We start from the raw sequence: 125,492 nt of genomic DNA on the forward strand, positions 1-125,492 counted from the left end.
CTAAAAGTCCCTTTGGCCTATATAAAAAGACTATTGCTAATAAAAATTTAAAATATTTGGGGGCCCCATTGGAGCTTTCGCATCGGGGCCCATGAGTTTCAAGTTACACCACTGCTCTCATCATATGATGTGTCCAAAGTAGGTAAGTCGTAGTTTGGTGATCATTGCTTCAAATTACATGTCTGGTTTGATTTGTGCCAAAATTAATTTATTTGTTCTTCTTGCCATCCATGGTATTGATAAAATCCTTCTTTAGCACATTTCGAAGACGTCGATTCTTCTTTTGTCCTAAACGTCCTTTCTTTGTAATCCATTAAAAAACAGGTCCCCACATGATGAGCGGAAAATCTGACTCATTTCTAGCACACAAAATGCCTTAAGTCATAATACTATTTTGCTGTTCTCACCAGCGGGATCTGGCACTCACTGCAATATGGTTGACAATAGTAAGGAGATACTCGGAGTTGTTAACAGCCATCATCAGACTGCAGACTAAAAGGGAACCACAGTACTGATGAAATGTAGTCAGGGTCACAAATAAACATTTCCATATAGGTACCTTATAGATGAAATCTTCTCTAATTGGAATTCTTTTTCTTTTCCATTTTGTCCAGCTGCCATGATGACTTTTCACATCCTCAGCTCGTCTCTGCAGACTTCTTTCTTTTCCATTCCTCTGCAGTGAAATTGTGCTCTTAAAAGTAACATTATAATTGTCCTGAATAAAAATATCTGCTCAACGCTGTGCCCCTGAATAATTGCCCCTTACTGTGCTCCCTGCACAAGACATTACCTCCACACTATCCCTCTTTTGGTAAATGGTATTCACACTGTCCTATCATTTCCATGTTGCCCCCCCCTTCACACTGTCCCCTCACAGTTTCCTCCCTATTCTGCCCAGTCTCTACACTGTGCCTCCTCCTCACACTCCCCTTTCTGCATACAGTCCCCTCTATGCTGTGCGATCACATGGTCCTCACATGCTGCTCCTTCTGTATACTGCCCTTACACTTTTATCACTAATTACTATCCCCTCACACATTTCTTCCCCCATACTGTGCCCTCACATTCCCTCCCATAATCCCATACTGTCCCCTACACACTATTCCCCTCTTACTACCCCTCACACTTCGCCCCACACTGCCTTCTAACTTTTCCCATATATAGACAAGTATGACAATCAACCATGGTATACTATTAATTTACTCCACTCTTAATTTTACTGCACTCTAACTTTTCCCCCATAATGTTCCCTCACACTTTTCTCCCCCATACTGCTCCTTTACACTTTTCATTCCCCATGCTGTCCCTGTCACCTCACATTATTTCCCCTATAATGTCCCCTCACACTTTTCTCCCCCATACTATCCTCTCATACTTTTTTGCTCCCATCCTGTCACCTCACGTTCTCTCCCCAGTCAGTCCCTCACATTTTTCTTCACCCCCACAGTCCCCTCACTTTTTTCATCCCTTACTGTCAACACAAACTATCCTCCCATATTGTCCCCTCATACTATTCCCCCTCACATTATTGCCCCACCCCATACTGTCCCCTCTGACTTTTCTCCACCCCATACTGTCACTTTACACTTTTCTCCCACAATATTGTCCTTTCACACTTCCCTCCATACTGTCACCACAAACTTTACCATATACTGTCTCCTCACACTATCCCACATATACTGTACCCTCACACTTCCTACTGCTCATATTCCTTCCCCTCACACTCTGCACCCCAATAACATTCTTGTTTCTTTGGCTCAATTGGAGCACTTTCCTGCCCCCTTCCTCTGTGGTGTAGGAGTGAAGTTGGCAGCATGATCAGGAGACCTGATCCCACTGCTGACATCATTCAGCAATGGCAGTGCCGACATTCAGATGCAGCAACCTGGGAGACAATTCAAACCCCTACATTAGTCTGCCCAATGGTACCCCAAGCAAATTGTACCCAGGTCAAATGCCCCGCCTGCCCACCCCTAGTTACGCCTCTAGTTCATGGAGCCTTATATTGAAAATAAGAGTCTCTATGGCTCCATGATATGGAACACGAATGCACAGCTTTATAGTACAGCTAGTTTACTGAGATATTTTCCTTAAAAGTAAAAGATTAAACAACAAAATTATAAAAAAGAACAAATTAGAAATGTTAATGGCGTCCATGCCAGAAGCCACAGAATGACCAGCGCATTATTCCCTTTCCTTTTATAAAGCCATATCTTTTGTAAAACAACTTTAGTCCAAAATATCAAACACAATACAATCAATTACTGAAGGATAGAATGTGATTGTATTTTCACATTATAAGAATAATCCAAAACTGATCATGACAAGTAGCTCGTTTTCCAGCTTGCCCACACTGCACACATGTGCAAAGGCATAAATTGAAGCATCTGGGCGCCAATAATAACCTCGACCAAGATACCTCCATCTAGGATAGACCATTTCCAAAGACTTCGGGATCTATCGTAAAACGTTTTGAAGGACAATACTCGTATCAGGTACAATTTCCACGACAGTCTTTGAAGTAATTTTTTCACCAGCTAGGCCCGTGGTTCTTTACATCTTCTGACAATGGAATTTCTGGTTGTTCAAACCCTCTAATGTCCTTCATGGTATAAAACAATTGTGGACTCATGGGTTTTGTTGTAAAGATTTCTCATATGATTCCAACTGCGACCAGAACCCTTCATTTGGTTCTATGGATGGTCGCACTGCTTTAACCATCTGCAAAAGAAGAGAAAATAATAGCATATTTACTGTATATGAGATTTCTAAAGTGGCTGTCCCCTCTTCTGACAAAAGCTTATAGTTACTCTATGTGCAAACTTCTGAATCCTGACAGTGTGCAGTGTGCATCTGCATACTTCCGACCAGATGTGCCTTGCTACTCTCAATACAAGTGAATGGAGAGAAGCCGATCACTGCATGTGACCACATGTAGGCAAATCACATACTTGTGGTCAAGTGACTGTCTGCTCTTGCTGCCAGTACCAGTTAATCCTGACAGTGTGCACACCACGCACTCTCAGGAAAAGGGAAGTCTGCAGTTATGTATAGTAGGAATTATCTGCTGTAGTAGATCCAGCCCATGGAAAAGTATGGCACTGTTTTTAGTATACAACTAGCTGAAGAGCCCGGCGTTGCCTGGGCATAGTAAATATCTGTGGTTAGTTATAGCACCTCACTTCTCTTATTTTCCCATCACGCCTCTCATTTTCCCAATCACATTTTTCATTTTCCCCCTTACATCTCTCATTTTCTCCCTCACACCTCTCATTTTCTCCCTCACTCCTCTCATTCCCCCTTAACACTTGTCATTTCGACCTCACATCTGTCATTTTCCGATCACTCCACTATTTTCCCTCACTCCTCTCATTTTGCACTCACACCTTTTCATTTTCACCTCACACCTCTCATTTTCACCTCAGTATATACATGTTTGTCATCTCCCTTATATATAGTATACACCTGTATGTCATCTCCTGTATATAGTATATTCCTGTATGTCATCTCCCCTGTATATAGTATATACCTGCTGTGTGTCATCTCCCCTGTATATAGTATATACCTGTATGTTATCTCCTCCTATATAGAGTATATACCTGTATGTCATCTCCTTCTATATATAGTATATACCTGTATGTCATCTCCTCCTGTATATAGTATATACCTGTGTGTCATCTCCCCTGTATATAGTATATATCTGTGTGTCATCTCCTCCTGTATATAGCATATACCTGTATGTCATCTCCTCCTGTATATGGTATATACCTGTAGGTCATCTGCTTCTGTATATAGTATATACCTGTGTGTCATCTCCTCCTGTATATAGTATATATATATATACCTGTATGTCATCTCCTCCTGTATATAGTATGTACCTGTATGTCATCTCCTCTATATATAGTATACCTGTGTGTCATCTCTCCTGTATATAGTATATATCTGTGTGTCATCTCCCCGTATATAGTTTATACCTGTGTGTCATCTCTCCTGTGTATAGTATATATGTGTGTGTGTCATCTCCGCTGTATATAGTATATACCTGTGTGTCATCTCCCCTGTATATAGTATATACCTGGGTCATCTCCACTGTATATAGTATATACCTGTATGTCATCTCCTCCTGTATATATATGTACCTGTATGTCATCTCCTCCTCTATATAGTATATACCTGTGTCTCATCTCTCCTGTATATAGTATATATCTGTGTGTCATCTCCCCTGTATATAGTATATATCTGTATGTCATCTCCTCCTGTATTAGACCTCGTTCACACGTTCTTTGCTCAGTATTTTTACCTCAGTATTTGTAAGCTAAATTGGCAGCCTGATAAATCCCCAGCCAACAGGAAGCCCTCCCCCCTGTGTTGTGAATTCTGTGGTCAAGCTCCCTCCTGTGGTCATGAGTGGTACTTCGGCTGGTTCTGTCTATGAGCTTCCTCTGGTGGATGTGAGTGGGGCTGCGGCTTCTGAGTTTCCTTCCTCAGGTGATGAGGTTAAGTCGTTAGGTGCTGCTCTATTTAACTCCACCTAGTTCTTTGTTCCTGGCCTCCAGTCAATGTTCCAGTATTGGTCTTTCTTTCTCCTGGATTGTTCTTGTGGCCTGTCTGCCCTGCATAAGCTAAGTTTTGCTTGTGTTACTTTTGTTTGCTATATTTTCTGTCCAGCTTGCTATATTGGTTTTTCTTGCTTGCTGGAAGCTCTGAGACGCAGAGGGAGCACCTCCGTACCGTTAGTCGGTGCGGAGGGTCTTTTTGCCCCTCTATGTGGTTGTTTGTAGGTTTTTGTGCTGACCGCAAAGCTATCTTTCCTATCCTCGGTCTATTCAGTAAGTCGGGCCTCTGTTTGCTAAAATCTATTTCATCTCTGTGTTTGTATTTTCATCTCAACTCACAGTCATTATATGTGGGGGACTGCCTTTTCCTTTGGGGAATTTCTCTGAGGCAAGGTAGGCTTATTTTTCTATCTTCAGGGCTAGCTAGTTTCTCAGGCTGTGCCGAGGCGCCTAGGTTCTGGTCAGGAGCGCTCCACGGCTACCTTTAGTGTGGTATGATAGGATTAGGGATTGCGGTCAGCAGAGTTCCCACGTCTCAGAGCTCGTCCTATGTTAGTAACTATCAGGTCACTTTGTGTGCTCTTAACCACTAGGTCCATTGTGGTTCTGAATCACCTGTTCATAACACCCCTGGCAGTATATATTAGCTCACACATACACATAATAGACAGGTCATGTGACTGACAGCTGCTGTATTTCCTATATGGTACATTTGTTGCTCTTGTAGTTTGTCTGCTTATTAATCAGATTTTTATTTTTAAAGGATAATACCAGACTTGTGTGTGTTTTAGAGCGAGTTTCGTTTGTCAAGTTGTGTGTGTTGAGTTGCATGTGGCGACATGCATGTGTGGACTTTTGTGAGATGAGTTTTGTGTGGCAACATGCGTGTAGCAACTTTTTGTGTGTCGAGTTGCATGTGACAGGTTAGTGTAGCAAGTTGTGTGCAAGTTTTGCGCATGGCGACTTTTGCACGCGGCGAGTTTTGTGTGGTGCCTTTTGAGTATGTGCAAGTTTTGTGTGAGGCAACTTTTGCATGTGTTGCAACTTTTGTGCATGTGGCAATTTTTCCGCGTGTGCAAGTTTTGCATGTGGCGAGTTTTCCATGAGGTGAGTTTTGCACTTGTGGCGAGTTTTGCGGGAGCTTAGTTTTTGCATGTGGCGAGTTTTGCGCGTGGCGAGTTTTGAGCGGCGACTTTTGTGTTTCGACTTTTATGTGGCGAGGTTGGTGTATGTATGGTGAAATGTGTGCTGAGGGTGATATATGTGTTCAAGCATGTGGTAGTGTTTGGCCCTTTCTGTGTGTGTGTTCATATCCCCGTGTGTGGTGAGTATCCCATGTCGGGGCCCCACCTTATCAACTGTACGGTATATACTCTTTGGCACCATCGCTCTCATTCTTTAAGTCCCCCTTGTTCACATCTGGCAGCTGTCAATTTGCCTCCAACACTTTTCCTTTCACTTTTCCCCATTATGTAGATAGGGGCAAAATTGTTTGGTGAATTGGAAAGCGCGGGGTTAAAATTTCACCTCACAACATAGCCTATGACGCTCTCGGGGTCCAGACGTGTGACTGTGCAAAATTTTGTAGCTGTAGCTGCGACGCCTCCAACACTTTTCCTTTCACTTTTTCCCCATTATGTAGATAGGGGCAAAATTGTTTGGTGAATTGGAAAGCGCGGGATTAAAATTTCACCTCACAGCATAGCCTATGATGCTCTCAGGGTCCAGACGTGTGACTGTGCAAAATTTTGTGGCTGTAGCTGCGACGCCTCCAACACTTTTCCATTCACTTTTTTCCCCATTATGAAGATAGGGGCAAAATTGTTTGGTGAATTGGAACGCGCGGGGTTAAAATTTTGCCTCACAACATAGGCTATGACGCTCTTGGGGTCCAGACGTGTGACTGTGCAAAATTTTGTGGCTGTAGCTGCGACGGTACAGATGCCAATCCCGGACATACACACACACATACACACACACATTCAGCTTTATATATTAGATATATATGTAAATACATATATGGTGTTGTGTGGAGTAAAGGTACCGTCACACTGGACGATATCGCTAGCGATCCGTGACGTTGCAGCGTCCTGGCTAGCGATATCGTTCAGTTTGACACACAGCAGCGATCAGAATCCTGCTGTGATGTCGTTTGTCGCTGCAGAAAGTCCAGCACTTTATTTCGTCGCTGGACTCCCTGCTGACATCGCTGAATCGGTGTGTGTGACGCCGATTCAGCGATGTCTTCACTGGTAACCAGGGTAAACATCGGGTTACTAAGCGCAGGGCTGCGCTTAGTAACCCGATGTTTACCCTGGTTACCGGCATCGTTGGTCGCTGGAGAGCGGTCTGTGTGACAGCTCTCCAGCGACCAAACAGCGACGCTGCAGCGATCCGGGTCGTTGTCGGTATCGCTGCAGCGTCGCTCAGTGTGACGGTACCTTAAAACATTTGTCCTTATCATTAATTAGAAGAATAGGAAAGGATCCTTAGGATCAATATCAGATTGGGGTCCGAAAATAGGCGCCTCTTACAATCAGCTCTTTGCAGTTCTAGTGGTGGCTTGATATAATCAGTATATGCAGCCGACACAGTAGATTGTGTGGCCATTCTCAGCTTAGCTCCTATTCACTTGTATATAAGCTCCAATGTGATCCTGATTGGATATAATTGGTCTTTCGGCACTCACAAGAGATAAAAATGACTGGAGAATTAATTGGAATGGAGGTGGCTCTCATGAATAATACTGAACAGCATTGAGCAGCTTGCAGTGTATTGTGTTATCTGCAAGCTGCAGAAGAAAAATGGAAAACAAAATTTACCTAAAAGCAAATGTACAAATGTTAAATTCCACATAATATAACCAGTGCACTAAAAAAACACAAAGGTCTATATACAGTAGTTTTTCCACATTATATAAGGGAATTACTATGTATGCATTCCAATTATTAAATTAAATAGGTTATAATTGGTGAAAGTTATTGAAAGTAAAACTATTCTTCGTGGAATAGGATAATTTGATGTCAGGAAAATGAACAATATAAGATTAGTAACATCAATAAAGTAGTGGACTCTCAACTCTTCACAGATAGCCCTACCTGGAAGGCGTCCTTAAGTGACATATTCCTGTGTTTTATTAGGTAGGCTATACAGATTGTGGCAGAACGACTTCGCCCATGTTTGCAATACACCAGGCACTTCCCCCCATTTTTTATAGTGCTGTCTATCAGCGCCACACATTGATCAAAATAATCGGAGATGTTCTGCAGTGGATGATCGAACACAGGGATACGCAGGGCGTGGATATCAAAGTCTGGAAACGGCTGTCTCCTGGAAACGTTGATGCAGCAGGTCACACCTTCTGAGATAAGAAGATCCTTTTTGCAGGCCGCTCTAGCATTGCTGATCATTAAGGAGTCTGTCACTTTAAAAAGCTCTGACATCTCCCAAGATTTCCCTGGATCAGGTATCAAGAAAATCTATATAATATAAATAAAGTAATTAAAAGGTCATGATGAAAAACTGCAAATTCTTCTTGATCCTGTGATGGCACCTCTGACTTCAGCTATCTGCTGGCCGAGTATTCTGGGGATATTTTAAGATCCTGACTTCTGACAAGTGGCCTGAGCTATAGAGAAGGAGCTACTTGATAAAAATAGACAGCAGGGCAGTGTGCACACAACGCATAGTGCCACAGTGCCGAATCAAAGTATTTAGAAGAGTTTTCCACTTTTGTAAAAAAAAGTATTAAAATAAAGACAGACAGTACCCACCCTTGGTGCAGTGCCGGCTCTCCATCACTGCTTCAGTGTCTGTATTTGGGCTGCAGCCAATGTCCGACTGGGGTGACAAGGGCCCATCAATAACATTGCCTTTGGGGGGGCCAACTTTTCACCTGCATACAAATATTATACTACCCTGGTTCACAAATTTACCTACGTCTCCATATAATAATAAACTGGGTAGTGTGGTTAATGAATGATGAGAAGCTGCTTTTTTCTGTACAGAGTGAATCAAGTGGATTATGCCAAGTACTGCCCATACAGTGGGGTTGGGGGCCCAGATCTACACAGGGGCCCACCGGGGGATTCCCCTGTTACCCTGTGGGCCAGTCTGTGCCGGGCTGCAGCATTGACATCCGTGAACTGTCCGTGTGCAAATGCAAATGCTCGTGTGAAAATGCCCTAAACCAGGGGTGTCAAACTGCATTCCTCGAGGGCTGCAAACAGGTCATGTTTTCAGGATTTCCTTGTACTGCACAGGTGATAATTTAATCACCAACTCATTATTTGTGTAGGTGATGAAATTATCACCTGTGCAGTACAAGGAAATCCTGAAAACATGACCTGTTTGCAGCCCTTGAGGAATGCAGTTTGACACCCCTGCCCTAAACCATACTTCAGCTTCATGCTGACTACTTTCTCATCCTCCATTGCATTGGTGCCGCTGGTTCTCCTCGGGTGTAATCCGACTAACCTGGGCATGCTCGGGTAATATATTCGAGTTCCTGCGGCTGCATGTTTTGCGGCGGAAGACAACTGCAACACATGTGGGGATTGCCAAACAAACAGGTAATCCCGGCATCTGTTGCGGCTGTCTATCCAAGCACGCCCAAGATAAAACGTTATCCGAGCAAGTTCACTCATCACAATCAGAGAAGATTGGTATCATGTAGTTTGATGTGCACATCTGCAGAAAACAAGACACAGGATTTATGCTACGGCCTAACAGACACAAAAAAGACAGATGTCATGCAGTGAAGGTACATAAAGATGAGAAAGTTCTGGTGGCTCTGACTGTAAATGAAGGAACAAAAAATAAATCCACAGGTCCCATCTAGAGATGAGCAGGGCGCACAGGATGCCACATCAGGGATGCCAGAAGGTAAGAGATTTGGGGCCTCCTGTCCAGCTTCCACGTAAGGCTGGGATCACACATGCGAGAAATACGTCCGAGTCTCGCATGGTAATATCCGGCATTGCCGCTGTCACTCAGGAGCGGAGCGTCGGCCGCATAGCAATACATGGAGCCGCACGCTCCGCTCCTGAGTGACGGCGGCAATGCCGGATATTACCATGCGAGACTCGGACGTATTTCTCGCATGTGTGATCCCAGCCTAACACTGACTTTCACGCTGGACCAGAGACCCGTGAATCCATCCGCTCATCTCTAGTCCTAATCTTCCTGGATACAGCGGACAGTCCCAGATTTGGGTCTACACCCTGCAGTCTCGGGCATCTGCTGAATGTCCCTCACTGCCAGCGCTCCTCTAAATGGGAGCGGATTAGGGTTTGGCCAAAATTTGCAGCAATTTATCTCTTCTTCTGTTCTTCTAAGGCCGGTTTCACACGTCAGTGGCTCCGGTACGTGAGGTGACAGTTTCCTCATGTACCGGAGCCACTGACTCACGTAGACACATTAAAATCAATGTGTCCCATTAAAGTCAATGGGTCCGTATAAAACACGTACCGCACACGGATGCTGTCCATGTGCAGTCCGTGTGCCGTGCAGGAGACAGCGCTACAGTAAGCGCTCTCCCCCCAGCGTGGTGCTGAAGCCGCCATTCATTTCTTCTCTCCAGCAGCGTTCGCTGGAGAGAAGATATGACAAATCTTTTTTTTTTTGGTGTTTAAAAAAAAGATCCCTGTCCCCAACCCCCTCCCACCCCCTGTGCGCCTCCCCCCCCCCCCCCCCCGCTGTTAATAAAATACTTACCCGGCTCCCTCGCTGCTTCCTCTCCTCGCTGCAGCTTCTCCTGTATGAGCGGTCACATGGTGCCGCCCATTACAGTGTTGAATATGCGGCTCCACCTCCCAGATGTGCTCATATTAATACAATGCTGTCGGTTTAGCGATATGTTGGGGTTTCACTGGGAATCCCCAAAACTGATAGGAACTCACACAAAGCCATGCACTTGAATGATGCCGACAGTCGCGGTGCACGATGTCTGGCCTCCATGTTTTTGTGCTTCATTTAGGTGCGTGGCTCCATCAGGTTTCCTGTCAAAATACGTTCTTTGTGGAAACCCTGACATATTCCCTCCAGGAGAGCCGTGTAGTGTGAACACAGTCTTATCAGCACATAATGTTGCCAGGACTATCACTGAAACTAGTGACTGAGTAGTAACATCTGACAGAAACTTACTTTATTGGCCTCCATGGCGGCACTGGCGGAGAAGTAAGCTCGGGCTCAGCGAAATGTCACAGTGTGAATAATTCTCTGTAGAAGCCGCATTAGCTGCAAGAGACTGGCAGCGGTGCCCTTATCAGGCATGGCCGGACCGAGACCGTGACGTCACTGCTAAGCGACAGCATCCATGGTGACGGGTACATCTGGCGTCACCGGTATCTATGGGAACCGGGGTACAACGAGCTCAGCGGCCGGTGAGTGGGAAAGTTCCTGGAAGGAGAAGTGACGGCTCATTGCGAATGAGGTAACTGCGACATAATGTGTGCGGAGGCCGAGCAGGCAGCGGGCTCACACCTGGGCAGGAGGGGACATGCTGGGACTTGTAGTCTTATACCAGCACGAGGGTGTAGGATCACAGATCTGAAATAGCATCTTGTCTCTCCTGCGATGTATATGTGTGTGTGCTGTATATGTCTGTTCTCTGCATGTATATACTATATATGTGTGTGTGTGTGCTGTATATGTCTGTTCTCTGCATGTATATACTATATGTGTGTGTGTGTGTACTGTATATGTCTGTTCTCTGCATGTATATACTATATATGTGTGTGTGTGCTGTATATGTCTGTTCTCTGCATGTATATACTATATATATGTGTGTGTGTGTGCTGTATATGTCTGTTCTCTGCATGTATATACTATATGTGTGTGTGTGTGTACTGTATATGTCTGTTCTCTGCATGTATATACTATATATGTGTGTGTGTGCTGTATATGTCTGTTCTCTGCATGTATATACTATATATGTGTGTGTGTGTGCTGTATATGTCTGTTCTCTGCATGTATATACTATATATGTGTGTGTGTGTGCTGTATATGTCTGTTCTCTGCATGTATATACTATGTGTGTGTGTGCTGTATATGTCTGTTCTCTGCATGTATATACTATATATGTGTGTGTGTGTGTACTGTATATGTCTGTTCTCTGCATGTATATACTATATATGTGTGTGTGTGTACTGTATATGTCTGTTCTCTGCATGTATATACTATATATGTGTGTGTGTGTGTGCTGTATATGTCTGTTCTCTGCATGTATATACTATATATGTGTGTGTGTGTGTACTGTATATGTCTGTTCTCTGCATGTATATACTATATATGTGTGTGTGTGTGTGCTGTATATGTCTGTTCTCTGCATGTATATACTATATATGTGTGTGTGTGTGCTGTATATGTCTGTTCTCTGCATGTATATACTATATATGTGTGTGTGTGCTGTATATGTCTGTTCTCTGCATGTATATACTATATGTGTGTGTGTGTGTGCTGTATATGTCTGTTCTCTGCATGTATATACTATATGTGTGTGTGTGTACTGTATATGTCTGTTCTCTGCATGTATATACTATATATGTGTGTGTGTGCTGTATATGTCTGTTCTCTGCATGTATATACTATATATGTGTGTGTGTGCTGTATATGTCTGTTCTCTGCATGTATATACTATATATGTGTGTGTGTGTGCTGTATATGTCTGTTCTCTGCATGTATATACTATATATGTGTGTGTGTGTGCTGTATATGTCTGTTCTCTGCATGTATATACTATATATGTGTGTGTGTGTGTGCTGTATATGTCTGTTCTCTGCATGTATATACTATATATGTGTGTGTGTGTGCTGTATATGTCTGTTCTCTGCATGTATATACTATATATGTGTGTGTGTGTGCTGTATATGTCTGTTCTCTGCATGTATATACTATATATGTGTGTGTGTGTGTGCTGTATATGTCTGTTCTCTGCATGTATATACTATATATGTGTGTGTGTGTGCTGTATATGTCTGTTCTCTGCATGTATATACTATATGTGTGTGTGTGTGCTGTATATGTCTGTTCTCTGCATGTATATACTATATGTGTGTGTGTGTGTGTACTGTATATGTCTGTTCTCTGCATGTATATACTATATGTGTGTGTGTGTGCTGTATATGTCTGTTCTCTGCATGTATATACTATATATGTGTGTGTGTGTGTACTGTATATGTCTGTTCTCTGCATGTATATACTATATATGTGTGTGTGTGCTGTATATGTCTGTTCTCTGCATGTATATACTATATATGTGTGTGTGTGTGCTGTATATGTCTGTTCTCTGCATGTATATACTATATATGTGTGTGTGTGTGCTGTATATGTCTGTTCTCTGCATGTATATACTATATATGTGTGTGTGTGTGTGCTGTATATGTCTGTTCTCTGCATGTATATACTATATATGTGTGTGTGTGTACTGTATATGTCTGTTCTCTGCATGTATATACTATATGTGTGTGTGTGTGCTGTATATGTCTGTTCTCTGCATGTATATACTATATATGTGTGTGTGTGTGTACTGTATATGTCTGTTCTCTGCATGTATATACTATATGTGTGTGTGTGTGCTGTATATGTCTGTTCTCTGCATGTATATACTATATATGTGTGTGTGTGTACTGTATATGTCTGTTCTCTGCATGTATATACTATATATGTGTGTGTGTGCTGTATATGTCTGTTCTCTGCATGTATATACTATATATGTGTGTGTGTGTGTGCTGTATATGTCTGTTCTCTGCATGTATATACTATATATGTGTGTGTGTGTGCTGTATATGTCTGTTCTCTGCATGTATATACTATATATGTGTGTGTGTGCTGTATATGTCTGTTCTCTGCATGTATATACTATATGTGTGTGTGTGTGTACTGTATATGTCTGTTCTCTGCATGTATATACTATATATGTGTGTGTGTGTGCTGTATATGTCTGTTCTCTGCATGTATATACTATATGTGTGTGTGTGTGTGCTGTATATGTCTGTTCTCTGCATGTATATACTATATGTGTGTGTGTGTGTGCTGTATATGTCTGTTCTCTGCATGTATATACTATATATGTGTGTGTGTGTGTACTGTATATGTCTGTTCTCTGCATGTATATACTATATATGTGTGTGTGTGTACTGTATATGTCTGTTCTCTGCATGTATATACTATATATGTGTGTGTGTGTGCTGTATATGTCTGTTCTCTGCATGTATATACTATATATGTGTGTGTGTGCTGTATATGTCTGTTCTCTGCATGTATATACTATATATGTGTGTGTGTGTGTGCTGTATATGTCTGTTCTCTGCATGTATATACTATATATGTGTGTGTGTGTGCTGTATATGTCTGTTCTCTGCATGTATATACTATATATGTGTGTGTGCTGTATATGTCTGTTCTCTGCATGTATATACTATATATGTGTGTGTGTGCTGTATATGTCTGTTCTCTGCATGTATATACTATATGTGTGTGTGTGCTGTATATGTCTGTTCTCTGCATGTATATACTATATATGTGTGTGTGTGTGTACTGTATATGTCTGTTCTCTGCATGTATATACTATATGTGTGTGTGTGTGTACTGTATATGTCTGTTCTCTGCATGTACATACTATATGTGTGTGTGCTGTATATGTCTGTTCTCTGCATGTATATACTATATATGTGTGTGTGTACTGTATATGTCGTCACACTCTGCATGTATATACTATATATGTGAGTGTGTGCTGTATATGTCTGTTCTCTGCATGTATATACTATATGTGTGTGTGTGTGTACTGTATATGTCTGTTCTCTGCATGTATATACTATATGTGTGTGTGTGTGTACTGTATATGTCGTCACACTCTGCATGTATATACTATATGTGTGTGTGTGTGCTGTATATGTCTGTTCTCTGCATGTATATACTATATGTGTGTGTGTGCTGTATATGTCTGTTCTCTGCATGTATATACTATATGTGTGTGTGTGTGTGCTGTATATGTCTGTTCTCTGCATGTATATACTATATATGTGTGTGTGCTGTATATGTCTGTTCTCTGCATGTATATACTATATGTGTGTGTGCTGTATATGTCTGTTCTCTGCATGTATATACTATATGTGTGTGTGCTGTATATGTCTGTTCTCTGCATGTATATACTATATGTGTGTGTGCTGTATATGTCTGTTCTCTGCATGTATATACTATATATGTGTGTGTGTGTGCTGTATATGTCTGTTCTCTGCATGTATATACTATATATGTGTGTGTGTGTGTGCTGTATATGTCTGTTCTCTGCATGTATATACTATATGTGTGTGTGTGCTGTATATGTCTGTTCTCTGCATGTATATACTATATATATGTGTGTGTGTGTGCTGTATATGTCTGTTCTCTGCATGTATATACTATATATGTGTGTGTGTGTGCTGTATATGTCTGTTCTCTGCATGTATATACTATATATGTGTGTGTGCTGTATATGTCTGTTCTCTGCATGTATATACTATATATGTGTGTGTGTGCTGTATATGTCTGTTCTCTGCATGTATATACTATATGTGTGTGTGTGCTGTATATGTCTGTTCTCTGCATGTATATACTATATGTGTGTGTGTGTGTGTACTGTATATGTCTGTTCTCTGCATGTATATACTATATATGTGTGTGTGTGTACTGTATATGTCTGTTCTCTGCATGTATATACTATGTGTGTGTGTGTACTGTATATGTCTGTTCTCTGCATGTATATACTATATGTGTGTGTGCTGTATATGTCTGTTCTCTGCATGTATATACTATATATGTGTGTGTGTGTACTGTATATGTCGTCACACTCTGCATGGATATACTATATATGTGTGTGTGTACTGTATATGTCTGTTCTCTGCATGTATATACTATATGTGTGTGTGTGTGTACTGTATATGTCGTCACACTCTGCATGTATATACTATATGTGTGTGTGTGTGCTGTATATGTCTGTTCTCTGCATGTATATACTATATGTGTGTGTGTGCTGTATATGTCTGTTCTCTGCATGTATATACTATATGTGTGTGTGTGTGCTGTATATGTCTGTTCTCTGCATGTATATACTATATATGTGTGTGTGCTGTATATGTCTGTTCTCTGCATGTATATACTATATGTGTGTGTGTGTGCTGTATATGTCTGTTCTCTGCATGTATATACTATATGTGTGTGTGTGTACTGTATATGTCTGTTCTCTGCATGTATATACTATATGTGTGTGTGTGTACTGTATATGTCTGTTCTCTGCATGTATATACTATATGTGTGTGTGTGTACTGTATATGTCGTCACACTCTGCATGTATATACTATATATATGTGTGTGTGCTGTATATGTCTGTTCTCTGCATGTATATACTATATGTGTGTGTGTGTACTGTATATGTCGTCACACTCTGCATGTATATACTATATGTGTGTGTGCTGTATATGTCTGTTCTCTGCATGTATATACTATATATGTGTGTGTGTGTACTGTATATGTCGTCACACTCTGCATGTATATACTATATATGTGTGTGTGTGCTGTATATGTCTGTTCTCTGCATGTATATACTATATATGTGTGTGTGTGTGTGCTGTATATGTCGTCACACTCTGCATGTATATACTATATATGTGTGTGTGTGCTGTATATGTCTGTTCTCTGCATGTATATACTATATATGTGTGTGTGTGTACTGTATATGTCGTCACACTCTGCATGTATATACTATATGTGAGTATATTGTATATGTCTGCACACCCCGCATATATATCCTCTCTCTCTGTGTATATATATATATATATATATATGTGTGTGTGTGTGTGTGTGTGTGTGTGTGTGTGTGTGTGTGTGTACACTGTATATGTCGGCACACCCCGCATGTATATTCTCTCTCTCTGTATATGTGTGTATATATATATATATATATATATATATATATGTGTGTGTGTGTGTGTGTACACTGTATATGTCGGCAGGCCTTCATATATATATAGTCTCTTTATATATATATTAGTGTACACTGTATATGCATGTATCCTCTCTCTCTGTATATATGTGTGTGTGTGTACTGTATATGTCTGTTCTCTGCATGTATATACTATATGTGAGTATATTGTATATGTCTGCACACCCCGCATATATATCCTCTCTCTCTGTGTATATATATATATATATATATATATATATATATGTGTGTGTGTGTACACTGTATATGTCGACAGGCCTTCATATATATATATAGTCTCTTTATATATATATATATATATATATATATATATATATATATTAGTGTACACTGTATATGCATGTATATTGTCTCACTCTCTTTATATATATGTGTGTGTGTGTGTGTACACTGTATATGTCGGCACGCCTTCATGTATATAGTCTCTCTCTCTATATATATGTGTGTGTACAATGTATATGTCTGCACACCCTGCAATACTGAATATGATCAGTACAGAAGAAGGGTGGTAACGGTACGGCGTCCCCGGGGATGTGTGGCTTCTCCTGCCTCCTGCTAGATCTTGTTGCTCCTCATGGTCCCGGGTGATGTAGTCTTTTGCTTTACCACCCTTCTTCTGTACTGATGATATTTGATATCTCAATCTTGTCAACTTGTATTTCTGATAATTAATTGTGCTAATATTTTTTCATGTGAGCCAGTGCTATAATCTGTCCACAATCAGATGAGACTTCCTTGTTGCACTCAGCATTGTCTGCATTATGCACTTCCTTGGAGTCTGTAACAGATAAGAAATGTCTTTATGTGGACAGAGCTGGATTTTCTGGCATATATGATAAGATTTCTGATATTAGATTGTTGACTATGAGAACTATATCGTTATGTGACTTTGGGCATTAGACGGATGTTTATGTTATGAGCTTTACATTGTGTAGGAGGCTCAGCCTCTGACTAAACACATCCTCATTTTGGAGGTTTATTCCCACCCTGTTTTTTAATTTTTCCTTTTTTTTTTCTGTATTTTTAACTATGTGTCAATAAACTCTTATTTTTTAAAATTCTATTGCTGGAATCTCTCTATATCCTAAGGCGGTAAAATGATCGTTAATTAGGATAAGTGTGAGTTGTTAATTTAGAGTGTCTAGCACCTCTTACCATGTGCTTTGGACCCTATTGCTAAATTAATATATATATATACACTGTATATATGTGTGTGTGTGTACTGAATATGTCTTCACACACACTGCATGAATATTCTCTCTCTCTATACAGTGGGGCAAAAAAGTATTTAGTCAGTCAGCAATAGTGCAAGTTCCACCACTTAAAAAGATGAGAGGCGTCTGTAATTTACATCATAGGTAGACCTCAACTATGGGAGACAAACTGAGAAAAAAAAATCCAGAAAATCACATTGTCTGTTTTTTTAACATTTTATTTGCATATTATGGTGGAAAATAAGTATTTGGTCAGAAACAAAATTTCATCTCAATACTTTGTAATATATCCTTTGTTGGCAATGACAGAGGTCAAACGTTTTCTGTAAGTCTTCACAAGGTTGCCACACACTGTTGTTGGTATGTTGGCCCATTCCTCCATGCAGATCTCCTCTAGAGCAGTGATGTTTTTGGCTTTTCGCTTGGCAACACGGACTTTCAACTCCCTCCAAAGGTTTTCTATAGGGTTGAGATCTGGAGACTGGCTAAGCCACTCCAGGACCTTGAAATGCTTCTTACGAAGCCACTCCTTCGTTGCCCTGGCGTTGTGCTGTGGATCATTGTCATGTTGAAAGACCCAGCCACGTTTCATCTTCAATGCCCTTGCTGATGGAAGGAGGTTTGCACTCAAAATCTCACGATACATGGCCCCATTCATTCTTTCATGTACCCGGATCAGTCGTCCTGGCCCCTTTGCAGAGAAACAGCCCCAAAGCATGATGTTTCCACCACCATGCTTTACAGTAGGTATGGTGTTTGATGGATGCAACTCAGTATTCTTTTTCCTCCAAACACGACAAGTTGTGTTTCTACCAAACAGTTCCAGTTTGGTTTCATCAGACCATAGGACATTCTCCCAAAACTCCTCTGGATCATCCAAATGCTCTCTAGCAAACTTCAGACGGGCCCGGACATGTACTGGCTTAAGAAGTGGGACACGTCTGGCACTGCAGGATCTGAGTCCATGGTGGCGTAGTGTGTTACTTATGGTAGACCTTGTTACATTGGTCCCAGCTCTCTGCAGTTCATTCACTAGGTCCCCCTGCGTGGTTCTAGGATTTTTGCTCACCGTTCTTGTGATCATTCTGACCCCACGGGGTGGGATTTTGCGTGGAGCCCCAGATCGAGGGAGATTATCAGTGGTCTTGTATGTCTTCCATTTTCTAATTATTGCTCCCACTGTTGATTTCTTCACTCCAAGCTGGTTGGCTATTGCAGATTCAGTCTTCCCAGCCTGGTGCAGGGCTACAATTTTGTTTCTGGTGTCCTTTGACAGCTCTTTGGTCTTCACCATAGTGGAGTTTGGAGTCAGACTGTTTGAGGGTTTGCACAGGTGTCTTTTTATACTGATAACAAGTTTAAACAGGTGCCATTACTACAGGTAATGAGTGGAGGAAAGAGGAGACTCTTAAAGAAGAAGTTACAGGTCTGTGAGAGCCAGAAATCTTGATTGTTTGTTTCTGACCAAATACTTATTTTCCACCATAATATGCAAAAAAAATGATAAAAAAACAGACAATGTGATTTTCTGGATTTTTTTTCTCAGTTTGTCTCCCACAGTTGAGGTCTACCTATGATGTAAATTACAGACACCTCTCATCTTTTTAAGTGGTGGAACTTGCACTATTGCTGACTGACTAAATACTTTTTTGCCCCACTGTATATATGTATGTGTGTGTGTACTGTATATGTCTGCACACTCTACATGCATATACTATATATATATATGTGTATGTGTTTTAGGTCAATTAGGATTACCATAATTATTAATATTTGCCAGAATAATGAGAGAGAGAATGTATTAAGGCTATTAAGGCATTTTTATTACTTACTGCAAAGTCACAAGTTTACATACACTAAGATTACTATGCGTTTAAACGAGTCTGGACTGCTCATATGATGATGTCATGTGTTTGGAATTTCTGATATTTTTTTTGCAACATCTGAGTGAATTACAGACACACCTGTGAATGTATTTTAAAGCACACCTGAAACACTCTGCTTCTTTGTGTATCATCATGGGAAAGTCTAAAGAAATCAGCCAAGATATCAGGAAGAGAATTGTGGACTTGCACAAGTCTGGCTCATCCTTGGGTACAATTTCAAGATACCTGAAGGTGCCTCGTTCATCTGTACCAGAAATTATATGCAAGTACGAACAAGATGGGAATGTCCAGCCATCATACCGCTCAGGAAGGAGACGGGTTCTGTGTCCCAGAGATGAACGTGCTTTGGTCCGACATGTGCATATCAACCCAAGGAAATAAGCAAAAGACCTTGTGAAGATGATGGTGGAAGCTGGTAAGATTGTGTCAATATCTACAGTGAAACGAGTACTGTATTAACATCGGCTGAAAGGCCACTCTGCCAGGAAGAAGCCATTACTGCAAAAGAAATATAAAAAGCCAGATTAATTTTTGAAAATGCACACAGGAACAATGACCAAACATGTCCTGTGGTCTGACAAAACTAAAATGTAACTTTTGGGCATAATAACCATCGTTACGTTTGGAGGAAAAAGAGAGAAGCTTGGAAACCTCAGAACACCATCCCAACTGTGAAACACGGAGGAGGCAGCATCATGTTGTGGGGTTGTTTTGCTGCAGGAGGTACTGGTGCACTTCACAAAATAGATGTCATCATCAGAATAGAAGATTATGTGGCAATACTGAAGCAACATCTCAAGACATCAGACAGGAAGTTAAAGCTTGGGCGGAAATGGGTCTCTCAAATGGACAATGACCCGAAGCATACTGCCAAAATGGTAACAAAGTGGCTTAAGGATAACAGAGTGAATGTTTTGGAGCGGCCATCACAGAGCTCTGATCTCAATCCTATTGAAAATTTATGGGAAAAGCTGAAAAGGCCGGTGCGAGCAAGGCGACCTACAAACCTGGATCAGTTACACCAGTATTGTCAGGAGGAATGGGCCCAAAGTCCAACCAACTATTGTGAGAAGCTTATGGAAGGAAATCCCAAACGTTTCACCCAAGTCACTCAGTCTAAGGACAATCATACCAAATACTAATGAAATGTATGTAAACCTTTGACTTTGCAGTAATAAAAATGCCTTAATATATTCTCTCTCTCATTATTCTGGCATTTGGCAAATATTAATAATTGTGGTAATCCTAATTCACCTAAAATCGGAAAGGTTTATTCCGATTTCATGTCAGATATTGAGAGAAACGTGCAGATGTGTCTTTTTATATAGTGTATGGAAACTTCTGCTTTCAACTCTATCTAGACTGAGTGTGGCTTAAAGGGAACCTGTCAGCAGGATTGTGCGCAGTAACCTACAGACAGTGTCAGGTCGGCGCCGTTATACTGATTACAGTGCTACCTTGGTACCTGCCTACAGAAGGTTTTTATTTTTGTAAGTATATACAGATATTTATTATGCAAACTAGGGGGCGGGTCAGTGAGAGATCAGTAACCTATCAGCAGTCTGCATTATGAATATACGGTAATCAGAGCACCACATACATGAACCCGGCTTAGGGCACGAGAACACAAAACTGAAAATAAAGATTAAACAACAACCACAAGACGGAGTTCATCACCCAGGTATCATTGTATTCAGTATAACGGCGCCGACCTGACACTGTAGGATACTATGCATAACCCTGCTGACAGGTTCACTTTAAAGGGTTTGTCCAGCCTTAGGCTACGATTCAGCAGTCACTCTATGTGACTACAGACTTGTGAATCCTGACATCATGCGCACTGCGTGCTGTGAGGATTCTCCGGTGATGACGCGGGCGAGGGCGGTGATGTGACCGCAATGATGCGATTTGCATACTCCCTGCCTTATTCCGTGTAGCCTTGTCCGACCTCTTTCAATACACTTGCATTGAGCAGGGCCGCACCCATCTAGTCACCAAATGACTGTATGGGTGTCAATCATACACTTGCGATCATGCGCCCGTCTGTTCCCGACGCCGGCATCGGAGAATCCTCACAGCACGCAGTGCGCACAGTGTGACTATTCATACGTCTGCAGTCACATAGAGTGACTGCAGACTTGTAGCCTAAGGCCGGACAACTCCTTTAAGGAGGCATCAAAATTATTTTACAAAAAATTGGTCAGAAAGTAGTTTATCATAAGCGCGAGACACTATGATACATTTGGCTCATTGATTTACCATCCAAGCAGGCTCGGACTGACCCACAGGGTAACAGGGGAATCCCTCGGCGGGCCCCTGTGTAGATCTGGGCTCCCAACCCAACGAAGGTAGTATAATATTTGCCTGCAGGTGAAAAGTCGGCCCCCCAAAGTCAATGTTACTGGTGGGCCCTTGTCACCCCAGTCCGACACTGGTTGTAGTGCTGTGAATCATTCTAACAGCGCTTGTGCTGATCTTTATGGGGTGTGAAGAGTCCCACTGATCTGATAACACGGGCCTATTCTAAGTATCAATAATCTAAACCTCAAGGCCCCGAGTCAGAAATTACTGCTGGCAGATTACTGCTATCTATTCTGTAAAATTGTGAATGCAGCTGTTGGCTATTAACAGCCTGTAATCGATGATGAGTATAAGATCGAGTAAAGAAATATTAGATCATTTTCACTCATCCAATATTCTCATAGTGTTCTGTCCATTATAAACAAGTACTCATTATAGTCTATGGGCACGCTCACATGTCCAGCTTTCTTATAGATAAATTGAGGCTATCCGTGTGGCATCATAATGCTGTCTACTTTTCACTGTCACATAGGTAGAAATTGGAAAATGTTGATCTTTTTCAACCCTTTCAAACAAAAACCACACTTATGGTAAAAATGTACATCGTGACCAAAAAAATGACAAAAATCGTTTAAAAATCATTGACCAAAATGTATCCAGATGAGGGGATAGATATGATTTCTCATTGTAGTTCTTGAAGAGAAACACATCTTATGAGCCCAGTTTCCTACATGAACCAGGCACCTAAATAAAATCTAGAAGAAAAGCTATAATATCTGATGGCATCACAATATGTGTCAACTGAAGGAAACTACATTTTAAAATGCACTCCTCTTAATATAGTGCAATCATCATATTATACAGCAGTGTGTACTTACAATTGCTCATTTTTCCCTTCTTCCCAGTTAATTATATTCTTTTCTATTAGGTCTATGACATCACGTGAGTAAAAACAGACTAGCTGAATCCCTCTAAGCGCTATGCAGAAACAGGAAACCTCTCTTCCCTGCATGAGTCACCATTAGAACTTCAATTCTACATCCCGTGATATAGAGCTAAGGGAAAAGAGAAGAATTAGCTGGGTAGAAAAGCAAAATGAGCAATTGTAAGTACACCGTGATATACCAAATGATGATTGCAATATACTGTATTAAGAGGAAAAAAAACTTTCAAAAAAGTTTCCTGAATAAATGAGATTCCATGCTGTCAACATAGCATTTTTTGGTGACATCGGGACACTATGTAGGTATGTTACTGTTTTACAAATTGCATTTCTTGCATCAATGAAGTAACTCAGGATGGGTGCTTTATGTACCCGATTTATATGCATGGAGTAATTCAATTCCCCTGTGTTATATCCTTCCCAATTTGCTGTCCAGGAAGGAGGCGCTGATGCCTCTTGCCCACAACCTGCAGTTGCACAGACACAACAGTCAGCAACCACGTCCAGTCCGGCGTTCAGTTGTCCCTTGTCAGCATATATGTCTGTTCACAAATTGTTAGTTAGATAGGGCATATATATTTGTTAGCACTTTACATTGTCCGGTGCTGGACAAAGACCATTGCTGGCTTTTAGAGGCTCCTAAAAGAGACTTGTGTCTCCTTAATAAACTGTTGCTTCCCTTAAATTTTCTAAATTTTGGTCAGAAAAAAAATGGTGTGGGGCACTGGCCAGTTTCTGTACATTTTAAGCAGCTCTAAGAGTCTGGGTTATCCACTAGAGGGGGCATTTTAGCACACTGAGATTAGAGATAGGAACTCAGGAACAGTAACAGTTAACTTAGGAGGGGCCAACTGTGAGTAAGACAGGAGGATTTCCTGGTTTTGGTTCAGTCAGGCTAGGGAGCCCAGGCAGGTCAGCTGGGCCTGGGGCCCCCAGCTAAGCCATGGGCCACGTAACGGTAAGTGTGAAGCCCAGTCATCCAGGACAGCAGAAGTGAGAGCAGCAGGACAGCAGAAGTGAGAGCAGCAGGACAGCAGGAGTGAGAGCAGCAGGACTGCAGAAGTGAGAGCAGCAGGACTGCAGAAGTGAGAGCAGCAGGACTGCAGAAGTGAGAGCAGCAGGACTGCAGAAGTGAGAGCAGCAGGACAGCAGGAGTGAGAGCAGCAGGACTGCAGAAGTGAGAGCAGCAGGACTGCAGAAGTGAGAGCAGCAGGACTGCAGAAGTGAGAGCAGCAGGACTGCAGAAGTGAGAGCAGCAGGACTGCAGAAGTGAGAGCAGCAGGACAGCAGAAGTGAGAGCAGCAGGACAGCAGAAGTGAGAGCAGCAGAAGTGAGAGCAGCAGGACAGCAGAAGTGAGAGCAGCAGGACAGCAGGAGTGAGAGCAGCAGGATTGCAGAAGTGTGAGCAGCAGGACTGCAGAAGTGAGAGCAGCAGGACTGCAGAAGTGAGAGCAGCAGGACTGCAGAAGTGAGAGCAGCAGGACTGCAGAAGTGAGAGCAGCAGGACTGCAGAAGTGAGAGCAGCAGGACTGCAGAAGTGAGGGCAGCAGGACTGCAGAAGTGAGAGCAGCAGGACTGCAGAAGTGAGAGCAGCAGGACTGCAGAAGTGAGAGCAGCAGGACTGCAGAAGTGAGAGCAGCAGAAGTGAGAGCAGCAGGACAGCAGAAGTGAGAGCAGCAGGACAGCAGAAGTGAGAGCAGCAGAAGTGAGAGCAGCAGGACAGCAGAAGTGAGAGCAGCAGGACAGCAGGAGTGAGAGCAGCAGGACTGCAGAAGTGAGAGCAGCAGGACTGCAGAAGTGAGAGCAGCAGGACTGCAGAAGTGAGAGCAGCAGGACTGCAGAAGTGAGAGCAGCAGGACTGCAGAAGTGAGAGCAGCAGGACTGCAGAAGTGAGAGCAGCAGGACTGCAGAAGTGAGAGCAGCAGGACTGCAGAAGTGAGAGCAGCAGGACAGCAGAAGTGAGAGCAGCAGGACAGCAGAAGTGAGAGCAGCAGAAGTGAGAGCAGCAGAAACAGCATAAATGAGAGCAGCAGGAACAGCAGAAGTGAGAGCAGCAGGACTGCAGAAGTGAGAGCAGCAGGACTGCAGAAGTGAGAGCAGCAGGACAGCAGAAGTGAGAGCAGCAGGACAGCAGAAGTGAGAGCAACAGGACAGCAGAAGTGAGAGCAGCAGGACAGCAGAAGTGAGAGCAGCAGGGCAGCAGAAGTGAGAGCAGCAGAAGTGAGAGCAGCAGAAACAGCAGAAATGAGAGCAGCAGGAACAGCAGAAGTGAGAGCAGCAGGACTGCAGAAGTGAGAGCAGCAGGACAGCAGAAGTGAGAGCAGCAGGAACAGCAGAAGTGAGAGCAGCCAGACTGCAGAAGTGAGAGCAGCAGGACTGCAGAAGTGAGAGCAGCAGGACTGCAGAAGTGAGAGCAGCAAGACAGCAGAAGTGAGAGCAGCAGGACAGCAGAAGTGAGAGCAGCAGGACAGCAGAAGTGAGAGCAGCAGAAACACCAGAAGTGAGAGCAGCAGAAGTGAGAGCAGCAGGAACAGCAGAAGTGAGAGCAGCAGGAACAGCAGAAGTGAGAGCAGCAGGACTGCAGAAGTGAGAGCAGCAAGACAGCAGAAGTGAGAGCAGCAGGACAGCAGAAGTGAGAGCAGCAGGGCAGCAGAAGTGAGAGCAGCAGGACAGCAGAAGTGAGAGCAGCAGAAACACCAGAAGTGAGAGCAGCAGAAGTGAGAGCAGCAGGAACAGCAGAAGTGAGAGCAGCAGGACTGCAGAAGTGAGAGCAGCAGGACTGCAGAAGTGAGAGCAGCAGGACAGCAGAAGTGAGAGCAGCAGAAACAGCAGAAGTGAGAGCAGAGGTGATAGCAGAACAGAAACGCTGGTTGCTCCAAAATGTGGCAGCTTTCTACTTGGGCAGATGCACTTATGTCTGGTGCAAAACGGGCAAGGGAATTCCTTAATGTATCAGAGCTGAAAAGGAAGACGCTGCAGTTCCGGTCAAGATGGGACAAACCGTGTACAACCTAAAGGACATAGGGAAAACCACAGGGAAAGCGAAGGATGTGAACTGTGCAGAACTCTGTGTTGATGCTGTAACTGTTGTGGACATTCTGCGACTGGAAACAAGCAAAGTTCTACGTTTTAAGTTGGGATTGGACTCTGTCTCTTTATGTGAAATGTCCCTACGTCTAAGGGAGGCCTCTGAGAACCAGTCAAGTGAGACAGTGTGACTGTATATATGTGATGCGGGTGGTCAGGGCACGCTAAAGCAGACACCTATTTGGGCTATGAGTACGGCCCTGGCTGCCCCTCACAATACAGCGCTTATTCATATCCGTGGATTATCAGTTACTGCAGGGTATAACAGCGGTCCGGAGGCAAGAGCAAGACATGTTCTCTGTAACCACACAGACCACGAGGATCATGGACAAAGGACACCCCTATATTCCTTAGTATTCTTCAAGATACCATATCAAAATGTTTTGTGGTTTTTTGTGCACTTTTTTCTTAGCTAGACAATCTCATAATTTAGACCACAAATTCTCTCCCATTGGCAGCAGACTTGTCTCTCATCTTCCGTCTCACAATCAGTGAAATTACCCTCTAAGGCTATGTTTCTACGATGAATATTTGGTGAGATTTTAACGCTGTAGATTTCCTGCAGAATTTCATTCTTCATCTTGCCAGATTAGGTTTTTACCCTTCGCCACGACAGCACCCCACATGAGAGAGAGGGATCCGCCCATAGGAACAGGAAACCTACAGAATAAAAGGAGGCGGTCCCCTCTCCTCCTCAGTTTTAGGTTTCCTGTTCCTACAGGGACCCGGCTTACCTACAGATGAAGAGGATCCCTGGGCCATGCACCCGCCTGCGCCGGTTTCTGTGGGAACGGCAGGGGCTGCGGTACCAGAAGCAGCGGCGGGGGAGCCCCTGCTTGCAGCCTCCCCCCTCGTCTGGCCAAACATCCACGGTCCGGGTCCGGTCACCGTAGGTCCGGCCGGCACTGTGAGGACGCGCGCGCTGCAGCGGCCGGCTTAATAGCCTCTGGCGGCCGCATGGTGAGTGAGAGCGGCGCGTCTAACCCGGAAGTCGCGGGAGCACTTCCGGGTTGGTCCGGGGAGGCAGGAGAATGGGCGGCAAGTTTAAAAATGCAGCGCTAGCGTCGGGCCGGTGTGTGTGAAATGGCTTCACCGGCCGACGAAGCGCACCTGCCCGCAGTGCAACAGCGCTCTCCCAGCAGGGAGAGAAGCACGAGGAGCAGCACAAAGAGTGGTGGCCGACCTCCAGAGAAGAGTTCTACCACCAAACGAATTCCGCCTCCAGAACCGGTACCTGTCAGCTTCACTGGGTGAGTTTTTGAAAGAGTCTCTTCCTATATGCTGATATATGTTCCTCCTGTATCCTTCCTCTAGACTAAGAAAAGGACACACAAATCTAAGCATAAAGAGTGTGCTTTATGTACGCAGCCCCTCCCGGATGATTATGCCAAAAAACTGTGTGCAGAGTGTATCATGCAAACTCTACGGCAGGAAAATATCATGACTCCCTCAGATGTCAGAGCTATTATCCGAGAAGAGATGCAGGGTTTGGCGCAGACAAGTAGCGCCAGTACCCGTCAGCCTAGCAGGTCCCGGTCTCCGGTTAGTTCGGAGTCAGAGGGTGTATGTATTTCTTCAGACGAAGAGGGATCTCAGCCGAGCTCATCCGAGACTGAAGGGGGACTTTGTCTTCCCAACAGTAATGTGGACAATTTAATAAAATCTGTCAGGAGCACGATGGGGTGCCCAGATGGGAAAGAAAAGAAATCAGCACAGGACATAATGTTTGCGGGGTTAGGACAGAAGAAACGTAGGTCCTTCCCCGTCATACAAACCATCAAAGATATTGTCAAAAAGGAGTGGGACAAGCAGAATAGAGGGTTTTTACCATCATCCTCTAAAAGGCGCTATCCCTTCAGCGATGAAGACCTAAACACCTGGTCAAAGGTGCCAAAAGTTGATGCTGCGGTAGCCTCCACAACCAAACAGTCGGTCCTACCAGTGGAGGATTCAGGGGTCCTAACAGACCCGCTGGACCGTAAAGCAGAAGCTTTACTAAAGAGGTCATGGGAAGTCAATACGGGGGCGTTCAGGCCCGCCATATCTAGTACCTGTACTGCAAGATCTCTACTAGTATGGACGGAGCAATTGGAGGAACAGATTAGAGGCAAAACTTCGAGGGAATCTATCCTGCTGAAATTGCCTCAAATTAAAGAAGCAGTAGCATTCCTAGCTGATGCCTCAGTGGACTCGCTACGTCTTGCAGCCAGGTCAGCCGGCCTAGTCAACACAGCCCGGCGTGCACTCTGGCTAAAGAATTGGAAGGGGGACGCACAAGCTAAAGCAAAACTTTGTGCGATTCCCTGTCAGGGTGAGTTCCTTTTTGGGAAGACGCTGGATGAACTCCTGAATAAAGCAGGTGAAAGGAAGAAAGGCTTCCCTAACCAGTATCTTCCATCCTACAGGAGAGCCTTCAGGAGACGCCCCTTTACTAGGAACAAGCCGCTTGAACAAAGAGAGCGATGGGAGTCGAAGGACCCAAAGCAAAAAGGTGCCTTTTTTAGCGGGTCCCATAATCCGAGACGTAAATACCGCTAACCAGGAAGTAGGCGGCAGATTAAAATTTTTTCTTCCCCAATGGGAACAGATAACATCCAGCCAGTGGATTCTGGACATTGTGCAATACGGCCTTAAATTAGAATTTGATCGAATCCCTTGGGATTCCTTCATAATAACATCTCCAAAAGGTCAGGACCAACAGAGGGCTCTAGAAATAGAGATCCTATCTCTTCTATCTAAGAAAGTCCTGATTGAAGTTCCCCAGGATCAAAAAGGGAAAGGGTTCTACTCCCCTTTATTCCTGATTAATAAGCCAGATGGTTCATTTAGAACCATCATAAATCTTAAAAAATTAAATTCTTTCCTGCGTAATCATACCTTCAAAATGGAATCCATTAGTTCTACCATAAAACTCTTATTCTCTAGGTGTGTCATGGCCGGAATAGACTTAAAGGACGCCTATTACCATCTTCCCATACATGCCGAACATCAGCAGTACCTAAGGGTAGCAGTCACCCTGGAGGGAAAGGTTCGTCACTTTCAATATGTTGCAATGCCATTTGGGCTTTCTATGGCTCCCCGCGTCTTCACTAAGGTGATACTAGAAGTGATGGCTCATCTACGCCAACGAGATACCTTGATAATACCCTACCTAGATGACTTTCTAGTGGTAGGAAGCTCTGCACTTCAATGTAAAACTCGTTTATCTAATACGATCTCGTCCCTACAGGAGTTAGGTTGGATCGTCAACTTCGAAAAATCTCGGCTGAATCCAGAAACCGTTCAGACATTTCTAGGAATCCAGCTAGACTCCGTAAGTCAGAAATGCTTTCTTCCTCAGTCAAAGAGGTTGACTATACAATCAAAGGTATCAGACGCAATACGCAAACCCTACATGACACTAAGAAAGGCCATGTCCTTACTGGGGTCATTATCATCATGTATCCCTGCTGTACCTTGGGCACAATTCCATACCCGTCAATTGCAGTACGAAGTATTGTCGGCTCAGGGGAAAGACGGTTATCTAGAAAGTAGAATAACTCTTTCCAGTAATGTCTTAGAATCGCTATCCTGGTGGCTAGACATGGACCACCTATCACGGGGTGTGCCATGGATAATAGACCCGTCTAAAATAATTACCACCGACGCCAGCCCTATTGGGTGGGGAGCACATATGGAAGACAATCTGGCCCAAAATACTTGGGATCAGACAGAATTAATATGTTCCTCCAACTGGAAGGAGTTAAAAGCAATAGAATGTGCCTTATATCATTTTCTTCCGCAGATTCATGGAACAAATGTAAGAATTTACTCAGACAATTCCACCGCAGTGGCATACTTGAACCGTCAGGGTGGTACAAAGTCAGGAAGTCTGATGACCATAGCTGCAAACATCTTTCAGCTGGCAGAGGCTCATCTAACATCCTTAACAGCCCTGCACATCAAAGGTGTAGAGAACATCAGGGCAGACTACCTCAGCAGAAACGAGTTGCGTCAAGGAGAATGGACCTTAAACAAATCCATATTCAGAAGGATAACAGAAGCATGGGGGATACCACAAATCGACCTATTTGCCACAAGAGACAACCGGCAAGTACAAAGGTTCGCTTCCCTGAACACCAGGGATCACCCAGATATGTTGGACTCTCTCCACCATCCTTGGCGGTTCAGACTGGCATATGCCTTTCCTCCAATGTCTCTGATTCCTCTAGTGATCAGAAAGATCAGGAGGGAACAGGCAAGAGTAATCCTCATTGCACCATTCTGGCCGAAAAGACCATGGTTCTCTTGTCTCCAGACCATGTGCCTATGCGATCCTTGGATCCTCCCATCAGACAAGGAGCTGCTGTACCAAGGCCCCTTTTTCCACCCGCAAGTGAAAGGTCTTCACTTGACGGCGTGGAATTTGAGAGGCAACTATTAAGTTCCAGAGGGTTCTCAACAGAACTAGTAAACACCCTCTTATTGAGCAGGAAAAGATCTACCACCCTAATATATAGTAGGGTATGGAATAAATTTTTAGACTTCTACACGGTACCGTTCACTAAGCAAGTTCCACTCACACCTATCCTAGAGTTCTTGCAAAAAGGCCGAGAGTTAGGACTATCTGTAAATACCTTAAGAGTTCAGGTCTCGGCATTAGGAGCCCTATATGGATGCAATATAGCAGCTAATAGGTGGATCTCCAGATTCATAAAATCTTGTGAACGTAGTAAACCGGTCCATATTCCCCGTCTACCTCCGTGGGATTTAAATCTAGTATTAGAGGCCTTAACAAGCTCTCCATTTGAACCATTAGATTCAATACCTTTAAAAATCCTAACATATAAAGTAGCCTTACTAGTAGCCCTAACCTCAGCTAGACGGGTTAGTGACATCCAGGCCCTATCAGTAGACCCACCTTTCTTACTGATATTTCATGATCGGATAGTCCTGAAACCAGACCCCTCATACCTCCCTAAGGTAGCGTCCACCTACCACAGGTCACAAGAAATATTTCTCCCTTCCTTTTTTGATTCACCTGTAACTCCAGAACATCATAAGTTCCACACCTTAGATGTCAGAAGAGCCATCCTGACTTATATAGAAAGGTGTCAGACATGGAGGGAGAGTAGGGCTCTGTTTATCTCCTTTCAGGGCCACAAGAAAGGACATGGGGTCACGAGAGCTACCATATCTCGGTGGATCAGAGAGGCTATCTGCTTGGCCTATACGTCAAAAGGCGAGATTCCTCCAGTGGGTATAAAAGCGCACTCAACACGAGCCATGGCTTCCTCCTGGGCGGAACAAGCAGATGTACCGATCCATTTAATATGTAAGGCTGCAACTTGGTCTACACCTTCTACCTTCTACAACCATTATAGACTTGATCTGTCCACGTCTTCTGATCTGACCTTTGGTAGAGCTGTTCTTAATACAGTAATCCCACCCAAATAATGACTCTCTGAAAATCTCTCATGTGGGGTGCTGTCGTGGCGAAGGGTAAAAAGCCGGATTACGTACCGGTAATGCTCTTTTAATGAGTCCACGACAGCACCCATGTATTACCCTCCCTAAATTGTGCACAGCTCTTTCCTTTAAGGTCACAAATAATGGTTGTATAGAGTTAAGAAATTTATGTGACTGAATAAGAATGAATACTAACACTTTTGCGGTTCCCCTTTTTATACTCTGTAACTAAACTGAGGAGGAGAGGGGACCGCCTCCTTTTATTCTGTAGGTTTCCTGTTCCTATGGGCGGATCCCTCTCTCTCATGTGGGGTGCTGTCGTGGACTCATTAAAAGAGCATTACCGGTACGTAATCCGGCTTATTTGTGTTTCTTCATTGCCTTTTGAGTGTTTTTTGCATGTTTTTATTGCATTTTTTTTCAGTTTCGCTCTTGCTTCTTTTTGAATATAATTTTTTAATTAAAATTGCTTTGTTTTGTAAACTTCCTGTTTGTTGTGAGCTTTGATAATGCTTTATTGATAATGTTACGTGTTATGTAGGCAATCCAGTGACACAGTGTGCCAGCAATCAGAGCACATACAGTGATCTGACAATAACCCAAAAAACAATAGAACGAGCTCTGAGACGTGGAATCTCTGTAGACCGCAATACCTGAACCTATCCTAAACACAACTAAAGGCAGCTGTGGATTGCGCCTGACACTACCTATGCAACTCGGCACAGCCTGAGGAGCTGACTAGCCTGAAGATAGAAAAACAAGCCTGACTTGCCTCAGAGAAATACCCCAAAGGAAAAGGCAGCCCCCCACATATAATGACTGTTAGCAAGATGAAAAGACAAACGTAGGGATGAAATAGATTCAGCAAAGTGAGGCCCGATATTCTAGATAGAGCGAGGATAGCAAAGAGAACTTTGCAGTCTACAAAAAACCCTAAAGCAAAAAACCACGCAAAGGGGGCAAAAAGACCCACCGTGCCGAACTAACGGCACGGCGGTACACCCTTTGCGTCTCAGAGCTTCCAGCAAAACGAATTAACAAGCTGGACAGAAAAAGTAGCAACAAAAGCAAAGAAGCACTTATCTAAGCAGAGCAGCAGGCCACAGGAAAGATCCAGAAGCTCAGATCCAACACTGGAACATTGACAAGGAGCAAGGAAGACAGAATCAGGTGGAGTTAAATAACAAAGCAGCCAATGAGCTCACCAGAACACCTGAGGGAGGAAGCTCAGAAGCTGCAGTACCACTTGTGACCACAGGAGTGAATTCAGCCACAGAATTCACAACAGTACCCCCCCTTGAGGAGGGGTCACCGAACCCTCACCAGAGCCCCCAGGCCGACCAGGATGAGCCACATGAAATGCACGAACAAGATCTGGAGCATGGACATCAGAGGCAAAAACCCAGGAATTATCTTCCTGAGCATAACCCTTCCATTTAACCAGATACTGGAGTTTCCGTCTAGAAACACGAGAATCCAAAATTTTCTCCACAATATACTCCAATTCCCCCTCCACCAAAACCGGGGCAGGAGGCTCAACAGATGGAACCATAGGTGCCACGTATCTCCGCAACAACGACCTATGGAATACATTATGTATGGAAAAGGAGTCTGGGAGGGTCAGACGAAAAGACACAGGATTGAGAATCTCAGAAATACTATACGGACCAATAAAACGAGGTTTAAATTTAGGAGAGGAAACCTTCATAGGAATATGACGAGAAGATAACCAAACCAGATCCCCAACACGAAGTCGGGGACCCACACGGCGTCTGCGATTAGCGAAAAGTTGAGCCTTCTCCTGGGACAAGGTCAAATTGTCCACTACCTGAGTCCAGATCTGCTGCAACCTGTCCACCACAGAATCCACACCAGGACAGTCCGAAGACTCAACCTGTCTGAAGAGAAACGAGGATGGAACCCAGAATTGCAGAAAAATGGAGAGACCAAGGTAGCCGAGCTGGCCCGATTATTAAGGGCGAACTCAGCCAACGGCAAAAATGACACCCAATCATCCTGGTCTGCAGAAACAAAACATCTCAGATATGTTTCCAAGGTCTGATTGGTTCGTTCGGTCTGGCCATTAGTCTGAGGATGGAAAGCCGAGGAAAAAGATAGGTCAATGCCCATCCTACCACAAAAGGCTCGCCAAAACCTTGAAACAAACTGGGAACCTCTGTCAGAAACAATATTCTCAGGAATGCCATGCAAACGAACCACATGCTGGAAGAACAAAGGCACCAAATCAGAGGAGGAAGGCAATTTAACCAAGGGCACCAGATGGACCATTTTAGAAAAGCGATCACAGACCACCCAAATGACTGACATCTTTTGAGAAACAGGAAGGTCAGAAATGAAATCCATCGAAATATGTGTCCAAGGCCTCTTTGGGACCGGCAAGGGCAAAAGCAACCCACTGGCACGTGAACAGCAGGGCTTAGCCCTAGGACAAATCCCACAGGACTGCACAAAAGTACGTACATCCCGTGACAGAGATGGCCACCAGAAGGATCTAGCCACTAACTCTGTGGTACCAAAGATTCCAGGATGACCAGCCAACACCGAACAATGAAGTTCAGAGATAACTTTACTAGTCCACCTATCAGGGACGAACAGTTTCTCCGCCGGACAACAATCAGGTTTATTCGCCTGAAATTTTTGCAACACTCGCCGCAAATCAGGGGAGATGGCAGACACAATGACTCCTTCCTTGAGGATACTCGCCGGCTCAGATGAACCCGGAGAGTCGGGCACAAAACTCCTAGACAGAGCATCCGCCTTCACATTTTTAGAGCCCGGAAGGTACGAAATCACAAAATCGAAGCGGGCAAAAAATAACGACCAACGGGCCTGTCTAGGATTCAAGCGCTTGGCAGACTCGAGATAAGTAAGGTTCTTATGATCAGTCAATACCACCACGCGATGCTTAGCTCCTTCAAGCCAATGACGCCATTCCTCGAATGCCCACTTCATGGCCAGCAACTCTCGGTTGCCCACATCATAATTACGCTCAGCAGCCAAAAACTTCCTGGAAAAGAAAGCACATGGTTTCAACACTGAGCAACCAGAACCTCTCTGTGACAAAACCGCCCCTGCTCCAATCTCAGAAGCATCAACCTCGACCTGGAACGGAAGAGAAACATCTGGTTGACACAACACAGGGGCAGAACAAAAACGACGCTTCAACTCCTGAAAAGCTTCCACAGCAGCAGAAGACCAATTAACCAAATCAGCACCCTTCTTGGTCAAATCGGTCAATGGTTTGGCAATGCTAGAAAAATTACAGATGAAGCGACGATAAAAACTAGGAAAGCCCAGGAACTTTTGCAGACTTTTCAGAGATGTCGGCTGAGTCCAATCCTGGATGGCTTGGACCTTAACCGGATCCATCTCAATAGTAGAAGGGGAAAAGATGAACCCCAAAAATGAAACTTTCTGCACACCGAAGAGACAACTTTGATCCCTTCACAAACAAAGAATTAGCACGCAGGACCTGAAAAACCATTCTGACCTGCTTCACATGAGAGTCCCAATCATCTGAGAAGATCAAAATGTCATCCAAGTAAACAATCAGGAATTTATCCAGATACTCACGGAAGATGTCATGCATAAAAGACTGAAACACAGATGGAGCATTGGCAAGTCCGAACGGCATCACTAGATACTCAAAATGACCCTCGGGCGTATTAAATGCAGTTTTCCATTCATCTCCTTGCCTGATTCTCACCAGATTATACGCACCACGAAGATCTATCTTAGTGAACCAACTAGCCCCCTTAATCCGAGCAAACAAGTCAGATAACAATGGCAAAGGATACTGAAATTTAACAGTGATTTTATTAAGAAGGCGGTAATCAATACACGGTCTCAGCGAACCATCCTTCTTGGCTACAAAAAAGAACCCTGCTCCCAGTGGTGATGACGATGGGCGAATATGTCCCTTCTCCAGGGATTCCTTCACATAACTGCGCATAGCGGCGTGTTCAGGCACGGATAAATTAAATAATCGACCTTTTGGGATTTTACTACCAGGAATCAAATTGATAGCACAATCACAATCCCTATGCGGAGGTAGGGCATCGGACTTGGGCTCTTCAAATACATCCTGATAATCAGACAAGATCTCTGGGACCTCAGAAGGAGTGGATGACGAAATAGACAAAAATGGAACATCACCATGTACCCCCTGACAACCCCAGCTGGATACCGACATAGAGTTCCAATCCAATACTGGATTATGGGTTTTCAGCCATGGCAACCCCAACACGACCACATCATGCAGATTATGTAGCACCAGAAAGCGAATAACTTCCTGATGTGCAGGAGCCATGCACATGGTCAGCTGGGTCCATTACTTAGGTTTATTCTTGGCCAAAGGTGTAGCATCAATTCCTCTCAACGGAATAGGACACCGCAAAGGCTCCAAGAAAAACCCACAACGTTTAGCATAATCCAAATCCATCAGATTCAGGGCAGCGCCTGAATCCACAAACGCCATGACAGAATACGATGACAAAGAGCATATCAAGGTAATGGACAGAAGGAATTTGGATTGTACAGTACCAATGACGGCAGACCTATCGAACCGCTTAGTGCGCTTAGGACAATCAGAAATAGCATGAGTGGAATCACCACAGTAGAAACACAGACCATTCAGACGTCTGTGTTCTTGCCGTTCAACTCTGGTCATAGTCCTATCGCACTGCATAGGCTCAGGTTTAATCTTAGACAATACCGCCAAATGGTGCACAGATTTACGCTCGCGCAAGTGTCGACCGATCTGAATGGCCAAAGACATAGACTCATTCAAACCAGTAGGCATAGGAAAACCCACCATGACATCCTTAAGAGCCTCAGAGAGACCCTTTCTGAACAAAGCTGCCAGCGCAGATTCATTCCACAGAGTGAGTACTGACCACTTCCTAAATTTCTGACAATATACTTCTATATCATCCTGGCCCTGGCACAAAGCCAGCAAATTTTTCTCAGCCTGATCCACTGAATTAGGCTCATCGTAAAGTAATCCGAGCGCCAGGAAAAACGCATTGACATTACTCAATGCAGGGTCTCCTGGCGCAAGAGAAAATGCCCAGTCCTGAGGGTCGCCGCGCAAAAAAGAAATAATAATCAAAACCTGTTGAATAGGATTACCAGAAGAATGAGGTTTCAAGGCCAGAAATAGCTTACAATTATTTTTGAAATTAAGAAACTTAGTTCTATCACCAAAAAACAAATCAGGAATAGGAATTCTTGGTTCTAACATAGATTTCTGATCAATAGTATCTTGAATCCTTTGTACATTTGTAACGAGATTATCCATTGAAGAGCACAGACCCTGAATATCCATGTCCACACCTGTGTCCTGAAACACCCAAATGTCTAGGGGAAAAAAAAGACTGAACACAGAGCTGAGAAAAAAAAATGATGTCAGAACTTCTTTTTTCCCTCTATTGAGAATCATTAGGTTGGCTCCTTGTACTGTTATGTAGGCAATCCAGTGACACAGTGTGCCAGCAATCAGAGCACATACAGTGATCTGACAATAACCCAAAAAACAATAGAACGAGCTCTGAGACGTGGAATCTCTGTAGACCGCAATACCTGAACCTATCCTACACACAACTAAAGGCAGCTGTGGATTGCGCCTGACACTACCTATGCAACTCGGCACAGCCTGAGGAGCTGACTAGCCTGAAGATAGAAAAACAAGCCTGACTTGCCTCAGAGAAATACCCCAAAGGAAAAGGCAGCCCCCCACATATAATGACTGTTAGCAAGATGAAAAGACAAACGTAGGGATGAAATAGATTCAGCAAAGTGAGGCCCGATATTCTAGATAGAGCGAGGATAGCAAAGAGAACTTTGCAGTCTACAAAAAACCCTAAAGCAAAAAACCACGCAAAGGGGGCAAAAAGACCCACCGTGCCGAACTAACGGCACGGCGGTACACCCTTTGCGTCTCAGAGCTTCCAGCAAAACGAATTAACAAGCTGGACAGAAAAAGTAGCAACAAAAGCAAAGAAGCACTTATCTAAGCAGAGCAGCAGGCCACAGGAAAGATCCAGAAGCTCAGATCCAACACTGGAACATTGACAAGGAGCAAGGAAGACAGAATCAGGTGGAGTTAAATAACAAAGCAGCCAATGAGCTCACCAGAACACCTGAGGGAGGAAGCTCAGAAGCTGCAGTACCACTTGTGACCACAGGAGTGAATTCAGCCACAGAATTCAAAACAGTTATGTGTGCACGTGGATTACATCCATTTTTTTGCTGCTGAAATGTAATGAAAACCCATATCAATTTTTTATATGCGAATATTCGGCATCTCATTAAAGTGTATGGGGAAATCATGCAAATAAAACACATATAATTTGCAAGATTTCAAAAATTCAACGCACCTCAATTTTTGTAGTATTAAAAAAAGTAAACAAGTCCAAGAACGGTAAAGGATCCAGCTTCCAGAATATAATTGTTTAATTTAATACATTAAAAAAGTGAAAACATATACAAACTTTGCAAAAGGTTGAAGTGAACACTTTCTATAAGAACCAAGGCGTTTCAAACATCACAACGTTCTTAGTCCTGGTTCGAAATGCGTCGGTTTTTATGAAGGGTATTCAGAAAGTGAATTATCTGTTCCCCTGTACTTTACACACTCTCCCCTGCTCCAGGGCTAAATCTCTGGTGCCACCCATGATATCTGTAATTGTCTGCAGCACTGACTTCACATCGACAGCGCTGCAGACAATTAGTTATCTCAGCAGCTTATGATGTCAACCCAAGCAGAGTCACTGAGCTAAGTTACTGACTGCAGCGCTGTGATCGATGTAATGATGAAGTCAGTAAGGATTTACAGCACTTTTACATGGCGATATTTTGCATCAGTATTTGTTAACAGACTCCAGGAGTTTATCCAAAACACAGAAGTGGTGAAAGTCATTCAGTTATTATTTTTCTCAGTGTTTGCTCCTGTCTGTTTTTTTAGCTGACAAATACTGATGTAAAATACTGGCCAAAATACTCACTGTGTGAATGAGGCGAGGAAGCTGCTTGTAATCCTGCTGTAATATAACTCTTTATTCCAATGATGAGTGCACACTTGCTTGTCTTCTATGCTCCATGATATTCAGCAGAGCAGGAGCAACACCTGGGGCAAAACTGTGGACGGCAGTTGTCCTTCCCTATGACACAGTGACATGTGATGGACCCCGACTCCCAAACAAAATGAATCACGCAGACGCACACAAAATAAATACACGAAGCATTGTAATTAGGTGTCAAACGTTCTCAATTTTATTTACATTCACATGACACCAAAAATGGCACAACTCCCGACTCACAAAGAGTCACCCTCCAGCACTCAGGAGAGGAAAACCCCCTGTGGTGGAAACCTCTAGGAAACCATGGCTGGAGGATCGCCCTTCCCTTGGGCTTAGAGAGTTAGTGCCGATATATAACAGATGTAACAAGTTTTAACATTTGTACATTTTACCAGATTGACAGAGAACGACATAACAAATATAGACTATAAATGTGATAAACCGGATGTGGGAGAGATCTGGCTGCGATATCGGTCACCACATGGGTTGTTTGACCCAATTTAGTTGATCTGATTGCCCATATGAATGAACCATTTCTTCCTTACAGATTCAGGTCCACCTCTCATAAATTTAGACTTTTGGTTACAGGGATTGTTCATAATAGATAACCCGTATTAGTAGAAATACCCCCTCCCCCCTTCTCCCATCCCAATTTATCACCCATTAACCCCTTTCTGCCATTAGACGTACTATTCCGTCCATGTGGGGTAGGCTTTACTTCCCACGGACGGAATAGTACGTCATAGGCGATCGGCCGCGCTCACGGGGGGAGCGCGGGCGATCGCGGCCGGGTGTCAGCTGCTTATCGCAGCTGACATCCGGCACTATGTGCCAGGAGCGGTCACGGACCGCCCCCGGCACATTAACCCCCGGCACACCGCGATCAAAGATGATCGCGATGTGCCGGCGGTGCAGGGAAGCATCGCGCAGGGAGGGGGCTCCCTGCGTGCTTCCCTGAGACCCCCGCAGCAATGCGATGTGATCGCGTTGCTCCGGGGGTCTCCTACCTCCCTCCCTGCAGAAAGTCCCGGATCCAAAATGGCCGCGGATCCGGGTCCTGCAGGGAGGGAGGTGGCTTACCAAGTGCTTGCTCAGAGCAGGCACTTGGTAACGCTGCACTGCTCTCAGACAGATCGGTGATCTGTCAGAGTGCTGTGCAAACTGGCAGATCACCGATCTGTATTGTCCCCCCCTGGGACAAAGTAAAAAAGTAAAAAAAAAAATTTGCAAGTGTGTAAAAAAAAAAAAAAAAAAAAAATATTATTCCCATAAATACATTTTTTTATCTAAATAAAAAAAAAAAACAATAAAAGTGCACATATTTAGTATCGCCGCGTCCGTAACGACCCGACCTATAAAACTGGCCCACTAGTTAACCCCTTCAGTAAACACCGTAAGAAAAAAAAAAAAAAAACGAGGCAAAAAACAATGCTTTATTATCATACCGCCAAACAAAAAGTGGAATAACACGCGATCAAAAAGACGGATATAAATAACCATGGTACCACTGAAAGCATCATCTTGTCCCGCAAAAAATGAGCCACCATACAGCAACATCAGCAAAAAAATAAAAAAGTTATAGTCCTCAGAATAAAGCGATGCAAAAATAATTATTTTTTTCTATAAAATAGTTTTTATCGTATAAAAGCGCCAAAACATAAAAAAAATGATATAAATGAGGTGTCGCTGTAATCGTACTGACCCGAAGAATAAAACTGCTTTATCAATTTTACCAAACGCGGAACGTTATAAACGCCTCCCCCAAAAGAAATTCATGAATAGCTGGTTTTTGGTCATTCTGCCTCACAAAAATCGAAATAAAAAGCGATCAAAAAATGTCACGTGCCCGAAAATGTTACCAATAAAAACGTCAACTCGTCCCGCAAAAAACAAGACCTCACATGACTCTGTGGACTCAAATATGGAAAAATTATAGCTCTCAAAATGTGGTAACGCAAAAAATATTTTTTGCAATAAAAAGCGTCTTTCAGTGTGTGACAGCTGCCAATCATAAAAATCCGCTAAAAAACCCGCTATAGAAGTAAATGAAAAAATGTATTTATTTCCATTTTCCCATTAGGGTTAGGGCTAGGGTTAGGGCTAGGGCTAGGGTTAGGGCTAGGGTTAGGGCTAGGGTTAGGGCTAGGGTTAGGGCTAGGGCTAGGGTTAGGGCTAGGGTTAGGGTTAGGGCTAGGGTTAGGGCTAGGGTTAGGGCTAGGGCTAGGGTTGGGACTAGGGTTAGGGTTGGGGCTAGGGTTAGGGCTAGGGCTAGGGTTAAGGCTACAGTTAGGCTTGGGGCTAAAGTTAGGGTTAGGGTTTGGATTACATTTGCGATTGGGATTAGGATTAGGGGTGTGTCTGGGTTAGAGGTGTGGTTAGGGTTACCGTTGGGATTAGGGTTAGGGGTGTGTCAGGGTTAGAGGTGTGGTTAGGGTTACTGTTGGGATTAGGGTTAGGGGTGTGTTTGGATTAGGGTTTCAGTTATAATTGGGGGGTTTCCACTGTTTAGGCACATCAGGGGGATCTCCAAACGCGACATGGCGACCGATCTCAATTCCATCCAATTCTGCATTGAAAAAGTAAAACAGTGCTCCTTCCCTTCCGAGCTCTCCCGTGTGCCCAAACAGGAGTTTACCCCAACATATGGGGTATCAGCGTACTCAGGACAAATTGGACAACAACTTTTGGGGTCCAATTTCTCCTGTTACCCTTGGGAAAATACAAAACTGGGGGCTAAAAAATAATTTTTGTGGGAAAAAAAGAGATTTTTTATTTTCACGGCTCTGCGTTATAAACTGTAGTGAAACACTTGGGGGCTCAAAGTTCTCACAACACATCTAGATAAGTTCCTTGGGGGGTCTAGTTTCCAATATGGGGTCACTTGTGGGGGTTTCTACTGTTTAGGTATATTAGGGGCTCTGCAAACGCAATGTGACGCCTGCAGACCATTCCATTTAAGTCTGCATTCCAAATGGCGCTCCTTCCCTTCCGAGCCCTCCCATGCGCCCAAACGCTGGTTCCCCCCCACATATGGGGTATCAACGCACTCAGGACAAATTGGACAACAACTTTTGGGGTCCAATTTCTCCTTTTACCCTCGAGAAAATACAAAACTGGGGGCTAAAAAATAATTTTGAGGGGAAATTTTTTTTTTTATTTTCACGGCTCTGCGTTATAAACTGTAGTGAAATACTTGGGGGCTCAAAGTTCTCACAACACATCTAGATAAGTTCCTTGGGGGGTCTAGTTTCCAATATGGGGTCACTTGTGGGGGGTTTCTACTGTTTAGGTACATTAGGGGCTCTGCAAACACAATGTGACGCCTGCAGACCATTCCATCTAAGTCTGTATTCCAAATGGCGCTCCTTCCCTTCCGAGCCCTCCCATGCGCCCAAACGCTGGTTCTCCCCCACATATAGGGTATCAGCGCACTCAGGACAAATTGCACAACAACTTTTGGGGTCCAATTTCTCCTGTTACCCTCAGGAAAATACAAAACTGGGGGCTAAAAAATTATTTTTGTGGGAAAAAAATTTTGTTTTATTTTTACGGCTCTGCATTATAAACTTCTGTGAAGCTCTTATTGGGTCAAAGTGCTCACCACACCTCTAGATAAGTTCCTTAGGGGGTCTACTTTCCAAAATGGTGTCACTTGTGGGGGGTTTCAATGTTTAGGCACATCAGTGGCTCTCCAAACGCAACATGGCGTCCCATCTCAATTCCTGTCAATTTTGCATTGAAAGGTCAAACGGCGCTCCTTCCCTTCCGAGCTCTCCCATGCGCCCAAACAATGGTTTACCCCCACATATGGGGTATCAGAGTACTCAGGACAAATTGTGCCACAACTTTTGTGGTCCAATTTCTTCTCTTACTATTGGGAAAATAAAAAATTGGGGGCGAAAAGATAATTTTTGTGAAAAAAAAATGATTTTTTATTTTTACGGTTCTGCATTATAAACTTCTGTGAAGCACTTGGTGGGTCAAAGTGCTCACCACACCTCTAGATAAGTTCCTTAGGGGGTCTACTTTCCAAAATGGTGTCACTTGTGGGGGGTTTCAATGTTTAGGCACATCAGTGGCTCTCCAAACGCAACATGGCGTCCCATCTCAATTCCAGTCAATTTTGCATTGAAAAGTCAAATGGCGCTCCTTCCCTTCCGAGCTCTGCCATGCGCCCAAACTGTGGTTAACCCCCACATATGGGGTATCAGCGTACTCAGGACAAATTGTACAACAACGTTTGGGGTCCATTTTCTCCTGTAACCCTTGGTAAAATAAAACAAATTGGAGCTGAAGTAAATTTTTTGTGAAAAAAAGTTAAATGTTAATTTTTATTTAAACATTCCAAAAATTCCTGTGAAGCACCTGAAGGGTTAATAAACTTCTTGAATGTGGTTTTGAGAACCTTGAGGGGTGCAGTTTTTAGAATGGTGTCACACTTGGGTATTTTCTTTCATATAGACCCCTCAAAATGACTTCAAATGAGATGTGGTCCCTAAAATAAAATGGTGTTGTAAAAATGAGAAATTGCTGGTCAACTTTTAACCCTTATAACTCCCTAACAAAAAAAAATTTTGGTTCCAAAATTATGCTGATGTAAAGTAGACATGTCGGAAATGTTACTTATTAAGTATTTTGTGTGACATATCTCTGTGATTTAATTGCATAAAAATTCAAAGTTGGAAAATTGCGAAATTTTCAAAATTTTCGCCAAATTTCCGTTTTTTTCACAAATAAACGCAGGTAATATCAAAGAAATTTTACCACTATCATGAAGTACGATATGTCACGAGAAAACAATGTCAGAATCACCGGGATCCGTTGAAGCATTCCAGAGTTATAACCTCATAAAGGGACAGTGGTCAGAATTGTAAAAATTGGCCCGGTCCATAACGTGCAAACCACCCTTGGGGGTAAAGGGGTTAAAGTCATAGGTGCTTCCATGAACTCCCAAAGGAGAGCAGCTTTTTGTAGAGGGTAACAGAAGGGGATCCTGTGCTTGGGATCCCCATCGATTACTTTCCCATGCGCTGGGGGTGTCTAAAGCAGACAAACGCTTTCCCTGCTAGAACCTCCAAATTTCACCAAGGTCGGCACATTACGTGGGGTGGTCAAGCTCAACGTCCTCAGGCGCATCAGTAATGGCGCTGATCGTGGCAGCGCGGCCTTCTATTATGGAATCTTCTTTATCACACTTGTTTATGACCCCATAACAGTTGTCATGGTTACTGCATGGGCTATTACTGATGCAGGACACAAGTATTGACCCTTTCATCATTGGTAATTCACTTCATTATAGAGGCAAATAACTGCACTTGTTACCAAGCAGGCGCCTATCATTATGGCTTCCCTTAGGCACCATAAGAAATACAAATTAAACATGCAAGTGTTTCAGGAGTGTTTTGCACTTTTTAAATCCAGAGATTGGATTTTTAGCTGGCACTTTACACAGAAAAAATAAGGGGAAATTACTTGTAAAATAATATCATAGGGAATTACATTTCAAGCATTTTCCTAATGTACAGTTCACATAACTACATAGGTTGAAAAAACCATCAAGTTCAACCTATCTTCAATGTGATATATTTTATATTGCTAGATTATTTATAACTCACAATGTCATGTTTTGTTACAAAGCATCCAGACCTTATTTAAATGTTGTTATAGTAACTGCCATTACTAGCTCTTGTGGTCGGACATTCCAGTCTGATTGCTCTTACTGTAAAGAACCCTTTCCTATTTAGCTGCCATAATTGTCTTTCCTCCACGTGTAACTGTTTGCACTTTCTAAAAATTAGACAGCATATCTAAATCTTCCCCAATCTGCTGGAGGCAGGAAAGCTTGGAATATGAGCACAGTCTCTAATTGCGGAGGGAGAGAACAAATAATTTCATACGCCATATTCATCTACAGTTGCAAGGCTTTTTCTGTTTTGTGTCAATAACTTAGCTTCCCATAAAGAATTATTGTGGTGTTACTTCTAAAAAATTCATGAATAAAGGGGTTGATCGGTGAAAATATCTCTTTCACACAGTGTAGATGACAGCTTTATTGATCGGTAGAGGTCCAACTTCAGGGGTCCACATTGACCGGTAGAACGGGGAACTCTTAGACCTGATAGAAACGGAGTAGCAGTGCGAATGGGAATGTCCAACAAAGAGATCCAGCTCATCTAAAACGTATCCATCTTTATTTCTAATCTGTAAAAAGATGGTGTGCCAAATAGACCTTGCATAAAATGGAAAAGACTCCCTTTTAATCCATGACCTTTAACGCCTTTTCAGGCAGACTCCTCTTACTCATAACCTACAAGAAGGAAATAACTCCATCGTTTTTACCCCACCGGAGAACACACCCTCCAAACACCGGTTCCATGACGTCATTGGGTTAACAAGATCAAACACTAATTAAGTACAAATTCCAAGAAACAAATAAAAGACATGTAAAAGAATCTATACCTACACAATACATGATATTTAATAATGTAGAATCAGATGAGTCTGCCTATTCAATCCCCGCGAACAGAACATATCCGCCATCGGTATCCAGTATGCCTCTCTATTAAAAAAAAGCATGTCTTCGATCTCCGCCTCTAGGTAAGGGGTTCACTTTCTCTAAACCATAATCCTTTCTTAACATCACCCCCATGTTTTTGTAGGAAATGTTTAGATACATCCGATGGATTATTCGCTTCCCTATTGTATGATATGCAATTAACACAGTACACTACAAAAGTGCTACTACAATTTATAACCTGTTTTATCCGATATTGTCTACTTTGGACCACTAGATCAATCCTTTGGTTTGTTTTCATACTTGCACGAAGCACTCTGATACCGCATTTGTGACACCCTATGGGTGTAAGCCTGGTTCTTTTCTCTTCTTTTTTTTTGTAAAATAAACTGGGTGATAACATGATAGATAAAGTTGGTGATTTTTTTTCTCAGAGAAAAGACATCTATTTTTAATAAATTAATTCAAGGAAGAATCCCCATGTATAATTGGCAAATACTTATTGACAATAGTTTTTATTTGGCTATACGCTCTACTAAAAGTGGTGACAAAACCTGTTGTTTTTTTTTGTGCACCCACTAGTATTGCATTTTCAGTAATTAATTACGACTTTTATTATACACTATATCCTTAGCTCTCTTTAACCCCTTAGCGACCGCCGATACGCCTTTTAACGGTGGCCGCTAAGGGTACTTAAACCACAGCGCCGTTAATTAACGGCGCTGTGGAAAAAGTCCATAGCGCCCCCCAGAGGCCGATTTTCTCCGGGGTCTCGGCTGCCGAGGGTAGCCGAGACCCCAGAGAACATGATTCGGGGTTTTTTTAACCCACCCCGCATTTGCGATCGCCGGTAATTAACCGTTTACCGGCGATCGCAAAGAAAAAAAAAAAAAAAAAAGCGATCTCTTTTTAATTTCTCTGTCCTCCGATGTGATCGCACATCGGAGGACAGAGAAAAGGGGTCCCAGGTGGCCCCCCAATACTCACCTAGCTCCCCCGATGCTCCTCGTGTCTCCCGGTGGGCGCCGCCATCTTCAAAATGGCGGGCGCATGCGCAGTGCGCCCGCCGGCCGGCACCGGGAGAATCTTTGGGGTCTCGGCTGCCGGGGGTAGCCGAGACCCCAAAGAGCACGATCGGGGTCGGTATTACTGACCCCTGTTTTGCGATCGCCGGTAATTAACTGTTTACCGGCGACCGCAAAAAAAAAAAAAAAGTAAAGTGTAATTCTCTGTCCTCTGATGTGATCGCACATCAGAGGACAGAGAAATAGGGGGATTCGGGGACCCTAGCATACTCACCTAGGTCCCTGGATCCTCTTGCTGCTCCTCCTGGCCGCCGGCAGCAGAACATGGCGGACGCATGCCCAGTGCGCCCGCCATCTGTCTCCATCTGCCGGCCGGCAGGAGAACAGCAGTTGGGGCTAAAATTAGGGGCAGGGTTAGGGTTAGGGGTAGGGGTAGGGTTAGGGGTAGGGTTAGGGTTAGGTTAGGGTTAGGTTAGGGGTTAGGTTAGGGGTAGGGTTAGGGGTAGGGTTAGGTTAGGGTTAGGTTAGGGGTAGGGTTAGGGGTAGGGTTAGGGGTAGGGTTAGGTTAGGGTTAGGGGTAGGGTTAGGGTTAGGGGTAGGGTTAGGGTTAGGTTAGGGTTAGGGTAGGGTTAGGGGTAGGGTTAGGTTAGGGGTAGGGTTAGGTTAGGGGTAGGGCTAGGGTTGGGGCTAAATTTAGGGTTAGGGTTGGGGCTAAATTTAGGGTTAGGGTTGGGGCTAAACTTAGGGTTAGGCTTCTTTCACACTTACGTCGGTACGGGGCCGTCACAATGCGTCGGCCCGACATACCGACGCACGTTGTGAAAATTGTGCACAACGTGGGCAGCAGCTGTAGTTTTTCAACACATCCGCTGCCCAATCTATGTCCTGGGGAGGAGGGGGCGGAGTTACGGCCACGCATGTGCGGTCAGAAATGGCGGATGCGACATACAAAAAAACGTTTCATTGAACGTTTTTTTGTGCCGACGCTCCGCCAAAATACAACTGATCCAGTGCACGACGGACGCGACGTGTGGCCATCCGTCACGATCCGTCGGCAATACAAGTCTATGGGCAAAAAACGCATCCTGCGGGCACATTTGCAGGATCCGTTTCTTGTCCAAAATGACGGATTGCGACGGAATGCCAAACGACGCAAGTGTGAAAGTAGCCCTAGGGCTAGGGTTAGGGTTGGGGCTAAAGTTAGGGCTAGGGTTGGGGCTAAAGTTAGGGTTAGAGCTGGGATTAGGGTTAGGGTTTGGATTAGGGTTCGTATTAGGGTTAGGGTTGGCATTAGGGTTACGCTTGGGATTAGGGTTAGGTTTGGGATTAGGGTTAAGGTTAGGGTTGTGATTAGGGGTGTATTGGGATTAGGGTTAGGTTTGAGGTTAGGGTTGAGATTAGGATTAGGGGTGTGTTGGATTTAGGGTTTTGATTAGGGTTATGGTTAGGGTTGACATTAGGGTTGTTTTGGGGTAAGGGTTGTGATTATGGTTAGGGTTAGTGATTAGGATTATGGATGAGGTTGGGATTAGGGTAAGGGGTGTGTTGGGGTTAGGGTTGGAGCTAGAATTGGGGGGTTTCCACTGTTTAGGTACATCAGGGGGTCTCCAAACACGACAGCCAATTTTGCGCTCAAAAAGTCAAATGGTGCTCCCTCCCTTCTGAGCTCTGCCGTGCGCCCAAACAGTGGGTTACCCCCACATATGGGCCATCAGCGTACTCGGGATAAATTGGACAACAACTTCTGGGGTCCAATTTCTCTTGTTACCCTTGTGAAAATAAAAACTTGGGGGCTACAAAATCTTTTTTGTGAAAAAAAAAATATTTTTTATTTTCACGACTCTGCATTCTAAACTTCTGTGAAGCACTTGGGCATTCAAAGTTCTCACCACACATCTAGATAAGTTCCTTGGGGGGTCTAGTTTCCAAAATGGGGTCACTTGTGGGGGATTTCTACTGTTTAGGCACATCAGGGGCTCTCCAAACGCGACATGGCGTCCGATCTCAATTCCAGCCAATTCTACATTGAAAAAGTAAAACGGCACTCTTTCTCTTCCAAGCTCTGCGGTGCGCCCAAACAGTGGTTTACCCCCACATATTGGGTATCGACGTACTCAGGAGAAATTGCACAACAACTTTTGTGGTCTAATTTCTCCTGTTACCCTTGTGAAAATAAAAATTTGTGGGCAAAAAGATCATTTTTGTAGAAAAAATGCAATTTTTTTTTTTCACGGCTCTACGTTATAAACTTCTGTGAAGCACATGGGGGTTCAAAGTGCTCGCAACACATCTAGATAAGTTCCTTAAGGGGTCTAGTTTCCAAAATGGTGTCACTTGTGGGGGGTTTCCACTGTTTAGGCACATCAGGGGCTCTCCAAACGCGACATGGCGTCCAATCTCAATTCCAGCCAATTCTACATTGAAAAAGTAAAACGGCACTCCTTCTCTTCCAAGCTCTGCGGTGCGCCCTAACAGTTGTTTACCCCCACATATTGGGTATCAGCGTACTCAGGAGAAATCACACAACAACTTTTGTGGTCTAATTTCTCCTGTTACCCTTGTGAAAATAAGAATTTGTGGGCAAAAAGATCATTTTTGTGTAAACAAAAGCGATTTTTTATTTTCACGGCTCTACGTTATAAACTTCTGTGAAGCACTTGGGGGTTCAAAGTGCTCACCACACATCTAGATAAGTTCCTTAAGGGGTCTAGTTTCCAAAATGGTGTCACTTGTGGGGAGTTTCCACTGTTTAGGTACATCAGGGGCTCTCTAAATGTGACATGGTGTCCGATCTCAATTCCAGCCAATTCTGCATTGAAAAAGTCAAACGGCGCTCCTTCACTTCTAAGTTCTGCGGTGCGCCCTAACAGTGGTTTACCCCCACATATGGGGTATTGGCGTATTCAGGAGAAATTGCATAACAAAATTTATGGTTACATTTCTGTTTTTACACTTGTGAAAATAAAAAAAATGGTTCTGAATTAAGATGTTTGCAAAAAAAAGTTAAATGTTCATTTTTTCCTTCCACATTGTTTCAGTTCCTGTGAAGCACGTAAAGGGTTAATAAACTTCTTGAATGTGGTTTTGAGAACCTTGAGGGGTGTAGTTTTTAGAATGGTGTCACACTTCATTATTTTCTATCATATAGACCCCTCAAAATGACTTCAAATGTGATGTGGTCCCTAAAAAAAAATGGTGTTGTAAAAATGAGAAATTGCTGGTCAACTTTTAACCCTTATAACTCCCTAACAAAAAAAAATTTTGTTTCCAAGATTGTGCTGATGTAAAGTAGACATGTGGGAAATGTTATTTATTAACTATTTTTTATGACATATCTCTCTGATTTAAGGGCATAAAAATACAAAGTTTGAAAATTGCAAAATTTTAAAAATTTTCGCCATATTTCCGTTTTTTTCATAAATAATCGCAAGTAATATCGAAGAAATGTTACCACTAACATGAAGTACAATATGTCACGAAAAAACAATCTCAGAATCAGCGGGATCCGTTGAAGCGTTCCAGAGTTATAACCTCATAAAGTGACAGTGGTCAGAATTGCAAAAATTGGCCTGGTCATTAAGTACCAAATTGGCTCTGTCACTAAGGGGTTAAAGTCCAGGTCGTGTTTACCGAGGATTATGTGCTGCTGAGAACATTGATCTTTTGAGCTAACCAAAGGATCATTTCACCCAATAAACAATCCTTTAGCCTGGTGATCGGAAGTCTATTAACACTGCGTGATTATCGGGGAATGAGTGTTCTTAGGAATGCCCGTTCCCAATAATTGTGTAAGGTAAATGTGCCTTTACTCTACCGTACGCTAAGAGTCCACAGTAAAGCTCTGAACCAGCAGTTGTAAGGACTTTGCTCTTTATAATACTAGTTATGTTCTATCAAACACAGATCCATGTAGAGGAGAGGACATGTCCGATACAAAGTCACAGGAAGAAGATGACAGTCATGAACCACCACTGGTAGATATAAAGCTGGATGACCCTGAGGGACTCGTAAAGACTTGTGGAGAAGATGTTTTAGATGAGCCAGATCAAGAGGAAATCAAAGAGGAACCAACTTGTGACAGTGTCCCTGGAGATCTCGATGGTAAAGGAGCCCCAGTAAGATCAGGTCATCAATTAAACTTGGATGAACAAAAATTACTTTGGGGTTTAGAAGATCTGGAAATTCAGCAATGGTCTGATGGCTCCAGCTTCAAAGGACACATGGCCCTGGATCTGAAAAAAGGCTTTGGAGAATTTAAGTGGGCCAATGGAGAGGTTAGTATAGATGTCAGAGCCAACAAAAGCTATCGATTATCCTGGTGAAATAAGAAAGCTATAAAATGCATAAGACTCTCCCCCTCCAAATATCATAGTAACCTTTCTTGAACTTATTATAGTGATGCATTATGTATTCTTTTATTTCAGACCTATGTTGGTGAATTTTACAAAGATCATCATCATGGAAAGGGGATTTACACGTGGCCTGATGGTTCCAAGTTCACTGGCACTTTTTATCTTAGCCGGAAAGAAGGTTATGGGACCATGACATTTGCTGATGGCAGGAAATACCAGGTGCTTATGTAGTAAGAGTTCACTGTCCTAATGCAGCACAATATAGTAAACTGCTTTATTCTCTTATCCAGAAGTTGCTTCTTCTTTGCCTCTTCTTCTCAGGTTCATCTCAAGATGCTTCTTGTCACTCAGTATTTCTACCCATAAAACTTCTTCTTTAAAACCCCTTCCCGCCGCGGCCCTATTTTGTTTTTGTGTTTTCGTTTTCCGCTCCCGTCCTTCTCAGAGCCATAACTTTTATTTTTCTGTCAATATGCCCATGTGAGGGCTTATTTTTTGTGGGACTAGTTGTACTTTTGAACGACACCATTGGTTTTACCATGTCTTGTACTAGAAAACGTAAAAAAAATTCCAAGTGCGGTGAAATTGCAAAAAAAAAGTGCAATCCCACACTTGTTTTCTGATTGGCTTTTTTGATAGCTTCACTAAATGCTAAAACTGACCTGCTATTATGATTCTCCAGGTCATTAAGGGTATGTGCACACGTCCGGATTTTTAGCGTTTTTTTTGCGGAATTTCGCTATAAAAACGCTATAATTCCGCATCAAAAACGCTAAAAATATGCATCCTATCATTTAAAATGCATTCCGGATTTTTTGTTCAGATGGATGCGTTTTTTTCCGCAAAAAAACACATTCCGCAAAAAAAATGGACATGCTCATTCTTTTTGCGGATTTTTTGCAGATTTCTAAGCCAAAATGACTTTCAGGAAAAAAAAAAAAAAAAAAACGCAAAAATTCCGCAAAGAATCCGCGCGGAAAAAAATGCAATTTTCTGCCAGAATTCTCCGGATTTTGTCAGGAAAAAAACCTGACGTGTGCACATACCCAAGACTTCATAGACACCTAACATGTCTAGGTTATTTTTTATCTAAGTGGTGACAAAAAAATTAAAAATTTGGTAAAAAAAAAAAAATGCGCCATTTTCCGATACCCGTAGCGTCTCAATTTGTCATGATCTGGGGTCGGGTGAGGGCTTATTTTTTGCGTGCCCGAGCTGACGTTTTTAATTATACCACTTTTGTGCAGATACGTTCTTTTGATCGCCCGTTATTGCATTTTAATGCAATGTCGCGGCGACCAAAAAAACTTAATTCTGGCATTTCAATTTTTTTTCTCGCTATGCCGTTTAGCGATCAGGTTAATGCTTTTTTTTATTGATAGATCGGGCGATTCTGAACGTGGCGATACCAAATATGTGTAGGTTTTTTTATTATTGTTTTATTTTGGATGGGGCGAAATGGGGGTGATTTAACCCCTTCACCCCAAAGCCTGTTTTCACCTAAGTGACAGGGCCAATTTTTACAATTCTGACCACTGTCACTTTATGAGGTCATAACTCTGAAACGCTTCAACGGATCCTGGTGATTCTGACACTGTTTTCTCGTGACATATTGTACTTCATGATAGTGGTAAAACTTCTTCGATATGACTTGCATTTATTTGTGAAAAAAACAAAAATTTGTCGGAAATTATGAAAATTTAGCAATTTTCAAACTCTTAGTTTTTATGCCCTTAAATTAGAGAGTTATATCACATAATATAGTTAATAAACAACATTTCCCACATGTCTGCTTTACATCAGCACAATTTTGGAAACATAACTTTTTTTTGTTAGGACGTTATAAGGGTTAAAAGTTGACCAGCGATTTCTCATTTTTGCAACAAAATTTGCAAAACCATTTTTTTACGGACCACCTCACACTTGAAGTGACTTTGAGGGGTCTATATGACAGAAAATGCCCAAAAGTGACACCATTCTAAAAACTGCACCCCTCAAGGTACTCAAAACCACATTCAAAAAGTTTATTAACCCTTCAGGTGCTTCACAGGAATTTTTTGAATGTTTAAAAAAATTGAACATTTAACTTTTTTTTCACAAAATTTTTACTTCAGGTCCAATTTGTTTCATTTTACCAAGGGTAACAGGAGAAATTGGACCACAAAATTCGTTGTACAATTTGTCCTGAGTACGCCGATACCCCATATGTGGGGGTAAACCACTGTTTGGGCACATGGCAGAGCTCGGAAGGGAAGGAGCGCCATTTGACTTTTCAATGCAAGATTTGCTGGAATTGAGATCGGAGCCCATGTCACGATTGGAGAGCCCCTGATGTGCCTAAACAGTGGAAACCCCCACAAGTGACACCATTTTGGAAAGTAGACCCCCTAAGGAACTAATCTAGATGTGTGGTGAGCACTTTGAACCTCCAAGTGCTTCACAGAAGTTTATAATGTAGAGCCGTAAAAAAAATTTTTTTATTAATTTTCACAAAAAATGATCTTTTTGCCCCAAATGTTTTATTTTCCCAAGGGTAAAAGGATAAATTGGACCCCAAAAGTTGTTGTGCAATTTGTCCTGAGTACGTCGATACTTCATATATGGGGATAAACCACTGTTTGAGCGCATGGCAGAGCTCGGAAGGGAAGGAGTGCCATTTGACTTTTCAATGCAAAATTGGCTGGAATTGAGATCGGACGCCATGTCGCATTTGGAGAGCCCCTGACGTGCCTTAACAGTGGAAACCCCCCACAAGTGACCCCATTTTGGAAAGAAGACCCCCTAAGGAACTTATCTAGATGTGTGGTGAGCACTTTTAACCCCCAATTGTTTCACTAAAGTTTAGAATGTAGCATTGTGAAAATTAAAAAATCATTATTTCTTTCCACAAAATGATGTTTTAGCCCGCAATTTTTTTTCCCAAGGGTAACAGGAGAAATTGGACCACAAATTTTATTGTCCAATTTGTCCTGAGTACGCTGATACCCCACATGTTGGGGGGAACCACTGTTTGGGTGCACGGCAGAGCTCGGAAGGGAAGGAGCGCCATTTGAAATGCAGACTTAGATGGATTGGTCTGTAGGCGTCATGTTGCATTTGCAGAGCCCCTGATGTACCTAAACAGTAGAAACCCCCCACAAGTGACCCCATATTGGAAACTAGACCCCCCAAGGAACTTATCTAGATGTGTTGTGAGAGCTTTGAACCAACAAGTGTTTCACTACAGTTTATAACACAGAGCCGTGAAAATAAAAAATATTTTTTTTTCCACGAAAATGATATTTTATCCCCTATGTTTTTATTTTCCCAAGGGTAACAGGACAAATTGGACCCCAAAAGTTGTTGTCCAACTTGTCCTGAGAACGCTGATACCCCATATGTTGGGGGGAACCACTGTTTGGGCACACAGGAGAACTCGGAAGGGAAGGAGCCCTGTTTTACTTTTTCAAAGCAGAATTGGCTGGAATTGAGATCGGACGCCATGTCGCGTTTGGAGAGCCCCTGATGTGCCTAAACAGTGGAAACCCCCAATTATAACTGAAACCCTAACCCCAACCCTAACCCTAGCCCTAACCCTAGCCCTAGCCCTAACCCCAGCCCTAACCCTAGCCCTAACCCTAGCCCTAGCCCTAGCCCTAACCCTAGCCCTAACCCTAGCACTAATGGGAAAATGGAAATAAATACATTTTTTTACATTTTATTATTTTTCCCTAACTAAGGGGGTGATGAAGGGGGGTTTGATTTACTTTTATAGCGTTTTTTTGGCGGATTTTTATGATTGGCAGCTGTCACACACTAAAAGACGCTTTTTATTGCAAAAAATAGTTTTTGCATCACCACATTTTGAGAGCTATAATTTATCCATATTTTGGCCCACAGAGTCATATGAGGTCTTGTTTTTTGCGGGACGAGTTGACGTTTTTATTGGTAACATTTTCGGGCAGATTACATTTTTTGATCGCTTTTTATTCCGATTTTTGGGAGGCGGAATGAACAAAAACCAGCAATTCCTGAATTTCTTTTAGGGGGGGCGTTTATACCGTTCCACGTGTGGTAAAATGGATAAAGCAGTTTTATTCTTCGGGTCAGTACGATTACAGCGATACCTCATTTATGTAATTTTTTTTATGTTTTGGCGCTTTTACACAATAAAAACTATTTTATATAAAAAAATAATTGTTTTTGCATCGCATTATTCTGAGAGCTATAACTTTTTTATTTTTCTGCTGATGATGCTGTATGGCGGCTTTTTTTTTGCGGGACAAGATGATGTTTTCAGCGGTACCATGGTTATTTATATCCGTCGTTTTGATCGCGTGTTATTCCACTTTTTGTTCGCCTGTATGATAATAAAGCGTTGTTTTTTGCCTTGTTTTTTTTTTTTTTTTTTGCGGTGTTCACTGAAGGGGTTAACTAGTGGGACAGTTTTATAGAGCGGGTCGTTACGGACGCGGCGATACCAAATATGTGTACATTTATTTTTATTTTTTTTTTTTTACATAAATACCGTAAATGGATTTATTGGGAAATGTTTTTTTTTTTTTTGGGGGATTTTTTTTAATTTTTTTTTACACATTCTATTTTTTTTTTTTTTAACTTTCTAACATTGTCCCAGGGTGGGACATCTCTGTATTAGATCAGATCGTTGATCTGACACTGTGCATAGCACACTGTCAGATCAACGATCTGACATGCAGTTTAGCTGGCTTTCCAGCGCCTGCTCTCAGCAGGCGCCGGCTAGCCAGGTCACTTCATGACCCGGAAGGAGTCCGGCGGCCATCTTGGATCCGGGGACTCCTTCCGGGTCACCGGAGCAACGCGATCTCATTGCGTTGCTCCGGTGGGAGAGCGCAGGGAGCCCCCGTCCCTGCGCGATCCCCCTCTATGCCGCTGTCACTACTGACAGCGGCATCAGAGGGGTTAAATGCCCGCGATCGGCGATAGCGCCGATCGTGGGCATTGCTGCGGGGTGTCAGCTGTCGTATACAGCTGACACCCGCACCCGATCACCGCGGCGCTCAGCGCGAGACCGCGGTGATCGGTGCGCCGTACTAGTACTGCTGCTGGCACTAATGCAGTGCCGGCAGCGCAGTACTAGTACGGCGCATGTCACGAAGGGGTTAAACTTTTTTTTTTTTTTTTTTCATATTTTGAAAAACATTTTTTTAAAACTTTTGCCATGCTTCAATAGCCTCTATGGGAGGCTAGAAGCTGGCACCACTCGATCGGCTCTTCTACATAGCAGAGATCATCAGATCGCTGCTATGCAGCAGAAATGCAGGTGTGCTATGAGCGCCGACCACAGGGGGGCGCTCACAGCAGGCCGGCATCAGTAACCATAGAGGTCTCAAGGACCTCTATGGTTATCATCCTGAGACATCGCCGACCCCCGATCATGTGACGGGAGTCGGCGATGCGCTCATTTCCGGCCGCGCGGCCGGAAGCGGTAGTTAAATGCCGCTGTCAGCGTTTGACAGCGGCATTTAACAGGTTAATAGCGGCGGGTGAATCGCGATTTCACCTGCCGCTATTGCGCACATGTCAGCTGTACAAAACAGCTGACATGTCGCGACTTTGATGTGGGCTCACCGCCGGAGCCCTGCATCAAAGAGGGGGACCCGACATGCGCAGTACTTCATTTTTTTGGGATGGCAACTTTATGAAAACTTTGCTCCTGAAAAAACCCAGTAGATTGACCCCATGAGCATGGTAAATGTGGCTAATCCTCATAGGGAGCAATAGGCACTTGTGAGGCACATCCGTACCAGAAATCCAAGTGTCCACCCTGGATTTTTCCTCAGATCCTCTCGTAAATACTCCTTGAATATGTTATAGGCGGACATGTGAGCATACCCTAAGGGTATGTGCACACGTCAGGATTTTTATCGTTTTTTTTGCAGAATTTCGCTATAAAAACGCTATAATTCCGCTAAAAAAAACGCTAAAATGATGCATCCTATCATTTAGAATGCATTCCGCATTTTTTGTGCAGATGTATGCGTTTTTTTCCGAAAAAAAAAAACGCATACCGCAAAAAATCCTGACATGCTCTATCTTTTTGCGGATTTTTTGCGGATTTCCAAGCAAAAAGGACATTCCAGGAAAAAAAAAAAAAATCCGCAAAAAATCAGCGCAAATTCCGCGAGAAATCCGCGCAAAAAAAAACGCGGATTTCTGGCAGAATTCTCAGGATTTTGTCAGGAAAAAATCCTGACGTGTGCACATACCCTAATAGTGTTAGCCTCTTTCCCAGGTTCTTTGGCACCAATTTTGTGTTCTGCTTAGTTAAAGTGATCTCTAGCAACTTACTTGTGTTGGAGTGTAGACGTGGCAGCCATCACTGACATCCTCTACCACTATTGGTGATATAGTGGAGAGATTGTGCCGACTCCAGCAATCAAGAAACAACATTCTATCAGGTGGTCCTTCTCTGCTTGTTGGCTTGTGTATTGTAAGCTGACCAGAAAATTCAGATGCAATGCATTTGAGAACACAAAAGGCTTCACTATAGACTCTCAGCTCCTGTGCTGTATAGCTAAAGGGGTCATCCAAGCCTTTGAATTTCTGCAAGACACTTTTATGGTCTAAAAGTACACAAGGAATGATACTCACCTGACCAATCCCTTGCCTCCCAATGTCTCCACCCGTCTTTCTTTACGGAGCTACAGTCAAAATGTGGCGTATCAGCACATGCCTGCTGTAGCCAATATCTGGCCGTACTGGGGTGCCAAGTTGACAATAGATTACATTGGGGATCAGGGAAGATATTAGCACAGCAGCGGCAGGGGATGATAAAGTGAGTATTACGCTTATTGTAGGTTTATACATTTATAGATTAATTCTTGGGGTTGGATAACACCTTTAATTTATTCCCCTGATGGAAATTGTAAGAAAATCAGAAGTCATCTCAGATATCCGTAACATTCAAAGGCACTCGCCCACCCTATTATGAAAGTGCGTCTTTATATACTGATGTCCGGTGGATTGTACTTCGTGCTGTACATTCTTCTGTCTCATGAATCGTCATAAACATGTCACCTCTCCACTTTTGGCAGGGACTCTACAAGGCAGACCTGCGCTTTGGACCTGGCGTTGAAAGTTACCCTGATGACTGTCAAGATGTTGGCCTCTGGATGGGGCAGCACTTGTTTAGACTGTGTACTCGGGTACCTGGATCTTTCTCCATGTCTTCTTTTCCAGAGCTTTGTCCCCATTTTAATAAGGATTTAGGTAATGGCAAATATTACGTAGACCTCCAGGAAGGTCGGTCAGAGGATCCATTTGAGTACAGATATCAGATGCTACTTAAAGATGATGACAATTTCACACTCCCCGATAAGATCTACTCCTACTCGGTAGATACAGACCATCTGCCCATCACTGACTCTCAGCACAGGGAGTTTGACAGCAACTTTTATAGAACCAGTAACGCACAAGAGGAGGCTGATGACTGCACGTCTGACAGTATGCACAGCGCCAGTAGTGTGAAGGACATCTATCTGCAAGTTGTCAAGCACAGGTATGTTCTCTGCTGGTTGTAACTTTAGAGAAACTTGGCAAATCCAAAGGTTGGTCATACACATTAGGTATTACATGGTGGATTCCGCTTGCTTTTATGTCTTGGAGAGAATCAAGAACTTGATAGGTTGGACTCAAGACCTTTTTTCCCAGGACATAAACAGTATCAGATATGTCTGTGTATCACTTATTTAAATCCTCATATTGAAATGACACGTTACATGGGGGTTATAGCTGACGGCTCACTAATCTTCACAATGATGGCTATCATGAGTATATGTATAAAAGATAAGTTTTTATGAACCTCTACCCTGAAATGCTTAAAACCGGGACTATACCAACTACAAATGTTCATGCAGATTGTGTGCAGATCACCACATATTTTGCCTTGCTTATTGAAAGAGTAAAATCTAATACACGTGGATTGTTCTATAAGTTCCTGACAATTTCAGTGCATAATTTGCCCCATGTATCCACAGATATGGTTTCTGTAAAAGTATTTTCTAGAAAGTATCATACTATTAACCTCTAGTCAGGATAGGCCATCAGTATCTGATTGGTGTACATCTGAACCCTACCACTCCTCCTCCTCCGGTGACTGTGGGGGCGTCTGCATTGTTTACCGGCCACAGCTTTATACATTTGGTAGTAGTTGCACCTGATAAAATAGACCCTCATGCTGGCTCCCGGGGAACCAGTTCATGCTTAGTGTCCGTAGGAGGCACATGGGTCTTTTCTTCAGACTAAAAATCCCTTTTTTATTTTAATTTTCAATTTTTACATTTTTACATTTTCTTCGGATGAAGGGACGATGGAACCTTTCAAGGCTTCGATCGCCCCGAGCCAACAACAGGTGAGCAAGTGGAGTGTCACCTCCACATATCCTCTCCTGCGACGTGGGCATGAGCTGATTTTTAGGGGCGACAGGTCCCTTAAAGGGTACCGATTTCCCCACACCATCAACAGATGAGTACATGGAGTTTTGCCTCCATGTACCCTCTTCTGCAGCCAGGCCTAATGGCGGACATCCAGCCCTGTACCTTCTGAGGGAATTGAACCCGTTGGATGTACAGAGGCATTCTTTCCTTTTTTGGTGTCCGTTCAGCCCCCACTGCATCACCACTGTTAAAGTGGATGATGCAAGGAGGTGGACGGTCCCTCTCCACCTCCCTGTTAAAGGGATGGTGGATTGAGGGTTCCCTGCACCGATCAAAGAAACTGGCAGCAACAGCAGGAGGCCCACACCGTACCTGCTGGATACAGCTGTGTTTCTCTGCATCTGGCTGCTGGGACTGGAGGGCTCCAAACAAGCGGTCTGGGACGCTGGTAACAGAGTTTTCCATAATTTTCTGCAGCGGGGGAGGGTCCCTTTCCGGCGCCGAAAAGAAAAAATAAATTTAGTCCCCTCATCAGCCTTCTTGTTCAGGACGAGAAGCGCCTTTTGTATTCTCGGGGGCCATCTTTCTGTCCCTTCATGCCACTTTCCGGACACAAGCTGGACATCCGTGAGCGTTTTTTTTCCCTGCAAGGATTTGGTAATTGAGCGCTGAGAACAGCACTAATCAAGAGGGGACATAGGACCTGGGCCGCAAGATCTGGGCCACAGGATCTGGAATGCAGGATCTGCTCAAAGACTCGGGTAAGGGACCTCTGCAATACTCCCATCCCCTCTTACCCTCTGCAGTATTACCTCTGCATTTTTTGTAGGAGTCCCTGTAAAAGGCCTCATAGAAGGGTACATTATGTCTCAGTCCAAAGCACTTAAAAAATCTAATAAGACTATTACAGTCTTTTTCACCACATGTAACTCTTGCCAGTCTGCGTTCCCTAAAGCACAAAGCTCGCCACTCTGCAAAGCCTGTGACCCCAAATACGCTCAGGAGCCCTCCACTGTCACCGAGCCCAGTGTACCCGGTCCCCCTGAGTGGGCTTCGTCACTGTTGCAATCCATGGCTTCTCTGGCCAAAGCGATTGAATCACTCCGTGATCCCTCTGTGGATTGGACAGCTCCCATGACGGAGGTTGATGGATCCTCTCGTACAAGGGAGATGTCGGGTAGCAGGGTCCGCAAGCATTCTAGAAATGTGCAGGCAACTAGAAAATGGATCCGTACTACGTCCACCGAGCCATCATGTGCCTTGGCAACCGTGAGCACCGCTTCTCGCTCTCTCTCACCAGAAGTGTGTAGTGTTATGACCTGGTGGTTAGGACAATAATGGACCTGGTGGTTAAGAGCACACGGAAAGACCTGATAGTTACAATAATACAGGACAAGCTCTGGGACGTGGGAACTCTGCTGACCGCAATCCCTAATCCTATCACACACACTAGAAATAGCTGTGGATTGTTCCTAACGCTCCCTATGCAACTCGTCACAGCCTAAGAACTAGCTAGCCCTAAAGATAGAAATATAAAGCCTACCTTGCCTCAGAGAAATTCCCCAAAGGAAAAGGCAGCCCCCCACATATAATGACTGTGAGTTAAGATGAAAATCACAAACACAGAGATGAAATAGATTTAGCAAAGAGAGGCCCGACTTACTGAACAGACAGAGGATAGGAAAGGTAACTTTGCGGTCAGCACAAAAACTACAAAAAAACCACGCAGAGGGCGCAAAAAGACCCTCCGCACCGTCTCTCGGTGCGGAGGCGCCCCCTCTGCCTCCCAGAGCTTCAAGCAAGCAAGACAAAAATCAAAATAGCAAGCTGGACAGAAAAATAGCAAACAAGAGAAAAACAAGCAGGAACTTAGCTTCAGCTGGAGAAAACAGGTCACCAGAACGATCCAGGAGCGAACTAGACCAATACTAGAACATTGACAGGTGGCATGGAGCAATGATCTAAGTGGAGTTAAATAGAGCAGCCAGCCAACGAATCAACCTCGTCACCTGTGGAAGGAAACTCAGAAGCCGCAGCCCCACTCACAACCACCAGAGGAAGCCCATGGACAGAACCAGCCGAAGTACCATTCATGACCACAGGAGGGAGCTTGACAACAGAATTCACAACAGTGTAGCAAACATGATTCTAAGTATGATTCAGATGTTTCTTTGGATCTGGACTCTCCAGATTTCCAGAAAATGGTGGATTCATTTATTGAGGCCGTCAACCAAACTCTGAAGGTTGACGAGGACTTCGGTTCTTCTCCGGATCACGCAGTGTCCTTCAAAAGGACTAAACGCCCTCATAGAACATTTGCCATTCACCTGGAGTTTCAGACTATAGTTGATCAGCACAGGGGGCATCCGGATAAGCGATTCACTGGGCAGAAGCCCCTTAAAGTGCGGTATCCTTTATTCAGCTGATCTGAGGAAAGATTGGGCCGAATGTCCTGTAGTAGACCCACCAATATCCGGATTGGCTTCCAAACCCTTCTATCCCTGCTGGATGGGTCATCAATTAAAAATCCCACGGACCATCAGATAGAAAATCTGGCTCATTCTGTCTTTGAGGCCTCAGGTTCAGCGCTCTACCCTTCCCTCGCCACCTCATGTGTAGCTAAAGCAATGGTCTCCTGGACAGAGACCTTAACTACTTCGATTCAGGACAGTAACCTTCCCCTGGAGGCAGTGGAGCTGGCTAATCAATTCTCTCGAGTGGGAGACTATGTGGTTCATTCCTCTTTGGATGTGACAGTTGTTGCAGAGGCTTAGGCATCCTTTTAAGCCTCAGCAACTAATCCACTTCTGGTCCTTTCGTTCCAATCCAGGCTGGCGCACTTCTTCTGAATCAGGGCGTTCCCCACTCAGGAACAAAGGGTCACATGTTTCCTATAGACCCAACCACCAGTGGAAGGGTCGTCCAAGACAGTCTAGATCTAAGGGATCTAAGTCCCAGAGATTTTCCACCCAATGACTCCTGGCTTTATTCGGTTGGCACCAGCAAGGTAGGCGGACACCTACTTCTGTTTCGTCAGGTCTGGCTTTCCGTCATCCACGACAAATGGGTCATAGACCTGGTGTCCTCCAGATACAAAATCAATTTTTCCTCTCGTCCTGCAACCCGGTTCTTCCTTTCCCATTTTCCAAAATCCAAAGCGAGAGCAAGGGCTTTCTCTCGAGCCATAGATTCACTGCGTCAAGATGGAGTCATTGTGCCAGTCCCAGAAAATGAAAGGTTCAAAGAGTTCTACTCGAACCTGTTTGTGGTCCCAAAAAATGATGGAAAAGTAAGACCCATCCTGGACCTCAAACTTCTAAACAAGTTTGTCAAGGTCCACCATTTTCGCATGGAATCTCTCCTAGTTCGGTCATTACCTCAATGGAAAAAGGGGAGTTTCTGGCATCCATTGACATTCGGGGTGCTTACCTCCACATTCCGATTTTTTTCCCCCTCACCAACAATTACTGTGCTACGCTATTCGCGAACAGCATTTTCAGTTCACGGCTTTGGCCTCACTACCACTCCCAGAGTATTCACAAAGGTTATGGTGGCCGTCATGTCCATCTTGCACTCTTGGGGCGTGGTTGTTCTGCCCTATCTGGGCGACCTTCTAGTCAAGGGACCGCGCAGAATCCGTTATTATCACTTGCAATACACTTTCTCGGCTGGGCTGGTTGATAAACTTAAGCATGTCTTCCCCAGTTCTCGCCCATCAGATATCCTTTTTGGGGATGATCTTGGACACCTCCCGAGGGTTGGTGAATCTCCCTCGGGACAAGGCCTTAGCCCTTCAACAGGGAGCCCACGCACTTTGTCATTCATCCCCTCATTCCATCCGATTTGCTATGAGGGTTCTGGGAAAAATGGTGGCAGCAATGGAAGCAGTCTCCTTCGCTCAACTGCATCTCCGTCCCCTACAGCATTCTATTCTGGCTGCTTGGGACAGGAACCCATTCTCTCTCGACCGCCGGTGCCGCTTGTCTCTGCGGCTCAGACAGGCTCTCAGATGGTGGACTCTGAGCTCCTCCCTCAACCAGGGAAGATCCTTTCTCACGGTTCAATGGTTAGTGGTGACTACCGATGCCAGTCTTCTGGGCTGGGGAGCAGTTTTTCAGCTCCACACTGCTCATAGAGGCTGGTCAACTCGGGAATCCAGACTCCCAATCAATGTTCTAGAGATCTGAGCGATACGGCTAGAAATTCCACTGTCTTCTGGCGGGTCACCCCATCCGAATTCAATCGGACAGTGCCACGTCTGTGGCGTATATCAATCATCAGTCAACACGCAGCCGGGCAGCCATGGCCGAGGTAGTTCACATTCTCCGATAAATCACTCATTGATCTCGGCAGTACACATCCCAGGTGTGGGAAACTGGGCGGCAGACTTCCTCAGCCGTCAGGGTCTCGCCTCAGGGGAGTGGGAAATTCATCCGGAAGTTTTCCAACAGATCTGTCTTCGCTGGGAGCAATGATCTAAGTGGAGTTAAATAGAGCAGCCAGCCAACGAATCAACCTCGTCACCTGTGGAAGGAAACTCAGAAGCCGCAGCCCCACTCACAACCAGCATAGGAAGCCCATGGACAGAACCAGCCGAAGTACCATTCATGACCACAGGAGGGAGCTTGACAACAGAATTCACAACAGTACCCCCCCTTGAGGAGGGGTCACCAAACCCTCACTAGAGCCCCCAGGCCGACCAGGATGAGCCAAATGAAAGGCACGAACCAGATCGGCAGCATGAACATCAGAGGCAAAGACCCAGGAATTATCTTCCTGACCATAACCCTTTCACTTGACCAGGTACTGGAGTTTCCGTCTCGAAATATGAGAATCCAAAATCTTCTCCACAACATACTCCAACTCCCCCTCAACCAACACCGGGGCAGGAGGATCAACGGATGGAACCACAGGCGCCACGTATCTCCGCAACAACGACCTATGGAACACATTATGGATGGCAAAAGAAGCTGGAAGGATCAAACGAAATGACACAGGATTGAGAACCTCAGAAATCTTATACGGACCAATGAAACGAGGCTTAAACTTAGGAGAGGAAACCTTCATAGGAACATAACGAGACGACAACCAAACCAAATCCCCAACACGAAGTCGGGGACCTACACAGCGTCGGCGGTTAGCGAAACGTTGAGCCTTCTCCTGGGACAATGTCAAATTGTCCACCACATGAGTCCAAATCTGCTGCAACCTATCCACCACAGTATCTACACCAGGACAGTCCGAAGACTCAACCTGCCCTGAAGAGAAACGAGGATGGAAACCAGAATTGCAGAAAAACGGCGAAACCAAAGTAGCCGAGCTGGCCCGATTATTAAGGGCGAACTCAGCCAAAGGCAAAAATGACACCCAATCATCCTGATCAGCAGAAACAAAGCATCTCAGATATGTTTCCAAAGTCTGATTAGTTCGTTCATTTTGGCCATTTGTCTGAAGATGGAAAGCCGAGGAAAAAGACAAATCAATGCCCATCCTATCACAAAAGGATCGCCAAAACCTCGAAACAAACTGGGAACCTCTGTCCGAAACGATGTTCTCCGGAATGCGATGCAAACGAACCACATGCTGGAAAAACAAGGGCACCAAATCAGAGGAGGAAGGCAATTTAGACAAGGGTACCAAATGGACCATCTTAGAGAAGCGATCACAAACCACCCAAGTGACCGACATCTTTTGAGAGACAGGGAGATCCGAAATAAAATCCATAGAAATATGCGTCCAGGGCCTCTTCGGAACCGGCAAGGGCAAAAGCAACCCACTGGCACGAGAACAGCAGGGCTTAGCCCGAGCACAAGTACCACAGGACTGCACAAAAGAACGCACATCCCGTGACAAAGACGGCCACCAAAAGGATCTAGCCACCAAATCTCTGGTACCAAAGATTCCAGGATGACCAGCCAACACCGAACAATGAACCTCAGAGATAACTCTACTAGCCCATCTATCAGGGACAAACAGTCTCTCCGCTGGGCAAGGGTCAGGTCTATCAGCCTGAAATTTTTGCAGCACCCGCCGCAAATCAGGGGAGATGGCAGACAAAATTACCCCCTCTTTGAGAATACCCGCTGGCTCAGGAACACCCGGAGAGTCGGGCACAAAACTCCTTGACAGGGCATCAGCCTTCACATTCTTAGAGCCCGGAAGGTACGAAACCAGAAAATCAAAACGGGAGAAAAATAGCGACCATCGAGCCTGTCTAGGATTCAACCGTTTGGCAGACTCGAGATAAGTCAAATTCTTGTGATCTGTCAAGACCACCACGCGATGCTTGGCTCCTTCAAGCCAATGACGCCACTCCTCAAATGCCCACTTCATGGCCAACAACTCTCGATTGCCAACGTCATAATTGCGCTCAGCAGGCGAAAACTTTCTAGAAAAGAAGGCACATGGTTTCATCACCGAGCCATCAGAACTTCTTTGCGACAAAACAGCTCCTGCTCCAATCTCAGAAGCATCAACCTCAACCTGAAACGGGAGCGAAACATCTGGCTGGCACAACACAGGGGCAGAAGCAAAACGACGCTTCAACTCCTGAAAAGCCTCTACAGCCGCAGAGGACCAATTGACCACATCAGCACCCTTCTTGTTCAAATCAATCAACGGTTTAGCAACAATAGAAAAATTACTGATGAAGCGACGATAAAAATTAGCAAAGCCCAGGAACTTTTGCAGGCTCTTCACAGATGTCGGCTGAGTCCAATCATAAATGGCCTGGACTTTAACAGGATCCATCTCGATAGTAGAAGGGGAAAAAATGAAACCCAAAAATGAAACCTTCTGAACTCCAAAGAGACACTTTGACCCCTTCACAAACAAATAATTTGCACGAAGGACCTGGAACACCATTCTGACCTGCTTCACGTGAGACTCCCAATCATCCGAAAAGACCAAAATATCATCCAAATATACAATCAGGAATTTATCCAGGTACTCTCGGAAGATGTCATGCATAAAGGACTGAAATACTGATGGAGCATTGGAAAGCCCGAATGGCATAACCAGGTACTCAAAATGGCCCTCGGGCGTATTAAATGCTGTTTTCCATTCATCGCCCTGTTTAATACGCACAAGATTATACGCCCCTCGAAGATCTATCTTGGTGAACCAACTAGCCCCTTTAATACGAGCAAACAAATCAGACAGCAGCGGGAAAGGATACTGAAACCTGACTGTAATTTTATTAAGAAGGCGGTAATCAATACAAGGTCTCAAAGAACCATCCTTCTTGGCCACAAAAAAGAACCCTGCTCCTAACGGTGATGATGACGGGCGAATATGACCTTTCTCCAAGGATTCCTTTATATAACTCCGCATAGCGGCGTGTTCTGGCACAGATAAATTGAACAGTCGGCCCTTAGGAAACTTACTACCAGGAATCAAATTAATAGCACAATCGCAATCCCTATGAGGACGTAGGGCACTGGATTTGGGCTCATCAAATACATCCCGGTAATCCGACAAAAACTCCGGGACTTCAGAAGGAGTGGACGACGAAATTGACAAAAATGGAACATCACCATGTACCCCCTGACAACCCCAGCTGGACACAGACATAGATTTCCAATCCAATACTGAATTATGGACCTGTAGCCATGGCAACCCCAAAACGACCACATCATGCAGATTATGCAACACCAAAAAGCGAATATCCTCCTGATGTGCAGGAGCCATGCACATGGTCAATTGGGTCCAATACTGAGGCTTATTCTTGGCCAAAGGCGTAGCATCAATACCTCTCAAAGGAATAGGATACTGCAAGGGCTCCAAGAAAAAACCACAGCGCCTAGCAAACTCCAAGTCCATCAAATTCAGGGCAGCGCCTGAAACCACAAATGCCATAACAGAATAGGATGACAAAGAGCAAATCAGAGTAACGGACAAAAGAAAATTCGACTGTACCATACCAATGGTGGCTGCCCTAGCGAACCGCTTAGTGCGCTTAGGACAATCGGAGATAGCATGAGTGGAATCACCACAGTAAAAACACAGCCCATTCCGACTTCTGTGTTCTTGCCGTTCAGCTCTGGTCAAAGTCCTATCACATTGCATAGACTCAGGTCTATGCTCAGATAATACCTCCAAATGGTGCACAGCTTTACGCTCACGCAAGCGTCGATCGATCTGAATGGCCAAAGACATAGACTCATTCAGACCAGCAGGCATGGGAAATCCCACCATGACATCCTTAAGGGCTTCAGAGAGACCCTTTCTGAAAATTGCTGCCAGGGCACATTCATTCCACTGAGTGAGTACAGACCACTTCCTAAACTTCTGACAATATATCTCTACCTCATCCTGACCCTGACACAGAGCCAGCAAGATTTTCTCTGCCTGATCCACTGAATTTGGTTCATCATAAAGCAATCCAAGCGCCAGAAAAAACGCATCAACATCACGCAATGCCGGATCTCCTGGCGCAAGGGAAAATGCCCAGTCTTGAGGGTCGCCACGTAACAAAGAAATAATGATTTTCACTTGTTGAACAGGGTCACCTGAGGAGCGAGGTTTCAAAGTAAGAAACAATTTACAATTATTTTTGAAATTCAGAAACTTAGATCTATCCCCAAAAAACAAATCAGGAATTGGAATCCTAGGCTCTGACATCGGATTCTGAACCACAAAATCTTGAATGTCTTGTACCCTTGCAGTGAGATTATCCATACAAGAGGACAGACCTTGAATGTCCATATCTACACCTGTATCCTGAACCACCCAGAGGTAAAGGGGAAAACAGAGACAAAACACACTGCAAAGAAAAAAAAATGGTCTCAGAACTTCTCTTATCCCTCTATTGAAATGCATTAATACTTTGGGCCACCTGTACTGTTATGACCTGGTGGTTAGGACAATAATGGACCTGGTGGTTAAGAGCACACGGAAAGACCTGATAGTTACAATAATACAGGACAAGCTCTGGGACGTGGGAACTCTGCTGACCGCAATCCCTAATCCTATCACACACACTAGAAATAGCCGTGGATTGCTCCTAACGCTCCCTATGCAACTCGTCACAGCCTAAGAACTAGCTAGCCCTAAAGATAGAAATATAAAGCCTACCTTTCCTCAGAGAAATTCCCCAAAGGAAAAGGCAGCCCCCCACATATAATGACTGTGAGTTAAGATGAAAATCACAAACACAGAGATGAAATAGATTTAGCAAAGAGAGGCCCGACTTACTGAACAGACAGAGGATAGGAAAGGTAACTTTGCGGTCAGCACAAAAACTACAAAAAAACCACGCAAAGGGCGCAAAAAGACCCTCCACACCGACTCACGGTGCGGAGGCGCCCCCTCTGCCTCCCAGAGCTTCCAGCAAGCAAGACAAAAATCAAAATAGCAAGCTGGACAGAAAAATAGCAAACAAGAGAAAAACAAGCAGGAACTTAGCTTCAGCTGGAGAAAACAGGTCACCAGAACGATCCAGGAGCGAACTAGACCAATACTAGAACATTGACAGGTGGCATGGAGCAATGATCTAAGTGGAGTTAAATAGAGCAGCCAGCCAACGAATCAACCTCGTCACCTGTGGAAGGAAACCCAGAAGCCGCAGCCCCACTCACAACCACCAGAGGAAGCCCATGGACAGAACCAGCCGAAGTACCATTCATGACCACAGGAGGGAGCTTGACAACAGAATTCACAACAGTGTAGCAAACATGATTCTAAGTATGATTCAGATGTTTCTTTGGATCTGGACTCTCCAGATTTCCAGAAAATGGTGGATTCACTTATTGAGGCCGTCAACCAAACTCTGAAGTTTGACGAGGACTTCGGTTCTTCTCCGGATCACGCAGTGTCCTTCAAAAGGACTAAACGCCCTCATAGAACATTTGCCATTCACCTGGAGTTTCAGACTATAGTTGATCAGCACAGGGAGCATCCGGATAAGCGATTCACTGGGCAGAAGCCCCTTAAAGTGCGGTATCCTTTATTCAGCTGATCTGAGGAAAGATTGGGCCGAATGTCCTGTAGTAGACCCACCAATATCCGGATTGGCTTCCAAACCCTTCTATCCCTGCTGGATGGGTCATCAATTAAAAATCCCACGGACCATCAGATAGAAAATCTGGCTCATTCTGTCTTTGAGGCCTCAGGTTCAGCGCTCTACCCTTCCCTCGCCACCTCATGTGTAGCTAAAGCAATGGTCTCCTGGACAGAGACCTTAACTACTTCGATTCAGGACAGTAACCTTCCCCTGGAGGCAGTGGAGCTGGCTAATCAATTCTCTCGAGTGGGAGACTATGTGGTTCATTCCTCTTTGGATGTGACAGTTGCGCGGTGCTGTCAGTAGCAAATGCCATTACAATCAGAAGCGCATTATGGCTCAGAGAATGGAAAGTGGACTCTGCCTCCAAAAAGTCTCTGACATCTCTCCCTTACCAGAGCGGCCATTTATTCGGTGAGACGTTGCATCAGCTTATTTCGGATTGTACAGGAGGGAAGAGCAAATTCCTTCCACAGCAGAGGCTTAGGCATCCCTTTAAGCATCAGCAACTAATCCGCTTCTGGTCCTTTCGTTCCAATCCAGGCTGGCGCACTTCTTTTGAATCAGGGCGTTCCCCACTCAGGAACAAAGGGTCACATGTTTCCTATAGACCCAACCACCAGTGGAAGGGTCGTCCAAGACAGTCTAGATCTAAGGGATCTAAGTCCCAGAGATTTTCCACCCAATGACTCCTGGCTTTATTCGGTTGGCACCAGCAAGGTAGGCGGACACCTACTTCTGTTTCGTCAGGTCTGGCTTTCCGTCATCCACGACAAATGGGTCATAGACCTGGTGTCCTCCAGATACAAAATCAATTTTTCCTCTCGTCCTGCAACCCGGTTCTTCCTTTCCCATTTTCCAAAATCCAAAGCGAGAGCAAGGGCTTTCTCTCGAGCCATAGATTCACTGCGTCAAGATGGAGTCATTGTGCCAGTCCCAGAAAATGAAAGGTTCAAAGAGTTCTACTCGAACCTGTTTGTGGTCCCAAAAAATGATGGAAAAGTAAGACCCATCCTGGACCTCAAACTTCTAAACAAGTTTGTCAAGGTCCACCATTTTCGCATGGAATCTCTCCTAGTTCGGTCATTACCTCAATGGAAAAAGGGGAGTTTCTGGCATCCATTGACATTCGGGGTGCTTACCTCCACATTCTGATTTTTTTTCCCCTCACCAACAATTACTGTGCTTCGCCATTCGCGAACAGCATTTTCAGTTCATGGCTTTGGCCTCACTACCACTCCCAGAGTATTCACAAAGGTTATGGTGGCCGTCATGTCCATCTTGCACTCTTGGGGCGTGGTTGTTCTGCCCTATCTGGGCGACCTTCTAGTCAAGGGACCGCGCAGAGTCTGTTATTATCACTTGCAATACACTTTCTCGGCTGGGCTGGTTGATAAACTTAAGCATGTCTTCCCCAGTTCTCGCCCATCAGATATCCTTTTTGGGGATGATCTTGGACACCTCCCGAGGGTTGGTGAATCTCCCTCGGGACAAGGCCTTAGCCCTTCAACAGGGAGCCTACGCACTTTGTCATTCATCCCCTCATTCCATCCGATTTGCTATGAGGGTTCTGGGAAAAATGGTGGCAGCAATGGAAGCAGTCTCCTTCGCTCAACTGCATCTCCGTCCCCTACAGCATTCTCTTCTGGCTGCTTGGGACAGGAACCCATTCTCTCTCGCCCGCCGGTGCCGCTTGTCTCTGCGGCTCAGACAGGCTCTCAGATGGTGGACTCTGAGCTCCTCCCTCAACCAGGGAAGATCCTTTCTCACGGTTCAATGGTTAGTGGTGACTACCGATGCCAGTCTTCTGTGCTGGGGAGCAGTTTTTCATCTCCACACTGCTCATAGAGGCTGGTCAACTCGGGAATCCAGACTCCCAATCAATGTTCTAGAGATCTGAGCGATACGGCTAGCAATTCCACTGTCTTCTGGCGGGTCACCCCATCCGAATTCAATCGGACAATGCCACGGCTGTGGCGTATATCAATCATCAATCAACACGCAGCCGGGCAGCCATGGCCGAGGTAGTTCACATTCTCCGATAAATCACTCATTGATCTCGGCAGTACACATCCCAGGTGTGGGAAACTGGGGGGCAGACTTCCTCAGCCGTCAGGGTCTCGCCTCAGGGGAGTGGGAAATTCATCCGGAAGTTTTCCAACAGATCTGTCTTCGCTGGGGGACCACGGATGTCGATCTAATGGCGTCCAGACTGAATACCAAAGTTCCCGAGTTCATAGCTCAGTCTCGAGATCCAAGAGCCATCGGAGTGCATGCTCTGGTTCTTCTGTGGTGCCAGTTTCGCCTTCCGTACATTTTTCCCCCGCTGCTGCTACTTCCTAAAGTCATTAGGAAGATCAAAGCGGAGAGTTTTCTGGTGATCCTGGTCACTCCAGACTGGCCACGCCTAGCGTGGTTCGCAGAGTTGGTGCACCTCGTCGCTGACATTCCCTGGCGATTGCCGCATCGTCCAGATCTGCTCTCCCAGGGTCCGATTTGCCACCAGAACTCAGCGGCCCTGTGTTTAACGGCTTAGCCATTGAATCCTGGGTTCTGACCCAGGCTAGTTTTTCACAACAGGTTGTTTCCATAATGATTAGTGTTCGCAAACCTGTGTCGGTACGCATCTACCACCGTACCTGGAAAACTTTTTTCGCATGGTGCAGAAATCAGGAATGTTCCCCACTCATGTTTTCTATTTTCACCATTTTAGACTTCCTTCAGTCCGGTCTGGACTCAGGCCTGGCTCTCAGTTCCCTCAACGGCCAGATATCGGCCTTATTCCAGCACAGGATTGCGACAAATCTGCAAGTGAATACTTTCATACAAGGGGTTGCACATGTAGTGCCTCCCTTAACTTGGTCCTGGGGGTCTTACAGGAGACTCCTTTTGAACTGCTTCAGAATGTGTTGATTTTCAACCATGCTTCCACAGATTTAAAAAAATAAAATAAAATAAAACTCATGAAATAGGCCTGGACAGAAATGATGGTACCCTTAACTTAATATTTTGTTGCACAACCTTTTGAGACAATAGTCCAATGTTTTTCTCTTAGCCACTCTTGGGTGTTTTCAGCTGTGTGTTTTGGGTCATTATCCGGTTGCAAGACCCATGACCTGCGACTGAGACCAAGCTTTCTGACACCGGGCAGCACATTTCTCAATAGAATCCCTTGATAGTCTTGAAATTTCATTGTACCTGCACAGACTATAGACAGCCTGTGCCAGATGCAGCAATGCAGCCCCAGAACATAACAGCCTCCTCCATGATTCACAGTAGGGATAGTGTTCTTTTCTTGATATGCTTAATTTTTCCATTTGGGAACATAGAGCTGATGTGCCTTGTCAAAAAGTTACATTTTTTGTCTCATCTGTCCATAGGACATTTTCTCTGAAGCTTTGTGGCTTGTCAACACGTAGTTTGGCAAATTCCAGTCTGGCTTTTTTATGATTTTTTTTTTCAACAATGGTGTCCTCCTTGCTCGTCTCCCATGAAGTCCACTTTGGCTCAGACAATGACGGATGGTGCAATCTGACACTGATGTTACTTGAGCTTGAAGTTCACGTTTAAAGGGAACCTGTCACCCCCAAAATCGAGGGTGAGCTAAGCCCACCAGCATCAGGGGCTTATCTGTTATGGCTGGCAATCAGGCAACACAGCGTGCAGTAATCAGCGCACATACAGAGATCTGGCAATAACCAAAAACAATAGGACGAGCTCTGAGACGTGGAATCTCTGTAGACTGCAGTACCTGATCTATCCTCACACAACTATAAGCAGCAGTGGATTGCGCCTATCACTACCTATGCAACTCGGCACTGCCTGAGGAGCTGACTAGCCTGAAGATAGAAATACAAGCCTGACTTACCTCAGAGAAATACCCCAAAGGAATAGGCAGCCCCCCACATATAATGACTGTTAGCAAGATGAAAAGACAAACGTAGGAATGAAATAGATTCAGCAAAGTGAGGCCCGATATTCTAGACAGAGCGAGGATAGCAAAGAGAACTATGCAGTCTACAAAAAACCCTAAAACGAAAACCACGCAAAGGGGCAAAAAGACCCACTGTGCCGAACTAACAGCACGGCGGTGCACCCCTTTGCTTCTCAGAGCTTCCAGCAAAAGTTAATAGCAAGCTGGACAGAAAAAACAGAAAACAAACTAGAAGCACTTATCTAGCAGAGCAGCAGGCCCAAGGAAAGATGCAGTAGCTCAGATCCAACACTGGAACATTGACAAGGAGCAAGGAAGACAGACTCAGGTGGAGCTAAATAGCAAGGCAGCCAACGAGCTCACCAAAACACCTGAGGGAGGAAGCCCAGAGACTGCAATACCACTTGTGACCACAGAAGTGAACTCAGCCACAGAATTCACAACAGTACCCCCCCCCCTTGAGGAGGGGTCACCGAACCCTCACCAGAACCCCCAGGCCGACCAGGATGAGCCACATGAAAGGCACGAACAAGATCTGGGGCATGGACATCAGAGGCAAAAACCCAGGAATTATCTTCCTGAGCATAACCCTTCCATTTGACCAGATACTGGAGTTTCCGTCTAGAGACACGAGAATCCAAAATCTTCTCCACAATATACTCCAATTCCCCCTCCACCAAAACAGGGGCAGGAGGCTCCACAGATGGAACCATAGGTGCCACGTATCTCCTCAACAACGACCTATGGAATACATTATGTATGGAAAAGGAGTCTGGGAGGGTCAGACGAAAAGACACCGGATTGAGAATCTCAGAAATCCTATACGGACCAATAAAACGAGGTTTAAATTTAGGAGAGGAAACCTTCATAGGAATATGACGAGAAGATAACCAAACCAGATCCCCAACACGAAGTCGGGATCCCACACGGCGTCTGCGATTAGCGAAAAGCTGAGCCTTCTCCTGGGACAAGGTCAAATTGTCCACTACCTGAGTCCAGATCTGCTGCAACCTGTCCACCACAGAATCCACACCAGGACAGTCCGAAGACCCAACCTGTCCTGAAGAGAAACGAGGATGGAATCCAGAATTGCAGAAAAATGGAGAGACCAAGGTAGCCGAGCTGGCCCGATTATTAAGGGCGAACTCAGCCAACGGCAAAAATGACACCCAATCATCCTGGTCAGCGGAAACAAAACATCTCAGATATGTTTCCAAGGTCTGATTGGTTCGTTCGGTCTGGCCATTAGTCTGAGGATGGAAGGCCGAGGAGAAAGATAGGTCAATGCCCATCCTACCACAAAAGGCTCGCCAGAACCTCGAGACAAACTGGGAACCTCTGTCAGAAACAATATTCTCAGGAATGCCATGTAAACGAACCACATGCTGGAAGAACAAAGGCACCAAATCAGAGGAGGAAGGCAATTTAACCAAGGGCACCAGATGGACCATTTTAGAAAAGCGATCACAGACCACCCAAATGACCGACATTTTTTGAGAAACGGGAAGGTCAGAAATGAAATCCATCGAAATATGTGTCCAAGGCCTCTTCGGGACCGGCAAGGGCAAAAGCAACCCACTGGCACGTGAACAGCAGGGCTTAGCCCTAGCACAAATTCCACAGGACTGCACAAAAGCACGCACATCCCGTGACAGAGATGGCCACCAGAAGGATCTAGCAACCAACTCCCTGGTACCAAAGATTCCTGGATGACCGGCCAGCACCGAACAATGAAGTTCAGAGATAACTTTACTAGTCCACCTATCAGGGACGAACAGTTTCTCGGCCGGACAACGATCAGGTTTATTAGCCTGAAATTTCTGCAACACTCTCCGCAAATCAGGGGAGATGGCAGACACAATGACTCCTTCCTTGAGGATACTCGCCGGCTCAGATAACCCCGGAGAGTCGGGCACAAAACTCCTAGACAGAGCATCCGCCTTCACATTTTTAGAGCCCGGAAGGTATGAAATCACAAAATCAAAACGAGCAAAAAATAACGACCAACGGGCCTGTCTAGGATTCAAGCGCTTGGCAGACTCAAGATAAGTAAGGTTCTTATGATCAGTCAATACCACCACGCGATGCTTAGCACCCTCAAGCCAATGACGCCACTCCTCGAATGCCCACTTCATGGCCAGCAACTCTCGGTTGCCCACATCATAATTACGCTCAGCAGCAGAAAATTTCCTGGAAAAGAAAGCACATGGTTTGAACACTGAGCAACCAGAACCTCTCTGTGACAAAACCGCCCCTGCACCAATCTCAGAAGCATCAACCTCGACCTGGAACGGAAGAGAAACATCAGGTTGACACAACACAGGGGCACAGCAAAAACGACGCTTCAACTCCTGAAAAGCTTCCACGGCAGCAGAAGACCAATTAACCAAATCAGCACCCTTCTTGGTCAAATCGGTCAATGGTCTGGCAATGCTAGAAAAATTACAGATGAAGCGACGATAAAAATTAGCAAAGCCCAGGAATTTCTGCAGACTTTTTAGAGATGTCGGCTGAGTCCAATCCTGGATGGCCTGAACCTTAACCGGATCCATCTCGATAGTAGAAGGGGAAAAGATGAACCCCAAAAATGAAACTTTCTGCACACCGAAGAGACACTTTGATCCCTTCACGAACAAGGAATTAGCACGCAGTACCTGGAAAACCATTCTGACTTGCTTCACATGAGACTCCCAATCATCTGAGAAGATCAAAATGTCATCCAAGTAAACAATCAAGAATTTATCCAGATACTCACGGAAAATGTCATGCATAAAAGACTGAAAAACAGATGGAGCATTGGCAAGTCCGAACGGCATCACCAGATACTCAAAATGACCCTCGGGCGTATTAAATGCCGTTTTCCATTCATCTCCCTGCCTGATTCTCACCAGATTATACGCACCACGAAGATCAATCTTAGTAAACCAACTAGCCCCCTTAATCCGAGCAAACAAGTCAGAAATCAATGGCAAGGAATACTGAAACTTAACAGTGATCTTATTAAGAAGGCGGTAATCAATACACGGTCTTAGCGAACCATCCTTCTTGGCTACAAAAAAGAACCCTGCTCCCAATGGTGACGACGATGGGCGAATATGTCCCTTCTCCAGGGACTCCTTCACATAACTGCGCATAGCGGTGTGTTCAGGTACGGACAAATTAAATAAACGACCCTTAGGGAATTTACTACCAGGAATCAAATCGATAGCACAATCACAATTCCTATGCGGAGGTAGGGCATCAGACTTGGACTCTTCAAATACATCCTGAAAGTCCGACAAGAACTCTGGGATGTCAGAAGGAATGGATGACGAAATAGACAAAAATGGAACATCACCATGTACTCCCTGACAACCCCAGCTGGTTACCGACATAGAGTTCCAATCCAATACTGGATTATGGGTTTGTAGCCATGGCAACCCCAACACGACCACATCATGCAAATTATGCAGTACCAGAAAGCGAATAACTTCCTGATGTGCAGGAGCCATGCACATGGTCAGCTGGGCCCAGTACTGAGGCTTATTCTTGGCCAAAGGTGTAGCATCAATTCCTCTCAACGGAATAGGACACCGCAGAGGCTCCAAGAAAAATCCACAACGTTTAGCATAATCCAAATCCATCAGATTCAGGGCAGCGCCTGAATCCACAAACGCCATGACAGAATACGATGACAAAGAGCACATTAAGGTAATGGACAAAAGGAATTTGGACTGTACAGTACCAATAACGGCAGAGCTATTGAACCGCCTAGTGCGTTTAGGACAATTAGAAATAGCATGAGTAGAATCACCACAATAGAAACACAGTCTGTTCAGACGTCTGTGTTCTTGCCGTTCTACTTTAGTCATAGTCCTGTCGCACTGCATAGGCTCAGGTTTACTCTCAGACAATACCGCCAGATGGTGCACAGATTTACGCTCGCGCAAGCGACGACCGATCTGAATGGCCAAGGACATAGACTCATTCAAACCAGCAGGCATAGGAAATCCCACCATTACATCCTTAAGAGCTTCAGAGAGACCCTTTCTGAACAAAGCCGCTAGTGCAGATTCATTCCACAGAGTGAGTACTGACCACTTCCTAAATTTCTGACAATATACTTCTACATCATCCTGACCCTGGCATAAAGCCAGCAGATTTTTCTCAGCCTGATCCACTGAATTAGGCTCATCGTAAAGCAATCCCAGCGCCTGGAAAAATGCATCAACATTACTCAATGCAGAATCTCCTGGTGCAAGAGAAAACGCCCAGTCCTGTGGGTCGCCGCGCAAAAAAGAAATAATAATCAAAACCTGTTGAATAGGATTACCAGAAGAATGAGGTTTCAAGGCCAAAAATAGCTTACAATTATTTCTGAAGCTCAGGAACTTAGTTCTGTCACCAAAAAACAAATCAGGAATCGGAATTCTTGGTTCTAGCATCGATTTCTGATCAATAGTATCTTGAATCTTTTGTACATTTACAACGAGATTATCCATTGAGGAGCACAGAGCCTGAATATCCATGTCCACAGCTGTGTCCTGAAGCACTCTAATGTCTAGGGGAAAAAAAAGACTGAAGACAGAGCTAAGAAAAAAAAATGATGTCAGGATTTCTTTTTTCCCTCTATTGGGAATCATTGGTGTGGCTCCTTGTACTGTTATGGCTGGCAATCAGGCAACACAGCGTGCAGTAATCAGCGCACATACAGAGATCTGGCAATAACCAAAAACAATAGGACGAGCTCTGAGACGTGGAATCTCTGTAGACTGCAGTACCTGATCTATCCTCACACAACTATAAGCAGCAGTGGATTGCGCCTATCACTACCTATGCAACTCGGCACTGCCTGAGGAGCTGACTAGCCTGAAGATAGAAATACAAGCCTGACTTACCTCAGAGAAATACCCCAAAGGAATAGGCAGCCCCCCACATATAATGACTGTTAGCAAGATGAAAAGACAAACGTAGGAATGAAATAGATTCAGCAAAGTGAGGCCCGATATTCTAGACAGAGCGAGGATAGCAAAGAGAACTATGCAGTCTACAAAAAACCCTAAAACGAAAACCACGCAAAGGGGCAAAAAGACCCACCGTGCCGAACTAACAGCACGGCGGTGCACCCCTTTGCTTCTCAGAGCTTCCAGCAAAAGTTAATAGCAAGCTGGACAGAAAAAACAGAAAACAAACTAGAAGCACTTATCTAGCAGAGCAGCAGGCCCAAGGAAAGATGCAGTAGCTCAGATCCAACACTGGAACATTGACAAGGAGCAAGGAAGACAGACTCAGGTGGAGCTAAATAGCAAGGCAGCCAACGAGCTCACCAAAACACCTGAGGGAGGAAGCCCAGAGACTGCAATACCACTTGTGACCACAGAAGTGAACTCAGCCACAGAATTCACAACACTTATCTACAGCATTCTGATGTATCCTAAAAGAGGTTAGATTACACTCACCCAGGGGTGGTCCCGGTCCGGTCCGATGGGTGTCGCGGTCCGGTCCGGCGCCTCCCATCTTCATCAGATGACGTCCTCTTCTTGTCTTTACACTGCGGCTCCAGCGCAGGCGTACTTTGTCTGCCCTGTTGAGGGCAGAGTAAAGTACTGCAGTGCGCAGGTGCTGGGTCTCTCTGACCTTTCCCGGCGCCTGCGCTCTGCAGTACTTTGCTCTGCCCTCAACAGGGCAAACAAAGTACGCCTGCGCCGGAGCCGCGGCGTGAAGACCAGAAGAGGACGTCATCCTATGGAGATGGGAGGCCCCGGACCGGACCGCGACGCCCACCGGATCGGACCGCCCGCCCAGGTGAGTATAATCTAACCTCTTTTTCTCATCTTTCAGGTTACATCGGGGGCTTATCTACAGCATTACAGAATGCTGTAGATAAGCCCCTGATGCTGGTGGGCTTAGCTCACCTTCGATTTTCGGGGTGACAGGTTCCCTTTAATCTGTTTATATGTTTTTCTGGGCTCTTGTGTTACCATTCGTATTATCAGTCATCACTTTTTCTCCTGCGGCCACATCTAGGAAGGTTGGCTACAGTCCCATGGATCTTAAATTTCTGAATATGTTCAACTGTAGTCACAGGAGCATCAAGCTGCTTGGAGATGGTCTTAGAACTTTTACGTTTAACATGTTGGTCTATAATTTTCTTTCTAATCTCCTGAGACAACTCTTTCCTTTGCTTCCTCTGGTCCATGTTGAGAGTGATACACACCATGTCACCAAACAGCAAAGTGAGTATCTGTAGCCCTATACACAGGCCCACTCACTGATTCCAAGATTGCAGACACCTGTGATGCTAGTTAATGGACACACCTCGGTTTAACATGTCCCTTTTGTCACATTATTATCCTGCTGCGTTGCCGAGACCTAGCGACGGACGTTAACAAAATAGTGTCAAAACGTGTGTGACGGGTGAACTGGGCCCGGCTTTCTGATGTACCCGTCGAGGCTATGTGCACCTGTTGTGTATGCGTCTTTGCAGTGGTTTTTGCGACATCTCGTGAGATTTCGCAATGTATTACTAGGAACACTAGCTGCCGGGAGCATCGGTAACGCTGCGCGGGATGCCGGTAGGTGAGAATATTGCGATTTTTTAAATTTTTTAAAATTATTTTTTACATTCTATCTTGTTACTATTGATGCTGCATAGGCAGCATCAATAGTAAAAAGAGAAAGAGAGCGAGCGAGAGAGAATTTCCCTGACGGGAAATTCTTCCACGCATGCTCTCTTTGAAAAGACGGGACCCGTCGCTGGATTCCTGCTTTTCACAGGCAGCGACGTATCCTGCGTCCATAGGCTACTATTGTAGCCAGTGACGGGCAGCGCAGGATGCGTTGCTGACCGATTTTCCGACATGAGGAAATGGAAGCCTATGGACGCAGGATACGTCGCTATCTGTGAAAAGCAGGAATCCAGCGACAGGTCCTGTCTTTTCAAAGAGAGCATGCGTGGAAGAATTTCCCATCAGGGAAATTCTCTCTCGCTCGCTCTCTTTCTCTTTTTACTATTGATGCTGCCTATGCAGCATCAATAGTAACAAGATAGAATGTGAAAAATAATTTAAAAAAATAAAATAAATCGCAATATTCTCACCTACCGGCATCCCGCGCAGTGTTACCGATGCTCCCGGCAGCCAGTGTTCCTAGTAATACAGTATATTGCTAAGTCTCGCGAGAAGTCGACGTGCAGAAAAAACGTTCCTCTGAACGTTTTCTCTGCCCGACGGACCGTTTTTTTTACGCAGAATCCAGTGCACGACGGATGAAACGGATGGCCATCCATCACAATCCGTCGCTAATACAAGTCTATGAGAAAATGCAGGATCCTGCATTCTCAAAAATCGATGGATTGTGACGGGAGCTGAAAGACGGAAGTGTGAAAGAGGCCTTAGTAAATTTACGTAACATCTGGTCTCATACTGAGTCTTTTCTGATAAAATGTTAAATATTAATTGATTTATTCAAAAATGTAGTCTGACTACATGGAAATGAAAAATCGTTCACAACTTATAAGTCACATTCTCATTCCATCAGAAACAGACCGGAACATTTTGACTGGAATATGTGTTCAATTATGAGGAACGATCGGGCAAACTTTGGTCCAAGAGGTCCCCGTGAGCGCTCTGCTGAGCGGCTGATAGAGATGGCTGGGCTGGGAGATTTGGAGACCATCTCTACAATCCTAAGACATGGTTTAGCCCATGTGGATGTGTCTGATGACAGTGGGCAGACCGCTCTACACGCTGCCGCAGTGAGTTGTCATATACCATTTATGTTATCTACTTTTAAAGGGTGAGTTCACATTTACTATTAATGTGGATGTTTCATTTGTTTTTGAGGTTTAGTCAGTAGTTTTTTGTGAAATTTTCTCTTTTTAGCCGTAAAGTTATGCCATATTTCTGTGTATGTACATTATATTTTGGGTATAGATATCTAGTAGGAAATCCCTAGGGTTTGACTTAAAGGAGGTCATTGCTTTAAACGAATAAATGGCTCCTTTAGCGATAGGTACATTCAATATCAGATCTCTTTCTTTGAACTGGCTCAGGAGCTGAGTCTGCATCATTCCCAGCAACAAGACAAGAGCACTTGGGCGCACTGCTATACTGTATATAATATAGAGGAATCCTGAGGGTGCAAAACAGCAATAGAACACTAAACTAAATAACCTGCATCATTCCCAGCAGACGCAGGATGTGCTGTTTTGCAATCATCTGCCTCTAACGTCAGCATATGGAGCTGAGCCTGCATCATTCCCGGCAGATGCTGGATGTATTGTTCAGCCATCTTCTGCTTCTAATATCAGCATGCAGAGCCGAGGTCTGCCCACTGCTGTTGACTCCTTAAACGAGGTTATAAGTCTCTGACAGCGCCATTGAAAGTGAGTTAACAGGAGGAGTGCACACCACTCCATGTGCCCAATAGCCCCCCTCAAAGCATGAATGTGGGCTGCTATGGCAGCCTAGGGGACTGATGAAGATCCCCATGCCAGCCATGATTGTGCTCCTGTAAAGACAAGTTTGTGGCTGACATTCATACGAGGCAGTGATTTCAAGTATATACTGCAATACTATTGTATAGCAGTATACAGTGGGTACGGAAAGTATTCAGACCCCTTTAAATTTTTCACTCTTTGTTTAATTGCAGCCATTTGGTAAATTAAAAAAGTTCATTTTTTTCACATTAATGTACACTCTGCACTCCATCTTGACTGGAAAAAAACAGAAATGTAGAAATGTTTGCAAATTTAATAAAAAAAGAAAAACTCAAATATCACGTGGTCATAAGTATTCCCACCCTTTGCTTAGACACTCATATTTAAGTCACATGCTGTTCATTTCCTTGTGATGCTCCTTGAGATGGTTCTACTTCTTCATTGGAGTCCAGCTGTGTTTAATAAAACTGATAGGACTTGATTTGGAAAGGCGCACACCTATCTATATAAGACCTCACAGCTCACAGTGCATGTCAGACCAAATGAGAATCATGAGGTCAAAGGAACTGGCCAAGCAGCTCAGAGACAGTATTGTGGCAAGGCACAGATCTGGCCAAGGTTACAAAAGAATTTCTGCAGTACTCAAGGTTCCTAAGAGCACAGTGACCTCCATAATCCTTAAATGGAAGACGATTGGGACCACCAGAAGTCTTCCAATAGCTGGCCGTCCAGCCAAACTGAGCAATCGTGGGAGAAGAGCCTTGGTGAGAGAGGTAAAGAAGAACCCCAAGATCACTGAGGCTGAGCTCCAGAGATGCAGTAAGGAGATGGGAGAAAGTTCCACAAAGTCAACTATCACTGCAGCCCTCCACCAGTTGGGCCTTTATAGCAGAGTGACCCAATGGAAGGCTCTCAGTGCAAGACATATGAAAGCCCGCATAGAGTTTGCTAAAAAACACATGAAGGACTCCCAGACTATGAAAAATAAGATTCTCTGGTCTGATGAGACGAAGATAGACCTTTATGGTGATAATTCTAAGCGGTATGTGTGGAGAAAACCAGGAACTGCTCATCACCTGCCCAATACAGTCCCAACAGTGAAACATGGCAGCATTATGCTATGGGGGTGTTTTTCAGCTGCAGGGACAGGACGACTTGTTGCCATTGAAGGAAACATGAATGCAGCCAAGTACAGAGATATCCTGGACGAAAACCTCTTCCAGGGTGCTCTGGACCTCAGACATGGCCGAAGGTTCACCTTCCAACAAGACAATGACCTTAAGCACACAGCTAAAATAACAAAGGAGTGGCTTCAGAACAACTCTGTGACCATTCTTGACTGGCCCAGCCAGAGCCCTGACCTAAGCCCAATTGAGCATCTCTGGAGAGACCTGAAAATGGCCGTCCACCAACGTTCACCATCCAACCTGACGGAACTGGAGAGGATCTGCAAGGAAGAATGGCAGAGGATCCCCAAATCCTGGTGTGAAAAACTTGTTGCATCATTCCCGAGAAGACTTATGGCTGTACTAGCTGAAAAGGGGGCTTCTACTCAATACTGGGGTTAGATCAATTAATAATTTGAGAAAAAATAGAGGTGCAGAGCGATACATAAAATGTATGTATACTAATGCCAGAAGCCTTGCCAACAAAATGGAGGAATTAGAATTAACCCCTTAGTGACAGAGCCAAATTTTTGAAATCTGACCAGTGTCACTTTCTGTGGTAATAACTCAGCAACACATCAACAAATCCCAGTGATTTTGAGTTTGTTTTTTCGTGACACATTATACTTTATGATAATGGTAAATTTAGGTCAATATGTTTTGTGTTTATAAAAAATATCAAAAATTTGAGAGAAAAGTGTTAAATAATTTGCAATTTTCAAACTTTGAATGATTATCCCTTTAATCCAGATAGTCATACCACAGCAAACCATTAATAAATAACATTTCCCTCATGTCTGCTTTACATCAGCACCATTTGTAAAATGTTCTTTTATTTTGTTAGCATTTTAGGAGGTTTAAAAATGTAGCAGCAATTTTTCATTTTTTAAAGGAAATTTAAAACATTTATTTTTTAGGGTCTTATCCATGTTTGAAGTGACTTTAGGGGTCTTGTATATTGGAAAACCCTCAAACGTGATACCATTTTAAAAACAGCACCCCCAGACATATTGAAAACTGCTGTCAGGTAGTTTATTAACCCTTCAGGTGCTTTACAGGAATTAAAGCAAAGTGGCATGACAGGAATGAAAATGTGTATTTTTACCACCTAAATGTCGGTAACTTCTAAACAGGTTACAACAGCCGTCAGACTGTAAGGCCTCTATTTGGCCATGAATTGCCATCGCAAACATCAGGACCACAAAATCATGATCTAAGGGCACCAATTGTGATAAATAGGAAGCCACAACACTCTGTTAACCATTTATAATGATGTAGTCACTATTGACAGCAGCATCTAAGGGGTTAAACAGATATGGACGGTGCAAACACTGATCGTGGCTGATACAGCAAGTTGTCAGCTATGGTGGACAGCCGGCAGCTGCTGGATTGTCACCTGTATGGGGAGACTATTCTCTTATATCTCAGGTCAGTTAAAAGACGTGTTGGCGGTCATTAAGGGGTTAATGTTGTTGGAGCATAATTATGACATGGTGGGCATATCTGAAACATGGCTGGATGAGAGCCATGACTGGGCTGTTAACTTACAGGGTTATATTCTGTTCAGAAATGACCAAATGGATAAGCGAGGGGGAGGGGTGTGTCTCTATATGTAAAATCATCCTTAAAACCCATCCGGCGTGATAATATAGGTGAATTTAATGAAAATGTAGAGTCCCTGTTGGTGGAGATAAGGGGAGGGGGAAAAATAATAAATTACTGATAGGGGCTTGTTATAAGTCTCCAAAAATAATGGAAGCAATGGAGAATATCCTCGTAAAGTAAATAGATGAAGCTGCGACTCAAGGGGAAGTCATTATTATGGGGGACTTCAACTACCCTGAAATAGATTGGGGAATGGAAATCTGCAGTTCCAGCAAAGGTAATCGGTTTGTGACAACTATGAGAGACAATTACCTTTCACAACTGGTTCAGGACCCAACAAGAAGGAGGGCACTGCTAGACCTAATATTAACCAACAGGCCAGACCGCATATCAAATATAAGGGTTGGGGGTCACTTGGGGAATAGTGATCACAAAATAATAAGTTTTCATGTATCCTTTAATAAGATGTGTAGTAGAGGGGTTACAAGGACACTAAACTTCAGGAGGGCAAATTTCCAACAGATGAGAGAGGATCTTGGTACAAAAACCAATCCCTCAAATTTCCATCCAGAGAAAAATTGCAGCTCTCAGGAAATAGCGACATAAGACAATTTTTTTTTTATAACTTCCTAATTTTTCTTTTATACCATTTTCCCCTCTTTGTTATAGAAGCAGACAAGCGATGTTTATGCTATAAATGATGTGCAGCTCGTGATTTGCCATCTAGTTTGCTAACCAGTCCTCTTTCAGGTAAATGGCTGTAATAACGTCATTAACCTTCTTCTCGACAATGGAGCGGATGTTAGCAGGAGGAATGACGAGGGGCTCCCAGCTTTGTCCTTGTGCCTGATGCTCTTCTACAGCACAAAGTCATTCTGGCCTAACGTGGCTGAGCGAAATCTCCCCTCGTACAAGGTGAGGATTATTTCCCACACCCTCGTGTAAGAAGCGGTGTAATCCCGAGCGATCAGTGCTGTCAGCGCCACCGCGGGTATTCATCAAGTCAATGGACCGTACATGGAGGGCAGAAGAACGTCTGACCTGTGCATAGTTCTGATAATATGCTTGAAATATTACATATTTTTATTTTAATTATAATTTACTACAATAATTCATTTATTATAGCTGTGATTTTCTGCCTTGAAAAAAACAGGACGATCTTTTGATCAGTGTTTTGGATCCGAGTTTCATCAGAGTTTGTTCCATGTGTTCTCTCCGTGAAAACACACAAAAGTGAAAAATGGATGTCTGGGTGAGGCTTCACTGGTGAATAGAGGCCTATGTTTATAGTTTATTTGTGTTGATAGGGAGCAGTGGTGTTTTCAAAGATAAATTATAAATGATGTAAGAATAATGTATTAAAGCACCACTCCAGCGTTTTTTTTTTATTGCACCACCGGAGTGGCGCTTTAAATGTGATTCCCCTGCCCCCTGTCTCATACTCAGCTGCTGCCTTCATCCTTCTCCAGCGTCGCTTCCGTCAGTCTTCAGCGAAAAGTGACGTGTCGGCACGCTCCAGTGTTTCATGGAGCGGCGCGGAGGTCACTATTCAATAAAAGTCTCCTTGAGCCTTGTTCTGGCCTCGTTCTGCCTCTCATAGACTTGTATTGAGAGCTTGTGACGTAACGTCTGACTTCCGGCCAGTCATAAGCTACTGTCACAAGATGATGCCGAAAAGCGGTGAAGCTGCCAGAGGTTGAGTATATGACCAGGGCAGCGGGCTTACATTTAAAGCACCACTCCAGAGCTGGATAAAAATTGCTGGAGTGGTGCCTTAACCACATAGTGGCACAGGGGACACAGATTAAGGACTCGTGTACATGGCTAAATTTTCAGTCAAGGTGCCATCTGACAAAACATCACTCTATGCCTGAGTTTGATCCAATATTCAGACCGCACTCAGCCATGGAAGTCCGTGAGTGCGTGGAAACCATGAGACTGCACTGGGATGACATCTGAGTGCAGTCTGATTTCCACGCACTGGCAGAATGGAGAAGGGGAAGACATTTTTCTCCATCTTCTCATCCGAGAGAATTGATAACACTATGATCTGATCACACTCTGATCAGAGTGTGATTTCATAATCGGGCCGATTCTCTCAGATGAGAGAATACACGGCTGTCTGCACCTAGCCTAATAATATGGTGAGCACATAGAGTCATCCAGGTCCCTGCCCAATAGTTGCCGCACCTTGTCCAATGGTCCGTGCAGCACCCAGAGGGCCCTATACATTTCTATACAATGCTGTAAATATTAATAAAGGGGAGATTTACTAAGCTAAACAATTGGTGCTTGAAAAAAATACTTTTTCATGATTTTCACCATATTTATGAAGTGTTTTAGATACTTTCTGCGCCTTTTGCAGCAAAGGGCAAAGAGCATAAAGCACTATGATAAATTAGGAGAACTTTCAGGCTGTCCAGTTTAAGTTATCAGTACTGATAAATCTGACCCACTACAGTATTAGTATGGCGGGTAACAGTATGGCGGGTAACAGTATGGCGGGTAACAGTATGATGGGTAACAGTATGGCGGGTAACAGTATGGCGGGTAATAGTATGGTGGGTAACAGTATGGTGGGTAACAGTATGGTGGGTAACAGTATGGCCGGTAACAGTATGGCGGGTAACAGTATGGCGGGTAATAGTATGGTGGGTAACAGTATGGTGGGTAACAGTATGGTGGGTAACAGTATGGCCGGTAACAGTATGGCCGGTAACAGTATGGTGGGTAATAGTATGGCGGGTAATAGTATGGTGGGTAACAGTATGGTGGGTAATAGTATGGTGGGTAACAGTATGGCGGGTAATAGCATGGTGGGTAACAGTATGGTGGGTAACAGTATGGCCGGTAACATTATGGTGGGTAACAGTATGGCCGGTAACAGTATGATGGGTAACAGTATGGCGGGTAACGGTATGGCGGGTAATAGTATGGTGGGTAACAGTATGGTGGGTAACAGTATGGCCGGTAACAGTATGGTGGGTAACATTATGGCGGGTAACAGTATGGTGGGTAACAGTATGGCGGGTAACAGTATGGCCGGTAACAGTATGGTGGGTAACATTATGGCCGGTAACAGTATGGCGGGTAACAGTATGGCGGGTAACAGTATGGCGGGTAACAGTCTGGCGGGTAACAGTATGGTGGGTAACAGTATGGCGGGTAACAGTATGGCGGGTAACAGTATGGTGGGTAACAGTATGGCGGGTAACAGTATGGCGGGTAACAGTCTGGCGGGTAACAGTATGGTGGGTAACAGTATGGCGGGTAACAGTATGGCGGGTAACAGTATGGTGGGTAACAGTATGGCGGGTAACAGTATGGCGGGTAACAGTCTGGCGGGTAACAGTATGGTGGGTAACAGTATGGCGGGTAACAGTATGGCGGGTAACAGTATGGTGGGTAACAGTATGGCGGGTAACAGTATGGCGGGTAACAGTGTGGTGGGTAACAGTATGATGGGTAACAGTATGGTGGGTAACAGTATGGTGGGTAACAGTATGGTTGGTTACAGTACGGCCGGTAATAGTATGGCGGGTAACAGTATGGCGGGTAACAGTATGGCGGGTAACAGTATGATGGGTAACAGTATGGCGGGTAACAGTATGGCGGGTAACAGTATGGCGGGTAACAGTATGGTGGGTAACAGTATGGCGGGTAACAGTATGGCGGGTAGCAGTATGGCGGGTAACAGTATGGCGGGTAGCAGTATGGCGGGTAACAGTATGGCGGGTAGCAGTATGGCGGGTAACAGTATGGCGGGTAACAGTATGGCGGGTAACAGTATGGCGGCTGTCTACATTTTCTCCTAATCTTATTCTAACATCTTTTGACTAATATAGGAAGAACATAGTGACTTTGCATTGGACAGCTCTAAAAACGAGAACTGTGCTGGGAATGAAATGGATCCGGAGAAGAATGGTGAAATATCTCCGTTATCTGACGAATCCCACCACACATCTGTGAGTTCCAAAACTGGAGCAAGTGTAGAAAGTGAGGAAGCGGATTCCGCCCCTGATCATCATAGGTATGGGAGGCAGTGCCAAGTCTGTACTATCATTAATGGTGTGGTTCATATTTTATAAGCAGCCATTACATGTCTCACACTGGTAAAGACTCCTCTGGAGGCAGATTCTCTGGGAGATCTACTTCCAACCCATAGATCTTAACAGCTCATTTACATATAAGAAAAATGTGGATTTCTCTGGCATAAGACATTGGATCGCAGATATTACGGTATTATTTATTTCAGCTTCCTATGACCTGCATGCCCATATAGATGCCTTAGGAGGGTTTATCCTACTGATACAATCCCTTTAAGGAGGGTATCCAAATTTCTGATGTGCACTTCTTAACATCCATCAGTGGATGATCGGTGGGAGATTTATCCCCTTAAACATTCCCCGCCATCTAACTATAAGCAGAATGAATTGTCGGCAAAAATCCCTGCAGCTCCTGCATTGTATGTGCAGCTCCATACATATAGATGTACTCGTACCTGGTGCTGGCTGTGATTGGCTGAGCTGCACTACAAGTCACAGCCATGTGTCTGAAGGTCTGCTTATTGGTGAGGGTCCCAAGGTTCAGAACCCTATTGATTATTGATGAAAAGATAGAACATTAAGGGGTTATTCTCAGCTTCCTGTATGGATGTTGTCAGATAGTAGTACTTGTAATAACAAGCACTTTTGCAATTTACTACTTATTAAAATTTGCAGCCATTTGTGAGATATTACCAACTTTCTTTCCTATCATTCATAGCGGATTGCCTAGGACACCGACCACCTCTGCTGTGTGGCCTGCGAGCACTGCGCAGTAGCTGGTTGGATTAGGAGGTAACAGTGTCCGATGTACAGGGATACTGGCGAGTTTCAAAACGCTATTTAAAAAGTGAATTGAAAAGAGCTGGTGAGCACTGAGCACGCTCTGAGTTCTAGCAGCGGTGGTCGGTTTCTAAGGCAACGAGCTGTATACAAAAGAAAAGTGTTAATATCTCAAGAACGGCTGAACATTTTAATAAACAGTAAATAGTTAAATTGTCTGTATTTACAAGTACTGTCCGACAATACCCATATATGATGACTTAAATGTCCCAGGTAACCCTAATAACCACTATATCCTTGTTTAAGGAGGACGTTTGTTCACAGGTTGTATGTGGTATTGCAGCCACTTCAAAGGAGCCAAGCTGCATTGCCAAAAACAACTAGTGGACACGTGTGGTGCAGTTTTTGGGGAAAAAAAACTATTTTTCCCAACCTGGACAACTATTTATCTACCCGTTCCTACCTGCTGACATTTCCTATCCTTCGCCTACACAATCTATAGGGCACTTACATACGGGCGATGACTCCTTAATATTTATTGTCCTAGGAATAAAAATCTAAGATCAACCATGAACCTGCTTCTCCTGCGAGGCGCGGACCCCAATATATGCAGCATTCCTATGTTGGCACTTTTCTTTGCTGTTAAAGCTGCGGATGTCAGCGCTGTGCGGCTCCTGCTCGAATGTGGAGCCAGGACTGATGTCCGCGTGAAGACACAGGTAACGCCATCACGCTGATTCTCCATAGCTGTAAGCTCCGGGGTCTCCATGTAACCTCTGCCCCATTAATAGTACTGCTGCCACCCGTGTGCCCTGTATGGGGGGATTTATTAGTGTTCAGCCTTGCTGCTCGTTAGACGAGAATCTAAAATCCACATCAGTTGTGATTCCAATAACAATGTAACAACACTCATCTCGTCTTTTCCCCTGTGATCCGGCGGTAATGCCCATCACGACCAGCGTGTGACCGCTGCAGTCACTCAGTGGTTTCAGTGGTCAAGTCCTGTATCACTGAGTAGGCGATGGGCACCATGATGCCAGTAATATGGCATGTGAGCTCCACGGCCTCCATGTTGCGCCCAATTGTAATCATAGACTAGGAGGATCGCAAGACCTTCTGTACTCACTCGATTTTTTTTTTTCAGAGACTGATTACGGTATGTCTTTACTACAGGATTTGCAAAAGATTTGTAATTGGAAAGTGTATGGAATCTTTTTTATTTTGATTTGATCATATCTGATAATGGGGCAGCTTGTCAGAACTGACCTGCCATTGCCTTACAATAACCATACACATAGATAACTAATGGCCAAACGCATGTTCAGCCGACAACTATGTCCCCCGACTTCACCATACACAATAGCGAACTCCTCTATATCTCCTTCTCCCAGACTCCTCTGTCCCTCTCCTCCAGAGTCCTATGTCCCCCTCCTCCCGAGTCCTCTGTCTCCCTCTTTCAGAGTTCTCTGTCCCTCTCCTCCAGAGTTCTCTGTCCTCCTCCTCCAGAGTTCTCTGTCCTCCTCCAGAGTCCTCTGTCCTCCTCCTCCAGAGTCCTCTGTCTCCCTCTTTCAGAGTTCTCAGTCCCCCTCCTCCAGAGTCCTCTGTCCCCCTCCTCCAGAGTCCTCTGTCCTTCTCCTCCAGAGTCCTCTGTCCTCCTCCTCCAGAGTCCTCTGTCCTTTTCCTCCAGAGTCCTCTGTCCCCCTCCTCCAGAGTCCTTTGTTCCCAATCTCCAAAGTCCTCTGTCATACTCAGCCATTCTCTTCCTCCAGACTCTGCTGTCCTCTTTCTCCAGACTCTGCTGTCCTCTTCCTCCAGACTCTGCCGTCCTCTTTCTCCAGACTCTGCCATCCTCTTTCTCAAGACTTTGCTAACCTCTTTCTCCAGACTCTGCTGTCCTCTTCCTCCAGACTCTGCCATCCTCTTTCTCCAGACTCTGCCATCCTCTTTCTCCAGACTCTGCCATCCTCTTTCTCCAGACTCTGCCATCCTCTTTCTCCAGACTCTGCCGTCCTCTTCCTCTAGAATCCGCCGTCCTCTTCCTCTAGAATCCGCCGTCCTTTTCCTCCAGACTCCGCCGTCCTTTTCCTCCACACTCCGCCGTCCTCTTCTGTCCTCCTTCTTCAGACTCTTCTGTTCTCCACCTTTAGACACTTCTGTAATCCTGTTCCAGACTCCTCTGTCCTTTCCTTTATTCTCCTCCTCCAGATAACTCTGTCCTCTCCTTTGTTCTCCTCCTCCAGACTCCTCTGTCCTTTCCTTTGTTCTCCTCCTCCAGACTCTTCTGTCCTTTTCTTTGTTCTCCTCCTCCAGACTCCTCTGTCCTCTTCTTTGTTCTCCTCCTCCAGACTCCTCTGTCCTTTCCTTTGTTCTCCTCCTCCAGACTCCTCTGTCCTTTCCTTTGTTCTCCTCCTCCAGACTCCTCTGTCCTCTCCTTTGTTCTCCTCCTCCAGACTCCTCTGTCCTTTCCTTTGTTCTCCTCCTCCAGACTCCTCTGTCCTCTTCTTTGTTCTCCTTCTCCAGACTCCTCTGTCCTCTCCTTTGTTCTCCTCCTCCAGACTCCTCTGTCCTCTCCTTTGTTCTCCTCCTCCAGACTCCTCTGTCCTCTTCTTTGTTCTCCTCCTCCAGACTCCTCTGTCCTCTCCTTTGTTCTCCTCCTCCAGACTCCTCTGTCCTCTTCTTTGTTCTCCTCCTCCAGACTCCTCTGTCCTCTCCTTTGTTCTCCTCCTCCAGACTCCTCTGTCCTCTCCTTTGTTCTCCTCCTCCAGACTCCTCTGTCCTCTCCTTTGTTCTCCTCCTCCAGACTCCTCTGTCCTCTCCTTTGTTCTCCTCCTCCAGACTCCTCTGTCCTTTTCTTTGTTCTCCTCCTCCAGACTCCTCTGTCCTCTTCTTTGTTCTCCTCCTCCAGACTCCTCTGTCCTTTTCTTTGTTCTCCTCCTCCAGACTCCTCTGTCCTCTTCTTTGTTCTTCTCCTCCAGACTCCTCTGTCCTTTCCTTTGTTCTCCTCCTCCAGACTCCTCTGTCCTTTCCTTTATTCTCCTCCTCCAGACTCCTCTGTCCTCTCCTTTGTTCTCCTCCTCCAGACTCCTCTGTCCTTTTCTTTGTTCTCCTCCTCCAGACTCCTCTGTCCTTTCCTTTGTTCTCCTCCTCCAGACTCCTCTGTCCTTTCCTTTGTTCTCCTCCTCCAGACTCCTCTGTCCTTTCCTTTGTTCTCCTCCTCCAGACTCCTCTGTCCTTTCCTTTGTTCTCCTCCTCCAGACTCCTCTGTCCTTTCCTTTGTTCTCCTCCTCCAGACTCTTCTGTCCTTTTCTTTGTTCTCCTCCTCCAGACTCCTCTGTCCTCTTCTTTGTTCTCCTCCTCCAGACTCCTCTGTCCTTTCATTTGTTCTCCTCCTCCAGACTCATCTGTCCTTTCCTTTGTTCTCCTCCTCCAGACTCCTCTGTCCTCTCCTTTGTTCTCCTCCTCCAGACTCCTCTGTCCTTTCCTTTGTTCTCCTCCTCCAGACTCCTCTGTCCTCTTCTTTGTTCTCCTCCTCCAGACTCCTCTGTCCTCTCCTTTGTTCTCCTCCTCCAGACTCCTCTGTCCTTTTCTTTGTTCTCCTCCTCCAGACTCCTCTGTCCTCTTCTTTGTTCTCCTCCTCCAGACTCCTCTGTCCTTTTCTTTGTTCTCCTCCTCCAGACTCCTCTGTCCTCTTCTTTGTTCTTCTCCTCCAGACTCCTCTGTCCTTTCCTTTGTTCTCCTCCTCCAGACTCCTCTGTCCTTTCCTTTATTCTCCTCCTCCAGACTCCTCTGTCCTCTCCTTTGTTCTCCTCCTCCAGACTCCTCTGTCCTTTTCTTTGTTCTCCTCCTCCAGACTCCTCTGTCCTTTCCTTTATTCTCTTCCTCCAGACTCCTCTGTCCTTTCCTTTGTTCTCCTCCTCCAGACTCCTCTGTCCTTTCCTTTGTTCTCCTCCTCCAGACTCCTCTGTCCTTTCCTTTGTTTTCCTCCTTCAGACTCCTCTGTCCTCTCCTTTGTTCTCCTCCTCCAGACTCCTCTGTCCTTTTCTTTGTTCTCCTCCTCCAGACTCCTCTGTCCTTTCCTTTATTTTCCTCCTCCAGACTCCTCTGTCCTTTCCTTTGTTCTCCTCCTCCAGACTCTTCTGTCCTTTCCTTTGTTCTCCTCCTCCAGACTCCTCTGTCCTCTCCTTTGTTCTCCTCCTCCAGACTCATCTGTCCTTTGTTCTCCTCCTCCAGACTCCTCTGTCCTCTCCTTTGTTCTCCTCCTCCAGACTCCTCTGTCCTTTCCTGTGTTCTCCTCCAGACTCCTCTGTCCTCTCCTTTGTTCTCCTCCTCCAGACTCCTCTGTCCTCTCCTTTGTTCTCCTCCTCCAGACTCCTCTGTCCTTTCCTGTGTTCTCCTCCAGACTCCTCTGTCCTCTCCTTTGTTCTCCTCCTCCAGACTCCTCTGTCCTTTCCTTTGTTCTCCTGCTCTAGACTCCTCTGTCCTTTCCTTTGTTCTCCTCCTCCAGACTACTCTGTCCTTTGTTCTCCTCCTCCAGACTCCTCTGTCCTCTTCTTTGTTCAGTCCCCCCGTTATTTCCTTTATTCAGAGCCCTACTTTTCCATTTTGCTCTGTTTCTCTCTCCCGTCTATATTCTGCCGTTCATTTCTTTGCTCATTTATTGACCTTTATAAAACTGCCTTGTCTAAAGGCCCAACATGGTGATTAGTTCTTACCGTGTAACGTATGAGCTCCTGTCCCCAATGTAATATAGCCGGCTGCTGAGTCCCACCGTTAGAAAATATGAAGCCGTGCGATGGGAATTATTGGGCTGTTCAGCATAATTACTGGTAAGGACAGATTGTCATCTCTGCTTTCCATACACTGTATAGACTTTGCTGCCTGCTCTCCATGTTGTGATCAATGAGTTCTGCCGTTCATTAGTCACTGGACATAACTCGTCCCAGATAGATAAGTCTGACGGTGATGAATTCATTTATTAGATCACATGCTTTCCTTCTCCTGTCCCGGTGCTCCATCAATAATGGTGCGGCTCCTCGTTGCCTGATGAGTTTTACTGCAGATGTAATTTAGCTGAGGACATGTCTTGGGTGTGTTCTCCTCTGGTAGGAATGATGTGACTGTACATTTATTCCGCAGCATGGCTCCCTCACCCCTCTACACATAGCAGCAGCTTTGCCAGTGGTTGAAGGTATCCGGATCACAGAGATTTTGCTGCATGCTGCTGCAGACCCGAATGCCAGCGCCGAGGATGAGGACTTCGTGTATGATCATGACAGGGTATGGTTAGGAGCAATGTCTATCCTCACCGGGACATCTCATTAGTGTGAAGGAGATAAATATGGCAAGATGCGTCTGTCACATAAAGATGAAGCTCGTGCTTCAGATGTTCCTTGGAGATTTCTTGTGTTCATTCTTAGGAAATCTGTGGTGGCCACGGTTGGTCTCCATCAATGAACCCAGATTAGTGTCAGATAAACCCAGTGTTCGGCAGCAGATAAAGCTCCCAGATGACAACATTGTCCACAGGTTGGAGCTCCAGGAAGACTTGATGCTTCTTTTTGGTGTCATTTCTTCTCAGTACTAATCACTATAGATTAAGACCTTTCTGGAGCTTGTCATTCTGTCACCTGTCTCTCCACCCTCTGGGTATAAGGCACTGCTAATTCTACAAAATACTGTAGACTATTATTACGCCTTGGGTTGTATCTTCTTGCAACATTTGCTTCAGTATTTAGACAAAAGTTCCTTTCTTGTTTCTTGAGAATAAAACATATATTAAGTGTTTGGGGCCCATTCACTATTGCATTTGCATCTTTTTTCCTCTAGTTTTTGGTGTTTTTCATATGCGCCTTATTCTTCCTCTAATTTGCGCCTTTTTCGATGTTTGTCATCTTAGGTGGGGCACGGGGTTTCCAGACATTTTCATCAATTGCAACTTATTAAAAAGTGTAAATATCTTTGTGCATTTCCCCTTGAAGTTTTTTTTTTATATACATCAGGAATATTTGCACAAGTTTTGCAACATTTTAATGGAACAAAAAAAAGGTTAAGCGCGAAAATAAAGAGTATTTGATTGTCAACAAATGCTACAAGACAAAAATTGAAAAGTCTGGAAGAGGCGGTGGAGTTGTCAGCCACAGTTACCGTATATTTCTCTATGAATTGACTTGAGACTTTTTCCAAGTTTCCATGCATAGATTTTTTTGATTAATATGTAGACGGCTTTAGGGTGTACACCATTCCAAAATTGTCCACCATTTTATCTGATTTTACAAAATGTGATAAAGAGAATTGTGTCAATCCACTCCCCATCCGCATGAAACAAGTTCTTACACAGTTATGTCAACAGAAAAATTATAAAAGTATGGTTTTGGACAGAGAAAAACGCAAAATGAAAGATTGCTTGGTCCTTAAAGGATTCATTATATCTCATGACGCGGTGGTGACATTGTGGTAGGGTGTGCAATCACTTTATGACTGGTGAGGTTCCAGCCTCTGAGATTGCCACTAATTCTGGGAATTTGGAGACCGCCACAGCGCCCTGGCCCCTATTACCACACACAGCTCCTGGCTGCTCGGCTGTGCAGGGAAACATCAGTCAGGTTCATTTCTTTCATGAAACAACAAGACAAATTCCCTGCATTGCTGTTCAAGTGGAAAATGCTTTAAAGAGCCAATGCGGCGAATTAATGCTGCAGCCCCATTATTTTCAGGATCAAAGGTAGAACCCCCACCCATCATAAAGTGATAGCATACCCCAGCGATTTTCCTTGGCTTAATATCTTCTGTGAACATAGTGGGAATTGAGTACTATGTGAAAGGTCCTGAAGAACTGCAGTGAAGCTTCTGTATCTCCATCAATGGAGGCATCAATTCGAGAAGACAAACATTCCACCTCTTAGCTAGATACAAAAACTTCCTTTACTCTTATAAATCAGTTGCCATGTAATCCAATGGTGGTCGCCCAGATAAAGTGATTGCCCTTCTGTCAACACAATGATTGGCTTTGGCCTTAACTTTATGTAAACCTTTCCTGCAGGGGGAGATGAGCGGTGCTTTGCTTGGGTTTTCTATGAAAGGCGGCCTTGAGTCAGGCCTTCCTCTGTATAGCTACTTTGACAAGAGTCCCTGCGTTTCAGAGGAGGGTGGACGTACACCCCTGCATGTGGCATGTGAACGTGAGGACAACTACAAGGTAAGCTTCTGGCAAACCTCATACAATGTTTGATACCATTAATGGGGATGTCTAGTTTTGAGTTTGGCAACACCTGCCCCTTTTCTAGGCTGAACAACAGAGATAATGTGCCTTTTTGCTTTTACAGTATGCCAGAGACACAATTTCCTTGCTTCTTGCCCACAAAGCCAAGATCAACCCCCTATGGAGTGGTCACTCTCCTCTCTCTTTGGCCATTGCCAGTGGAAATGACCTGGTGAGAGTTCTCCAACATGTTTCTTTACTTCTTCTGATCATTATGGTTTATTTGATGCCTGTGGCCTATTGTTTTTGTTATGCTGGTTTTCCTGTTTTCTGTATACCAAAAAAACATAATCAATACATAATTTCTTTGCTATTTTCCAGGCTGTGAAAGAACTGCTAGCTAATGGAGCAGACCCTAACCTGGCCCTCAGCAGAGGAGTAGGCAGTGCTCTATGTGCCGCTGTCAACATTGATTATGAGAAGAAAAGAACTTTAGCGGCAAGAATAGGTTTGGTAAGACTAAATATCCATCTCGGGGACGTCTTAAAGTGAGACTCCAAAGCAGTGCACTCTCTCTCTGTTCTGGACCCTCTCATCTTTCTGATCTTTAGTTTTACTCTTTATACTCTCCAATGTCTGTTAAGGGGTCTGTCTACTACTTGGACAGCCCCTTGTTTGGATGAGGCAACCACAGCTCTGACTTCTCTGATGGAGGGGACAGTGAAGCAGCCGCTGATTGGCCACAGGGAGCCTCGAGAGAGCCAGTGCCGACACCGCTGGAACCGCACCAGCACCGGAGGTGAGTATAGCTGATATTATTTTATAAGGGAGAACGTAGTGATTGATAAGGGGTTGTTCCAATAGTCTTAGAAGAGGGAAGAGGTCCCAATATTACTTAACAGGTCTCATAATGACAGCCTCATTAATGGATGTACTTTATTTCTTACTTTGGCTAGTTTATTTGTTTTATCATTACCTGCTGCCATTTTGATTCTTTCCTTTGTTGGGCAGTGGTAGCTGGAGCACAGCTGTGCATGGCTGCCAACTAGAACCCTTTTAGGCAAACCACCACATGTTCTTGTACTGGTTTTGCCCCTTGCTTCTGATTGGTTGCCTAAATTGGCATAAGATCCTAGGGGCGATAGAGATTGCTCATGATGTCATCCATGGCTTGTCTCCTGTGTGGAGGCCGTGTACTACCCTTTTATAGGGCCCTGACCTTCCTTTTCTTGGAGTCATCAGCTCTGCTTATTCCTTAAAAATTGGACCCTCTAACACCGTGATTGTGGTTTTTTTTCTACCTCAAGCAATTTGTCTCATCCCTTAGAGAGAATTTGGTAGTTTGCTAATACGTACAGTTTATCCACCATTATCACCTTGGTGCTACCTCCACAAGGAAGATACACTAAGTATTTGCAAACCGTCATTTTAATTTTATTAATCAATAGTACACTTAAAAATAAGAAACTTTGCAATATATCGGATCAGAGAAATCAGCTTCTTTCTCTTCCTGCGCTGATCATTCCTTCCAAAAATTTCCCTTCACAGGTAAAATCTGTATTGAATGAAGACAGATTACTACATTACTGAGATAGGGGATTTCATTACTAATGATAAGATTTTACGTAGGTGGGAGGAGGAGCTCTGTCTCTGGCTCCGCCTTTCCTTCCCCTCCCCCATACATAAAATCTTATGAGTTGTAACTGAGTTAAGAATTTTGAGAATGGAAGATCAGTTACGGAGGAGAAAGATAGAAATCAGAATTCTTTGATAATATATGTATTACAAAGTATTGTATCTTCAGGTATAGTATTGATTTATGAAATAAAAATTAAAACAACGGTTACTCTCTTAAAGTCATCTTTAAGCCCAAACAGAGTACAAACAAGCACATGGCCTCTTACGGGATATAGTCCCTATGAAGGTCTCACCTTTTGAGGTCTAATCGCTGCCTCCACTCTGCAGAATCTGAAGTGTAATCAGATATGCTAATGTGGGTGCTCAGTGCACCCTTGGTGTGGCCGACAGACTCAGTTCAACCTTCCAACCTCTGGTTTACCTCCATCACTGGTGATTGACAGCGCTGACTTACCTGAACGTTCCGTGCAGACAGTACTCACTCCAGCCAGGCCAGCTCAATCAATCACCAGTGAGATTGCATGAAAAACCAAAGGGCAGAACGGTACACAGAGCCTCTTGGCCACACCGAGGGTGCAAGGAGTGCCCAAAATTAGCATATTTGATGAAGCTTCAGTTTTACCCTGCACAATCTTGTGCCAATCTTATACTATCAGTTTGGTTTGACAGACTTCATTTAAAAAATGTTTCACTGTTGTCTATCCTGAACTCTCTCTTCTGTGGGAGCCCAATTATGTTTTTGCTCAGCAGAAGCTTCTGACCTCCAAGCCTAACCTATTGGCATTGCATCATCTACTGAGGGCACGGAGCTTGGCATCACAATATTTTGAGATCATAAAACTCTTGAGTGTCTTCAGAAGTTCAGCTTCACGTTACCTTACTATAATGCAGAGAATGATCACTGGGATGAAGTTCTAGCTATTTGCCCATCTTTTGTCCACTTGAAGTCATCTGCCAAGCAGAGTTTACGTTCTTCAGCTTCTTCTGTCACTTACATGCCCAAGGCCAGAGATGCCTTCACAGACCTTCTTTCCTCCGGGTTATGCATCGTCACATGGGTTATTGTTGATCAGCGGTTATATATTTGTCTCGAAGACTGACAGAACTGAATAATTTAGAGAATTATTTTGCAGCATCTTCATATATGTTTGCGCTGGATATCATCTGAAAATAAGAAAACGTCTTTTCAGTGGTTTCTGAGGATTACTGCCTTTTTCTTTGAGGATTACTGGGTTGACTTATTTCTTATCTGTAAATTTTTCATGTTTCTTATAAATGGATTAGGTCTTTTCCCCGAAAATATGTTTTGAAGTGTTTTTTCCCCCGCAATACGTAGCCGTGTACAACAAAGATGTATATTTGGTGGAGATCGGTTGACCTTGATGGACCTAGGTCTTTTTTCGAGATAGTGGATTTCCAACAAGCAGAACTCCCACTCATCCTTAGCATGTAGGGGACACGACATTGTGGCCCCATCTCAGCTTTAGGACGTTACGTTGCACAACAACATTGATGTCTTTATTCTCCAGATAAGCGGGGGACCAAGAGGTTGGACACTAACTACCTAGCAATATGTCATAAAATTGAATGGGAATACCCCCTTTATTCTCAGAAAAGGCCAAATAAGACCCAATTCCTCCCAGTCACGTAGAGTATCATTTTACAAGACTTTTGGCCAGATCATCATTACTTTTGCACCTTTTTCTAGTTTTGTGTCTTTTTTGTTTCGTTTTGCACCTGTTTTTGCTTTTACCATATTCATCTTTTCATTTCTGCTTCTTTAAAATCACCTTTTAACTGTTTTTTTAGTTTGTAATTGTGGGCCGGGTTTATTTCTTTCCAGACCTTATTTCTCCTGATTCATCATTTGCGACTTTCCTACGTTTTTTAAAAGTTTTGGTGCAATCGTATTCCAGTCGTTAAACCTCCATGACCCACAACGTAGGAGTGACTATATTTGCGCTGAATGTTTTTGCACATATTTTGATACATTTTAGAGGCACATGTGACCTTTTGTGCTACAGCAGGTTAAAAACAAAAATAAAGAGCATTTTTAATTTTACCCAAAGTTCCTGAACTTTGAAGAGTCTGGCGCTAAAAATGTCAACAGGACCAAAATACAAAACTGACTTTAAAAAAACGCAAGTGATGAATCGGGCCCTTAGACCGCTTAAACCTGTCACCTTGATTGAAATTGCTCTTATTTACTAATAGGAAGCCCATTCCTTTACAATATTGGATAGAAATTGTACTTCAACCAATCAGCATAAGAACACGCTCACAGTTCTTAACCTATAAGAATGCAGGAAAAACTTAACCCATGAGGATAAAGAAAAAATGGAAACTACAGATATGGTCATGTCTTCTTGGCATAAAAAAGACATACTAACAGATGCTTCAGTCTTGTATAGCGATACACCCCCGAGTCTCTTATCTGGTTCGAGTTAGAACACTCAAGGTCTTTATACCAATTATGAACCATAGCCTAGTTGAATAACAGGCTTGTGAAAAACAAGATAAAGTTACTTCATGGCAGCTGTAACCTTTTACCTAATTAAATAACAGAATTTATCTTTAACCAACAAGAAAATGGAGTCAAAGCACAAAATGGAGAATCTAGCACAAAATGGAGAATCTTTTTTAATATGTTCCTTCACAATATTAAGGGTTCCCAACGTATCGTTACCCTTGTATAAACCACTGGTGAGGCCACATCTAGAATATAGGATCCAATTTTGGGCTCCACATTTTAAAAAGAACATTCACAAGTTAGAGTTAGTTCAAAGTCGGGCAACGGTATTATTACAAGGGATGGAGGCCTCTCATATGAGGAGAGGTTGGAAAAGTTGGGCTTGTTTAGCTTAGAAAAAAGATGCCTCAGAGGACATCTCATTTATATGTATAAATATATGTGTGGTCAGTATGAAACACTGGCACATGACTTATTCCAACCAAAGACCATACTAAGGACCAGGAGGAACTCATTACGGGTGGAATAAAGGAGATTCTGTCAGCTAAATGGGAAAGGGTTCTTTACAGTTAGAGCAGTCAGACTGTGGAATGCCGACTACAAGATAGTAATGGCAGACAGTATAACAGCTTTTAAAAAAGGGCTGGATGATTTTCTCAATACACATAACATTGTGGGTTATAGTTAAATTAGTGATAAAGATGTATAATTGGTGGAGAAAGGTTGACCTTGATGGACCTAGGTCTTTTTTTCAACCTATGTAATGATGTCCTTCTAGATTTTCTATAGTGATAGATATAGCGTGCACTCTGTCAGAGAATTGGGGTGCAGGTGCAACGGACCGAATGGTCCCGTAAATAGCCAAATATAAATTTCACCGCACTCTCAAAGGGAATATAATGCCAAATTTTTAACAAATTTATTAAATGTGTTCAGGGAGCATAACAGAATATTTCAAAAAAGCGATAAGAGACGTTTCGGCTCCACCAGAGCCTTCATCATACTCGCTTGTTTGGAGAGTTTAGTGCGTATAGGGAGAATAGGGATAGGGATCCCAGTGATGCTATGTTTACGTAATGCCCTGGCGTATCTGCGCAATGTAGAGACAACTACTGAAATTTATATTTGGCTTCTAGATTTTCTAGTAGAAATCCTAAGATAGGTACTGTTAGTATTCTGTCCTGGCTGATGGACTGTCTGCACAAGGTACTGTTGTAATTTTGGTAACCGATACTATCCGGTTGCTTTGTTGATCTCTCACCCATATACAGTGGGGCAAAAAAGTATTTAGTCAGTCAGCAATAGTGCAAGTTCCACCACTTAAAAAGATGAGAGGCGTCTGTAATTTACATCATAGGTAGACCTCAACTATGGGAGAAAAACTGAGAAAAAAAAATCCAGAAAATCACATTGTCTCTTTTTTTATCATTTTTTTTGCATATTATGGTGGAAAATAAGTATTTGGTCAGAAACAAACAATCAAGATTTCTGGCTCTCACAGACCTGTAACTTCTTCTTTAAGAGTCTCCTCTTTCCTCCACTCATTACCTGTAGTAATGGCACCTGTTTAAACTTGTTATCAGTATAAAAAGACACCTGTGCACACCCTCAAACAGTCTGACTCCAAACTCCACTATGGTGAAGACCAAAGAGCTGTCAAAGGACACCAGAAACAAAATTGTAGCCCTGCACCAGGCTGGGAAGACTGAATCTGCAATAGCCAACCAGCTTGGAGTGAAGAAATCAACAGTGGGAGCAATAATTAGAAAATGGAAGACATACAAGACTACTGATATTCTCCCTCGATCTGGGGCTCCACGCAAAATCCCACCCCGTGGGGTCAGAATTATCACAAGAACGGTGAGCAAAAATCCCAGAACCACGCGGGGGGACCTAGTGAATGAACTGCAGAGAGCTGGGACCAATGTAACAAGGCCTACCATAAGTAACACACTACGCCACCATGGACTCAGATCCTGCAGTGCCAGACGTGTCCCACTGCTTAAGCCAGTACATGTCCGGGCCCGTCTGAAGTTTGCGAGAGAGCATTTGGATGATCCAGAGGAGTTTTGGGAGAATGTCCTATGGTCTGATGAAACCAAACTGGAACTGTTTGGTAGAAACACAACTTGTCGTGTTTGGAGGAAAAAGAATACTGAGTTGCATCCATCAAACACCATACCTACTGTAAAGCATGGTGGTGGAAACATCATGCTTTGGGGCTGTTTCTCTGCAAAGGGGCCAGGACGACTGATCCGGGTACATGAAAGAATGAATGGGGCCATGTATCGTGAGATTTTGAGTGCAAACCTCCTTCCATCAGCAAGGGCATTGAAGATTAAACGTGGCTGGGTCTTTCAACATGACAATGATCCAAAGCACACCACCAGGGCAACGAAGGAGTGGCTTCGTAAGAAGCATTTCAAGGTCCTGGAGTGGCCTAGCCAGTCTCCAGATCTCAACCCTATAGAAAACCTTTGGAGGGAGTTGAAAGTCCGTGTTGCCAAGCGAAAAGCCAAAAACATCACTGCTCTAGAGGAGATCTGCATGGAGGAATGGGCCAACATACCAACAACAGTGTGTGGCAACCTTGTGAAGACTTACAGAAAACGTTTGACCTCTGTCATTGCCAACAAAGGATATATTACAAAGTATTGAGATGAAATTTTGTTTCTGACCAAATACTTATTTTCCACCATAATATGCACATAAAATGTTAAAAAAAACAGACAATGTGATTTTCTGGATTTTTTTTCTCAGTTTGTCTCCCATAGTTGAGGTCTACCTATGATGTAAATTACAGACGCCTCTCATCTTTTTAAGTGATGGAACTTGCACTATTGCTGACTGACTAAATACTTTTTTGCCCCACTGTACTTTAGATTTTCCTATTATTTTGTATTGTACGGCTTCTGACCTGGTCATACGAAGTCTTCAGCGTGTGTTGGCCAAGATCTGGTATGAATACTCATGTCTACGTTCCTCTGGTACCATTCGCTCCCGCTTCTGTCTCCGGCCTTGTTATTCTGGCTGTCTCTTGGTCACAGTCTCTCTCTGTTGGGAACTAATCTGCTTACTGTACCCTGGGAATTCCCTTGGTGCAGAGGCTAAACCTCCTTTTTGGGGTTAACAAGCATTTTGCAGGCTCTTTGACAAGGTAATTATCAGCAGTGACACATTTTCTTGTGCAGGAAAAATTGTGCCATGGAAACAAGAGCCGTGTGGTCCCGCATACTGTAACAGTAATATGTGGCGATAGAGAACGCACGCCGTCTGATTAGCAGAACTTTAACTGTAAAATTTGCTCACAAAAGAGTTGTGTCCATTTTGATTTATAGTTTTAATTTAAGAGTATTCCCTAGGTTAATTTATTTAATTGAATCAGTAATTGTATTGCCAGGGCTGGGACAGTCATGTAATTAATACATTGTCTATGGGACTCTCGCTAAGCAGAACTGAATTCTCTCACGGGTTCTAAAGGAACTTGTATTCATCAGCCCTGAATGGGAATGTATAGATAGGATTTACGTCACTCTGTCTAAAAATAGGTGCCAGGATAGAATACCCCTCCATATACTCAGTGAAGAAAGAATTTAAGAAAATCCTATGGGCGTCGAATCTCTATTTCCCACAGAGCTGTTACATGCAGTGTATGCAATCTGTCTGAAGAAGGCACTGTGGGGGGCCATTATACCATTATACTGTATGGAGCACTATGTGGGAGGATATTGCTGTGTGGAGCAATGTGTGGGACCATTATACTGTATGGAACATTATCTGGGGCCATTATACTGTATGGAACACTATCGGGGGCCATTATACTGTATGGATCACATTTTGTGGCCATTACACTGTATGGAGCACTATGTGGGAGGATTTTGCTGTGTGGATCAATATGTGGAACCATTTTACTGTATAGAAGGCAATGCAGGGCCCTGTTATACTATATGGACTATTGTATGGGGCCCATTATACTGTATGGGGCACTTTTTGTGGCCATTATACTGTATGGATGACTGTGGGGCTCATTATACTGTATGGGGCACTTTTTGTGGCCATCGTACTGTATGGACGACTGTGGGGCCCACTATACTGTATGGGGCAATTTTTGTGGCCATTATACTGTATGGACGACTATGTGGGCCCATTATACTGTATGGTTGGCTGCATGGGGATTACAGTTAGAGAATCATACTGTGATGAGGGTCACCATTCTTTGGCAGGGATATTGAGAGAGGGGAGTACAGTGGGGTCATCATACTGCGTGTGGAGGGTACTGTGGAGGAATTCACTGTGGGGGTATCATACTGTGTTTGGGGCACTTTTTGTTTGCATATTACTTTACTATCTATCAAGGTTATTATACTTTATTTCGTATTTAAATTAGGCGATTGGGCGATATGCTTTTTACTACTTTTACTTAACGTATTATATTATTCCAGTATTTTATTCCAAGATCTATTGGTTAAAATGTATTTTGTTCATGGGACAACCCCTATAAGCTTGTTTCCAAATGAAAAAGCTCATTGTTATATTTGATGATAAGGAAACACTTTCTCAGTTGTAGACATTTTGTTAATAAATATCAAGATTGGTCTGTGACTTTGTCCAAACTTTTCATTTTGGCTCTCTGTATTTGAGTTTGACATCCCTGCTGTAAAGTGAGCATAAATCACACCCCGACACAGTCCACACACCCCGACTATGCAACACGTTGCCACCACTCATCAAACACATGGGGTGATTAGTCCCCAAAATATGCTGCTGCCAATCAGAAAGGGTCACACACTCTCTGAAAGGCTGTGGATTCTTATAACATACAAGGGTCAAACTTATTAAAGGTTTAAGCTTAAATATAAAAAATACAGTTCTTATAAGAAAAGAGATAAAAAGATAAAAATAAAACAGCACACAAATATGTGAAACAGTTATAAAATAAAAAGTTAGAAATAAACAGAAAATACCTAGTTGTTCTTCTGTTTCCTTGTGGGGGAGGCAAAAATGAATCATGATCACAATCAGCATAAGCAGACCCTCACATGTGAACACCTTCCTATTGTGTCACCCATCTACTATATAATTGTCTAAGGGTCACTTCCGTCTTTCTGTCTGTCCTTCTGTCTGTCACGGATATTCATTGGTCGCGGTCTCTGTCTGTCATGGAATCCAAGTCCCTGATTGATCTCGCCAGCTGCCTGTCATGGCTGCTGCAACCAATCAGCGACGGCCACAGTCCGATTAATCCCTCCCCTGCAGTCAGCGCCCGGCGCTCGCTCCATACTCCCCGCAGTCTCCGCTCACACAGGGTTAATGCCAGCGGTAACGGACCGCGTTATGCCGCGGGTAACTCACTCCGTTACCGCCGCTATTAACCCTGTGTGACCAAGTTTTTACTATTGATGCTGCCTATGCAGCGTCAATAGTAAAAACATCTAATGTTAAAAATAATTTAAAAAAATGAAAAGTCATTATATACTCACCTTTCGCGACGCTCCGGTGACCGCTCCATGCAAGCGGCAGGTTTCGGTGCCAAGGATGGTATGGGAGAAGGACCTGCCATGACGTCACGGTCTTGTGACCGCAACGTCATCACAGGCCCTGCGCGCCTGCGCGAGAAGGACCTGCCATGACGTCACGGTCATGTGACCACGACGTCATCACAGGTCCTGCGCGCCTGCGCGTAAGGACCTGCCATGACGTCACGGTTATGTGACCGAACTACAAGGGGCCCTCGGAAGGTGAGTATATGTTTATTTTTTATTTTTTAACCTGTGACATACGTGGCTGGGCAATATACTACGTGACTGGCCAATATACTACGTGGCTGGCCAATATACTACGTGGCTCTGTGCTGTATACTATGTCGCTGTGCAATATACTATGTGGCTCTGTGCTGTATACTACGTTGCTGTGCAATATACTATGTGGCTCTGTGCTGTATACTACGTCACTGGACAATATACTACGTCACTGGGCAACATACTACGTCACTGGGCAACATACTACGTCACTGGGCAATATACTACGTTACTGGGCAATATACTACGTGACTGGGCAATATACTACGTGACTGGGCAATATACTACGTGCCTGGGCAATATACTACGTGACTGGGCAATATACTACGTAACTGGGCAATATACTATGTGCCTGGGCAATATACTACGTCACTGGGCAATATATTACGTGGCTGGGCAATATACTACGTGGCTGGGCAATATACTACGTGGCTGGGCAATATACTACGTCACTGGGCAATATACTACGTCACTGGGCAATATACTACGTGACTGGGCAATATACTACGTGGCTGGGCAATATACTACCTCACTGGGCAATATACTACGTAACTGGGCAATATACTACGTGGGCTGTGCAATATACTACGTGGCTGGGCAATATACTACGTGGCTGGGCAATATACTACGTGACTGGGCAATATACTAAGTAACTGGGCAATATACTACGTGACTGGGCAATATACTACGTGACTGGGCAATATACTACGTGGGCTGTGCAATATACTACGTGGCTGGGCAATATACTACGTGGCTGGGCAATATACTACGTGACTGGGCAATATACTACGTGACTGGGCAATATACTACGTGCCTGGGCAATATGCTACATCACTGGGCAATATACTACGTAACTGGGGGGAACGGGGGAAAAAATTCAAAGTGCCGTGAAAATGCAAAAAAAAAGTGCAATCCCACAATGGTTTTTTGTTTTGCTGTTTTACCATCCAAAGTTTCTTTAAAAAAAAGTCGCCATTTTCCAAGACTGGTAGCGTCTCCATTTTTCGTGATCTGGGGCTGGGTAAGGACTTATTTTTTGCTCGCCAAAATGATGTTTTTATTGATACCATTTTGGTGTAGATACATTATTGCATTTTAATGCAATGTTGTGGCGACCAAAAAGATGTAATTCTGACGTTTTGACTTTTTTTCTCGCTACGCCGTATAGTGATCAGGTTAATTCTTTTTACGTATTGATAGATCGGGCGATTCTGAACGTGGTGATACCAAATATGTGTATATTTTATTATTCTTTTATTTTGAATGGGGCATTTGGAGGGTGATTTGAACTTTTTCGATTTTTTTATTTTTTTAAATATTTAAAAAAAAAATTTTTTTACTTGCTTCGGTAGCCTCTAGGGAGACTAGAAGCTGTGATCATCCAATCGTTTATGCTACACAGAGCAGGGCTTCATGCATTTAAAGGGAATCTGTCACCCCTGGGACATATATGACCTATTAATATGGGCATACAGGTAATAGAAATGTTACACTGGTCCTATCTGTCTGCCTGAATGCAGAGCCCACTGACATGCATGGGAGGGATGTGGTGTAACAGTAAGGACAGGGGGCAGGGACTTCTTCCAGGCACCGAACGCCCCGGAGCCTGAAAGAAATCTTTACAAAAAGACAGAATATAACATTTCTAAGCAACAAGACCATTAATATGAGGCATACAGGTAGGACTAGTGTAACATTTCTATTACCTGTATGCCCATATTAATAGGGCATGTACATCTCGAGGGGTGACAGATGCCTGACAGGGACATAATATAATCGCTTTACAAAGTGTGCTGATTATGTCTGTAAACTGCTGTGGAATATGATGGTGCTATGTAAGTAAGTAAAATAAATAAAGTTAGAAAAGGTAAAAAAAAAAAAGAGCCACAAATTTGATAAGGGGCATGGAGAATGTTGCTTATGAGTAAAGAATAAACTCCTTTAGTCATAAGATGAAAAATTTAAGGGGGAACATAGCGTAATTAAGTTGTAGAAGTACATAAATGGACCATAAAAAATATGATCATAAGCTGCTTCATATAAAACCCTTATCAATAGGCAAGTGAACGCTTCTGTCTGGAGAAAGACAAGTTCAATCTCCAGAGGATACAGGGTTTCTCTACAGTGAGAACTATTAATCTGTGTAATAGGCGCCTCTGAGGTGGGTCACAGCGGGAATCATTGATGGGATTAAGAAAAAAAGGCTTAAATAATAGAAACATTTATGGAAATGTGTAAAGTTCTTTTCTGAATGGTCCAGTGGATCCACAATTGGGATCAGGAGAGAAAGATGAGCTCTTTGGGGGCGGACTGGGTCATTTCTTGTGGTTCTGCATGTGCCCCTTCCCTTTGTGCTTTCCCGGCCCACAATTGAACTTGATGCACATTTGTCTTCTTTCTACCATTTTAGCTATGTGATTATGAAGACTTCTTGTAATTGACAGGTGGACAGAATTATAAAAGCTGGTGCAAGTATTCTGATGCCAATTCTTATTGGAGAAGGAAAAAGGACGTCTCTGGGTACAGCCACTGACTACGCCTATTTCAAGTACTTCCAGGTAGCTAATCTCTGCTTTTTTGACTACTAGATACACACAAGTTTACACTCCACTAAAAAAAGCAAAAACAGACATTTCTTCCAAATAAAAGGAAAGCATATGGAGCCATTAATAGCACTTTCATGGTCTAAGGACATTCTTGGTGTACTGGGAGAAGAAGGTGTTAATAGTTTATTCCATTGTACCCTAAAGTAGAAGCAAAGGTTTAGGGTATGTTAGACTGGTATATATATATATATTGTTCCCTAGCGGCCTTGTACAGATTGAGTGTAGAAGCCTGGTTGTCTGTTGGTTTCCTAACTCCTGCACTGGCTCTATGGCTCTAGCAATGTGTCCTGTCATAAAGATGAACGCTGTGTGTGCACATCACGTTCTGCTGCCGCTCTACACTGATCATACACTGTGTGCACATCACATTCTGCTGCCGCTCTACACTGATCATACACTGTGTGCACATCACATTCTGCTGCCTCTCTACACTGATCATACACTGTGTGCACATCACATTCTACTGCCGCTCTACACTGATCATACACTGTGTGCACATCACATTCTGCTGCCTCTCTACACTGATCATACACTGTGTGCACATCACATTCTACTGCCGCTCTACACTGATCATACACTGTGTGCACATCACATTCTGCTGCCGCTCTACACTGATCATACACTGTGTGCACATCACATTCTGCTGCCTCTCTACACTGATCATACACTGTGTGCACATCACATTCTACTGCCGCTCTACACTGATCATACACTGTGTGCACATCACATTCTGCTGCCGCTCTACACTGATCATACACTGTGTGCACATCACATTCTGCTGCCGCTCTACACTGATCATACACTGTGTGCACATCACATTCTGCTGCCGCTCTAAACTGATCATACACTGTGTGCACATCACATTCTACTGCCGCTCTACACTGATCATACACTGTGTGCACATCACATTCTACTGCCGCTCTACACTGATCATACACTGTGTGCACATCACATTCTGCTGCCGCTCTACACTGATCATACACTGTGTGCACATCACATTCTACTGCCGCTCTACACTGATCATACACTGTGTGCACATCACATTCTGCTGTCGCTCTACACTGATCATACACTGTGTGCACATCACATTCTACTGCTGCTCTACACTGATCATACACTGTGTGCACATCACATTCTGCTGCCGCTCTACACTGATCATACACTGTGTGCACATCACATTCTACTGCCGCTCTACACTGATCATACACTGTGTGCTCATCACATTCTACTGCTGCTCTACACTGATCATACACTGTGTGCACATCACATTCTACTGCTGCTCTACACTGATCATACACTGTGTGCACATCACATTCTGCTGTCGCTCTACACTCTGATCATACACTGTGTGCACATCACATTCTGCTGCCGCTCTACACTGATCATACACTGTGTACACATCACATTCTACTGCCTCTCTACACTGATCATACACTGTGTACACATCACATTCTACTGCCGCTCTACACTGATCATACACTGTGTGCACATCACATTCTGCTGCCGCTCTAAACTGATCATACACTGTGTGCACATCACATTCTGCTGCCGCTCTACACTGATCATACACTGTGTGCACATCACATTCTGCTGCCGCTCTACACTGATCATACACTGTGTGCACATCACATTCTGCTGCCGCTCTACACTGATCATACACTGTGTGCACATCACATTCTGCTGCCGCTCTACACTGATCATACACTGTGTGCACATCACATTCTGCTGCCGCTCTACACTGATCATACACTGTGTGCACATCACATTCTGCTGCCGCTCTACACTGATCATACACTGTGTGCACATCACATTCTGCTGCCGCTCTACACTGATCATACACTGTGTGCACATCACATTCTGCTGCCGCTCTAAACTGATCATACACTGTGTGCACATCACATTCTGCTGCCGCTCTACACTGATCATACACTGTGTGCACATCACATTCTGCTGCCGCTCTACACTGATCATACACTGTGTGCACATCACATTCTGCTGCCGCTCTACACTGATCATACACTGTGTACACATCACATTCTGCTGCCGCTCTACACTGATCATACACTGTGTGCACATCACATTCTGCTGCCGCTCTACACTGGTCATACACTGTGTGCACATCACATTCTGCTGCCGCTCTACACTGATCATACACTGTGTGCACATCACATTCTGCTGCCGCTCTACACTGATCATACACTGTGTGCACATCACATTCTGCTGCCGTTCTAAACTGATCATACACTGTGTGCACATCAGATTCTGCTGCCGCTCTACACTGATCATACACTGTGTGCACATCACATTCTGCTGCCGCTCTAAACTGATCATACACTGTGTGCACATCACATTCTGCTGCCGCTCTACACTGATCATACACTGTGTGCTCATCACATTCTGCTGCCGCTCTACACTGATCATACACTGTGTGCACATCACATTCTGCTGCCGCTCTAAACTGATCATACACTGTGTGCACATCACATTCTGCTGCTGCTCCAACTTTTTGGGCAGCTCCACCAGCAGCCTCCCAGATACTGATCAGAGGGGTGACTGTTCTCCTTTACTATAAATCTCCCATTTAAGAAGTGTCCACAAGTTCTTTATATGATCTAGGTGCGGTGAGGAAGGGGCCGAGTCATTATTCTTCCATCTTTAAGGTCTTTAGTAGCAGCCAAGCAGTGGAGACTTTGATGCTGTGATAGAGAATTGTCCTGCATAAAAATCATGGTTTTCTTGAGAGATGTAGACTTTTTCGTGCTTGAAGAAAGTGTCTTGTAAAAATGGCAGTAGGTTTGGGAGTTCATTTTGAGTCTGTCTTCAACCGGAAAAGGACCAACTAGCTCTTCTATAATAACACCAGCCCATAGCAGTCCCCACCTCCACCTTACTGGTGTCTGAGTCCTGGCAGTGAAGGTCTTTGCTCATTACTGATCCAGTTATGGCCCCATCAGTCTGGTCCATCAGGAGTCATTCTCATCTCATCAGTCCATAACGCCTTTGAAAAATTTGTCTTCAGATATCTTGGCCCAGTCTTGACGTTTCACCTTCTGTGTCTTGCTCAGTGATGGTCGGTTTCGGCCTCCTTACCTCGGCCATGTCTCTGAGTACTGAACACCTTGTACTTCTGGGCCTCTAGATCTGGAATATGGCAGCATTGGAGGATAATTGCTTCCTGGCCGCTTCATGATTGGTTCTTCTCAACAAAACTTTTGATGGTTCTGTGATCACAAACCGATATCTTAGCAATTTTAGGAGTGCTGCATCCATGTGTAAGACTCTTAACAATTTTTTACTTCTCAGAGTCAACTAATTCTCTTCTTTGTCCCATGTTGCCTGAGGAAAACAAGCTGCCTAATAATTCTGCACACCTAGATAAAGAGTGTTGGGTCTTTAGTAGTGATGGGCGAATGTGTTCATTACTCGAGATTTCCAAGCATGCTCGGGTGTTCTCCGAGTATTTCAGTGTGCTCGGCGATTATGTTTGTGTCCCCGCAGCTGCATGATTTGCATCTGCTAGACAACCTGAACACATGCAGGGATTGCCTATTTGTTCGGGAAACCCCACATATATTCAGGCTGTCTAGCAGCTGCAAATCATGCAGCTGCAGGGACTCAAACATAATCTCAGAGCACGTCCAAAATACTCGAACACCTGAGCATGCTCAGAAAACTCGAGAAACCAGCCCAATCGCTTATCACTAGTCCTTAGGCCGCACCTTCTTCAATACACAAATATACATCACCTTCATCCAATAAGCATTCAAGTTTACGCAGCTTAGAGAGGGAAAATCTGCATAAAAATGATGACAAAATAAACATACTTACTTGCCTAATAATTGTGCACAAGGCGTATTGCCGCACAAGTAAAGAGAAAACTATGGAGCAATGTATCACCGCACAGATCTCTGCATGAGTGCAATGTGCTCATCATGCTCAGCTTCCTGCTGCCCTGCAGTGATCGTCCGCATCAGTGTCATGCGGGAGGAGGAAAAACATGCAGCTGAGGCCAAATTCAGATGTCATTGAGCCACAGCATGTCTACAAACTGTCCTCAGGTCTTCCGACTTGAACCCAACAACCTCTCGTATGCCCATAAGGTTGCTTGTTGAGCTTGGGTCTGGAGATACACAGAAAGTCCATACATAATGGTCCATAAACAAATTGGGACTTGTGAGCCTTGTTTCATAAGTCAAAAGTACTCATGCAATTAAGAAACTTTGTGATATATCTTAACAGAGATTGATTTAATTTTTACTTCCAATTCATGGGTGAACAATGTATTCAGTAAAGAGAGATTTTGCCATTACTGAGATAGTAGATGACAATTGGTGCTCATAACATTCTATGGAGGTGGGAGGAGCTAGAGGAAGTCAGACATTCTGCCGCAAGTTCTCCTGAATAGTCAGTTACAGTTCTCCATAGAACTTGATGAGCACCAAGTGTCATCTTCTCTCAGTAATGCAATAATCTGTATTCACTGAAGACAAATTTTCAGTCGGACTCCTCTCACCCAGCCAAACCAGATCTCATACTTTGCACTGACGAGGGGCAGTACTCCGAAACACAGTGTCTGCAAACTGAGATTCTGGTTTGGCTATTATCCTAAGTCATGTGACAAAGCTCGTTAAAGGGTCGACATTGACGTTTAGGATTGCTACTTCTAATAGGTGGCGCTAGAGTTCTAGTTCTCTTCCTCTTCTAGTTCTCTTCCTCTCTCAAGAGAACATTTGCACCTATAAATTGAGAATTTGGAGACTCTCGAAGATCAGTCCAGGAGGAGAAAGAAGCAAATTTTCCTAGGAACATATATTACAAAATTTCAACTTATCAACAAGTACTATTGATTTAGGAAACAAAAATATTAAATGACGTTAACTCTTTAAGCACATGGTCCGAGAGTTTGAGTCCTGCTGAGCCTCTTGACCACTGACTATAAGGCCGAGGTCACACTTTGAGAGTGCAATGCGAGAAACTCGCTCATCAATACCCGGCACTGCCGCCGGCACTAGGACCGGAGTGTGAGTCTGCATGTATTTCTATGCCGCTGAACGCTCTGGTCCCGAGTGCCGGGGATTCATGCGCGAGTTTCTCGCATTGCAGTCCCAAGTGTGACGCCGGCCTTAACGTTTTTTTAGTCCTAGTACTAGCCAGTGAGGGCGAATACAACATTATATTGGAATGAGCTAGTACAAGGTGAATTAGGTGCCCATGCTTTATGTAGGAACATGTTCTGTACATTGTATATAGGAAGAAATGATGATAATTAGTATTTTTTGTGAATGATACTCCAGGATCGTACATAGTGTATATGATATCTTGTATATTGCAGGATAAGCGGATCGCACACACACCGTACCATGCCTTGTCACCAGAGGAGCGGGACACGTACAACGCCCGGAAGCAGCTATTGGAGCACTTGGGAAAGCACACTCGGGAAGGAGTCATAGCGAAGGAGCAGGAGTGGGCGAAGGAAGGCCTCGTCCGTAAGCTGCACATTCTCATTACCGAGTGTCGTGGTGATGATACTAATAATCTAGTGCTGAGTCGCTATACACTGCTATATATCACTCACCATGCTGAGCCGAGAGAGTCCTGCATCAAGAAGAGAAAAAATCAGATTGGAAATAAGTGACAAATTCAGTTAATGTTCATCGCTGGGTTCAGTTTGGCCTAAAAAACTACCTGCACTATACTCACCTTCCCCGAGTCCACCGGTGAGTCTCCGCCGCTGCTCCCGGTGTGTCTCATTGGCTGTGGAACTAACATTATATCAACACCACAGCCACCAATCGGTGAGCTCAGCAGCTCTGGGAGTGTAAACAGAATGCACCAATCAGTGCCACTGAGCTCACTGATTGGCTACTGCTCTGTCGAAGTGATATCAGCCCCAAAGCCAATGCCAGACACCAGGAGCAGTGGCGAGACTCAACAATGGACTCGGGGGGAGGTGAAAACAGAGCAATTTGTTTTTATTCCGAACTGCATCCAGGGATGAACATTAAACTTAAGAGGTGAAAACTGTTGTCCCCTTTTAGATAAAGTGGTATTTTCATCTCCAAGATTCTATGCCATCTGTTTAATATAGAATAGTTCTTCTGATTTGCTATGTCACTTCATGTGCAGGATTTGCAGTGGCTTAAGGTATCCATGGTTATGACCACTAACAGCTAACCAAGTAACTGTCACTATATGATTAGTTGTAACCATGGATACCTAAGCTACTGCAACGCCCTGCACATAGGGTAAGGGACATAGGTTATCAAAATAACTATACTACTTTTCTAATAGGAGGTATTTGCTAATATTATTATTATTACACCTACTACATATTGGGATAGGATCTTGGAGATGGTAATGCCCCTTTAACTGACAATCTTTTTAACCCCTTAAGCTCCCAGCCAATTTTCATTTTTGCCCTTTTGTTATTTTCGCCACTTTTTCCAAGAGCCACACCTATTTTATTTTTTTTACTGACATTGCTGTATGAAGGCACTTTTTTTGCTGGACAAGTGGTAGTATTGAATGACCCCATTTATTTTGCCATGTTGTGTATTGCAAAATGGGGAAAAAATACCAAGTGAGATGAAATTATGAAAAAAGTGCAATTCTGCCTTTTGGGTGTGGTTTTTACTGGACTTCACAACACGATTCCTCAGTAGGATTACTACAATACCAATTCTTTAATAGTTTTCTTTATAGTTAAGTGGTGAACAAAATGTTGGTTTGTGTCACGATTTTCTGAGATCTGTAACTTCTTCATTTTTCTATCGATGGAACTGTACGGGAATTTGTTTTTCCCGTTTTCTGAACTGTAGCGGGGTACATTGCATACAATGTTTTGATAGCTTTTCATTGCAGTGTTTTGGGAGAGGTTACAGTGGCCAAAAAAAGGCAATTTGGGCATTTTCTTTTCCTCACAATGTGTACCGTATGGGTTATATAATTTTATATTTTGATAGATTGGACTTTTATGGGCATGGCAATGTGCAATATTCAACTTTTTCTCTTTTTTTGTTTAAACAGATAAAAAATGGGTGATTCATTTTTTTTTATGTTTTAAAACTGTTTAAAAGTGTTTTTTACTGCATTTTTAGCCCCCATAGTAGACTAAACTTGCGACTATTCATGTCTACTGTTGGTTGCAATAATTAGGTATTGTAATATATATAGTGAAAATCCCGGTCACCTGTGGTTGGGCTTCACAGGAGTAGCAAAATGGCAGCAATGGGGGCATTTAGCAGGCCGGCCACTGTTTTATTTTTATAAAGAATTGTAGAATTGCACTGTATAAACTCCACAAAGTCATTGTGTCTCTTACTTTAGGAGAGGCGATCACCAGGGGAAGTACAAAGGTGACATCTGGTGAAGGCAGCGTGCCACCACACCGGTGAGGCGCCTACTGTCTCCTGTTGGCAGTAGGATCTCTTGGCATCTACTTGCAGCTGAGCTTCCATGTGCTTTCTGCTGACAACTTTTGCGCTTCTGTTCATTAGAACTTTCTTCAAGTACTGCTACCAGTGTGGCCGCTCTATTGGCGTCAAGCTTTCTCCGTGCCTGCGATGTTACTCTGTATTCACTTGTAGCAAACAGTGCAAGAAGAAATCATGGGAACTACACAAAGATGAATGCCAACAACGTACAGGTGAGCACCAACATGACAACACCAGATGCCTTTCTTAACCCCTTAATGACCGCCGATACGCCTTTTCACGGCGGCAATTAAGGGTACTTAAACCACAGGAAAAAGTGTGGAAAAAGTGTATAGCGCCCCCCCCAGAGTTGGAATTTCTCCGGGGTCTTGGCCATATTTGTGCAGGCGTGTCTGAACACTAGTAAAATGTACCACAACTCCTGAGTCTGCTAAATGTTTCTCAAGGTCTTTTGCAGTCAAGCAGTGGGGATTCTGATTTACCTCTCCAGCAATCCTACAAGCAGCTGTCACTGAAATTTTGCTTGGTCTTTCAGACCTTATCTTGACCTCCACTGTTCCTGGTAACTGACATTTCTTAAATACGTTTCTAACTCAGGAATGGAAAACTTGAAAATGCTTTGATATTTTCTTATATATAGCCTTCTCCTGCTTTTAATTTTCGGAGTGCTAGGCAGCTGCTTAGAAGAACCCAAGGCTGTTGTTTTTTTTGGTACAAGGTTAGAGGAGAAATTTGCATCACTTGACCTTTCCTAACGATGATAGTGACCAAGCCATAACCCTAACAGGCTAATTAAGGTCTGAAACCTTGGTCAAAGTTATCTAAGCGTGCAAATATCCAAGGGTACCAAACTTTTGCATCTGCCCATTTTCCTTTTTGCAATTTTTAAAATTTAAAAAATGACTTATACATATAGATAGATAGATAGATAATTTAATCTTCAACTTGCTTAACTGTTCACAATAACAGTAATTTTGAGCAGGGGTGCCCAAACTTTTACATGCCACTGTATGACTTAGGCCAAAGCCAAACCAGACACTACATTTGCAGTCACGTGTTTCAGGGTGTTTACCACTCCTCAGTGCAAAGCAGGAAAGCTTATTTGGCTGGGTGAGAGGCCTCTCAGTGGGGGTGTACATGGGAATATTTTTCCTTGCAGAGAGTGTGAATCTACTGTTTGGAGACTTGTAGGCCATGCAATGCCCCTCTGAAAATTAAATATGCTAAATGCTCATGGATTTATGAGACTGGCTGATGCATAAGTTTACGAGTATATAAACTGCAGAACTGCTGGAAGAGAAATGTGAAGATGGTTTTATTATTTTAATCCTTAATTTAATTTTAATTGTAGGGAAACTCAGTGGAAAGATGCATTCAGCCAAAGGGACAAAGCATCTACATGCTGAGAAAGACTCATCAGGACGTGAGGTTTATGGTGACAGCATTGCAAGTACTGGGGAGAACTACAGTTACAATTAAGTACATCTGCGTATGTGGCAGTGCCTCGCTCTTGTGATGTCTGTTTGTGTGCAAAAAAAAACACATAAAGCATGATGTGATGTATAGAAGTATCCACATATTTTGTTCACATGATTTGGAATTTTGCAGAATTTTATAGATTTGGAGGGAGCCGCACATATGTGGCCTCCTTTCCTTTCTTTACAGCATGCAACAAAAATACAGAACCCATCTATAAGATTTCTATTGGGAATCCTAAACACCCATTTAATGTAATCAACTAAAATGTTTTTCTATTATATACAGATGGTAAAAGGTTATTCTCATCTTCATAGATATACAGTTGTGTGAAAAAGTGTTTGCCCCCTTCCTGATTTCCTGTTATTTTGCATATTTGTCACACTTAAATGTTTCAGATAATTTAAATAAAATTTAATAATAGACAAAGATAACACAAGTAAACGCAAAATGCAGTTTTTAAATTAAGGTATTAGGGCCCTGTCTGAAAAAAAGTGATTGCCCCCTCTCCCCCCCCTAAAACATAAAATTAACTGTGTTTATCACCTCTTTGGGAAGCTGAGTTCAATTTCCCTAGCCACACCCAGGCCTGAGTACTGCCACACCTGTTCTCAATCAAGAAATCACTTAAATAGGACCTGTCTCACATATTGAAGTAGACCGAAAGATCATCAAAAGCTAGACATCATGCCACGATAAAAAAAAAATCTGAAACAGATGAGAAACAAAGTAATTGAATTCTATCAGTCTGAAAAAGGCTAAAAAGCCATTTACAAAGCTTTGGGACTCCAGCAAACCACAGTGAGAGTCATTATTCACAATTGGCAAAAACATGGAACAGTGGTGAACCTTCCAAGGAATGACCGATCGACCCAAACTACCCCAAGAGCGCAGTGACAACTCATCCAAGAGGTCACAAAAAGGCCCCACAACAACATTCAAAGAACTGCAGGCCTCACTTGCCTCAGTTAAGGTCAGTATTCATGACTCCACCATAAGAAAGAGACTGGGCAAAATGGCCTGCATGGCAGAGTTCCAAGCCGAAAACCACTGCTGAGCAATAAGAACATAAAGGCTCCAGAAAAAATCTTAAATATCCCCAATACTTTTGGGAGAATACTCAGTGAACTGACGAGACACAAGTTGAACTTTTTTGCGAAGTGTATGTCCTTTTACAACTGGCGTAGAACTAAGACAGCATTTCAGAAAAGGAACATGATACCAACAATAAAATATGGTGGTGGTAATATAATGGTCTGGGGCTGTTTTGCTGCTTTAGGACCTGGAAAACTTGCTGTGATAAATGGAAGCATGAATTCTTCTGTCTACCAAAAACTCCTGCAGGAGAATGTCCGGCCATCTCTTCATAAAGCTGAAGCGCATTGGTTTATGCAACAGGACAATGATCCAACACACACCAGCAAGTCCACCTCTGAATGGCTTGAAACAAAATTAAGACTTTGGAGTGGCTTAGTCAGAGTCTTGATCTTAGTCCGATTTGAGATGCTGTGACATGATATTAAAAAGGCGATTCATGCTCGGAAACCCTCCAATGTGGCTGAATTACAACAATTCTGCAAAGATGAACAGATATTTTGAAAGCAGCAATGCATGAGATCACAAAGTATATTAGAAAGCTGCATATTTTTTAATTGCATAGTAATCAAGCTTCATTGATATGGAACAGGAATATCCTTTTGAATTATTGATATGTAAATGAGGATGGAGAGCTATAGTAGATCGGAAGCCTCTGTTACTCCAGCTCTATTCTATGCCCAACGCCGCCTCCTCCTGCTTGGCTGATGTCTCCTTTGGCTGAATATACACAGCATAGAGATTGTCATTGAAGCAAGAGGAGGCAGTGCTGGGTGTGAATAGAGCTGGAGTGACCAATGCTTCAGATCTACCATAGCCCTTCAGCATAATTTACACATCAATTCTTTGATTTGTCAGTATATGACTGGCCATGTAATGGTATTGCTGGACTTACTATACGCGCACATAAGTACTTTAGTTTGGAGGTTAAAATCTTGCTGATAAATTCCTTTTAATTTCACATACATCATTTTGCATAGGTAGGCGTTGTTCCTAGAATTTTTCTTGGCAAGCCCTTTACGTTTGTTGCGGGAGGGTGCATAAACACTGAGGACATACATTTCATTAAAGTCTAAAATGAAATATAACACACTGCAGACTAAGCATTTTGTTTTGTGCTGTGTTTTTGGTTTTTGAGAAGCTTTGAACATGGTGTTTTTTTTCTGGTATTTTCCTTTGTGGCTTCTCTATAGAAGATACTGTATACAATGCCAGAAAACTAATTTTAAAAGAGTTAAGAGTTATTCCAGAAATAGAAAAACATGGCTTTCTTTTTCCATGTCCAGGTTGTGATTGGAGGTGCAGCTCTGCTCTATTGTTGTGAATGATGCAGGGCTGCAACATGGTTCAAAACCTGTAGATATGGGATGACGCTGTTGTTGGAAGGAGACAGCCAGTAAATGACTATGGTTCTAATGACGTTGCGATTTACGAGCCATGCACCTGCCAAGACGCATATATGGGTCTTAATTATTAGAATAGGACACGTGGCAATACCTGCCAATCATGCACAAATTTTGATAGGTTTGCGGGTCATAACTTTATTCGCTAAATTGGGGAATGGAGCCTTACTCTCTGCAGAATCAGGCGTTTGCGGCATAAGCAATGGAAGTGCAGATATATGAATTGCTTTCGAGCACATTCACATCTATTCGTGGCTGTAAAAAATGTATCCTGTAGAAATAGATGGCTTCCATGTACCATCCAAATGATGAAGAAAAATAGATAGAACAAGTGGGATTCACCAAACGGCACAAAAAATGTCACTTTATTAAGTCCAGAGATAAACAGTGCTAACGCGTTTCAGGCAACGGCCTGACCCCTAAAGTCAGTTTTTCAGTCTTCGTAGGATTAACAGTAAAGATGCGTTTTTTGGCCAACAAGCTGAAGAACTAAAAACTATGATCCTGATTCATTATGACTGGCATTTCATATAGGAAGATGTGCTGAATTTATTGATAGGTGCACATCACGTAAGGAATTCAATGCATTTTCTTAGCTGCACGCTCCTCCGTGTCCCTCACCAGAAATGTTATTGCTCCTCCGTGTCCCTCACCAGAAATGTTATTGCTCCTCCGTGTCCCTCACCAGAAATGTTATCGCTCCTCCGTGTGCCTCGCCAGAAATGTTATGGCTCCTCCGTGTCCCTCACCAGAAATGTTATTGCTCCTCCGTGTCCCTCACCAGAAATGTTATTGCTCCTCCGTGTCCCTCACCAGAAATGTTATCGCTCCTCCGTGTGCCTCGCCAGAAATGTTATCGCTCCTCCGTGTGCCTCGCCAGAAATGTTATCGCTCCTCCGTGTGCCTCGCCAGAAATGTTATTGCTCCTCCGTGTACCTCGCCAGAAATGTTATTGCTCCTCCCTGTCCCTCACCAGAAATGCTATTGCTCCTCCGTGTCCCTCACCCGAAATGTTATTGCTCCTCCGTCTCCCTCGCCAGAAATGCTATTGCTCCTCCGTGTCCCTCACCAGAAATGTTATTGCTCCTCCGTGTGCCTCGCCAGAAATGTTATTGCTCCTCCCTGCCCCTCACCAGAAATGTTATTGCTCCTCCGTGTCCCTCACCAGAAATGTTATTGCTCCTCCGTGTCCCTCACCAGAAATGCTATTGCTCCTCCGTGTCCCTCACCAGAAATGTTATTGCTCCTCCCTGTCCCTCACCAGAAATGTTATTGCTCCTCCGTGTGCCTCACCAGAAATGTTATTGCTCCTCCGTGTCCCTCACCAGAAATGCTATTGCTCCTCCGTGTCCTTCACCAGAAATGTTATTGCTTCTCCGTGTGCCTCGCCGGAAATGTTATTGCTCCTCCGTGTACCTCGCCAGAAATGTTATTCCAGTCAAGGACTGAAGTAATGTTTCTGCCGTAAGGAACGCCGCTAGTTTTGTCGAATTTGACGAGCGGCTGTTGGCACAGCCCGTCCCAGATCCTCTCCAGCTCCACCCAATTTGGCAGAGATGCCCGACTTCACGTTGCACGAAATGTTGAAATGTTTGTGACTTTTCACAAAGTGACTTTCTGACATAAATTGTCAGATTGAATGAATCTGGGTCTGTGTTTCTAAAAGTCCATCTTGCTCCATTATTAGATGGAGCTTTAGAGAAAGCGGCCAATCAGAATCTTGAAAGATGATATTTAAAGGATATCCTATTAAAAAAGAAAAGCAGAAAACAGCCAGCGTTTAGTTTTTTCTCTTAAAAAAAGATGTTAAGACTGTGGAACATAATAAGTCGTTGATAGACGATAAACATTATCGTGATTTGGAAGAGTGGTGCTTAGTAATATCAGTTAGTCCGTGTTCCCACCATCAGTTACCATTGGTAACTTGAGATGCGGTCAGTTCTCTATTTGCCAATTTCACATACAAACTAAAATGATTCAAATGGAAACTGTTAAAGGGAATCTGTCAGCAGGTTTAGCTGTGTAATCCGAGAGCAGCACAACGTAGGGGCTGAGACCCTGATTTCAGCTCAGATTCCTTGTAGCCTGTGTACCATGATGTTTTTGCGGGCATCTACGGTCTTTTTTTGTGTGATTGGTTATTTTCATTGCTTATATAATCTCACTGTTATGTCACATTTATAAGCTTGATAAAAACTTGATGGGTGAAAACTTCGCTATTCTTTATTTTTACGAAACAATAAAGGCCTTTTCGCTATCACTTCATTGGGGGACACCGGAAACCATGGGTGTATGCTGCTGCCAAAAGTTAGCTCCTCCTCCACAGTGTACACCCCACCAACCGGAACTAGGATATTCAGTTTAGCTTAGTGGCTGTAGGAGGTGGACACGGGTCTTCTGCTAGACCCATATCTACCTCAGTTTTCCTTGTTTCTTTTCATATGGATCTTCTAGCCTTACCTCTGGAGGGATACAGTGTGAACAGTCACAACTGTACTCCCACATAGAGACTATGAGTACGGCGTATACTGCCACCCCGTATGCTCGTACGTCTATTCGGCAGGACCCCAACCCCTGACACAGAAGAGTGTTTAGGTGATCCGAACATTGGTCCTGGCCCTTGTCTCCTATCCACTCGCCCACCAGAGCATGTCGGTTTCAGGAGGCATGGACGTCCCACATTCCCAAGAGGCTCGGACATCCAATGAAGGTCTGGATGGAGAGGTACATCTCCCTTTCTTCTCTCTCTGTCAGGTGTCCAGAGGTGTTAGGGGAGAAGATCCATACAAAGAAGAAAATAAAGATGATGAAAAACAGAAGGATGAAGATAATGAAAGCACGGCGGAAGATGACAGAAGATGGATGAGTTTTACTGCCCCCCTACTTTTTTATTACTAGAGGGTTTGTAGTTAGAGGGGCCTTCCTTTTACCCTGACTTTTATTCAGGGTGTGTAGTACAGGGGCTTTCCGGACAGGCAGTCTGGGCCTCTGTGCCGCTCTGTCCTGTCTCCGGGGCCTCTGTTATAAATATAGGCCCCGGCCTCAGCGTGGCCTAATAGGGTTTGTAGTAGAGGGGCTTTTTCCTTTTAGGTATAGACCGTTTTTTTTTGGTCGATAGGGGGCCTGTTTTATCTCTTTCTTTCTGGGTTACCTGACAGGCAGTCTGGGCCTTCCTGCCGCCCTCCCCATTCTCCAGGGCCTCAGTTATAAATTTAAGCCCTGGCTTCAGAGCGGCTTACCTTCAGCATTTGGCTCCGCCCCTTCTTGGCATCTTTTAGTGGGCTTTTTTTTTTTACCGCCCGTCGATGGCACGCCCTCTCCTTCTGTTTCCGGCAGTTAGCTCCGCCCCTTCAGTGTGGACGTGCAGGTGTCCAGGGCATCACTGTCTCCCTCTTGTTTGCAACAGCTACCTCCGCCCACTTCCCTGGTGGTTAGCTCCACCCATTTTTGGCCTCGCCGAACAGGCTTTTGAAGTAACGCACCCTCTTCTCTCCTCTTGCGCGCGCCTTCTCCCTGTGGGTGCTCCTCTTCCTCCCTGTGATCACCATTTGCCAGCATCAGGTCCTGGAAGGTGGCATCCCTGCAGGGAACTCTCTTATCTCCTCCACGGTTATCCTGCAGCCCTGGTTGTCTTCTGGAGCCCTCTACAGTCCGGAAGAAGACCTCAGGACCTGCATCTTCCTGTGAGTAGCTCTGCTCGGCAGATTGACACTCTACTCAGCTCTCTGTTCCCTAACCTTCTGGCACCATTAGTAGTGGGTCTGCTTCTCATCATGCCTAGTGCTCTCGCCCTCCTGCCTCTTCTTCTTCCTTTGCTCTTGTCAGACACTTTATTTGCACCACATGTAATTGCAAACTCCCTTCAGGCCAGTCCTCTTCCCACTGTCAGGACTGCAGCAGCCCCCGTCCCTGCTACCCAGGAGTTCCTTTTTGCCCCAGGAGAGAGTAGTGCCCCCATTCCAGTGGGGGCTATCTGTCGCAATCGGTCACGGACCTCACCAAGGTATCACAGTCCCTGGTGTCCGTCCTTGACAGATTTTCCTTTCCTAGCTCCGTCGTTACTAGCGGATCGCAGGATTCTCCACCTGTGCCGCCTACCATAAGGGGCCTTAATAGAAGTAGGCGGGAGCATCATTCTGGTGCTCTCTCTCTTCCCCTGACCTCTGCCTACAGCCATGTTTTTCCAAGTCCTCTTCCCTGGAGTCTGCCGTGGCAGTTTCAGATGTACTGTCTGAGGATTACTCAGACCCGGACTTTCACCAGGCCTCTAATAGGAGAGATATGGTCCAGAGCCTCATTTTGGCGGTCAACCAGACATTTAACATTAGGGATACCACTACAGAACAGGTGGTTTCGTTTAGACGGTCGAGACCAGCTCCTAAGGTCTTTGTGCCTCAGAGAATTTGAGGAGGTACTTTCCAAGGAACATGACAACCCAACCAGCCGCTTTCAAAGAGGGAAGCTCCTCGGTATTCTATATCCCTTCTCCCCCGAGGTCATTGCTAACTGGACCACTTCTCCAACTGTGGACCCTCCGGTTTCCAGACTGACCACCAATACAGTCCTTCCGCTTCCGGATAGAACATCTCTCAAGGACACCAATGACAGGCTCATGGAGTCCTTTGCAAGGTCAGCCTTTGAAACAGCCGCCTCTCCATTGTACCCTGCCTTTGCCTCCACCTGGGTGGCAAAGTCGATAACAGCATGGGCTAATCAACTTCGTCAGGGCATTCTTTCTGGAGCCCGACCAGAGGAATTGGCCGACCTCGTGGACCAAATTGCACATTTGACGTGATAACATGGAAATAGGGCTCACTAGTCTGGGGAACGAACACCCCATCGACTAATCAAAGCCATAATTAGTATAGGAAATGGGGACAATATAAATGCTTTTTTAAACCACAGTTTTACAGAAGAAATATGTTATAAAGGGCTGGTTATGAAGGGAATTTACTCATAAATAAGTGCATGCTACTGGGTTGCAGGACCTGACAGGTTCCCTTTAAGATGTCTGTTTTAATAATCAACTGCATTCTGTATAATCTGCATAATATTAAAATTTATAATAACTTTTTCTTTGTAAGTTGTAGTCGTTCCTTTGTTACATCTACCAGAAATGTGAGGATTTATTGATTTCGTATTACCCGTTGGAGCTGTATCTGTGCACTCTACGGTGAGGATAAAGGTATCGCACAGTTGTCAATTTATTCATACATTCTAGCAGGAATAACAGGAACAGACTTAACATAAGGTTACAAAATAAGAATGAGAATTCACATGAACATAAAGTTGAGACTATATTTTGCAGACTTAAAGGGAATCTGTCAATAGGATCATCCCTCCTAAGCCCGCCTATTTGGCCATGCAGGTCATAGAAAGCTGAGTAAAATGATACCTTGATATTTGCGATCTGATTCCAGAGAAATCCACATTTTCTTATATTTAAACGATCTTTTCCAGGATATGGGGAGGATGCTGCCTGAAAGATAACTCTGCCTCCAGAGCTTAGTTTACATGAAGAGAGAGTTACTAGTGTGAGACAAGTAACTAACACAGAACAGGAGAAATTAACTGTCTTCTTGCAGACAGAATTTTGCAGCTCTCTGAGCTCTGCTGT

At 44.1% G+C, this 125,492-nt stretch overlaps 2 protein-coding genes across 3 annotated transcripts; one reads left to right on the forward strand and one right to left on the reverse strand.

Moving 5' to 3' along the window:
• Positions 1-2,487: 2,487 nt before the first annotated feature.
• DUSP28 (dual specificity phosphatase 28) lies at positions 2,488-10,718 on the reverse strand. Its single transcript, XM_069726785.1, has 3 exons — positions 10,704-10,718; positions 7,658-8,038; positions 2,488-2,724 (listed from the first exon to the last, which is right to left on the reverse strand). Exons 1-3 carry the CDS (start codon positions 10,716-10,718, stop codon positions 2,632-2,634), a joined length of 489 nt encoding a protein of 162 aa, XP_069582886.1. The 3' UTR covers positions 2,488-2,631.
• A 195-nt stretch (positions 10,719-10,913) lies between these two features.
• ANKMY1 (ankyrin repeat and MYND domain containing 1) lies at positions 10,914-119,546 on the forward strand. 2 transcript variants are annotated; one of them, XM_069727796.1, is made up of 18 exons: positions 10,924-10,992; positions 22,869-23,045; positions 49,961-50,331; positions 50,482-50,628; positions 57,465-57,928; positions 80,261-80,477; positions 84,683-84,847; positions 87,778-87,962; positions 89,306-89,477; positions 93,895-94,035; positions 95,798-95,953; positions 96,081-96,188; positions 96,338-96,469; positions 108,307-108,420; positions 113,801-113,954; positions 115,795-115,858; positions 115,965-116,113; positions 117,253-117,803. In XM_069727796.1, exons 2-18 carry the CDS (start codon positions 23,036-23,038, stop codon positions 117,378-117,380), a joined length of 2,877 nt encoding a protein of 958 aa, XP_069583897.1. In that variant the 5' UTR covers positions 10,924-10,992; positions 22,869-23,035; the 3' UTR covers positions 117,381-117,803. The 2 variants fall into 2 exon arrangements, with proteins under 2 accessions (XP_069583898.1, XP_069583897.1); XM_069727797.1 differs by lacking the exon at positions 22,869-23,045 and having other exon boundaries at positions 10,914-10,992; positions 117,253-119,546.
• The last annotated feature ends 5,946 nt before the right edge of the window (positions 119,547-125,492 follow it).

Source organism: Ranitomeya imitator, chromosome 5, assembly GCF_032444005.1.
Source record: "Ranitomeya imitator isolate aRanImi1 chromosome 5, aRanImi1.pri, whole genome shotgun sequence".
In the NCBI taxonomy this organism is placed as follows: Eukaryota; Metazoa; Chordata; class Amphibia; order Anura; family Dendrobatidae; genus Ranitomeya; species Ranitomeya imitator.

What these genes read in the sequence shown, in the direction of transcription:
- ANKMY1 (XM_069727796.1), top strand. An exon ending in AACGTGAGGACAACTACAAG is followed by an intron (nt 95,954 to 96,080) that starts GTAAGCTTCTGG and finishes TTGCTTTTACAG; the next exon opens with TATGCCAGAGACACAATTTC. An exon ending in TTGCCAGTGGAAATGACCTG is followed by an intron (nt 96,189 to 96,337) that starts GTGAGAGTTCTC and finishes GCTATTTTCCAG; the next exon opens with GCTGTGAAAGAACTGCTAGC.
- DUSP28 (XM_069726785.1), bottom strand. An exon ending in CACTTAAGGACGCCTTCCAG is followed by an intron (nt 2,725 to 7,657) that starts GTAGGGCTATCT and finishes CTTCTTTTGCAG; the next exon opens with ATGGTTAAAGCAGTGCGACC.